The sequence below is a fragment of the Triturus cristatus genome, chromosome 4_2 (assembly GCF_964204655.1).
Source record: "Triturus cristatus chromosome 4_2, aTriCri1.1, whole genome shotgun sequence".
Taxonomy (NCBI): Eukaryota; Metazoa; Chordata; class Amphibia; order Caudata; family Salamandridae; genus Triturus; species Triturus cristatus.
In genome coordinates, this window is record NC_140586.1 from 974417973 (window position 1) to 974562151 (window position 144179).

General features: G+C 40.8%; 1 pseudogene; it reads right to left on the reverse strand.

The window, feature by feature from the left end:
* Positions 1-52533: 52533 nt before the first annotated feature.
* LOC146839188 (transcription factor LBX2 pseudogene) lies at positions 52534-52887 on the reverse strand (annotated as a pseudogene).
* Between the last annotated feature and the right edge of the window lie 91292 nt (positions 52888-144179).

Below are 144179 nucleotides of genomic sequence, written 5' to 3' on the forward strand. Positions count from 1 at the left end.
GGCTTTTCCTAAGGAGGTAGTATCTGACAGGGATACAATCTTCATGTCTAGTTACTTGACTGCTATGTAGAAGGAGTGTGGAGTGAACTACAAGTTCACCACACCCTATCACCCACAATGCAATGGTTTAGTTAAAAGGTTCAACAAAACCTTAAAGGGCATGATTAAAGGACTCCCAGACAAGCTTAGGCGAAGATGGGACATACTCTTGCCTGCCTTTTATTTGCAAACAGGGAGTTGCCTCAAAAGGGGGTAGGTTACATCCCTTTTGAACTTTTGTTTGATCACCCTGTCAGGGGTCCATTGTGTCTGGTTAAGGAAGTATGGGAGTTACCTCTCAAGCCCCCCAAACAGGACATAGTGGACTATGTACTTGGTCTCCGCTCCATGATGGCTGAGTACATAAAAAAGGCAACCAAAAACCTTGAGGCTAGTCAGGAACTGCAAAAAGCCTGGCATGACCAAGAGGATGTACTGACTGTCTACCAGCCAGGACAGAAAGTGTGGGTGTTGGAGCCGGTGGCCCCAGCAGCCCTCCAGGACAAAGGAGTGGCCCCCATACAATTATTGAGCAGAAAGGGGAGGTCACCTACTTAGTAGACCTTGGAACCCCTAGTAGTCCCCACGGGGTACTTCATGTCAACAGACTAAAACCATATGTTGACAGGGCAGACATGGGCTTGCTCATGGCTACTGATGAAGGACAGGAGGAAGAGAGTGACCCACTCCCTGACCTGCTTTCTCAGAACCCTGACGATGGGTCAGTTGATGGTGTAGCCTTGGCGGGCAGCCTCACTGCCTAGTAGCAAACTGACTGCAGAAAACGTCTCAGCCAGTTCAGACATATGTTTTCTCTGACTCCAAATCAGACCACCTGGTTCACTCATGCAGTGGACACTGGGGACAGTCTGCCTGTGAAGAATAAGATTAACAGGCAACCATAAGTCCAAAAGATGTTGGATTTGGGAGTGATTGAACACCCAGTTAATCCTTGGGCTAGTATAGTAGTCCTGGTACCTAAACCTCACACCACAGATGGCAAGAGAGAAATGAGGTTTTGTGTAGACTTCAGGGGCCTCAATGCAGTCACTAGGACTGATGCCCATCACATTCCCAGGGCAGATGAGCTAGTAGATACTTTGGCCTCAGCCAAGTTTCTAAGCACATTTGACCTGACAGCTGGCTACTGGCAGATCAGACTAGCTCATGATGCAAAGCCAAAGACAACATTTTCTACCCTTAGTGGGCACTATCAATTTGCGGTTATGCCCTTTGGTTTGAAGAATGCACCTGCCACTTTCCAAAGGTTGGTAAATCAAGTCCTTACAGACCTGGAAGACTATAGTGCAGCATATCTAGATGATATTGCTGTCTTTAGCTCCACCTGGGAGGATCACCTGGTCCACCTGAGGAATGTTTTGGAGGCCCTGCAAAAAGCAGGGCTAACTATCAAGGCTACCAAGTTCCAGATAGGGCAGAGTCAGGTTGTGTACCTGGGTCACCTTGTAGGTGGAGGCCAGGTTCAACCATTGTAGAGCAAAATCTAGACCATAATGGACTGGGTTGCTCCAACTACCCAGACTCAGGTGAGAGCCTTCTTAGGCCTGACTGGGTACTATAGAAGATTTGTCAAGGGGTATGGATCAATAGTGACACCCCTGAATGACTTAACCTCTAAGAAAATGCTCAAAAAGCTTCAGTGGACAGCTAGCTGTCAATGGGCATTTGATGACCTGAAGCAGGCCATGCGGACTGCTTCCATTCTGCAAAGTTCTGACTACTCAAAAAAGTTCATTGTCCAAACAAATGCATCTGAGTTGGGGGTAGGGGCTGTACTGTCACAGTTGAATGATGAAGGTCAGGATCAGCCAGTAGCTTTCATAAGCAGAAGGTTGATCCCCAGAGAGAAACGTTGGTCAGCCATTGGGCTGGAGGCCTTTGCTGTTGGTTGGGCTCTGAAGAAATTGAGGCCATACTTATGTGGTACTCACTTCAGTGTTCAGACAGACCATAAGCCCTTCTTATGGCTAAAACAGATGAAGTGTGAAAATCCCAAATTTCTCAGGTGGTCCCTTTCCCTACAGGGAATGGACTATACAGTGGAACACAGGCCTGGGAGTAACCATGCCAATGCAGATGGACTCTCCAGATATTTCCACTTAGAACATGAATACTCAACTGGTCAAGGTTAGTTTAATGTCCCTGCATTTGGGTGTGTGTGTAGGAGAGTAGGATCAGCTTCACAATTTTACCCCCACTTTTTGCTGGTGTTTCACTGTTTTTCGACTTTAGTCTGGCTGGGACCCTTCTATCCAGGGATCCAGCCTAGGTGTTTCGTCTCTGAAATGATTCCATGTACTTTAGGTACAGTTCATATTGGTTCTGTGGTGCCCTTATAAGTCCCTAGTATATGGTATACTATGTACCCAGGGCATAGGTAAACCAGAGGCCTACCAGAGGCTGAAGCATGTATTATGCCACCCCTGGAAAGCCACCCAAAATGTCACCACAGGTCTGGTACTGCAGCCTGGGTAAGGTGGGTGAATCCACCCCTTACTGCGATATAGGTTACCTATATCACTATATACATGCACACATGTAAACCTATCAGCCACTCCTATGGCAGGCCTTATCAATCCTGAAGGCAGAGTGCTTGGTTCTTATGTGAGAGGGTGCTCCTGCATGAGCAGAGCCCCTCTGCAGCATTCGGAGACCCTTCTCTGATGCTGTTTATAGTGCGGCATGACCATATATTCTTAAGTGCATTATAACCAAACAGTAAATGCTAACTTTGGACTGGCTGCACGGAAAAATGTCATGTTTGGTGCCAAACATCTTGGAATTATACCCCCACACCAGTAACTGGTGTGGGAGTATGGTCCCACCCTTCTAGAGAGAGAGACAAGACAGCACTGGTATACATGGTAGAAACCTAATAGAGCCCTGGCATCACAAAATGGATGCTGCACCCACAGACACGGGTCTAGCCTCCTGCTGCTGTCCGAAACTCTGGCAGAGGAGTCCTGGAAAATAGGTTTCCTGTCACAGGGCAGTGTAACCACCTCCCAGACAGGATTATGTGTATTGGGGCTGGGTGGGAGCACTCTCTGAGTGCTTTGAGGACCTGCACTGGGGGCACATTTGGTGTCCCTGTGCATAGTCCAGCTCAAACCAGTTCAGGGGCTTCCAGCCCCTACTCTGGCACGAAACTGGGCAAAGGAAATGGGTGTAGCCACCCCTCTTTACAAACCCTCCCATAGATGGGTCCCCAGAGTATACCCAACCCCCTACCTTAGTGTATGTATGAGACCCAGTCGTTAGTACTTTAGATTACCTTGGATGAAACTCTGAAGCTGAATCCTGGACCATCGTAGCTCTGCTCAAGATCAGAGGACTGAAGAAATCTTGCTTGGGGTCAAAGAGTGACTCCACTGCTTGGCAGGCACCAAAGAAGCAATTTGACCATCTGCATCGTCAAAACTCCCGCCGGACTCTGAAGTATTTGCAGCCCAGTAAGAGGATTTCCAGACATCTCAGAGGCTGACCGAGTCCCCAGCAAAGCTGAGACCCACAGCTCTCGTGAGTAGCGCGGAGCTAGAACTCCTGGTCACTGTACATTTCTGCAAGTGCATTAACTTCTCGACATCTCTTGAAGTCGTGCTTGGGTGGACTTGTAGCCACCCCGTTGAGCACTGAATCCACTGAAGATTGTTGGCCTGGTCATTCCGAGTGACCCGTGGGCCGCCATTTTGTGCTTTGTCTTGAGGTCCCTTTGCGATCCCTGGTGCGTCGACTGTTGGGTCCCTGAGGGGGTAACTTTGCATTTACTTGGGCTTTCCTGGTTTCTCCAGAAGTGCCCTGACTCCCAACCAAGTGGTGACGCCCACAGACCTTGCTGGTCTGCACCGAATCATCTTTCTCGTTTTTGAGTGGGTTGCGGTTGCCAAGGCTTGTTGTGTCCAATCCGGACACCGATACTACAGCACTCAACATCCTTTGAGGGACAGCTCGAATCCAGATCCTGGTTGTCCTCGACACCTCCTGGTCCTCGTGGCTGAAGAGTCAAGCTTCACCTCTTTCACCTGAATTCACCCGACATCGGTGGGCATCTGCTCATCACCTTCCTGGTCACTGGCAAGTGACCCAAACTCTGTTCCCTCTGCTTTAATGTTCTTCTCATCTTCTATCCAGGCTTGGATCTCTTCAGACACTTTGAATCTTCACGACAGCAGCACTTCTTTGCCAGCTCCCATTGAAATCGATGACACGACCCAACACCAAAAGACACCTATGCACCCGCTTTCCCTGGATGAGGTAACATGAGTATTCTGGTGCTTCTGTGGGAGTTAGCCCTAGAGCTTCCTAAGTCCAAAAGGGTTTGGTCCTGAGTCATTCCTAAGTGTCCCTAATCTTTAAAAATCTAACTGCGACTTTCCCCATAGAAGCTAACAGGAGCTCGCAGCTGTGTTCACACACTGCACATGGCCCCCGTGGGTCCCCTGTGTTAATAATCCCAAAAAATACTTCAATTGACCACGCAGTGGTCAGTGGTGCTAGTAAACTAGCTGTGCCCGAAGTTGGCGAACAAAGAAAATGAGTGGGAAAAAGGGGGGGACTCTCTAGTGAAAGGTTGTACCTAACCCAACCATGAATCTGGGGAAAAAAACTATTATTGTGTCGAGCAGAGGATTGGAATCTCAATAGGTTTGAATGCTGGGTGACTGCTCAAATTGAAGACCACCCTCATTGTCATTCTGGTCCTGTGAGAAACGGTCAACTTCCCCGAATTGGATGGTGTCTGGCAGATGACACACACTATCTTTTTACATACCACGAGGAGCAGCTACTCTGCCCCCACTTTACTGACAGGATAGGGACTACCCATCCTTTAAATTCACTCACATAGGGGGTTAGTCTTGCCCTGATGAAAGTCCAGGACCTTTACGGCCTCTACGGACTGAAACATGTCGGCAATAGGTTCTTAGGACCATGACACTCCAACAAAGACCCAATTTTAGATAATTTTAATTTTAATTACCCAGACAGACCCAAGAATAAAGGGAAACCGGGGATCTGCCTGAGTTATTTTATCTGTGAACCCCCTCGTCTCTTGTCTATCAAAAGAGCTCCCAACACTGTGGTTGAGCCCACCCTGACTTTTAGGGGTCGGGGTGACCCGATGATGAAGCATGAAACCACTAGGGTGTGTGAGGGTAATTAAAACAAATATAGTTTTTTTCCCCACATTCATGGATAGGTTAGGTACAATCTTTCACTAGAGAGTCCCCTCCTTTTTCCCCCCTCATTTTCTTTGTTCCCCTGCTTCGGGGACAGCTAGTTTACTAGCACCACTGACCACTGCGTGGTCAATTGGAGTATTTTTTGTGATTAGTATACTACGTAGGGAGGACATACTCCAGTTATTATTACCTCTCAAACCCGATAGGTGTTGGGATCCTTCCCAGCACCTTACTGTGTTGATATATCCCCTGTGTCACTACCTTGGGTCGTTCCTTGGGGGTCCCAGTGATTCTACAGGTTCTCGGCCTTGTGTCTAGTTAAGACTTGGTTCTTATACCACCCTTTTAGTATATGGTTTGGCTCCCCCCTAGGGCCTGACGTGTATTTGTGCTATTTTACTGTGATTATTGAAGTGTAACGTATGTGTTTTGACCTCTAGTCTCATAAAGAGACTAGGAGGGTGTGTTTAGTAATAAATACATATATTTTATATATATACCTGGTGTGGATATCTTTCATTTAGTGACTCAAGAGATTATAGACTGGTAATACAAGCTGCATTACATTCTTTCAAGACTTAGCCTGAAGGTTGCTCTCCATTGCTACCACTAGGATAGCTTTCAATACAGGTTGTCTTTAACCTATAACCAATAAGGGGTTGTTGGACTGATACAGGGAGCCCACTACAACTAGTGGACAGCATATATTAGGCCAGCTTCTCACACTTTCTGCACTTCACTTGCCTCTGTCTGTACCTCTCTTGCTTCTTTCTGCACTTCTCTTGCCTTTTTCTGCACCTCTCCTACTTCTTTCTGCACATCTCTTGTTTTTTTCTGTACCTCTTTTGCTTCTTTTTATACCTCTCTTGTCTCTTTCTGCACCTTCTTCCTCTTTCTCACCTTTCTTCCTCTTCCTGCATGTCTATTGTCCCCTTCTGCACCTCTCTTGCCTCTATCAGTACCTCACTTGCCAGTTTATGTGCTTCTCTTGGTTTTTTTGGCACTTCTTTTGCTTAATTCTGTGCCTTTCTTCCTCTTTCAGCAGCTTTCTTGCTTCTTTCAGCACCTATATTTCCTCTCTTTGTAACTTTCTTCCCTTTCTGTTCCTCTCTTGCCTACTTCTGCTTCTCCCTTGCCTTTTTATGCACCTATGTGCCTTTTTATGAACCTCAGTCTTTACTTTCTGTACTTCTCTTGCCTCTTTCTACACCTTTCTACCTCTTTCTGCAGTTCTCTTGCTTCTTTCTGCACTTCAACTGCCTCTTTCTGCACCTCTCATTCTTCTTTCTGTACTTCTCTTGCCTCTTTCTGCACCCTCTCGTGTCTCTTTCTGCACCTCTCCTGCTTCTTTCTGTACCTCACTTGCCTTTTTTGCACCTTTTTTCTTTTATATGCCTTTCTTCCTCTTTCTGCACATCACTTGCTTGTTTCTGCACCTCTATTGCCTCTTCTGCACCCCTCTTGCCTCTTTCTGCTTCTCACTTTCTTCTTTCTGCACCTTTCTTGCGCCTTTCTGCACCTCTCTTGCTTCTTTTTATACCTCTCTTGCTTCTTTCTGTACTTTTCTTTCTCTTTCTGCACCTTTCTTCCTATTTCAGCACCTCACTTTCTTGTTTCTGCTCCTCTCTTGCCTCTTTCTGCACTTCTCTTGCCTCTTTCTACACCTCATGCTCTTCTTTATGTACCTCTCTTGCTTCTTTCTGCACCTCTCTTTCTTCTTTTTGTACCTCTTTTGCCTCTATCTGCACCTCACTTGCCTCTGTCTGCACTTCATTTGCTTCTTTCTGCACTTCTCTTGCTTCTTTATGTACCTTTCTTCCTCTTTCTATACCTCTCTTGCTACTTTCTGCACCTCTCTGACCTCTTTCTGTCCCTCTCTTGCCTCTTTTTGCACCTTTCTTCTGGTTTCTGCACCTTTCTTCCTCTTTCTGTGCCATTCTTGTCTCTTTCTGCATCTCTCTTGCCTCTTTCTATACCTCTCGTTCCTCTTTTTATACCTCACTGGCGACTGTCTGCACCTCACGCTGTTCTATCTGTATCTCTCTTGATTGTTTCTGCACCTCTTGCTTCTTTTTGCACGTATCTTGCTTTTTTATGCATCTTTCTTCCTCTTTCTGCACCTTTCGTCCTCTTTCTGCACTTCTCTTACTTCTTTCTGCAACTCTCTTGTTTCTTAATGCCCCTCACTTGTTTCTTTTTGTACCTCTCTTGCATCTTTCTGCACTTCTCTTGTCTCTTTCTGCACCTCTCTTGCTTCTTTCTGTACCCCTCTTGCTTCTTTCTGCACTTCTCCTGCTTCTTTCTGCACCTTTCTTCCTCTGTCTGCACCTTTCCTTCTCTTTCTGCACCTTTCATCCTCTTTCTGCACCTCTCTTGCTTTTTCTGTATTTCTCTTGCCTCTTTCTGCACTTCTCTTCCCTCTTTCTGTAACTCTCTTGCCTCTTTCTGTGCCTTTCTTTCACTTTCTGCACATGTCGTATCAATGTAGTTGTAGTTAGAAATTTGCATTTAAAAAACCTTAGAAATTCACTGACAAAAACCCAGGTTTCAGTGACATTACAGCTAGATATTAGCATTTTGAAATACCTTAGAAATTCACTGAAAAAACACAGGTTTCAGGGTTGTTATAGTTAGGCTGAGTTTTTACTCGTACAAAACACAAGAAATTCAGCCTTTATAGTTAGCTGAGCTAACTATAACTCGTGCCCCTGCAATGAACTGCCGATGATATCACATGTTACATTGCTCATAACATGGTCAGTGACATCCGTGATGACATCACTGATGACATCTCAAATGACATCACTGATGACATCATCTAGTGACTGCGTATTTCTGTAAATTTAAAATATGTTTTATATATAGAAATGCCAAGGTGTATTGAACAATGAGTGGGTGTATGAGTGTCTGAATGGATGATTTAGTAGGTGCATGACTAACAGTATAAGTTAAACGTGTCTTACTGAATGCATGGGTTAGTGACTAAACTGTGTGAATGTCTGTATCAGTCTGTTAGTTGGTGTGTAAGCGGCTGCATGTGTTGGTCAGTAGCTACCTGTATGTCTATGAGGGTTTTTGATTGTTTGTTTTAATATCTGTATGGGTACCTGAGTGTCTGTGTGGGTGAGTGGGGTGTGTGTGACTCTGTGCATAGATGTGTGAGTGAGTGATGCACTGGGTGTATGGGTTTAAGACTTCATGTGTGGAGGGCTGTATGGGTGGGTGCCTCCTAATTAACTGTGGATACGCCGTTTGTTTACCTGCCCACCTGCCCTTCCTTTCCGGAGTATACGGATATTGCCAACCGGCTGTTGTGGTGTCCCGTTCCTGGTCCCTCCCGCCGCCGCAGTTCTGTTATTCGCGGCCGCAGTGTGGGGGGACTACGAGTCCTGGAAGCCTTCGCAGCTGGAAGCCGCCGCGAGACATCCGCGCCAGGAGGCGTAAAAGTGAGGACAGAGGCCCAACGGAGCGGGTGCCTCCTAATTAACTGTGGATACGCCGTTTGTTTACCTGCCCACCTGCCCTTCCTTCCTGGAGTATACAGATATTGCCAACCGGCTGTTGTGGTGTCCCGTTCCTGGTCCCTCCCGCCGCCGCAGTTCTGTTAAGTCTCAGAAGCCTTCACTGCCGGAAGCTGCCGCGAGTCATTCGCGCCAGGAGGCGTAAAAGAGAGGACAGAGGCCCCGCGTCGCGGGACGCGCGCGGGCAGCGCCGGGCAAAGGGAGGGCCGTCTGTGGCCGTCCGGGGCTGGTAGAAGCTGGGCTGGGCCTCCCCCCTTGGCTGAATGTGGTACATGTGCCCGGTGTGGAGATAAGACCCAACGGTAACCAGCCTACCCTTGTAAAGAACACTGAAGTGACTATGGGTTTGGGTGTTTAAACATACTCGTTACGGGATTAGTTAATGATCGGTGTGGTTGTGTTGTTAGTATTATTCTATATATATTAGTTACTGTTACTGATATATTTTTGGTGTAGTTATTAGAAATGGGGAAAAATGCCCCTGAACAATCCCGTCCTAACACCAGGCAGAACAAATCTACAAATAACCCTCTTCCAAGTTTAACTGCCATAGACAGGATGCTACAAAAGACTATTGGGGTAGTTGCCACAGCGATAGAGAATACAGAAAGACGCCTCTCACTTCCTATTGGCTCTGCCCCACCTTTACTGCCTGTTAATTCATCTACAGTAATGGCCAATTTCTTTGATTCTATGCTAATGACATCATATGCCGGACTTCCAGGGGCAGATAAAAATCCTGAGATACTCACTAATCACCACATCTTGCACTCGGATTTGTCCCCCTTGGCAAGCAGACTTTCTACTACACCTGTATTGCAGGCGCAGGATTTAAGTATAGAACTCCCTCTTATTAATGATCCAACGGATTTTGAAGGTAATAATACTCAATTGTTGACTAACATTATATGTTCGGATAGGATAAATGCTGAAAGCTCGTCTGTAAGAACTAGAGGGCAAAGAGCCAAAAGTAAACAAAAGTACATCAAAAAGGACCAGCCTGTACATAAACATAGGGGTAAAGGCAGCCGAACACATCATAAAACGGCACTGAATTCGTTGGACCGAAAGGGGGAACAATGCGAAGGCCAGTCAAGTGTTATAGATGTTCAGCTTGATGAAAAGAAGATCGAGGTTAGCGATGAGGGTTTTTGGGAAAGAATGGAGATGCTGTTATCAACACTTTTAGGGCCAATTTGTGAGAAAATTAATGTTATTGAAGTTAGGGTAGGTCTTATTGAACAACATATAATACAAACTCCCTGCCTAACTAAGACTACTCAAGCCTTAACAGTCACCCCCCCCATCTGTATCCACTCTAAATAAGGTTGTGCCTGAATCTGTCCCATTTATACGACTGAGGGTGTTAAAGATAAGTCAGGGGGAACAGTTACACAACAAATATCTCCAAATAACTTACCCAATATCATCAGTAATAATATTAGTCGTCGTATTGATGGTGGAAGATATGAAGAAAGGGATAAAGCATTGATGGAAAATGGCGTTACTTTAACGGAAGGCAATGGGAAACGAGGGGACCAAACAACACACCAGATCAAGGGCTTACGTCACTTAGAAGATTTTAAAGGTAACACCGTACCACCAGTAATAAATCTACCACCAGAATGTGGAGCATATGTCATAGTCCTTTGTAATGTTCCCAGATTACGGGAAGGGCAATTTGAAACTAATGAAACCCTCAAAAATAAAACCCTTCATTGGTTAACTCAAAATTGATCAGATCATACATACACAAAGATTGGGTTGGATAGGTCCTACAACGAAAACATTTGATGGGGACTGCATCATAGTTAATTTTAGGTCACCAGTCTGGGCCAATAAAACTTTGCTTAGGGCCCCTCCACCTTCTTGCTAGGGATTCAATACAACTTTATTGCCACTTGCCTATTTTTATAGACATTCGTTGGCAAATAACTCTGTCATTGACCACATGGCCTACCATCCCAGTAACAACTGGTTGCCCATAATATCGGTAACCCGTCCAGTGCGATCTCCTTTACCACTATATAATAGATTCCAGTGTTTGACCCAAATGGAGGACAATGATTGACACAAAAATATAGCGGGGACCACTGACTTGGGGAGGATGGTGAGTTCTAATTTACCAACAAGGCGAAGTGAAATAAGTAATACCTATTCTTTATATATGGATCCTATTATGATGCGTAAGACAATTGTTATTAATGAGACTGGTAACTTACCACTAGTACATCTGCAGAGTCTTCAACGAGTGTGGACGTGCCCACAAACCCTAATAATCCTAAAGGAGCAAAAATACAAGAAGGGTATACACTGACAACATGGAATATCGCAGGTTTCGGGAAAAAATTAGGTACGCCTTTTTGGCAGGATTTTATCAATTTCGGTAGTGATATAATGTGCTTACAAGAAACATGGAGCACAGACTATGTCACGGTCGAAGGCTATACATCATATTGTTTAAATGCTACACCCTCTCCAATAGGTAGAGCAAAGGGTGGATTACTGATGCCTATTTCCACCAAATTGATTGGATGCAAAATTGTAACCTATTCATTTATTGGTAATCATAGTCAAGTTTTGCGACTATCGTTCCCAAAGGGCAAGGATTTGGTGTTAATTAATCATTATAATAATAAGTTTCCTAAAGATAGGGGAGCTCCTTTGGAACCATTGGAAAAAGAGATAGATAGGGCTCTGAATATTTCCAATAAACTTGCGGTTATTTTGTGGGCAGGTGATTTTAATGTGGCTTTATGAAGACCTATACTATTGCAGTGGGGTCTAAGGATGATATGCTACATTTTCCACATTGTGAATATGGTTTGACCCTTAATACACTAATGGCAACATTTGATCTTGAGCTGTTAGATTGTACTATGAGAAAGGGCCATATCAAATGTCCAACATTTACTGGCAGGAATGCAAATAGTAATATAGACCATATCTTAATTTCGAAGAATAGTCTATTTATGAACCTTTGGATATCAGAACAGGTGGTTAGTGACCATAATAGTATCTCCATAGTACTGTTGGCCTGGGGCAACAGATTGACTAATACTGCTAATACAATCTTAGATATCCTCCCTATTAGGCCGAATGGCATGAGAATTAAGTGGGATGGCGTGGACCCACATAAGACACAATTGGATGTGGTCAGTACATGTAGAGACAGTATTAATTACTGTCTTAGCGAAGAGGCTACCCCCGAAATGTTATATATGGAATTGTCTAATATAAATAATGTAATTAGGAGCATTTTAACTAGAAATACTAAAGGTTTGAAACAAGATGGAAAGAAGTGGTTTGATTCTGAATGTACTGAGGTATTATTTAAATTAAAATCAGCACTAAGGACTAAGCCCCGTAACCAAATACTTGTCCATAAGTTGCGAACCGATTATAAACAAGGTGTTTTGGCGCACAAAAAGGTGATGAGATCAGATGCCTGGGACAAATTAAGTATGGCAAGTGAAACCAATAACACAAAACTTTTTGGGGAAATTGTAAATAGCCCTTTTTTAAAGGATGATCATATTCCTTAACTGACGTCTTATGTTAATTGTACGGAATGGATTGAACACTTTTCTAACATTTTTAACCCGGATAAGGTGTTTTTAAATTCTTTTTCATCTAATGATTTTACGTGGCCTACATTAGCATTATCAATTAGTGTTGAGGAGGTGCGGGTAGGGATAGAAAACAGCAAAGGGGGCAAAGCACCAGGACCGGATGGTGTCCCCATTGATTTATACAAGGATGTAATGGACCTTTGGGCACCAATCCTTACAAGAATTTTTAATATTGCTGCTACGGGGAGTTTCCCAACATCATGGGCCCGATCATTAATTGTTCCACTTCATAAAAAGGGTTCACGCTCTGAAGCATGTAACTATCGCCCAATATCACTACTGGACTCTTCAATAAAAGTTATGAGTAGGGTGCTTTTAAAAAGACTGGAAACATGGGCCACAGATTCAAAAATATTGACTCCAGTTCAGTATGGTTTTAGGAAGGGCCTAGGGACCATCGAACAATGTTTAAATCTGGACCTACTTATTAATAAATACACAGTGGTGAAAGGGGGAAATTTATTTTTATGCTTCGCAGATCTGAGCAGTGTGTTTGATTTAGTGGACCACTCGCTCCTTTGGACAGTTTTGCTCGAATCGGGGGCACCAAAAGAGATTGTGTTCTTTTTAACAAGGGTATATGAGAAACTTTCCTGCAGCGTACGATATGGGTCTACTGGTGAGCGAACCCCGTTATTTGAAGTGCGAAGAGGTATTAGACAAGGGTGTGTACTGGCACGTTTTTTATTCTCCCTTTTTATTCATCAAATAGCCATGGTTTTAAATAACATCCTGGCTGATGCCCCCAAAATTGATAATACTGTCGTGTCTGTATTGTTATATGCGGACGATGCTGTTTTAATTTCATGTACCTCTTTAGGTCTCCAACGCCTTATTGATGCATTTACTGATTTTATTAACGGTAGGAAATTGTTAATTAATAAACTAAAGACATATACCATGATATGTGGTAAGAAATTAAAGTCACTGCAGTCTTTCTTTTTAGAAGGCTCAAAGATTCAAGCTGTTAAGACCTTTTGCTATTTAGGCATTAGCTTTGATGGTAATGGTAAATGGACTAATGAGCAAGAAAATATTAGACATAAAGTGACTAGAAATACCAATGGCATTTTTCGTTTTGCCGCGAAAATAGGGGACCATAGAATAAAAGCTATGGTAACTATATGTAACGCAAGATGTGTTTCGTCAGCATTGTATGGAGCCGGATTATGGGGTTATTCCTCTACGGCCCAACTCCAAACAAATGAAAATAATTTCCTTAAACGGATGCTGCGTGTCCCGGCCTCAGCATCAATTGACCTAATACATCAAGAAACTGGTCTTAAATATATATCAGATCTGGCTGCCTTACGTCTTTTATTATTATGGCGTTCAATTTGGCATAAAAAGGAAACTGAGTTTACACAGTCCATAATTAAAGACTGCCTTAAGTTAGACCACTGCTCCCGCATTCCGTGGTTGAACTATATTATCCATTGGTATAACATACTCTTTGATTTTATTATTTCTAAGGAGTCAGATTATGTAATACCGTTCTCCAAAAAAGAAATAAAAGATTTGTTTTTGTTTTACAAGGGGGAAGAAAGAAATAAATTGCTTAGGATCCAAAAGACCTCTTTATTTTATAGGCAATTAAATCTTAAGAGTGGGCTCCAGACATATTTGATGGACGTGTCCAGACAATCGCATCGATTTGTACTAGTACGTTTAAGGTTGGGCATTGCAGACCATCTTGTATCCTTCCCCGTAATCGGGGCAGGTTCTAACTTAAAGTGCCCTTGTGACAATGTTTCCAAACAGAGTTGTTGTCATTTTTTGCTATTTTGTAAATTTTATCTATTTTTAAGGAAATTTTATTTGAAACCTATCCTTTTAAAATATAATATTAGTTTAACAGCAGATGCCATGAAAATATTATGTTCTCTTCAGAGTTCAGATGTTTGCTTCCATGTTGCACTTTTTATTTTGGAATGTAGTGCTGCTAGGAAATCTATAATAATATGAACAAATGTGAAGTTGTGTTTTGTTATGGCTAAATTTGCACTTATGCATAAGTCACTTTATTATAGCGAGGTAGAGTTTTCTACTTTGTTATGGCCTAATTTGCATTTATGCACAAGTCACTTTATTATGGCGAGGTAGAGCTCTCTACTATGATGAAAATCAACGTCTATTGAGCACTTTAATATATGTAGTACTGACATATGTTTGATTTTATTTTATTTCCAAATTGATGTAATACTACCATGTTATGGCTAAATTTGCACTTATGCACAAGTCACTTTATTGTAGTCAGGTGGAGCCCTCTACTCTGTTGAAAATCAATGTTTATTGAGCACTTTAATATATGTAGTATTGACATTTGTTTGTTTTTATCCTCAATTGATGTAATAATTGTTTATTTATTGATGTATTTATGACTAGTGTACTACCATTCCCAACGAGATATTAGGGCCGGTTCAGGAATAACCTTTTTTAAACTGTTTAAGATTATGTGGAATAATATATCATTGTATTTTATTGCTTAGCTTATATGGTTGTATTCATACAAACCGAATAAAAGCTTTTGAACCGAACCGGGTGGGTGAGTATGTGTATGGGTGTGTTGGCGAGTGAATGGATGTCCCAGTGGTAGATGTGTGAATAACTACATATGTGAACGGCAGTAAATGTGAATGTTGGAGTATATAAATGGATATATGTTAGAGTGAGTGATTTTGAGAGTGGCTGTATGGATGAATGTGTGCTTGTATCATTGATTGATTGATTGTATCTGTATGAATAAGTGAGGTGGTGTGTGTATAACTGTATAGGTGAGTAAATGGGAGTGTGATTGATTCTTTGCATGACTGACTAGGTGTGTTAGTAACTCTATGTATGAGTGGTGGTGTGTGAGTGTCTGTATAGGGGCATGAGTGCATTTGATAGTGCTGTAGTGATGAGTAACTGCATGTATGAGTGACTGTATGGGTAAATTAGTGGATGTGTGTGTAGACCAAGGAATCAGTGAGTGGGTATATAGTAACTGCCATCGGTGCATCTATGGTTTCAAAAATGTTAGTCTGTATTTTAGAGTGGGTGTATCAAAGTTTATATTAGGATATGAGGAGGTGCATCAGATTGTCACATGGATAATGTCATGAGTGATGTCATTTGAGTTGTCATGCATGATGTCATGAGTGATGTCACTGACCAAGTCATGAATAATGTAATATGTGATCTTGTTGCAGGGATTCTACTCATGCACAGAACTATGCGCAGGAAACCAGGACCTCAGTGAATTGCAGTGTACCAAAAACTCACCTCAGAACCCAGAACCCCAATCCAACTAGCATCAGTGTCCCATTCGTCCTCCGTATTCTCTCGGATTTCCCAATGTATAGACAACCCAGAACAAGCGACTAAGAGTACTCTCAGGAATGGTGGGAATCAGAAATACCTGTTTGTTAATATTCTCATTTCAGTCCACAACAAGAGTAATCAGAGACACGGTAAAGTTTAAAAGGTTTATTTTATAAACTACGTGTCCTAAGATGCAGTACTTTGGCTAACATATGCAGACAAATGATCATAATTAAAACCATCAGCATTGTTATAGTACCATAGAAAATGAAGGGAGAAATCATATTACAAATGACAGTGGAATACAACCACTCTTCCTTCACTAGTGAGCTAGTATTAATTTACTAATAGAAGGTCTCTAGGTTTGAATGGGGAACCCCATACTGTAAAGATCAGCTTAGATGAATCACATCACAGTATCAGCCTTGCTCTGCGCCTGGAAAAGTTCTTCTCCAGAATGTGTGTCTAATGCATGCAAACTGCAATATTAAAGGCTCTCGACTTTCAGGTATTTGCAGCTGTGTGCGTGTTATGGCTAGAGAGTGGGTCGATCAACCTGAACTCAAAAACATACATTGTTTGGCGGCTCAGACTGTTTCTGCACACAATGTTCAGACCAAGGTCGCAGTGCACGTCTAGGGATGTGAACAACAGGACAGTTCTCATGTGAAGAAAAGGCAAGCAAGCAGTTTTCAAATAATAACATGTATCTGCAGTGTTGTGTGCAAAAGCAGCAAAAGTGGCAAGATGGCGTTTCTAACATCTAATGCGCTTATGCCAACATAGCAATGTATGTATCTAAAACGCTGCCTCCACTACAATGTCACCAGCAGTTCACTGCGAGGGTGCGGGTTATAGTAAGCTCAACTAACTATAACGGGCACATTTCTCTGGTTTTGTATGAGTGAAATGTGCAACTAACTTTAACATCCCTGAAACCTGTGTTTTTTTTTGTGAATGTCTAAGGTTTTTTAAAGGCTAATTTCTAAATATAACGTCCGTGAAAACTATGTTTTTTTCAGTGAATTTCAAAGGCTTTTTAAATGATAATTTCTAACTATGCCTACAGAGGTAGGACATGTGCAGAAAGGGGAAGAAAAGCACAGAAAGAAGCAAAAGAAATTCAGAAATAGGCAACAGAGGTCCTGAAAGACGAAGAAAGGTGCAGAAAGAAGCAAGAGGTATGCAGAAAGAACCAGCAGAGGTGCAGAAAGAGGCCTTGTTTCAAAGTCATCCTGTGTCCCAAAATGGTTGCAGACTGGAACTGGTGGTAACTGACTCTGACTAACCAGGCCCAGAACCAGTGCTATGCTGAAAGACACTCAGAACATAGTGAAAACACCTACATACAATAGGGTACACTATGGGGTGGGGTACACCTGTGATTGGCATGACCTACTCTGAATGTCCCTAGGGAATGGGATTAAAACTACCTCTAAGTTCCTAGCATAAAATAGGGCATGGCAGTTTAGAGGCCAGCAGCCCTTTTCTGCACTTGCTTGTGTGCACTGCTGAGCCTAAGGTCAGCCTAAAAGTAGCCCTGTGTGTGCAGTGAAGGTACGAGAAGTGCAGACAGTAGCAACAGAGGTGCTGAAAGTGGCAAGAGAGGTGCAGAAAGAAGCAAGTGAAGTGCAGAAAGAGGCAACAGAAGGGTAGAAAAAGCAAGAGAATTGCTGAAAGAATCAACAGAGGTGTAGAAATAAGCAAGAGAAGTGCAGAAAGAGGCAAGTGAGGGGCAGAAAGAAGCAAGCACAGTGCAGAAAGAACCAACAGGTGCAAAAAGAGGCAAGAGGGGTGCAGAAAGAGGTATGAGATGTGCACAAAGAGGCAGGAGAGGAACAGAAAGAGGCAGGAGGGATGCAAAAAGAAGGAAGAGAAGTGCAGAAAGAAGCAAGAGAATTGCTGAAAGAAGCAACAGAGGTGTAGAAAGAATCACAAGAAGTACAGACAGAGGCAAGAGGAGTAAGAGCAGTGTAGAACAAACCAACAGAGGTGCAAAAAGAAGCAAGAGGGGTGCAGAAAGAGGTAGGAAATGTGCACACAGAGGCAACAGAGGTACAGAAAGAGGCAGGAGGGGTGCAGAAATAAGGAAGAGAAGTGCAGAAAGAGGCAAGAGAATTGCTGAATGAAGCAACAGAGGTGTAGATAGAAGCAAGAAAAGTGCAGAAAGAGGCAAGTGAGGTGCAGAAAGAAGCAAGAGCAGTGAAGAAAGAAGCAACAGAGGTGCCGAAAGAGGCATTAAGGGTGCAGAAAAAGAAAACACAGGTGAAGAAAGAAGGAACAGAGGTACAGAAAGAGGCAAGAGTGGTGCAGAAAGAGGGAAGAGAGGTGTAGAAAGAGGCAAGATAGTTGATCAAAGAGGGAAGAGGGGAGCAGAAACAGTCAAAAGGGGTGCAGAACGAAGCAAGTGAGGTGCATAAAGAGGCACGAGAGATACAGAAAGAGGCAAGAGAGTTACAGAAAGAGGCAAGTGAAGTACAGAAGGAGGCAAGAGAACTCCAGAAAGAGGCAAGAGTGGTGCAGAAGGAGGCAAGTGAGGTGCAGAAAGAAGCCAAATAAGTGCAAAAAGAATCAATAGAAGTGCAGAGAGAGGGAAGAGGAGTGGAGAGAAAGGCAAGAGGGGTACAGAAAGAAGCAAGACAGGTACAGAAAGAAACAAAATAAGTTCAGAAAGAAGGAACAGAGGTGCAGAAAGTTGCAAAAAGGGTGCAGAAATACGTTAGAGGGGTACAGAAAAAGGCAAGAGAGGTACAGAAAGAAGGAAGAAGAGGCAAGAGGGGTACAGAATGAAGCAAATGAATTGCAGAAAGAGGCAACAAATGTGCAGAAAGAGACAAGAAAGATGAAGAAAGTAGAAGGGATTTGCTGAAGGAAGAAAGAGAAATGCCAAAAAGTAAAAGATATTTTGAGAACGAAGCAACATAAATGCAGAAAAAGGCAAGAGAGGCGCAGAAAAAAGGGTCTTCTACCATGCTGCAACACTTGTTGCTGCATTGTTGGTAACATTTGAGCCGTTTGAGCAAGAAACAAGCCTTTTTTTGTTCAAATCTGCAGATTAGAGAGCAGATGATGAATTATGTGGCTAATGCGGAAAATGTATATTTGTGTGAAAGTCGGTGCGGCCAAACAGTCACATAATTCCAGTGGCCCTGATCATACCTCTGACCAGGTCCACAAGAGCTCCTCAGTGATTGCTTCTTTTATTTGTCTCATTGAGTTCATATTTGAGCTTCTATGGAAACGAGGAAGACGAAACCTGAGGTTACCATTCCACAACACAGACTACCATACCACATAATTACTCTCTATAACACATAATACATAATCCCACTCTAAATAATTCCTATAAAATAAATTCCACATAATTTTTATCAACATAATTTCACTGCACAATTTACCACATAATTCCACTACACACAACATACATCCACTCCACTCCAAAAAACATTAGTTAAAAACTTTTACATTTACAATGCCAATAGCTCTAACTCTTGCAAATACGAAACCTATTACATTGCAAACACTTCTTTAACTAGTAGTCGTGTTTGCAGAGTGGTGGAGAAAGGGTTCTGGGCCTCTGACCTGCGCTCATGAATTCCGCTGTGTAGGACTTACAGGAGGTACTAGGAGGGCTTCTTGGCCCCTCAAGTCCCTCAAGTCTGCCAGGACGCATGTTTGCAGAGTTGTGAAGAAAGGGGGGTATGGCCTCTGAAGATGTCTTAATAATCCCACTGTGTGAGACTTATTGGAGGTAACAAGAAGGATAGTTGACCCCAAGGACATCATTGGGGGCCAAATATCCCTCCTATTACCTCCAGTAAGTCCCACACAGCTGGATTGCTAAATTCTCATAGCAGGCCACACCCTTTTTGCCCACCACTCTGACAACGCACTAGCTGGTGCACTCTTGGATGGAGATTGAACTCCCCTTCACTGCTGGGGGCACTTAGGGGCCAACTAGCCTACCTATTACCTCCAATAAGCCCCATACAGTGGGATTTCTGAGAGGTCGACACAAGACACACACCCTTTCTCCATCAGTATGCAAACAAGCCTCCTGGCATGCTGTTGCTTGGGGGATTCCGTCTCCTTTAACCCTGGGCAGTGAACTCCACTCCAATCACGGAGTTTGCAGAGTTTCCTGCACTCCACGTTATGCAGAGATCAAAAAGTTCTGAAAAACTTCGCTTTGCGTTGTGTAGTGGAGTTTTTATCCTCGCTCGCATTCACCAACGTAAAGTTGGTGACTGCGAGAGAGGAAAATGAACCTCCCAGTGAGATTTTCCTCATTCGCGATCGTCAACATCAAGTTGGGAAGCGCGAGCGTAGAAAATCAACACCCCGGTGAGATTTCTCAATGTGGGGGGGGGGGGGCGGGGTCAGGTTTCTCATTGCGAGTGGTTGCATATGCCCTCGACAGCTCGCGGCAGAGATTTTTTGCACTTCGCGGAGTGCCGCGTAGTGTAACTCCGCAAACTCCACCCAGGGTTATTCCCTTTTCCTCCTGAGGGTCCCTGGGGGCCAACTAACCTTCCTGTTACCTCTAGTAAGCCCCATACAGCTAGAATGCTGAGAGTGCTCAAAGGGCATGCCCCCTTTTTACACCACTCTGCCAACGCGACTCCTGGTGCACTGCTGCTCGGGGAATGAAGTCCACTTTAGTCCTGAGGTCCTCAGGACACAAGAGGACCTCATTTCCCTACCAGCAATTCGCCAACAGTCGCTTTTGCAGAGTGGTGTAAAGAGGGACGTGGCCTCTGACCACCTCTCAGCAATCCCACATTGTGGGGCTTACTGGAGGAACCTGGTGGGCTAGTTGGCTTCTAAGTACCCAGAAGATTCTAGGGGACTTCCTCCCCAACCCAAAATGCACCAGGAGGCACATTAGCAGAGTGGTGCAGGGAGGGGGCGTAGCCTCCAGTGAAATGCCAGCTTCTGTTTTTGTTCTTTTGTTAGAAGGAAGGCTGCGTGGCCCCCTTCTCTTAACATTTTTTGGGCCACGGGGACCCCATCCCCCGGGACCTGGCCATGTTTTTTATTTATTTTTGCCAGGATGGGGGCCGCATGACCCCCCTCCCCAGGGGCACTTCTGGATCTGTGGGCCCCATCTCCCGGGGTCTGGACTAATTTTTTTAAAAAAATTGCCAGGAGGGGGGCACATGGTCCCCTTCCCCTGGGCCACTTCTGGTCTCCTGCACCCCATCCCCCGGGGTCTAGCCAGCCTGAAATTTTTTGTGAAGGTGGCTGCGTGGCCCACCATGCTCCTGCCCTGCCATAGCAAACAGCAATGTCTCGGGGGTGGGCACCCTGGGACATTGCAGGAGCCAGTCATGGGGGTGTCATGCCCCAGGGCCATCAAGGGATTCAGGAGGGGGGCCACACAGCCCCCCTCCCTTTGTGTTTAAAGCCCCGGGGAGATTGTGGTCCCCAGGGCTGAGGGTCCACTACAGACCCCCAAATTTACACATTCAATGCCCCGGGTAAGTGGTAAAATATATATGTATCGAAATAGTTAAAGAAAAAAACATAGGTTTCAGGGATGTTATAGTTAGTTGGACATTTCACTCATAGAAAACCATAGAAATTTCCCTGTTATAGCTAGTTGAGCTAACTATAACTAGCGCCCCCGCAATGCACTGCTGATGACGTTACATCATTCATGACATGGTCAGTGACATCACTGATAACATCACTGATGACATCTCAAATGGCATCACTGATGACATCACTGATGACATCATCCAGTGAATGTGTGTTTCTATGAAATAGAAATATGTTTTATATATATATATATATATATATATATATATATATATATATATATATACATATATATTACCTACTGGCGGTCGCCAGTAGGTAGTTATAGTTAGGACCACGTTTCCATAGGAAATCCGCAACATTCTATTTTGAATAACTTTGGCGCCGGTCGACGAATCCTCGCAAATTTTTCAAAATAGGTGGGGCGCTACGCTCCGCTCCTTCCCTGAAAGTCTCGGGGGGATTTGTCAAGCGGGGGCTGAGATAAAAGGGGGTCCCAAAACGCATTTTTCCCATGCATTTTTCCATAGGACCTTTAGACAGGGCTACAGCCCGAACGGCTGAACAGAATTACTAGAAATTTGGCAGAGAGGTAGTCCTCAGGTCAAGGAAGTGCCTTTTGTAGGTTTGGTGTAAATCTGTTCAGTAGATTCTGAGAAAATAGCCTTTAAATCAATATATATATCTGAGCCAGCTTACGGTGCGCTTACGGTACGCTTACCGTACACGTACGGTGGCGTGCGCGAGCGCGATTCTGATTGGCTCTTAGATCTTAGTAAACATTCGAATCGGCCGAAACCAGGAAGCGGCGGCCGCCATTTCGTGAGTTTCACTCAGAAAAAAAAGAGTGATAACAAGAAAAGGGGGCAAGGAGGAGAGTTACAGACCCCCTAACATTTGTAAGGGGGTCAAAGAAGGACAGAAAAGTACAAAGAAAACATTTATTGATTTTAAAAAAAATCGCGGGGTACGCGTACGGTAAGCGTACGGTAAAAAAATAAAATAAAAAAAGAAATGAAATGCAGATTTAAGTGTTTAGATATTAGGGGGCTCTAAAAAGAGCCGTTGTGTTTATGAAGTGATTTGATTTTTTAGTGGTACCTACAAGTAAGTACCGATGCAGAGTCTAAGGTTCAAGAGGAAGACTCTGTTCCCTTCATCATTGAAGTGCACACCATCTCCTCTATAAATGTCTTGCATGTCGTAACGCAAGTTGTTGTGGTAAATGGAACCCATACCATAGTCACGGAGGAAAGCAGAAACAGATTTGTTGACGTGCTTTCTTGCTTTGTCAATTTGTGGACAGAAATGATTGGACCAGTTCCATTTTTGCCTTTGGCATATGTTAGAAAACACAAAGGCAGTTTTAGGGAAAAGTGAAAACAGTTGTGCAAAGGTGTCCTTCATAAGCATTTCCAGACCTACCCCAGTCAAAGTGCCTAGGTCATTGCCACCGCAGTGCACTATTATGAGGTCAGGGTGTTGGTTTTGCATGAAGGATTTCACCAATGGCATCAATTGGTGCCACTTTAACCCTCTCTGACCAATCCATTTAATGTCTACATTTGGCAAAGCAAGGTCTCTCACCATACCTGTTTTCTCTGCAAACTTTTCACTCCAGAAGACATAGCTGTGTCCTACAATCCACACTGTGAACATCTTCAAAGGAGATCTGGATGCACTCAGGAGGTGTATTTCAGTAGAATGGTAAAAAGAAATGAAAGACAGTTTGGAAATGGAGGCATACATATTTTTTTTTTTTTTTAAAAGAACTGATTGGCTGTTTCATACCATTCTACACTAAAAACTAGGCTGTATGTGTAAATTTATAGAAGCATGTTTTGTATTGGTACAGAAAAATGTGTTACCAAAGAACAGTACTATGGATTTGCTGTTAGGTTAGAAAAGTCAAGCACTCTTGCTCTGTGGAATTGAAACATTGTTTGGCGAACTTCTGACCTAACTCCACACAGCAGTGTTCCATGAGCTGTTGCTATGGTAGCAGGCAGAAGTCAAGTTGGGGGAAGGGTACTAGGCAGAAGTCAAGTTGGGGGAAGGGTACTTTTGGAAAAGGGTTGGTTTTCAACCAATAGAAATGTGTGATTACATTTGAAAGAAAGGGGGAAGCACTGAGATTTGAAATTAACATGTATATGTGTGGAAAAATAGAGGGAAACTTTGCCATTATCTGGTTCTGCTGAGAGGAGAGAGGTGTAGAGAACAGAGATCCTGGCTCTGATAATCTGCTGTTTGAGTGCCACATTTCTTTCACAACTAACTAATTTTAAAGGTGAGTTTAGAGTTTGAGAGGGGATGTATATGGTAAATTAAGAAATGAATAATAGAAATGCAATTCTTTTTGTTGAAGTTGTGTTTATTATTTTCTGTTTTGGGAGAAATTTAAATGTGAGGAACATGTAAAATAATATGGACTATGTTTTCACGATAAATTAAGGTGTACTGGTATAAAAAAAGAATAGTTTAAGGGTTTGAGGTTGGACTCAGTAATGCAAATACATTCAGTATCACTAAGGCTGGTTGCCCTTGCTGGAATGTAGGCAGTCACCCAGGTTACACATGGTGGTGGTCTGAAAAAGCAGTTTGGACATGTGCTTTTTTAAAAATCTGAAAAGTGGAATCATAATGTGTCAGTCTGTAAAAGTGATTATCACTTGCCAAAAAAAAGAGCAGTAAGTGTGCTTTCAAATTGGCAAAGACATTTCGTTTTGTGACTAATGTGAAAACATGACTCTGTGTGCAAAGAGGAATTATAGACAGAGATTTATTGCGTATTGCTCTGGTGATTTCACAGTTGCATTAGATGGAAAGGGGGAGCCATTTTTTGGTGCAGAAGCAGACTCTTAGCACACACCCAGCTGCTTACCATGTGGAATCATGCACAGTATTTACAAGCGAGTGGGGTTTGAGGTTTCAGTCAGTAATGCAAATACATTCAGCATCACTAAGGCTGGTTGCCCTTGCTGGAATGTAGGCAGTTACCCAGGTTACACATGGTGGTGGTCTGAAAAAGCAGTTTGGACATGTGCTTTTTAAAAAATCTGAAAAGTGGATTCATAATGTGTCAGTCTGTAAAAGTGATTATCACTTGCCAAAAAAAAGAGCAGTAAGTGTGCTTTCAAATTGGCAAAGAAATTTCGTTTTGTGACTAATGTGAAAACATGACTCTGTGTGCAAAGAGGAATTATAGACAGAGATTTATTGCGTATTGCTCTGGTGATTTCACAGTTGCATTAGATGGAAAGGGGGAGCCATTTTTTGGTGCAGAAGCAGACTCTTAGCACACACCCAGCTGCTTACCATGTGGAATCATGCACAGTATTTACAAGCGAGTGGGGTTTGAGGTTTCAGTCAGTAATGCAAATACATTCAGCATCACTAAGGCTGGTTGCCCTTGCTGGAGTGTAGTCAGTCACCCAGGTTACACATGGTGGTGGTCTGAAAAAGCAGTTTGGACATGTGCTTTTTAAAAAATCTGAAAAGTGGATTCATAATGTGTCAGTCTGTAAAAGTGATTATCACTTGCCAAAAAAAGAGCAGTAAGTGTGCTTTCAAATTGGGAAAGAAATTTTGTTTTGTGACTAATGTGAAAACATGACTCTGTGTGCAAAGAGGAATTACAGGCAGAGATTTATTGCGTATTGCTCTGGTGATTTCACAGTTGCATTAGATGGAAAGGGGGAGCCATTTTTTGGTGCAAAAGCAGACTCTTAGCACACACCCAGCTGCTTACCATGTGGAATCATGCACAGTATTCACAAGCGAGTGGGGTTTGAGGTTTCAGTCAGTAATGCAAATACATACAGCATCACTAAGGCTGGTTGCCCTTGCTGGAGTGTAGGCAGTCACCCAGGTTACACATGGTGGTGGTCTGAAAAAGCAGTTTGGACATGTGCTTTTTTAAGAATCTGAAAAGTGGATTCATAATGTGTCAGTCTGTAAAAGTGATTATCACTTGCCAAAAAAAAGAGCAGTAAGTGTGCTTTCAAATTGGCAAAGAAATTTCGTTTTGTGACTAATGTGAAAACATGACTCTGTGTGCAAAGAGAAATTATAGACAGAGATTTATTGTGTATTGCTCTGGTGATTTCACAGTTGCATTAGATGGAAAGGGGGAGCCATTTTTTGGTGCAAAAGCAGACTCTTAGCACACACCCAGCTGCTTACCATGTGGAATCATGCACAGTATTTACAAGCGAGTGGGGTTTGAGGTTTCAGTCAGTAATGCAAATACATTCAGCATCACTAAGGCTGGTTGCCCTTGCTGGAATGTAGGCAGTCACCCAGGATACACATGGTGGTGGTCTGAAAAAGCAGTTTGGACATGTGCTTTTTAAAAAATCTGAAAAGTGGATTCATAATGTGTCAGTCTGTAAAAGTGATTATTACTTGCCAAAAAAAAGAGTAGTAAGTGTGCTTTCAAATTGGCAAAGAAATTTCGTTTTGTGACTAATGTGAAAACAAATGTAGTAATATATTTAAATAAAATAAAGGATTTTTTTTTTAGTTTTTTTCAGGTATTGCTGAAGAGCATTGAACAAAATTTAAGATGCCTACAAAATCCAGAGTAAAAAAAGACCACAAAAAAAACCTATATTTGAAGACAACTGGAGGACCTAAGTTAGTAGAAGATGCTCATGTTGGGAAAAAGAAAAAATCTTCTGGTAAGCAGACAAAAAATGTTCTAAAGAACATATTCAAAAAAAGGAAAAATGTACAAAATGTCTGTACTGGAAAGAATGTTTTCAAAAGAAAAGGACAGGAAAAAATTGAGAATTTAGTTAATGCAAATATACCTTCTGCAACTAAAAAGATTTACTTAAACAGAAAAACAGCGTTTAAAGAGATACGTAGAAAAATGTTTCAGAGAAGAGTTATGTCCAATTTGATAAAGGATGTGAAGAAATATAAGCAAAAGGCTAAGTTTTATAAGAGAAAAAAAGAAATTGAAGCCATTGCAGCAAAGGCATTAGAATTAAAAAGGAAACTATTCATTTTAATTTTGAATAGGATGCGTACATTAGACAAAATGGTTAATGTACTGAAATCACATAGCAAAAGGAAAAGAGTAGTGAACAGAACAAACTTTTCTAAAGTGTTTTTAGGAAAATGGATGCATAGTTCAAGTAGTGAACCTTTTTTTAAGGAAGAGAGTTATTTTCAAAGTAATAGTTTGCTGCATGCAGTTGACACCAGAGGTCATGCTTATGAAGTGAAAAATGGTTGCATAATGGAGAAGGAGATAATGGTTCCAAGAGATGAGGTACAAGTGATGGCGGATGAGGCTATGGGGAGACGTCCTAAAGCCCCAGTGTACACTTGGAATTGTAGTAGTATTTGCACTGTGCGTCAGGAATCTATTGATAAATTTCGTGAGTTTCTAAGAGAATATAGTAAAAAAAGTGTAAAACAGAAGATTAAGGTGCTTCAAAGTCTGGATCCATGCAGAGTGAGAGAGAATACTGGTTTGCAGGGTCATTCTCTGGCTTGTCTATCTAGAAAAGTGTGTAATAGTGTTTTCCATCATTTTAGGATGCTGGCTGTTCATCATACTGAAATGAGAAAGTTTGTGAGACGGTTGTATTTTGCTAAAAGTCCAGCAATAAAGTTAGATGAATTGAATAGGGCTCTGTTCCGTGGAACGGTATCAGATGTAGAGAAGGTTGTTGATGAAATTCAGTTTTGTTACTTTGGTCCTGAACAAAACAGTGCAGAGAAGGACACAGTAAATGAGGAAGAAGTGGAAGAGAATGTAGAACCCTCTGTAAGTAAGACATTTAATGATCACATAACAAAATTTGCAATAATCTCTAATGAAAGACCAAATATTACTTGTATTTGTTGCCGCAGAACTCATTATAGAAAACAAACTAGGAATGTTGATCTCTACAGAAAGAGTGAAAATGAAGATAATTATAAGTGGAAGGATTTTGCCACATATATATTTCTTGAAAATTGTTTTGAATTGGATGAAGATGAGCGTATTTGTAAATACTGTTACAACAAGTTAGAGGAAAATAGAATGCCGACCAGAGCTGTACATAATAATTTAGAATTGGATGCTATTCCTGCTGAACTTTCTGAATTAAATACATATGAGTCTCTACTCATTCAATGTGTTCATCCGTTCCAGACCATAGTACGTATGGAGCCCAAAACTGGTAAATTACCTCCTTCAGATTTACTGAGAGGTTTAACCCCTTCCATGCTCATGACGGAACGGTTCCGTCATGAGCCACGGTTGAGCTGTGCTCATGACGGAACCGTTCCGTCATGAGCCCGCCCGCGCTCGAACCCTTCAGCACCGCGGCGGAATTCGCCCAGCGCTGAAGGGGTTAAAAGGTAGAGTGGTGTATTTGCCCTTGGATTTGAAAAAAAATATGGAAACTATTGATGCGGATACTTTGGAAACTGAACCATTAATTATTCTGGTTAATGGTGTACCTACAAAGAATAAGAAGATTTGGCAGGAGCTGGTAGATGTGCGGAAAGTACAAAGAGCACATTTGTATTTGAAAAGGAATAACAAATGGTATGAATCAATTTATATAGAAGAAGAAGAAGAAGAAGATTTACAAGAAGACACAGAAACACCAACTGGACAAATTGAAAAAGTCAAAGGAAGAAGAAATTTATGAACATTTTAGCATATATCCTCTTCATTCAAAAGAAGTTATGGGAGACAATATTGATCTATTTCAGATGAAGAAAGCAAAAGGAACTCCCGTGAGTGTATGGGAGGAGAGCTTGGAAGCTCGATGTTTTCCCCAGCTGTTTCCTAAAGGAAAAGGAGGACGATACGATGAACGTCCAGAACAGATTCCAGCTTCTGAGTATCGGACTACAAGACTATATGCAGAAGATCCAAGATTTCGACAAAGTATTCCTTATTTGTTCCATCTTGTATTTGAAAGCGACTTGTCTGCATTGTCTTATGCAGTAAATCACATTTTAAAAAGTGGAGTACATTTACAAAATGTGTCTGCTAAGGATTTTATGGAGAAGGTGCAGCACCGAGATGATCATTTGGAAACACAACTGATCAATCTGATGGCTTGTCAGCGTGGGACAAATGAATATTGGTACCGACGCCATGGTGAATTAAAATGCATGTTACGGAATTTAGGAACACCAACATGGTTCGTTACCCTAAGCTGTGCCGAGTACGCTTGGGATGATTTACTGGATTTTCTACGAGAGGCAAATTCAAACATTAAAAACATCGAATACAAGACAGCAGGAGAACTGTGCTCATTGGATCCGGTTAATGTTTGCAGATATTTCAATCATAGATTTGAGGCTATGATGTCTTTCATCTGCAATAAAAAAAATCCACGTCTAGGAGAAGTAGTGGATTTCTTTTGGAGAAAAGAGTACCAGGCAAGAGGTGCTCCTCATATTCATATGCTGTTGTGGATCAAGGATGCCCCAAAGTTTGGAACAGATACTGATGAAGCAGTGTTATCTTACATTGAAGAATATGCAACATGTGCTATACCAAAAAGCACAGAAGAGAAAAAGTTAAAGGAGCAAGTTTTACGTTTCCAAAGTCATCGGTGTGGAAAATACTGTCGACGGAAATACAAGAGCAAAGATAAATACTACACTAAATGTCGATTTGGATTTCCTAGACCTGTTCTTTCAAATGGAAGAGTAAACAGTTTTATGTCATCTGTGAGACATACTATCACAAGAAAATCACCTAAGAATACCTACAACCTTAAAAGAAAAGAAGAATCAAAAAATATAAATGACTACAACCCAGTCATTTTATCCATGTGGAACGCTAACATGGATATACAGTATGTAGCTGACAATTCCATTGCTGTTGCTCGATATGTAACGTCTTACATTACGAAATCAGAAAAAACAGAATTGAAGGAAATGTGGGAAGAGATTTCTCACGAGAAGACTGTCAGTAAGAAGCTGTACAGTTTCAGTTTGAAGATGTTATCGCATCGAGAAATTGGATCCTACGAATGTTCAGATAGGTTATCTTCTGCAAGTCTCTACTCGAAATCAAGAAGAATAATTTGGGCAAGTTTAGGCCTTGCAGCAATGAGAAATCGGGTACTGAAATCTGTTGGAGAAATTGAATATTTGGCCGAGAATGACCCAGAAAGTACAGATATTTTGAAATCAAACATGTTGGACACATATTATCCCAAGAGAAGTCATCATCTGGAGAATATGTGTCTCTATGAAGTGCTGCAGAACTACATTTATTTACGGAAAGCCACAGAAGACATCAACAATGGAAAATATAAAGTCATTGGTGAGGAAGGATGTTTGGTGAAGCAAACAAAAGGAAGTTTGATAAATCACAGGAAGCTGAGTTGCGACACTACTGACAAAAAGGAATTTTACTACTTGGCTCTTTTACAGCTGTTTAAACCATGGCGTACAGAGGATGAACTACTGGGAGAATTTCAAAGCTATGAAGATTCTTTTAATGCTTGCAAAGACAGCATACAATGCAGTACATTCTCAAGTTATCTGCAAATGTTAAATGAAGAAATTGAACAGGAAAGTACAATTGCAGCAGAAATAGCTAGAGACAGTTCTCAGGACAGCCAAAGTTCAGGAACACTCAGTCAAGATCCCCTAGGACAACCAATCGTTGAAAATGAAGCATCAATAGCCATGAATGAAGTAGAAACAGCTATGAATCAAGCTCAAGAAGAATTTATAGACTTACAAAATTTGGAAAGACAACTGAACGAAGAGCAGCAACAAATTTATGAAGAGATCAGAAACAAAATTGATCACGGATTTCTACATGAAAAAAAAGAGTGCTCATGCACATCATTTCATCCAATCAGGATGTATGTAAGCGGACAAGCTGGAACTGGAAAAAGTTTCCTTATAAAAGTCATCAGAAGCTACCTACAACAAAAAACGGATTCTACTTTGTCTTGTGTGGTTACTGCTCCAACTGGGTTAGCAGCATATAACATAAAAGGAATCACTTTACATCGTTTGCTAATGTTACCAGTGGAGCATAAGAACAAAATGCAATACAACAAGCTAACTGGAGAAGCATGCTTGGAAGTTTCAAGAGTATTGAAGAAGATGCAAGTTCTCATTATTGATGAGGTGAGCATGGTATCAAACTTAATGCTTGCCTTTGTGCATTTAAGAATGCAGCAAATTCTGAAGACAGACTATGACGTGTTATTTGGAGGAAAACACGTCATAGTTTTTGGAGATCTTTTGCAACTTACTCCAGTTAAAGGACAACCAGTGTTTAATACTGTGACACATGAAGACACGAAGAAGTCATTAGGAAGCATCGGTAATACAAATATTTGGTCCTTCTTTGAGTACAAGGAACTTACTACTAATATGAGGCAAGCAAACGATGAAGAATATGGAAGTATTCTGAAAGATATCAGAATTGGACTACTCACTGAAGCTGGCAAAAAAGCATTACAGAGTCGGCTGCTACATAATTTATTTCCAAAGGAAGAAATAGTTGCAGAGAAGATATACAAGAACATTGCAGAAAACAAAAGTGTCATCTGCTTAATGCCAACTCTACGTGAATGCTCAATATTCAATGAGGAGCTTTTGAAATTGGAAAAGGAAGATATCAGGAAATTGGAAGCAGTGGACAAAATTGAGGATGGAAGAATTACTGTCACATTAACAGGCACACTGAAAAATAAATTGGATTCACTAGAGAAGAACATTTCCAAAACAGCTGGATTAGAAAAAAATCTATATGTTTGCATGAACTGTAGAGTATTTTTAAGGAGAAATTTGGATGTTGAAAAAGGTTTAGTTAATGGAGCTATGGGAAGAGTTGTGGGTTTTATTAATTATCATTAAAAAGATGGAATTGAATGTTTAAAAATAAAATTTGATCAGATAGAAGAAGTTAAAGACATTTGTCGTTGTTCAGTTCGTTTCATGCTTGTGAAAGACTTATATGTACGTAGGAAGCAGTTTCCGTTTTCGCTAGCATATGCTGTAACTATTCACAAGTCTCAAGGATTGACTGTAGATTGTGCATTTGTGAACATTGGTTCAACTGTGTTCAAAGAAGGTATGGCATATGTTGCTTTGTCACGAGTGAAAACATTATCAGGTTTATTCATGATAGACTTTGATGATTCAAAAGTTAGTGCTGATACAAATTGTGTAAAGGAGTATAATAGATTAAGAAGAAGCTATGCTCCTCATTTAGGTCAGTATCCTGTGTTGGAGAAACGTGTAGTTTCTCGTAAAAGGAGAAATGAGAATATCTGTAATGAAGATGTAGAGAGGAGGAAAAAAAAGAGGAGTGATGTAATTGCAAGCAAAAAGAATAAGGAAAATGAAGAACAGGTTGTAGGATGTCATTTTGAAAATAGCTCTGGTGTCAACTGCTACGCTAATGTAGTGCTGAATGTTGCATTTTATCTGGAAAGTTTGCAAGAGCAGATAATAGTAAATCAGGGAAAAAGATTCTGTTCTGTGCTGAGTCTCCTTTTTGAAAAGCTGAGTATTGATAAAACTAAAATAGAAAGTGCTACTGAAATTAGAAAACTTTTAGATGTATGTTCAGGACGAACACAGTTTTCTCAAAATGAACAGCAAGACGCACATGAATTCTTGATGTATTTTCTTCAGGTACTGGAAGAAGAATTGGTTGCCATTGAAAATTTATTTGGTCTCTCTTATAAATGGGAACATAGTTGTGAAAACTGTTATAATATATGTGGCTCTAATGTTGATAATGAAAGGTTTATTTATTTAACATTGCCAGAGAGTAAAACAGTCACTTTTGCTAAATTAGTTAAAGATGCTAATCATAGCATGCAATGCGGTGAGTGTAAATCTGACATGTTTTCAACGTTAAGTTTAAAGGAATACGGACAGTATGTAATTTTAATGATGCAACGATGTAGAGCTGATGGTTCAAAATTGGATACTTTAATAAAGAAGTTTACAGGACAGCAATTATCAATTTCAGGAAAAACTTTTGTAACAGTTTCAATAATTTTCCATGATGGACCTACTGTAACTTCTGGTCATTACACAGTTTATCTTAAATGTGAAAAAGGCTGGACACTGTGTAATATTTCCCAATTGATTTTTAAGCAACGTTTGCCTTTTGATTTAGCAAATTCCTATCTAATCTTCCTGAAACCTAAATTTTAGAGAGATTTGGCAACATCTGGACAAAACAATTTTACCATTTTATTGGATTACCATTTGGAATTTAAAAAAAAAAAGATTTAACAAATTATCATTTGGCCTAATGGAAAGGTAACCAATTGTAACGTGGAATTTTTCCATTTTTAAAGGAAACTTTGGAAAACCAAAAATTTAGAAAAAATCGGTAACATCTGCACAATTTAAATTTTGGAATGTTATTGGATTGCCATTGGAAATTTTTTCAAAAACTATTTTTAAAATTACTATTTGGCCATGCGGAAAGGTAAACAATTCTATTGTGGACTTATTTAATTATTAATAAATCTTTCGGGAACCAAAATATTACAGAGAATCGGTGAGATCTGTACAATTTAAACTTTAGAATTTTATTGGATTACCATTGGAAATTTAACCAAAAAAGAATTTTAAAATTACTATTTGGCCTAAAGGAAATGGAACCAGATGTATTGTGGAGTTATTTGAGATATATTATTGTGATTATACTTCTGAAACAAAAATATCAGACGGTATTTTAAAGAAATAAGTATTGATATTAGATGATATTTTTTAAGAAAATTATGCATTTCTATAAAGTTATGTTTATGAAAAAAGAGATTGTGGGCTTTTTTAAAACAATCTTTGAGATTGTTAATTTTTTTTTGCCTGCTGTTAAATGATGAATGCAATTGCTTTCACAATTTTTAGTGAAATGCAATATATTCTGAAAACAGCAAAAAAAAGGCAAAAATATTTTTTGATAAATATGTAAATATGTGTACTGTATTATAAAATGTTTTATTAAATATTAATACTTTTTTCTTTTTTTCAGATTGAGATAGAACATTTTCGAAAACTGGAACCATTTTTAAAGCAATTAAAAAAAAATTTAAATGAATAAATATTTTTTTGAGTGGGTATGGTAAGTCAATAATATCATGGTCCCTTTTTTCCACTTTTCTACAATCACATTTTCAGTTTTTAATTGTAGTCTCTCAAGGACCTTGTAATGTGATAATTGATTTTTAGTGTTTTTAAAAAAAAAAAAAAAAAAATTACGCGTACCGTACGCGTACGGTAAAAAAAAAAAAAAAAAGTTTTTAAAAACATATATAAAAAAAAGATGAAAGATAAGGTTGGCTCTTAAAAGAGCCGTTGTGTTCATGCAGGGACAGAGGAAAGAAAGATTGGGAATATTAGACGGTACGACAAGTGTGCTGATCTATTTTAATGTTCACTAGGGAAATACTGGTCTCCCTATAAGTAATTAGATCATGACAACAGGCGCACCGTACTTCAACCCTCGCAAACCGAGGGTTAATTTCCAGAGGACCAGAAAAAGGAGATGCTCCCCCCACAGATGAAGGGCTCACCTGACCTGCAGAAGAAGGACTCGGCCCTGCAGATGATGGTCCAGGCTGAGCTGCTGTGGATGTGCTTGGTTGATTTACTGAAGGGTTACCTCCAGTAAGTCGAGAATGTGTCCTTCTGTGTACATCCTTAAGGTGTCTCATCATGGTGTGATTCCCAAAGGAATACTTCCTGTCAGGATTCCCTCTTGAAAGTACACGCTTACACAGCTTACAAGTCACTAAGGGTGCATTTACCTTTTGCTGGCCTTCTGGAAAAGAAAAATACTCCCATACGTAAGAGGTCTTTTGTTTCCTCGCTCTCTGCCTCAAGGTAGTGCTGCTAGCCTCACTCTCAGAAGAGCTCTGCTGTTCTGCCATCGTATCACAAAGACAACCCAGCTCCTTCTCCTAAGGGATCACAAGCAGAAATGAGGGGAATGCGTGTGGTGTAGGAGAGTTCTAGAACTGAAAGTAGTTTCAACCAATCAAAAGTTGTATTTCATGATCACATGACCTACCGTACGCTTACGGTACGCTTACGGTGCGCTTACGGCAAAAGTACGCATGCGCGTAAAAAAGACACGCGCACGCGCGCATGCGCAAAACTGGCACGCCCCTTCACTTCCGCGTAACGTGCGCGTGCAGCGTACGTGTTACACGCTATGCGCGCGTGACGTGCGTCTACGCAAATTGCGTAAATGAACGCAAACAGCGTAGAAAACTAACATAATTACGGCACGACGTGCGCTTACCGTACGCGCACGGTAAAAAAAAACAAAAAAAAATGTATTGCTAATACATTTTACCTGTTTATTTTAAAAAAATTGTAAAATAAAAACATATTGTAGAATTTTTAAAATTTAACCATAGTCTTTAAAAAAGGATAGACAATTAAAATAAAAATATGTAAAAAAAAAAAAAATTAGCATTTAAAAAACCTTGCAAATTCACTGAAAAAAACATGGGTTTCACTCACGTTATAGTTAGGAATTAGCATTTAAAAAACCTTGCAAATTCACTGAAAATACCATGGGTTTCACACACGTTATAGTTAGGAATTAGCATTTAAAAAACCTTAGAAATTCAATGAAAAAAACATGGGTTTCACTCACGTTATAGTTAGGAATTAGCATTTAAAAAACCTTGCAAATTCACTGAAAAAAACATGGGTTTCACACACGTTATAGTTAGGAATTAGCATTTAAAAAACCTTAGAAATTCAATGAAAAAACCAAAGGTTTCACATATTTTATAGTTAGCTGGACATTTCACTCGTAAAAAACCATTGAAATTCCCCCGTTATAGTTAGTTCAGCTAACTATAACTCGCGCGCCCGCAATGCACTACTGATGACGTCACATATTACATCACTCATGTCATGGTCAGTGACATCACTCATGACATCACTGATGACATCTCAAATGGCTTATTAGACATAAGAAAAACTAAAATATAAAAAATAGAAATATTTAAAAAAAAAATTATCCACACTCTCTCCACCCCGTGTGCAAATGGTGCCCGAAGGGCACCCTTTGTGCATGGCTTATAACTTATAAGAAAAATTAAAATATTACCTTTCAAAACAAAGTGCATCATATGTCCTCCATGTGCGCCCGGTGCGCGAAGCGCATCGTGCGTACATGGCCCACCGTGCGTGCACGGCGCTAACTGCGTAAAGTGGGCGCACGGTGCGCGAAGCGCACCGTGCGCGCACGGAACGAACTGCGTTAAGTGGGCGCGCACGCCACGAATGGCGTAAAGTAACTTAGCATTTAAAAAAACGTACAAATTCACTGAAAAAACCATAGGTTTCACACACGTTATAGTTAGGAATTAGCATTTAAAAAACCTTGCAAATTCACTGAAAAAACCATAGGTTTCACACATGTTATAGTTAGCGGAAATCTTACTGATAAAAAACCAATGAAATTCCCCGTTATAGTTAGTGCAGGCAACTATAACTCACGCGACCGCAATCTTCTGCTGATGACATATGTGTCTTTATGAAAAAAAAATATTTGTAATATATGTATAGCTAAAAATGTATGGAAGAAGACATGGGCAAATAAGTGTCTAAATACAGTATTAGCATCAGCAGAGGATTGCGGTCGCGTGAGTTATAGTTGCCTGCACTAACTATAACGGGGAATTTCATTGGTTTTTTGTCAGTAAAATTTCCGCTAACTATAACATGTGTGAAACCTATGGTTTTTTCAGTGAATATTACCTATAGTTAGGACCACGTTTCCATAGGAAATCCGCAACATTCTATTTTGAATAACTTTTGCGCCGGTCGACGAATCCTCGCGAAATTTTCAAAATAGGTGGGGCGCTACGCTCCGCTCCTACCCTGAAAGTCTCGGGGGGATTCGTTAAGCGGGGGCTGAGATAAAAGGGGGGTCCCAAACGCGTTTTTCCCATGCATTTTTCCATAGGACCTTTAGACACAGCTACAGCCCGAACGGCTGAACAGAATTACTTGAAATTTGGCAGAGAGGTAGTCCTCAGGTCAAGGAAGTGCCTTTTGTAGGTTTGGTGTAAATCTGTTCAGTAGATTCTGAGAAAATAGCATTTAAATCAATATATATATCTGTGACAGCTTACGGTGCGCTTACGGTAAGCTTACGGTAAGCTTACCGTACGCGTACGGTGACGTGCGCGAGCGCGAGCGCGATTCTGATTGGCTGTTAGATCTTAGTAAACATTCGAATCGGTCGAAACCAGGAAGCGGCGGCCGCCATTTTGTGTGTTTCACACAGAAACAAAAAGGGTGATAACTTGAAAAGGGGGCAAGGAGGAGAGTTACAGACCTCCTAACATTTGAAAGTGGGTCAAAGAAGGACAGAAAAGTACAAAAAAAAACATTTATTAATTTTAAAAAAAAATCGCGGGGTACGCGTACGGCAAGCTTACGGTAAGCTTACCGTACGCGTAAGGTAGAAAAATAAAATAAAAAGAGAAATAAAATTCAGATTTAAGTGTTTAGATATTAGGGGGCTCTAAAAAGAGCCGTTGTGTTTATGAAGTGATTTTTTAGTGGTACCTACAAGTAAGTACCGATGCAGAGTCTAAGGTTCAAGAGGAAGACTCTGTTCCCTTCATCATTGAAGTGCACACCATCTCCTCTATAAATGTCTTGCATGTCGTAACGCAAGTTGTTGTGGTAAATGGAACCCATACCATAGTCTCAGAGGAAAGCAGAAACAGATTTGTTGACGTGCTTTCTTGCTTTGTCAATCTGTGGACAGAAATGATTGGACCAGTTCCATTTTTGCCTTTGGCATATGTTAGAAAACACAAAGGCAGTTTTAGGGAAAAGTGAAAACAGTTGTGCAAAGGTCTCCTTCATAAGCATTTCCAGACCTACCCCAGTCAAAGTGCCTAGGTCATTGCCACCACAGTGCACTATTATGAGGTCAGGGTGTTGGATTTGCATGAAGGATTTCACCAATGGCATCAATTGGTGCCACTTTAACCCTCTCTGACCAATCCATTTAATGTCTACATTTGGTAAAGCAAGGTCTCTCACCATATCTGTTTTCTCTGCATACTTTTCACTCCAGAAGACATAGCTGTGCCCTACAATCCACACTGTGAACATCTTCAAAGGAGAACTGGATGCACTCAGGAGGTGTAATTCAGTAGAATGGTAAAAAGAAATGAAAGACAGTTTGGAAATGGAGGCATACATATTTTTTATTTTTTTTGAAACTGATTGGCTGTTTCATACCATTCTAGAATAAAAACTAGGCTGTATGTGTAAATTTATAGAAGCATGTTTTGTATTGGTACAGAAAAATGTGTTACCAAAGAACAGTACTATGGATTTGCTGTTAGGTTTGTAAAGTCAAGCACTCCTGCTCTTTGGAAATTAAACATTGTTTGGTGAACTTTTGACCTGACTCTACACAGCAGTGTTTCAAGAGCTGTTGCTATGGTAGCAGGCAGAAGTCAAGTTGGGGGAAGGGTACTAGGCAGAAGTCAAGTTGGGGGAAGGGTACTTTTGGAAAAGGGTTGGTTTTCAACCAATAGAAATGTGTGATTACATTTGAAAAAAAGGGGGAAGCACTGAGATTTGAAACTTACATGTATATGTGTGGAAAAAGAGAGGGAAACTTTGCCATTATCTGGTTCTGCTGAGAGGAGAGAGGTGTAGAGAACAGAGATCCTGGCTATGATAATCTGCTGTTTGAGTGCCACATTTCTTTTACAATTAACTAATTTTAAAGGTGAGTTTAGAGTTTGAGAGGGGATGTATATGGTAAATTAAGAAATGAATAATAGAATTGGAATTCCTTTTGTTGAAGTTGTGTTTATTATTTTCTGTTTTGGGAGAAATTTAAATGTGAGGAACATGTAAAATAATATGGACTATGTTTTCACGAAAATTTAAGGTGTACTGGTAAAAATAAGGAATACTTTAAGGGTTTGAGGTTGCACTCAGTAATGCAAATACATTCAGCATCAGTGAGGCTGGTTGCCCTTGCTGGAGTCACCCAGGTTACACATGTTGCTGGTCTCATAAAGCTGTTTGGTATTGCTCTGGTAATTTTACATTTGCATTAGTTGGAAAGGGGGAGGTTTTTTTTATGCAGAAGCAGACTCTTAGCACACAGCCAGCTGGTTATCCTGTTAAACATCATGGATAGTATTCACAAACTAGTGGGGTTTGAGGTTTCAGTTAGTAATGCAAATACATTCAGCATTATTAAGGCTGGTTGCCTTTGCTGGAGTGCAGTCAGTCACCCAGGTTACACATGGTGCTGGTCTGAAAAAGCAGTTTGGACATGTGCTTTTTTCAGAATCTGAAAAGTGGATTCATAATGTGTCAGTCTGTAAAAGTGATTATCACTTGCCAAAAAAAAGAGTAGTAAGTGTGCTTTCAAATTGGCAAAGAAATTTCGTTTTGTGACTAATATGAAAACATGACTCTGTGTGTAAATAGGAATTACAGGCAGAGATTTATTGCGTATTGCTCTGGTGATTTTACATTTGTATTAGATGGAAAGGGGGAGCCATTTTTTTTGTATGCAGAAGCAGACTCTTAGCACACAGCCAGCTGGTTATCCTGTGGAATCATGCACAGTATTCACAACCGAGTGGGGTTTGAGGTTTCAGTCAGTAATGCAAATACATTCAGCATCACTAAGGCTGGTTGCCCTTGCTGGAGTGTAGTCAGTCACCCAGGTTACACATGGTGCTGGTCTGAAAAAGCAGTTTGGACATGTGCTTTTATCAGAATCTGAAAAGTGGATTCATAATGTGTCAGTCTGTAAAAGTGTTTATCACTTGCCAAAAAAAAAGAGTAGTAAGTGTGCTTTCAAATTGGCAAAGAAATTTCGTTTTGTGACTAATATGAAAACATGACTCTGTGTGCAAATAGGAATTACAGGCAGAGATTTATTGCGTATTGCTCTGGTGATTTTACATTTGCATTAGATGTAAAGGGGGAGCCATTTTTTTGTATGCAGAAGCAGACTCTTAGCACACAGCCAGCTGCTTATCCTGTGGAATCATGCATAGTATTTACAACCGAGTGGGGTTTGAGGTTTCAGTGAGTAATGCAAATACATTCAGCATCACTAAGGCTGGTTGCCCTTGCTGGAGTGTAGTCAGTCACCCAGGTTACACATGGTGCTGGTCTGAAAAAGCAGTTTGGACATGTGCTTTTATCAGAATCTGAAAAGTGGATTCATAATGTGTCAGTATGTAAAAGTGTGTATCACTTGCCAAAAAAAAGAGTAGTAAGTGTGCTTTCAAATTGGCAAAGAAATTTCGTTTTGTGACTAATGTGAAAACATGACTCTGTGTGTAAATAGGAATTACAGGCAGAGATTTATTGCGTATTGCTCTGGTGATTTTACATTTGTATTAGATGGAAAGGGGGAGCCATTTTTTTGTATGCAGAAGCAGACTCTTAGCACACAGCCAGCTGGTTATCCTGTGGAATCATGCATAGTATTTACAACCGAGTGGGGTTTGAGGTTTCAGTCAGTAATGCAAATACATTCAGCATCACTAAGGCTGGTTGCCCTTGCTGGAGTGTAGTCAGTCACCCAGGTTACACGTGGTGCTGGTCTGAAAAAGCAGTTTGGACATGTGCTTTTTTAAGAATCTGAAAAGTGGATTCAAAATATGTCAGTCTGTAAAAGTGTTTATCATTTGCCAAAAAAAAGAGTAGTAAGTGTGCTTTCAAATTGGCAAAGAAATTTCGTTCTGTGACTAATGTGAAAACATGACTCTGTGTGTAAATAGGAATTACAGGCAGAGATTTATTGCGTATTGCTCTGGTGATTTTACATTTGTATTAGATGGAAAGGGGGAGCCATTTTTTTGTATGCAGAAGCAGACTCTTAGCACACAGCCAGCTGGTTATCCTGTGGAATCATGGATAGTATTCACAACCGAGTGGGGTTTGAGGTTTCAGTCAGTAATGCAAATACATTCAGCATTACTAAGGCTGGTTGCTCTTGCTGGAGTGTAGTCAGTCACCCAGGTTACACGTGGTGCTGGTCTGAAAAAGCAGTTTGGACATGTGCTTTTATCAGAATCTGAAAAGTGGATTCATAATGTGTCAGTCTGTAAAAGTGTTTATCACTTGCCAAAAAAAAGAGTAGTAAGTGTGCTTTCAAATTGGCAAAGAAATTTCGTTTTGTGACTAATGTGAAAACATGACTCTGTGTGTAAATATGAATTACAGGCAGAGATTTATTGCGTATTGCTCTGGTGATTTTACATTTGTATTAGATGGAAAGGGGGAGCCATTTTTTTGTATGCAGAAGCAGACTCTTAGCACACAGCCAGCTGGTTATCCTGTGGAATCATGGACAGTATTCACAACCGAGTGGGGTTTGAGGTTTCAGTCAGTAATGCAAATACATTCAGCATCAGTAAGGCTGGTTGCCCTTGCTGGAGTGTAGTCAGTCACCCAGGTTACACATGTTGTTGGTCTCAGAAAGGTGTTTGGTATTGCTCTGGTGATTTTACATTTGCAATAGATGGAAAGGGGGTGTTATTTTTTTATGCAGAAGCAGACTCTTAGCACACAACCAGCTGCTTATCCTGTGGAATCAAGCACAGTATTCACAACCGAGTGGGGTTTGAGGTTTTAATCAGTAATGCAAATACATTCAGCATCACTAAGGCTGGTTGCCCTTGCTGGAGTGTAGTCAGTCACCCAGGTTACACATGTTGCTGGTCTGAAAAAGCTGTTTGGACATGAGCTGTTTTCATAATCTGAAAAGTGGATTTAAAATGTGTCAGACTGTAAAAGTACTTATCACTTGCCAAAAAAGTAGTAGAAAGTATGCTTTGCAATTGGCAAAGAAATTTCGTTTTCTGCCTAATTTCAAACCATGACTCTGTGTGCACACAGGAATTGTTTTTAGATATTTAATTTGTGATGGTGTTATTGTGATTTTCACTTGTAGGAAAGGGGTACATAGTATTTTAAGATTTGAAAAGATCATAAAAAATGTAGTAATATATTTAAATAAAATAAAGGAATTTTTTTTTAGTTTTTTTCAGGTATTGCTAAAGAGCAGTGAACACAATTTAAGATGCCTACAAAATCCAGACTAAAGAAAGACCACAAAAAATACCTATATTTGAAGACAACTGGAGGACCTAAGTTAGTTGGAGATGCTCATGTTGGTTAAAAGAACAAATCTTCTGGTAAGCAGACAAAAGATTTTTTAAAGAACATCTTCAAAAAAAGGAAAAATGTACAAAATGTCTGTACTGGAAAGAATGTTTTCAATAGAAAAAAACAGGAAAAAATTGAGAATTTAGTTAATGCAAATATACCTTCTGCAACAACAAAGATTAACTTAAACAGAAAAACAGCGTTTAAAGAGATACGTAGAAAAATGTTTCAGAGAAGAGTTATGTCCAATTTGATAAAGGATGTGAAGAAATATAAGCAAAAGGCAAAATATTACAAGAGAAAAAAAGAAATTGAAGCCATTGCAGCAAAGGCATTAGAATTAAAAAGGAAACTATTCATTTTAATTTTGAATAGGATGCGTACATTAGATAAAATGGTTAATGTACTGAAATCACAAAGCAAAAGGAAAAGAGTAGTGAACAGAACAAACTTTTGTAAAGTGTTTTTTAGGAAAATGGATGCATAGTTAAAGTAGTGAACCTTTTTTTAACGAAGAGAGCTATTTCCAAAGTAATAGTTTCCTGCATGCAGTTGACACCAGAGGTCGTGCTTATGAAGTGAAAAATGGTTGCATAATGGAGAAGGAGATAATGGTTCCAAGAGATGAGGTACAAGTGATGGCGGATGAGGCTATGGGGAGACGTCCTAAAGCCCCAGTGTACACTTGGAATTGTAGTAGTATTTGCACTGTGCGTCAGGAATCTATTGATAAATTTCGTGAGTTTCTAAGAGAATATAGTAAAAAAAGTGTAAAACAGAAGATTAAGGTGCTTCAAAGTCTAGATCCATGCAGAGTGAGAGAGAATACTGGTTTGCAGGGTCATTCTCTGGCTTGTCTATCTAGAAAAGTGTGTAATAGTGTTTTCCATCATTTTAGGATGCTGGCTGTTCATCATACTGAAATGAGAAAGTTTGTGAGACGGTTGTATTTTGCTAAAAGTCCAGCAATAAAGTTAGATGAATTGAATAGGGCTCTGTTCCGTGGATCGGTATCAGATGTAGAGAAGGTTGTTGATGAAATTCAGTTTTGTTACTTTGGTCCTGAACAAAACAGTGCAGAAAAGGACACAGTAAATGAGGAAGAAGTGGAAGAGAATGTAGAACCCTCTGTAAGTAAGACATTTAATGATCACATAACAAAATTTGCAATAATCTCTAATGAAAGACCAAATATTACTTGTATTTGTTGCCACAGAACTCATTATAGAAAACAAACTAGGAATGTTGATCTCTACAGAAAGAGTGAAAATGAAGATAATTATAAGTGGAAGGATTTTGCCACATATATATTTCTAGAAAATTGTTTTGAATTGGGTGAAGATCAGCGTATTTGTAAATACTGTTACAACAAGTTAGAGGAAAATAGAATGCCGACCAGAGCTGTACATAATAATTTAGAATTGGATGCTATTCCTGATGAACTTTCTGAATTAAATACATATGAGTCTATACTTATTCAATGTGTTCATCCGTTCCAGACCATAGTACGTATGGAGCCCAAAACTGGTAAATTACCTCCTTCAGATTTACTGAGAAGTTTAAAAGGTAGAGTGGTGTATTTGCCCTTGGATTTGAAAAAAAATATGGAAACTATTGATGCGGATACTTTGGAAACTGAACCATTAGTTATTCTGGTTAATGGTGTACCTACAAAGAATAAGAAGATTTGGCAGGAGCTGGTAGATGTACGGAAAGTACAAAGAGCAAATTTGTATTTGAAAAGGAATAACAAATGGTATGAAACAATTAATATAGAAGAAGAAGAAGAAGATTTAGAAGAAGACACAGAAACACCAACTGGACAAATTGAAAAAGTGGACAAGTCAAAGGAAGAAGAAATTTATGAACATTTCAGCATACATCCTCTTCATTCAAAAGAAGTTATGGGAGACAATATTGATCTGTTTCAGATGAAGAAAGCAAAAGGAACTCCCGTGAGTGTATGGGAGGAGAGCTTGGAAGCTCTTTTATTTTTTTTTATTTTTTTTATTTTTATTGAAACTGAAGGTGTCATACAACATTCAAGTTAATACAGAAAGTATAGAATTACAAAAACCAAAACATCTCAGATACAATGAACCAAGATCTTTGTAAAATAACAAAAGCAATTTTGAAAATGACCTTAATGAGAAGAGAGTCAAAAAAAGTTTTCCCAAATTTTATCGAATTTTCTCCCCCCTCCAATCCTCGCTGCATAGTTACGCTCACTGATCTTAACTCTTCGCATTTTACGCAACCATTCATAAAAAGATGGTGTCTGAGTTGATCGCCAATTCTGAAGTAGCAATGATCTTGCCACTGCCATGCAAATAAACAGAAGTTTAGCATGTGAGACAGAGATATTAAGATTCTGATCAAAGCCATGAAGCATCAAATTGGAATTTAAAGATATCTGGATATGAAAAATAGAAGATAAAAAAGCAAAAATATCTATCCAGAACTCTTTGATCATGCAACATTCAACTGTGACGTGTGTCCAGTTAGCGGGGGCAAAACTTTGACAACGAAAGCAGATCGGTATATAATTACTAAACATTTTGGCAATTACCGCCGGGGTATAGTAGAGGAGCCATTTCCCAAAAAATATCATTCTACGCCAATTGGCTCCCCGTAAAGTGGAAACATTATATTTATTAATAGTCCGCCACGTCGTTAACGATAAAACCTGCTTTTCGTGTTCCCACCATTTTTTAACTGCTTTCGATCCTAAATCGTCTTGATTGATCTGGGCAAGATGACGTTTCCACTCACCAGGTTTCCTTATTAAAGTAATATTGAACAAAAGATCGTTGTTAAAAGGGGAAATCTGAGTAAAGGAGGTGGCTGTAAAAGTTTATAGATTATATGATAAGACCCGGCTAACAAAAAGTTGCCTGAAAGTAGTAGGCGCATCTCGGGCGGAGTTAACCACCTAGAGTAATGTAAAAAGTCACCCACTTTGCTAAAGCCGGCTTTAGTCCAATAGCCCATTAAATGCGAGCTTACCCCCTGCCCTCTTGAGGAGAGTAAATTAATCAGTGAGGAGGAGGTATTGAAAAGCTATGAAGATTCCTTTAATGCTTGCAAAGACAGCATAGAATGCAATACATTCACAACTTATCTGCAAATGTTAAATGAAGAAATTGAACAGGAAACTACAATTGCAGCAGAAGTAGCTAGAGACAGTTCTCAGGACAGCCAAAGTTCAGGAACACTCAGTCAAGATCCCCTAGGACAACCAATCGTTGAAAATGAAGCATCAATAGCCATGAATGAAGTGGAAACGGCTATGAATCAAGCTCAAGAAGAATTTATAGACTTACAAAATTTGGAAAGACAACTGAACGAAGAGCAGCAACAAATTTATGAAGAGATCAGAAACAAAATTTATCACGGATTTCTACATGAAAAAAAAGAGTGCTCATGCACATCATTTCATCCAATCAGGAGGTATGTAAGCGGACAAGCTGGAACTGGAAAAAGTTTCCTTATAAAAGTCATCAGAAGCTACCTACAGCAAAAAACGGATTCTACTTTGTCTTGTGTGGTTACTGCTCCAACTGGGTTAGCAGCATATAACATAAAAGGAATCACTTTACATCGTTTGCTAATGTTACCAGTGGAGCACGAGAACAAAATACAATACAACAAGCTAACTGGAGAAGCATGCTTGGAAGTTTCAAGAGTATTGAAGAAGATGCAAGTTCTCATTATTGATGAGGTGAGCATGGTATCAAACTTAATGCTTGCCTTTGTGCATTTAAGAATGCAGCAAATTCTAAGGACAGACTATGACGTGTTATTTGGAGGAAAACACGTCATAGTTTTTGGAGATCTTTTGCAACTTACTCCAGTTAAAGGACAACCAGTGTTTAATACTGTGACACATGAAGACACGAAGAAGTCATTGGGAAGCATCGGTAATACAAATATTTGGTCCTTTTTTGAGTACAAGGAACTTACTACTAATATGAGGCAAGCAAACGATGAAGAATATGGAAGTATTCTGAAAGATATCAGGATTGGACTACTCACAGAAGTAGGCAAAAAAGCATTACAGAGTCGGCTGCTACATAATTTATTTCCAAAGGAAGAAATTGTTGCAGAGAAGATATACAAGAACATTGCAGAAAAGAAAAGTGTCATCTGCTTAATGCCAACTCTACGTGAATGCTCAATATTCAATGAGGAGCTTTTGAAATTGGAAAAGGAAGATATCAGGAAATTGGAAGCAGTGGACAAAATTGAGGATGGAAGAATTACTATCACATTAACAGGCACACTGAAAAATAAATTGGATTCACTAGAGAAGAACATTTCCAAAACAGCTGGATTAGAAAAAAATCTATATGTTTGCATGAACTGTAGAGTATTTTTAAGGAGAAATTTGGATGTTGAAAAAGGTTTAGTTAATGGAGCTATGGGAAGAGTTGTGGGTTTTATTAATTATCAGAAAAAAGATGGAATTGAATGTTTAAAAATAAAATTTGATCAGATAGAAGAAGTTAAAGACATTTGTCGTTGTTCAGTTCGTTTCATGCTTGTGAAAGACTTATATGTACGTAGGAAGCAGTTTCTGTTTTCGCTAGCATATGCTGTAACTATTCACAAGTCTCAAGGATTGACTGTAGATTGTGCTTTTGTGAACATTGGTTCAACTCTGTTCAAAGAAGGTATGGCTTATGTAGCTTTGTCACGAGTGAAAACATTATCTGGTTTATTCATGATAGACTTTGATGACTCAAAAGTTAGTGCTGATACAAATTGTGTAAAGGAGTATAATAGATCAAGAAGAACCTATGCTCCTCATTTAGGTCAGTATCCTGTGTTGGAGAAACGTGTAGTTTCTCGTAAAAGGAGAAATGAGAATATCTGTAATGAAGATGTAGAGAGGAGGAAAAAAAAGAGGAGTGATGTAATTGCAAGCAAAAAGAAAAAGGAAAATGAAGAAGAGGTTGTAGGATGTCATTTTGAAAATAGCTCTGGTGTCAACTGCTACGCTAATGTAGTGCTGAATGTTGCATTTTATCTGGAAAGTGTGCAAGAGCAGATAATAGTAAATCAGAGAAAAAGATTCTGTTCTGAGTTGAGTCTCCTTTTTCAAAAGCTGAGTAATGATAAAACTCAAATAGAAAGTGCTACTGAAATTAGAAAACTTTTAGATGTATGTTCAGGACGAACACAGTTTTCTCAAAATGTACAGCAAGACGCACAGGAATTCTTGATGTTTTTTCTTCAGGTACTGGAAGAGGAAGGGGTTCCCATTGAAAATTTGTTTGGTCTCTCTTATAAATGGGAACATAGTTGTGAAAACTGTTATAATACATGTGGCTCTAATGTTGATTCTGAAAGGTTTATTTATTTAACATTGCCAGAAAGTAAAACAGTCACTTTTGCTAAATTAGTTAAAGATGCTAATCATAACATGGAATGCAGTGAGTGTCAATCTGAAATGTTTTCAACGTTACTTTTAAAGGAATACGGACAATATGTAATTTTAATGATGCAACAATGTAAAGCTGATGGTTCAAAATTGGATACTTTAATAAAGAAGTTTACAGGACAGCAATTATCAATTTCAGGAAAAACTTTTGTAACAGTTGCAATAATTTTCCATGAAGGACCTACTGTTACTTCTGGACATTACACAGTTTATCTTAAATGTGAAAAAGGCTGGACACTGTGTAATGATTCCCAATTGATTTTCAAGCAACGTTTGCCTTTTGATTTAGCAAATTCCTATCTAATCTTCCTGAAACCTAAATTTTAGAGAGACTTGGCAAGATGTGTACAAAACAATTTTACCATTTTATTGGATTACCATTGGAATTTTCAAAAAAAATGATTTTTCAAATTATCATCTGGCCTAATGGAAAGGTAACCAATTGTAATGTGGACTTTTTAAATTTTTAATGAAACTTTGGAAAATCAAAAATTTAGACAAAATCGGTAACATCTGCACAATTTAAATTTTGGAATGTTATTGGATTGCCATTGGAAATGTATTCAAAAAAGATTTTTAAAATTACTATTTGGCCATGAGGAAAGGTAAACAATTGTATTGTGGACTTATTTAATTATTAATTAATCTTTCGGAAACCAAAATGTTACAGAGAATCGGTGAGACCTGTACAATTTAAACTTTAGAATTTTATTGGATTACCATTGGAAATGTAATCAAAAAAGGATTTTAAAATTACTATTTGGCCTAAAGGAAATGGAACCAGATGTATTGTGGAGTTATTTGAGATATATTTTTGTGATTATACTTCTGAAACAAAAATGTCAGACGGTATTTTAAAGAAATAAGTATTGATATTAGTTGATATTTTTTTAGAATATTATGCATTTCTATAATGTTATGTTTAAGTTAAAAGAGATTCGGGGCTTTTTTTATACAATCTTTGAGATTGTTATTTTTTTTTTGCCCGCTGTTAAATGATGAATGCAATTGCTTTCACAATTTATAGTGAAATGCAATATATTCTGAAAACAGCAAAAAAAAGGCAAAATATTTTTTGGGAAAAACATGTAAATACGTGTACTGTGTAATATATTGATTTATTAAATATTAATACTTTTTTCTTTTTTTTCAGACTGTGAAAGAAAATTTTCAAAAAAAAACAACCATTTTTTCAAGTAATTTCAATTACATTTTAATTAAAAATTAAATTGTTGGGTGGGTCAGGTAAGTGAGAAATTAGATGGTCCCTTTCTTCCACTTTATCTCAAAAAGATTTTTAGTATTTAGTTATTAATTCCTCAAGGATCTTGAGATGTGGTAATTGATTTTTAGTGTTTTTAAAAAAAAAAAAAAAAAAAAAAATACGCTTACCGTACGCGTACGGTAAAAAAAAAAAAAAAAAAGTTTTAAAGAAAAAATAAAAAAAAGTTTAGAGGTAAGGTTGGCTCTTAAAAGAGCCGTTGTGTTCATGCAGGGACAGAGGAAAGGAAGTATGGGAACATTAGCTGGTTGGACATTTGTGCTGATCTATTCTGTTGTTAATGAGGGAAACACTGGTCTCCCTATGAACAATTAGATCATGGCAAAATGAACATCGCATAGTAACCCTACCAAACCGAGGGTTCGTTTCCAGAGGTTCAGAAAAAGGTGAATGTGCCCCCACAGATGAAGGGCTCTGCTGAGCTTCCGAAGAAGGACTCGGCTGAGCTGCTGTGGATGTGCTTGCTCGACTTACTGTAGGGTTGCCCCTAGTATGTCGTGCATGTGTCCTAGGATGCACATCCTCAAGGTGTCTCAACATAGTGTGATTCCCAAAGGAATACTTCTTGTTGGGATTACCTTGCGAAAGTACACGCTGGCACAGCTTGCAAGTCACCAAGGCAGCATTGACTTTTTTCTCACCCTCTGGAAAACTGAAATACTCCCATATGAAAGAGCCCTTCTGTTTCCTCCTTCTCTGCCTGATGGTGGTGCTGCTAGCCTCACTCTCAGCTGAAGAGTGCTGTTCTGCCATCGTATCACAAAGACAAGTCAGCTCCTTCTCCTAAGGAATCACAAGCAGAAATGAGGGGAATGGGTGTGGTGTAGGAGAGTTATAGAACTGAAAGTAGTTTCAACCAATCAAAAGTTGTGTTTCATGATCACATGACCCACCGTGCGCATACGTTACGCTTACGTTACGCTTACGGTGCGCTTACGGTGCGCTTACGGTAAAAGTGCGCATGCGCGTAAAAAAGACACGCGCACACGTGCATGCGCAAAACAGTCACTCTACAACACTTCCGCGTAACGTGCGCGTGTAGCGTACACGCCTACGCGCCCCACGCACAGTACGCGCGGCTACACAAATTGCGTAACTATACGCAAACAGAGTAGATAAATTACAAACATTGCGTAAACCGTACGCTTACCATACGCTTACCGTACGCGCACTAAAAAAAAAAAGAAAATATTTTCTATGTTATACCAATATATCTTACCTGTTTGGTAAAAAAAAAAAAGAGAAAACTTGATATATTGCATATTTTTTTTACAAAAAACATAGTGTTTTAAGAGAATAAAAAGTTAAAAAAAAACTAGTTTTTTTAAAAAAAAAAACACATTTAAGATAAGAATTTATAATAAAAAAATCATACAAAATCAATATAAAAAATATGGGAATCACATATGTTATAGGTAAGAATTAGCATTTAAAAAACCATACAAATTCACTGAAAAAAACATGGGTTTCACACACGTTATAGTTAGAAATTGGCATTTAAAAAACCTTGCAAATTCACTGAAAAAACCATAGGTTTCACACATGTTATAGTTAGGGATTAGCATTTAAAAAACCTTGCAAATTCACTGAAAAAACCATAGGTTTCACACATGTTATAGTTAGGAATTAGCATTTAAAAAACCTTGCAAATTCAGTGAAAAAACCATAGGTTTCACACACGTTATAGTTAGCTGGACATTTCACTCGTAAAAAACCAATGAAATTTTCCCGTTATAGTTATTTAAGCTAACTATAACTCGCGCGCCCGCAATGCACTGCTGATGACGTCACATATTACATCACTCATGACATGGTCAGTGACATCACTCATGACATCACTGATGACATCTCAAATGACATCACTGATGACATCACTGATTACATCGTCCAGTGAATGTGTGTTTTTCTGAAAATTAAATATGTTTTATATATGTATATCTCAAGGTCGATGGAAGAATAAATGGGTATATAAGTGTCTAAATGGATGATTTGTTTTTGAAAAATTGATTGTGTAACTGACTGATTAAATGTATCTTAGTGAATACATGGCTTAGGGCCTCATGTAGGTAGCATACCAGTTACCACTTCTTAAATACCGAGCCGTACCGAATCGGTATTTAAGAAGTGGTAACTCGTATGTAGGTAATGAGTCGGTAATTTTTACCGATTCGTTACAATTCGGTAATTACCGAATCGGTATTTACCGATTCGGTAATGAGGCATACTTTCCCATTGGGGGGAAGGTATGCCTCATTACCGAATCGGTAAATACCGATTCGGTAATTGTGGAGAACATGCAAGGGTGGCAGGGTGTCACATTGACACCCTGTTGCACCCCTGATTCGGCCATGTGTGCACATGTGGCACACATACATGCCCTAAGGGCATGTATGTATGCCACATTGCACACTGCTACGCGCGTAAAAATGCATTTACACATACATTCATTATTTACCACCAACTATAAGTTGGTGGTAAATACCGACTCATAAACACACACACACACTCCCCCTACATCTCGATTTTGCTTTCGGAATTTACCGAATCGGTAAAATTACCGATTCGGAAAAGTTACCGATTCGGTAACATTACCGATTCGGTATTATTACCGAATCGGTAATTTTACCGATTCGGTAAATTCCGAAAGCAAAATATGTCCCCCTACATACCAATGGCCAAAATACCGGTCGGTAACGGTATAATTACCGAAAATCGGCCGTTACCGACCGGTATTTGGCTACCTACATGAGGCCCTTAGTGAGTAATGTTTAAATATGTAAATATCTGTATCAGTCTCTCACTTTGTGTATAAGTGGCTGCATGGGTTGGTGAGTAGCTACATGAGTGTCTATATAGGTTATTAGTTGGTTTTTTGAGTATCAGTGTCTATATGGTTCGGTGGGGGGTATTACGTAGTGCATAGGTGCATGAATGAGTGACTCACTGTTTGTATGTGTAGAAGACAGTATGTGTGCAGGACTGTATGGGTGGATGAGTGTGTGTATGGGTGTGTTAGTTAGTGAATGGCTGTCTCAATAGTGTCTTTATGAGTAACTACATATGTTTTAAACTAGTATATGTGACTATTGGTGTATATAAGTGAGTATATGTGAGAGTGAGAGATTGAAAGAGTTCCTATATGAATAAGTATGTGTTTCTATAAGTGATTGTTTAAAAGACTAAGTATGTGTAAGTTTCTGTAGAAGTAAGTGTGGTGGTGTGTGTATAACTGTATATGCAAGTAAATGTATGTTTCTTTCTTTTTTTCATGAGTGACTATGTGTGTCAGTAACTCTGTGGATGAGTGGCATTGTGTAACAGGATGTATTGGTGTATGAGTACATATGATGTATGAGTACACGAATGAGTGACTGTACAGGACTGTTGATGAATGAGTGGATGTTTATGTGGTTCTTAGAATTATTGAAGAGGTTGTTGTAATTGGTATTGGTATGTCCATTTTTTTGAAAATTTCAGTCTCTATTTTTGAATGTGTGTATCAAAGGTTATATTAGGGTGAGAGGAGATCTGCCACTCCATCACATGGATGATGTCATCAGTGATGTCATCAGTGATGTCATTTGAGATGTCATCAGTGATGTCATGAGTGATGTCACTGACCATGTCATGAGTGATGTAATATGTGACGTCATCAGCAGTGCATTGCGGGCGCGCGAGTTATAGTTAGCTTAACTAACTATAACGGGAAAATTTCATTGGTTTTTTACGAGTGAAATGTCCAGCTAACTATAACGTGTGTGAAACCTATGGTTTTTTCACTGAATATATATATATATATACATATTATCTACTGGCGGTCGCCAGTAGATAGTTATAGTTAGGATCGTGTTTCCATAGGAAATCTGCAACATTCTATTTGGAATAACTTTGGCGCCGATTGACGAATCCTCGCGAAATTTTCAAAATAGGTGGGGCGCTCCGCTCCGCTCCTACCCTGAAAGTCTCGGGGGGATTCGTCAAGCGGGGGCTGAGAAAAAGGGGGGTCCCAAAACGCATTTTTCCCATGCATTTTTCCATAGGGACCTTTAGTCCAAGCTACAGCCCAAACGGCTGAACAGAATTACTTGAAATTTGGCAGAGAGGTAGTCCTCAGGTCAGGGATGTGCCTTTTGAAGGTCTCGTGTAAATCTGTTTAGTATTTCATGAGAAAAGTGCAGTTAAAAGCATATATATATCTATAGGCGCGCACCGTGCTAGCACCCTGCCGTGTCTTCGTAAACATTTGAATCGGTGGAAACCAGGAAGTGTCGGCCGCCATTTTGTTTTTTTCAGTGCGAGAGTGGAAAAGGAAGGTGGCGAATAGTGAACAGGGGGCAGGGTGGACAGTTCCTAGGTGTCAGCGTAAGTCCCTACCAGGTTCTAGGTGTCAGCGTAAGTCCCTGCCAGGTTCTAGGTGTCAGAGTCCAGCCCCAGCCCCGGACTGACCTTCGGCTGCCTGCAGCACACTCACTTCCAGGCCTTTGAAGGTCTTGCTCGCCAGCTCTTCCAGGGAGCAGAGGGGGGAGGAAGGGGCGGTCACTCCGTTCCTGGGCCCTACGGGGCTGGGGCCCTTCTCCTGGCCCCTGGGGGCCCCGTGACTGCCTGGCAGCTTTTTCACTGAGGGTTTGCTGAGGATGTCTTCGATGCTGAAGGGGGTGAGCGGCTTGTTGGAGTTGGCGGGGGGCGGAAGCTGGTCTAGGGAGCTCCGTCTCCTCTCCTCACTCCTGGGGTGCAGGAGGGTCCCGGGCTTCATTTCTTTGGTGGAGGTCATAGCCAAGGGCCCCCCACCCTTCTGAAGCCCGACAGCCCCTCTCCAAAGCCAGGGCAGGGCAGGGCAGGGCAGGGGAGGCTTGTGTGTCAAGGAGCAGCGCGCTGTGTGCAGCCCTCTCTGTCCAGCCGCGAGAGGCCCCTCAGCAAGCCCCCCGAAACCTCATTCTGCCCCGGGCGTCCTGCGATGCCCCCCAGAAGCAAAAATGCAGATTCCGGAAGCCAAGGGGGCCTTGAGTCTCATGTCAGGGCCCGAGGCGTGGCTCCTCTCCCCGGGACCTCTCCATGAAGCTGCGGTGCTGCGGCCAGGGGTGGTCTTCTAGGAGCTAGGACCGGCGCGGGTAGCCACAGTCTGTCCAGGGCGCACCTCAGAGTGGACAGGAAGGACCCTTCGAAAGGGCAGGCAGCATCCAAGAGAGAGCAGACTGTCCACTTAGAGAGGAGGAAGGCAAAGTGTCCGGAGAAACGGCAGGCAGTCCACCCACAGAGGGACAGGCAGTAGCCAAGTGAGGGCAGGCTGTCCACCCACAGAGAGGAGGAAAGCAGGGTATCCGTACGAAAGGCAGGCTGTCCACTAACAAAGGAGGCAGGCAAAATGTCCGGAGCGAGGGCAGGCACCACTCTCAGTGAACAGGCAGGCAGAGTGTCCGGAGAGAAGACAGGCTGTCCACCCACAGAGGAGGCAGGCAAAGTGTCCGGGGACAGGCAGTTCGATCACAAAGTGGACAGGCAGACTATCCGATGAGAGAGCAGGCAGAGTGTCCGGAGAGAGGAAAGGAAGTCCAATCGCAAAGTGGACAGGCAGAGTGTCCGGAGAGAGGACAGGCAGTCCAATCGCAAAGTGGACAGGCAGAGTGGCCGGGGAGAGGACAGTCATTCCACTCACAGAGAGATGAGTCCAGCTCGCCCCCGGCTCACCACCCCAGTCAGGAGGGAGTGCAGATGCGGCCCGCAGTGCCCTGCACTGAGCATGAATGCAGAATAAACAGGCAGGAAGGGGCAGCCCCTCTGCTGCTGCTGGGGAGGGGTCTGGGGGGCCTCAGTCACACCCCCTCCCAAGTGCAGCCTGCTAACGAGTGCCTGTGTTGATTGGGCACTGATGAATTAATGGCAGGCGGCCACTTACCACACTGCTGTGCTGACTTAAAGGGGCCGTGCCAGCAGAGGGCACAGGGGGAGGGGTCCGCACAATTGTGACAAAGTTTGGAGTGAGTGTCAGAGGGGCGCCTGCCCCCACATCTCTCTCCCAGCCCGTCGGACACGTGGGCTGTGCTCGTCCTTGGGACGGCTCTGTAGGATGGAGCCTCCTGGCAGTGGTTACCGGGCGGTGTGTCCTCAGATACCGCGGGGTGTGTCCTCCGATACAAAGTTGTGTGTCCTCAGATACCGCGCATGTCAGCAGAGTTACCGCCCTCCACCCATCGCTGCACTGCTCACTTGTATTAAAAGACTGCTCACTTGACAGACTGCTCACTTGTATTAACAGACTGCTCACTTTTATAAACAGTTTTCCTTCTTTTGTCCGTGGGACCAGATAAGGCATTGGTCAGGATGGCTCAGTGAGATGGTGCCCCCTCCCCGCTCCCGAGCTCGCATCTAGCCGTACATCCTTCTGAGGTCGGTAAACTGTACACCATTACAGTGAGTAAGAGGGACGGCTGGTATTTACAGCACTTAAAAACGGGAGAGGTGCTACGTGGAGGGATGTGTCTCTCCGTAGTAAAGGGGAGTCTAGAGCAGACAAACGTAGGACAGATCCAGAGTGCCGTGCACAAGTGTACAAGATACAAAGGTCAGCGACAAGTATTCAAAGCCAGCCTCATCTTTAGGATTTATGGGGCCGGGCAGCACATATTTTAGGGGCCCCTGTTCGGAATTAAACTTTGATTTTTTTAACCATTTTGTGTTACTTCAAGCGGGCACCATAGAAAAAACTTCCAGAAGAGCGGTGAGACAAAAACAGTTGATTCTGTCATTTTAGAGCTCGGGGAATCCTGAACATTGGGAGGAGGTGGTGGTGGGGGGTCATTTGAGATGTCATCAGTGATGTCATGAGTGATGTCACTGACCATGTCATGAGTGATGTAACATGTGACGTCATCAGCAGTGGATTGCGGTCGCGCGAGTTATAGTTAGCTGAACTAACTATAACAGGGATATTTCAATGGTTTTTTACGAGAGAAATGTCCAGCTAACTATAACGTGTGTGAAACCTATGTTTTTTTCAGTGAATTTGCAAGGTTTTTTAAATGCTAATTCCTAACTATAACGTGTGTGAAACCTATGGTTTTTTCAGTGAATATATATATATATATGTATATGCCAAGGTGCATTGAAGAATGAATGGGGGTATAAGAGTCAGTATGGATGATTAAGTAGGTGTGTGACTGACTGTTTAAGTGAGTGATTAATTGTGTCCTGCTTAATTCATGTGTTAGCGACTGATACAGACATTCACACAGTTTAGGTTGTCAGTTGGTGTGTAAGCAGTTCCATAGTTTGGTTAGTAACTAAATGAGGATCTATATGAGCTATTGATTGCTTGTCTGAGTACCTGTATGGGTGCCTGAGTGTCTGTGTAGGTGGGTGGGGGTGTGACCCTGTGCATACATGTGTGAGTGGATAATTCACTGGGTGTATGTATTCAAGTCTGTGTCTGTGAAGGGCTGTATGGCTTGGTGAGTGTGTGTAAGAGTGTCTTGGTGAGTAAATGAATGCCTCAGTGGTACATGTGTGAGTAACTCCATATGTGAAAGGCAGCATATATGAGTGTTGGACTATATAAATGACTATATGTGCGAGTGATTGTGAGAGTGCCTGTATGGATCAATGTGTGCTTGTATTAGTTATTTTATTAGAGTGTAAGTATGTGTTGGTATATGTTTACATAAGTGACGTGGTATGTGTATAACTGTACAGGTGAGTAAATGGATGTGTGATTAATTATTTCCATTACTGACTAGGTGTGTGAATAACTCTATGAATGAGAGGCGGTGTGTGAGTGTCTATATAGATATGTGACTAGATATGATAATGCTGTATTGATGGCTGATTGATTGTATGAGTGACTGTATGGATGAATTAATGGATGTGTGTAGACCTACAAATTAGAGAGTGGATACGCACTAACTGCTATTGGTGTGTTCATGGTTTCAATAATTATAGTCTGTATTTTAGAGTGGGTGTATCAAGTGTTATATTAGAGTCTGATAAGGTGCATCAGATTTTGACTTGGATGATGTCATCAGTGATGTCATCAGTGATATCATTTGAGATGTCATCAGTGATGTCATCAGTGATGTCACAGACCATGTCATGAATGATGTAATATGTGACGTCATCAGCAGTGCATTACGGGGGCGCAAGTTATAGTTAGCTCAACTAACTATAACAGGGGAATTTCTACGATTTTCTATGAATGAAATATCCAACTAACTATAACATCCCTGAAACCTATGGTTTTTTCAGTGAATTTCAAAGGTTTTTTTAAATGCTAATTCCTAACTATAACGTCCCTGAAACCTATGTTTTTTTTCTGTGAATTTCTAAGGTTTTTTAAATGCTAATTTCTAACTATAACGTCCCTGAAACCTATGGTTTATTCTGTGAATTTCAAAGGTTTTTAAATGCTAATTTCTGACTATAATGTGCCTGAAACCTGTGTTTTTTTCTGTGAATTTCAAAGGTTTTTTAAATGCTAATTTCTAATTATAATGTTCATTAAACCTATCTTTTTTCTGTGTTTTTTAATTATCAACTCATTCTCAACTTGGTGAAAACTGCAAATCTCACCACTCTTCCATCGATACCTTACGCCAACAAAATCGCCACAAATGAGAACCACAAGTAACTCTAATGAAATGCAAAGTAGGCGTTCCTGTGCAAAAAAAAACACGAAAACACCACTTCCCCATATTTTCAACGACCAGCCAAATCTGCAATGCGATCCAAAAAGCAGGCGATAAGCCGAGTTACCAGTAACAAATTAACCTCAACCTTTAACTCTTGTAAGGAGGTCGACTATCTACTCCGTGAATATGACCCAACTCACAGCCACATCTAAAAACAAACACGTGATAGAGCTACTGATCATGCAGATCTGACACGCAACAAGACCACATCACCCAGCGCCACCACCACCAGAACCTTCCTCCCGCACCACCCCCCTACCACCAAGGCAGTGCAAAACAGGACAACGGACCTTCCCAAAACACCATGCCCCTCAGCCACACAATAGCTGAATGTTGGAAGATATCGCAACCAACTATATATGAAGGAGGCAAGTCACCCTTCAAAAATAAAGCACACAATGCCAAGTGTAACACTGATGTGCTGAACAGACCTCACTATACAAAGCACAAACCTCTCCATGTGGAGCTATGCTGTTGATACTTGTAGTGTAGTGCACAGTGGATGCAACCATGTTGCCTCAGGCAGTGGGGAAGATCTCGGTCATGTAGCTGTGTTGTCCCCCCTTGGAAGCGGAAGCGGAGTGGGATGTTCCAACATACGCCACTCCAGCGCAGCAGTATGAATAAATAGGCAAGGCCCTAGGCGTGGTTCACTTGAGGGAAGACCAACAAGTCTGTCACAGCGGCAGCCCTCACCCTGGCATGTGGCTTCCGCCAAAACCGCGGGCCTCCTTGACACAGGCTCCCTGTGAACCCAGCGGCATAGCACCGCAGACTTGTCTGTACCGACTACTGCCTTCGATCTACACTACGGACAGCAGCGCTCACAATTCAGATGCAGTGGCGATTGCAGATGTCGCAGTCCAGTTTGCAAGACACTTTGCTTCCAGTGCGGCCCGCCCAGACCACGCATCATCACACGGTACACACACGCTGTGTGCTTCAGGTGCTACTAACTCACTGCACCATAAAACATCACCACATAGCTGTGCGCCCATCCTGACTGCTGCCTCTGCCCTACACTGGGGTCACACGGTTCACAATTCAAGATTAGTAGCGATGCAAATTGTGTAAGACAGTATAATGGGATAAGAAGACCACATGCTCCCAATCTGTGCAGCTCAATTCAACGTCACCTGCCTGTGGGCCTTTGCTTACTGCTGCCTCTGGCCTACACTGTGGAAGAACGGCGACACATGGTGCCAAGTAACCCTGTTCAACACAAGCCAATCCCACATGTGTAACTGTGTCCTGAGTCCTCAATGGCAGCGACCACAGCACCACACTCCCTTTGATCACCGAAAGGTATTTCCACATGGAAGACCGGTGACACATGGTGCCATTGAACCTGTACCACACAAGGTTTGTTTGGGTCACCAACGTATGCACGTGGCTGTGGACCCTAGCTCACTGCTTCCTCTGCACTACACTGTGGGCAACTGGTGTCAAATGGTACCACTAACCGTCTTCAACACATGTGTAAGTGTGTCCTGAGTCCTGAATTGTAGCGACCACAACACCAGACTCCCTTCGATCAGTGAGGGGTATTTCCATATGAAAGGCCGGCGACATGTGGTGCCACTGAACCTGCACTACACAGGCCGGTGGGGCCACCAACTTATGCACGTGGCTGTGGGCCCTTGCTCACCGCTACCTCTGGCCTACACTGTGGAAGACCGGCGACAAATGGTGCTACTAACCGTCTTCAACACAAACCGATCCCACATGTGGAACTGTGTCCTAAGTCCTGAATGGTAGTGACCCTAACTCCATGAGACAGCCAATGCACCAGACTCCCTTTGATCAGTGATGCATATTTCCATATGCAACGGCAGCGACACGTGGTGCCAATAACTCTGTTCAACACAAGCCGAACAATCCCACATGTGGAACTGTGTCCTGAGTCCCGAATTGCATTGACCCCAAGTCCATGGCAGCGACCACAGCAGCATACTCCCTCTGATTAGTTAGGTATATTTCCATATGCAACGGCGGCGACACGTGGTGCCAATAACTCTGTTCAACACAAGCCGAACAATCCCACATGTGGAACTGTGTCCTGAGTCCTGAATGGCAGTGACCCCAAGTCCATGCAGCGACCACAGCAGCATTCTCCCTCTGAATAGATAGGCATATTTCCATATGCAACGGCAGCGACACGTGGTGCCAATAACTCTGTTCAACACAAGCCGATCCCACATGTGTAACTGTGTCCTGACTCCTGAATGGCAATCACCCCAAGTTCGTGGCAGCGACCACAGCACCTCGCTCCCTTCGATCAGTGAGGCATATTTCGATATGCAAGGCCGGCAACACGTAGTCCCACTAACCCTCTTTAACACAATACGATGCCACATGTGTAACTGTGTCCTGAGTCCTGAATAGCAGTCACCCCAAGTCTGTGGCAGCGACCACAGCACCACACTCCCTTTGATCAATGAGGGGTATTTCCATATGCAACTACAGACTCCAGTAGACAACTAACTATCACAGTCCTACACCCTATATATTATCCTTTTAGAATCCTCGCTTAAAGAATCTTTTTTTATATCAGTTATAGCTTTACTACAATGACCAAATAAATCATTAAATGAAAACTAACATGGAATAGCAGTCTACACTACAGGCAGTACAGCTCACAATTTCAATTTTAAATGCTAATTTCTAACAAGATTGTACTCAGAAAGTACAACACTTTGTCAATGGATTCTATACTTATTTCATCTTTTCATCATACACCTACACTGCACTCAGTAGGAATCACAATGAAAATTATTTCTTCATTCATTAACTACAGAGTCCACTAGGCAAGTAACTATTACAGGCCTCAGATCTACATAATATCCTTTTAGTGTCCTTTCTTCTTGAGCATTTTTTATATCAGTTAAAGCTTTAGTACAATGACCAAATTCATTTTCATGTACAAATGAACACTCAGCAGTCTACACTGCGGGCAGCAGACCTCACAATTTGAATTTTGGACACGTGGTGCCAACTAACTCTGTTCAACACAAGCCGATCCCACATGTGTATCTGTGTCCTGACTCCTGAATGGCAGTCAGCCCAAGTTCGTGGCAGCGACCACAGCAGCATACTCTTTGATCAGTTAGACATGTTTCCATTTGCAAGGTTGGCAACACGTCGTCTCACTAACCCTCTTTAACACAAGCCGATCCCACATGTGTAACGGTGTCCTGAGTCCTGAATGGCAGTGACCCAACGTCCGTGGCAGCGACCACAGCAGCATACTCTTTGATCAGTTAGACATGTTTCCATTTGCAAGGTTGGCAACACGTCGTCTCACTAACCCTCTTTAACACAAGCCGATCCCACATGTGTAACTGTGTCCTGAGTCCTGAATGGCAGTGACCCCAAGTCCATGGCAGCGACCACAGCAGCATTCTCCCTCTGAATAGATAGGCATATTTCCATATGCAACGGCAGCGACACGTGGTGCCAATAACTCTGTTCAACACAAGCCGATCCCACATGTGTAACTGTGTCCTGACTCCTGAATGGCAGTCACCCCAAGTTCGTGGCAGCGACCACAGCACCACGCTCCCTTCGATCAGTGAGGCATATTTCGATATGCAAGGCCGGCAACACGTAGTCCCACTAACCCTCTTTAACACAATACGATGCCACATGTGTAACTGTGTCCTGAGTCCTGAATAGCAGTCACCCCAAGTCTGTGGCAGCGACCACAGCACCACACTCCCTTTGATCAATGAGGGGTATTTCCATATGCAACTACAGACTCCAGTAGACAACTAACTATCACAGTCCTACACCCTATATATTATCCTTTTAGAATCCTCGCTTAAAGAATCTTTTTTTATATCAGTTATAGCTTTACTACAATGACCAAATAAATCATTAAATGAAAACTAACATGGAATAGCAGTCTACACTACAGGCAGTACAGCTCACAATTTCAATTTTAAATGCTAATTTCTAACAAGATTGTACTCAGAAAGTACAACACTTTGTCAATGGATTCTATACTTATTTCATCTTTTCATCATACACCTACACTGCACTCAGTAGGAATCACAATGAAAATTATTTCTTCATTCATTAACTACAGAGTCCACTAGGCAAGTAACTATTACAGGCCTCAGATCTACATAATATCCTTTTAGTGTCCTTTCTTCTTGAGCATTTTTTATATCAGTTAAAGCTTTAGTACAATGACCAAATTCATTTTCATGTACAAATGAACACTCAGCAGTCTACACTGCGGGCAGCAGACCTCACAATTTGAATTTTGGACACGTGGTGCCAACTAACTCTGTTCAACACAAGCCGATCCCACATGTGTAACTGTGTCCTGACTCCTGAATGGCAGTCACCCCAAGTTCGTGGCAGCGACCACAGCAGCATACTCTTTGATCAGTTAGACATGTTTCCATTTGCAAGGTTGGCAACACGTCGTCTCACTAACCCTCTTTAACACAAGCCGATCCCAAATGTGTAACGGTGTCCTGAGTCCTGAATGGCAGTGACCCAACGTCCGTGGCAGCGACCACAGCAGCATACTCTTTGATCAGTTAGACATGTTTCCATTTGCAAGGTTGGCAACACGTCGTCTCACTAACCCTCTTTAACACAAGCCGATCCCACATGTGTAACTGTGTCCTGAGTCCTGAATGGCAGTGACCCCAAGTCCGCGGCAGTGACCACAGCACCAGACTCCCTCTCATCAGTGAGGAATACATCCATATGCAAGAACAACAGCCCATGGTACCACTAACCCTGTTCAACACAAACCGATCCCACATGTGTAACTGTGTACTGCGTCCTGAACGTCAGTGACCCGAACTTCGTAACAACGACCACAGCACCACACTCCCTTCGATTAGTGAGGGGTATTTGCATACGGAAGGCCGGCGACATGTGGTGCCACTTAACCTCCACTATGCAGGCCAGTGGGGCCCTTGCTCACCGCTACCTCTGGCCTTCACTACGGTCAGCACACCTCACAATTCAGATAGAGTCCTGATTCCATATGATGCAGTCCAGTAGCCGAGACACATTGCTCCCAGTGCGGCCCGTCCACACCAAGCATCACCACAAACTCATACAATCTCAATACTTCTGCTGCCACTAACCCTCTTTAAAACAAGCCGATTACACATGTGTAACTGTGTCCTGAGTCCTGAATGGCAGTGACCCCAAGTCCGTGGCACCGACCACAGCACCACACTCCCTTTGATCAGTGATGCATATTTCGATATGCAAGGTGGCGACACGTCGTCCCACTAACCCTCTTTAACACAAGCCGATCCCACATGTGTAACTGAGTCCTGAATGGCAGTGACCCCAACTTCGTGGCAGCGACCACAGCACCAGACTCCCTTCAGTCTTATTTGTTGTTCTTTTCTTTAAATATTTTTTTTTATATGTAAATCTATACATGACTAAGATTCTTCTTTGTCCAACCGCACAGGGACATTTCCAGGCCCAAGAAGGTTGTTATGGGTATGATAGTAATGTGGGAAGAGGGTGCGTTACCTGCTGATGTGGGGAGAGGCAGCGTCAAAGGGGTATCTATCCCAGAAAGAACTCCGATATGTTTTCACAAATGCCTCGGACAAATGCCAGATGGACTGAATCACAAAATGTTTTTTCAATGATTATGTAGTGTGAGTTATAAACAGCTCGCACCTAGGCTCACAGAGGGCCAGCTGTGGCCCGTCCTTTATTGCCGGTGCTGACTAGATGGCAGACGCTCCACTTGTCTCAATCATAAAGAGTCTTTGAAAAGTTGCGCTGAAGGTTAGTCGCACCCTGATCTGTATAGCCATCAGGGGCCTACCACGCCCTTGGCACAGACTTCAGATGCACAGGGTTAGTGCCACCCGAAGCTCATATGGCCATCAGGGGCCTACCACCACGTGGCACAAACTTAACTTCCACAGGCTTAGCGGCCCCACAAGCTGATGTGGTCTCCGCCATTGATGACTCAGTACTCAGAGACATGTGTGAGATCTGCCTGGCTGTGGAGAAGATGATGTGGTCTCTGCCATTCATGACTCAGGACTCAGCGACATCTGTGCGATCCGCTAAGCACCTGATGTGGTCTCCACCATTCATTACTCAGGACTCAGAGACATATCTGGGATGACTGTTGACGGGCACGTGGAGTGCCCACTGCTGCACACTCCGGTGGCACCAGGTAATTATTTGCTCATGGATGCACAGAGGCGGCAGTGTCTGTCTCTCTCTCTCTCCCTTCTTTTCTTTCTATCTCTCTAACTCTCTCTCTCTTCCTTCTCCCTTTCTCACTCCCTTACTTTCTCTCTCTGGATTTTTTTTCCTTCTCTGTTTCTCTGTGCCTCTCTCCTTTGAGATGCCCATTACACACGTCCTTATTTTGTGCTTTATTTTCCAGGCTCTGCCTTCATGTTTTCTACTATTTTTGTTACATTTTGTTTATTAGATTATCATTTATATATGTTAATATAAAAATACATTTTGCAAATAGTTTTTCGTTTATCGTTTACATATATATTTATAAAAAAATTAAGTTAAAAAAAAAAATATTAACGTTTGTGGCTGTTCTCTTCACTGCTGTGTGACTCTTTCTTGTTCTTATTACCATGGTGTTACATTTTGGGGTACGTATTGGTGATGTCTGCAGTTTACACCAACTTCTGAATATTGTGTTAGATTTATCTCAACTTTACTTTCATTAAATTGCTGATAATGAAATGCAGACTAGCCGTTCCTGTACAAAAAGACACGAGGTGTAGCTTTGCGCTTTATTCTAAATACTAAAATCCTGTATTGAATTGCACTGAGGTAGTGGCTGCACTTACAGTGTACACACAAAATCAATTAAGAACTCTCATTGTATTTATATTGATTGGGAATAGTGCGTCAAGTACTGGATCTTAATGAGATACACTGCTCAGTTCGTATATTGTTCTGAACACAAAAAAAATCACATCACAACTTTCACACCAACTGCAATGCGAAACAAATGCCAGCGATAAGCCACGTTAGCACCAGGTATTTTACACCTGCTTTCTGCTGGTGTTAAGCAGGACGACTACCTGCACCATGAAACGGAACACAGCCAAGAGCCACACCAGAACACCCACAGGTGCCATAGAGTCAATGAGCATGATACAGGGATACCCATGAGGGCCAGAAGACTCATTGCAACAACTCCAGGACCGCCAACACCCCCCAAACCCACATCTGAGCAAGTGTGTCCCTGTGGTCATTGTCTAAGCATGATAGGCAGGAGCCCTGCAACCTCACAGTGTGTTGTCACCTCAGCGTTGGCAGTGAGCCTGGACATGTAGCTACGCACGCATCCTCCTGCATGCACAACCAAAGTGTGCTGGTCTGGGGTACACAGGTCAGCGCAGGGGTTTGCCTATCCGGCAAGGGGAACAGGGAGTCTCGGAAATGTCCATGTACAGGAAGTGCGGTAAGTCTGTCTCTGTGTTCTGGTGTGGCCTGCCACAAAGGCCGCAGCACTCGATGTTGTAAAGTGCCATGCACCACCTCCAAACGGCACTGTGATGGTGTAGTTTGAATGTAGCAGGACATGTGCGAATAGGCATTACAATGGTGTGCCGTACAAGTGCACGAGATACAACAGCGCACCGTAGAAAAGTGTGTGGGCTCGTGGGAGGGAGAGGCAGCTGTTTGGCAATGTAACACACAGTGAACTCGCCCTTGTGCCACATGCTGGGCATCTCATCCATAATAACCACAGTCACAGACATCCCACAACACCAACGACTGGCCTTTGTACACATCCTGTATGAATGCAGCGTGGTTTTCAATTCTATGTTCATTCAGTGGTTTGATGTTGGCGGGTTGTGTGACTTGTGCTCCTTGTTGGCTTGTTTCATTTTGGCCATTGTTTGTTTATACTTGTGCTGTACTTAATTGTTCATGTGTGCCATTCTGCACATCTCCTCCCCGTCCCCCCACTCACTGCTTCTTCCTCTTCCTGGTGCTGTTGTGTCTATAATTGTGTTGCTTCAAACATAAACACATGTAAAGAATACATTAGAATAGTTCCTTGACTCTTTTAGGTTTCAAAACTTCTCTCTATTGGTTTCTTTTTAATTTTCCATATAAACCGTTTTTTTAATATTCAACAACACTTAGAAGTCAGAAGTGCAACATATTCTATCAACACACTTTCTAGAACATTCTACAACATGTGCAGGTTAAAAGTTCATCAATTTTTTAAAACTTAACGATATTTTTTTGCAACATTTTCTCGAACATTTAACGATACGTGCAGGTTAAAAGTTCACAATTGTTTTATGTTCGAACAGTGCCTTCCAAATGCAAGTAGCAGCTGTGGTTCAGTTGAGCAAATTTTATCCTATGATATGTACTCCACGTTGAAACTTTTTTTTCTTAATCAATCACAAAGATGCTTTTCCATAAAACGAATGTGCACCCTACTTTAAAAAAGGAATGCTTTTCAACTCCCAATCACATATCGTTTTGTATGGCAAAATAAAGTACTTCCCCATCTTAAACATATCTCTTATTCTGCCAAGGAACTACATGAGCTACAGACATCTTTCCATACCTTCCAACCGTACCTTCAAAATGCCACTGTGGATCGTAGGACATAGCTATACTTTCAGGTGCAAGAGGTATGCAGAACACAGAGGTATTGACTTAGACCTAGGTTTTACAAAATGTGGACATTAAAAGGTTTACACAGAGAAGATTGAAGTTGCACCAATTGCTACCTTTGGTTAAAACCTCTTTGCATCTTCCACACCCTGACCTCATGATTGTTCATTGTGGTGGAAATGACCTAGGCACCTTGACTGGGTTAGGTTTGGAAATTCTTCTGAAGGGCACCTTTGGACACCTTAGCTCAGCGCCATGTGACTCTGGGCAATAGCTCACATAATAGCTCACATAATTTCCACGCCGGCCTCGAGGGCCTTCAGACCCATAGGACTGAGTAGTTTGTGCTTTACAAATACCGTATTGATTTGATACACGCAAATGTATCTTCGCACTCCCTTTATAACACCCCCTAAGCACCATACACAAGTTACAATGTTCAAAACAAAAGTTCCTCCAAGTAGGTATAACTACATGCTGACACTACTTGACAGATGTGGCAAAGCGGCCAGAACACATGACATTACAGCATATGACACAGTTTGGACTCACGCTTTCATCCCAGACTCCGGCAGCACCTCAGCTTAGCACCATGAGACTCTAGACAATACCTCACATATTTTATGTACCCAGGACTTTCACACCACTATGGGTCAGTAGTTCATCATAGTAGGTATAGACACATGCTGACACTACTTTCACAACTGTACTGTAGCAGCCAGGGCACATGACTTCACACCATAAGACACACAGTTTAGGCTCACTCATTCATCCCCGACTCCCGCAGCAGCTCACCTTAGCACCATCAGACTATTCAATACCTCACTTAATTTCTGTACCCAGCACTTTCAGACCGGTTGGCACGAGTAGTTCGCTTCGCACCCCCTCTATAGCCCACCCTAAACACCCCACAGATGTTACAGTGCTCCTACCCTACTTTTTCCCACATTTTTTGCCCTTTTCCCCATTACTCACTTCAATGGAATCACAAAATGGTGGCCAAAACTTCCTAGTTGCAAACACTCGCAGCCAATCAGCAGCAAGCTTGTGCTCGTATCGCCTCAGCCAATCAGATGGCAGAATTCCCAAATATCGATATCTGTAAATTTTGATATTTCTCAAAAACTACTGAACGGATTTACACCAAATAAACAAAAGCGTGCTTTCTAGACCAAGACCCTTCTCCCTGCCAAATTTGGGGTAATTCCGTTCACCTGTTTGACCTGTAGCCTTGTCTAAAGTTTATTATGGAAATTAACATTGAAAAAACATGTTTTGGGACCCCCTTTTTTCTCGGCCCCCTCATGACGAATCACCCCCAAATTTTCCACATAGGAGCTGATCTCAACAAAGAATTATTTTTGAAAATTTCACGATGATTCATCAATGGGCGCCAAAGTTATTGCGAATAGAATATTGCCATTTTCCTATAGTAACTAGGTCCTAACTATAACTACCTAATTGCGACCGCCAGTAGGTAATATATATATTTATATATATAACCACTGAAAAAACCAAAGGTTTCAGGCCTGATATAGTTAGGAATTAGCATTTAAAAAACCTTAGAAATTCACTGAAAAAACAATAGGTTTTAGGGGTGTTATAGTTAGCTGGACATTTCACTCAAACAAAACCATTGAAATTCCTCCGATATAGTTAGTTGTACTAATTACATCTCGCGCGCCTGCAATCCACTGCTGATGATGTCACATATTACATCATTCATGACATGGTCAGTGACATCACTGATGACATCTCAAATGACATCCCTGATGACATCACTGATGACATCATCCAGTGAATGCGGTTTGGTTCGTTATTTAACCCCTTCGCTGCTAGGCCTTTCCCCCCTGTGCTAAACCTTTTTTGGGCTATTTGGGGTAGTGCGCGCTTAGGCCCCTGTAACTTCTTGACCGCATAAGGTATCCACGCTAGATTTGCATCCTTTTCTTCCAACATCATGGGGATTTTAACCCCTTCAGCGCGGCGCAGATTACTGCGCTGTGCAGAAGGGTTCGTGCGCGGGCAGGGCTGTGACGGAGCGGTTCCGTCATCCGCACAGCGCGACCGACGCGCATGACGGAACCGCTCCGTCACAAGCATCGAAAGGGCTAAAGGTATCCAGGGTTTGTGGATTCCCCTGGACGGGTCCCAGAAATTAGCCAAAATACAGCAACATTTTGTTTTTTTTGTGAAAAATGGGAAAACGGGCTGCAAATGAAAGCGTCTGGGTTTTTCTCTGCAAATGGTATCAAAAAAGAGTTTGTGGGGCTGAAATCACTATTTTCCCAGCTTTTAGGGAATGACAGACTTTTGTCAGAAATCCAACATTTGTTACACAGTTTTGGTATTTTTCTGGGACATAGCCTATTTTTGCTATTTTTTGTGCTTTAAACCTTCTTCCAGTTAATGGTAGAAATGGGTGTGAAGGCAATAATGAATCCTGGAAAGCTATACTTTTTGAAAAGTAGGCAAAATTCTGAATTCAGAAAGGAGTCATTTTTGTAGATCCATCAAGGTTTCTTTATAGAAACTAACATTTAAATATAGGAAAAATTGAAAAATATTTGAAAAAAACAGCCTTTTGTGTCAACCTTTTCACCTGTAACTTCTTCTAATCATGACAAGCTCTTTGAAAGCAATATAACCTTACATCCAATGGACCTTCCTGGTTGTGGGGATATATATGACTTTTAGGTTCACCAAGAACCCGACTAACCCAGAGTCAAAAACTGAGCAGCAATTTGCAATGGTTTTTTATTATGTTCTGGGTATATAGCAATTATTGTGGGAAAATGTGCACATGAAAAAATCGGTATGAAAGACGCCTATGTATTTCTGAAATGGGAACAAATTATAGAGTTTAGAAAGAGTACATATTTGCACATTTTCGAAATTGGGAATACACATACTAGCATTTGAATTATCGGTCATTTTTCAAAATGACTTTTTTTTTACACAAAGTCTTTTATTTGGAAGGCAGAAATGCAAATCAATAGGTAATAACAGTTGCTTTACAAAATCTGAATTACCCTAAGTCTCCCCACAAAAATGGTACCTCACTTGCGTGGGTAGGCATAGTGCCCACAACAGGAAAGGGCTCAAAAGCCAACGTGAACATACCTCAATATCGCAGTGAAAAATGACCCTTTTTTGTCAAAGTGCCTAGCTGTCGTTTTTGAAATCTAGCTCTGCCGGCACCTAGGGAAACCTACCAAACCTATACATTTTTGAACACTAGATACCCAGGGGAATCCAGGATGTGTTGACTTGACTGCCTCCCACCAGGTTCTGTTACCCAGAATCCCTTGCAAACCTAAAGATTGTCAAAAAAAACAAATGTTCCCCATATTTCTGTGGTGGAAAGTTCTGGAATCTGCGTGGATCCGCAAATTTCCACCCACCCCGCGTTCCCCATAGTCTTACGAGAAAAATGGTACCTCACTTGTCTGGGTTGGCCTAGTGCCCGCGACAGGAAACAGCGCGAAACGCAATGTGGTCACACCTCAATTTCGCAGTGAAAAATTACCCGTTTTTGGCAAAGTGCCTAGCTGTAGTTTGTGAACCCTAGCTCTGCCGGCACGTAGGGAAACCTACCAAACCGCGACAGGCAAGGGCCCAAAACGTAGTGAGGCGACATCAAAATAGCCTGCCTCAAAACCACCTGGTTTTGCAAGGGGGTCACCTAGGTTTTTGTCCCGTGCTCGGCGGCCATCTAGGGAAACCTACCAAACCCACACATTTCTGAAAACTAGACACCCGGGGGCTTCCAGGGAGATATGGCTTGCGTGGATCCTCCAACGTTTCCTTACCCAGAATCCCCTGCAAACCTCAATTTTAGCTGAAAAAATTACTTTTTTCACACATTATTGTGAGGGAAAGTTGTGGCATCACTGCCCTCACACAAATTTCACACCACCCAGCGTTCACCCAGTTGTCCCGATAAAAATGGTGCTTCACTTGTGTGGGAGGCCCAAGTACCCGCGACAGGCAAGGGCCCAAAACGTAGTGAGGCGACATAAAAATTGCCTATCTCAAAACCACCTGCTTTTGCAAGGGGGGTCACCTGGGTTTTTGACCACGTGCTCGGTGTCCATCTAGGGAAACCTACCAAACCCACACATTTCTGAAAACTAGAGACCCGGGGGCTTCCAGGGAGTTATGGCTTGCGTGGATCCCCCAACGTTTCCTTGCCCAGAATCACCTGCAAACCTCAATTTTAGCTGAAAAAAGCACTTTTTTCACACATTTTTGTGTGGGAAAGTTGTGACATCACCGGGCTCACACAAATTTTACACCACCCAGCATTCCCCCAGGTCTCCCGCTAAAAATGGTGCCTCACTTGTGTGGGAGGCCCTAGTACCCGCGACCCTCCCTGGTGTCTAGTGGGTGGACCCCTGCTTGGGGATCGCCCTCCCGGGGTGATCCCCAAGCAGGGATCCACTGGGGAGGGGTACCTTTGGAAAGGGGAGATTCTCCTGTTTCCAATGATACCTCTCCCATCTTTCTACATGCCCAGGGGGCTGAGATAGCCCCCTGAGCACATAGAAAGTGAAAATGAAATGAGCCTAAAGGCTCATTTCAGTTTTGGCTTCTGTGCAATAAAGACAGCGCAATGTGCGTGCTGATCTTCATTCCACAGAAACCAGGGAGGGGGCCTCGGGAGCTGGGGAAGCTCTTCCCCAGCTCCCAAGGTCAAAGGGATTAAATAGAAATCCCTCTGCTGTCTGCAGCAGAGGGATTTCGTGCCCCTGGCCTCATGATGAAATGGTCCCGTCATGAGCACAGGGACACCGATGCTCATGACGGAACCATTCCGTCATGAGCATCGAAGGGGTTAAATATGCATTATATATATATCAATTTGCATTGAAAAATGAGTGGATATATAAATATAAATATCTGGATGGAGGATTTAGTAGCAGTGTGATTGACTGTTTACTTGACTAATTTATAGTGTCTCACTAAATATATTGGATAGTGAATAAACTGTGTGAATATCTGTATCACTTTGTCAGTTGTTGTGTAAACTGCTGCACTAGTTGGTTACTAGCTATGTGAAAGTCGATATTATTTATTGATTAGTTAACGGAGTATTTGTATGGGAGAGTAAATGTGTGTGTGGTTCGGTGGGGGGGTGTGTGACTGCCCAAAGATGTGTTAATAGTTGATTCAGTAGGTATATGAAATTAAAACTACATGTTATAACAGTTGTTTGGGTGAGTGAAAATCTTAATGGGTGTGGCGATGAGCAAATATATGTCTCAATGGTACATGTCCAACAAACTAGAAAAATAAAAGCCAGTGTATGTGTATGTTGTTGTATATAAATAAGTATACATAAGATTCAGTGATTGTATTAGTGACTGTATGGATAACTGTATAGTTGTAATAGTGATTTTATAACACACTAAGTATGAGCTATTATCTATATGAATAGACGAAGTGGAGTTTTTATAAGTGTATAGCTAAGTAAAAGTAAGTATGATCCATTGTTTGCATAAGTGAGAAGGATGACTTCATAAGTGATTAGGATGTGTGCTGGTGTGTAATGTCGATATAGGTGTATAAGTATATTTGATAGTGTTCTATTGATCATTGACAGCATGTATGAGTGAATCTATAGGTAAGGGATTAGATGTGTGTATAGATCTAGGAATCACTGAGTGGGTGTTTAGAAACTTGCATTGGTGTGTCAATGGTTTTAAATCTGGCACTCTGTATTTTACAGTGAGTGATGAAAGGTTATACTAGAGTATGATGAGGTGTATCTGATTGTCACATGGATGATGTCATCAGTGATGTCATTTGAGATGTCATCAGTGAAGTCACTGACCATGTCATGAATGATGTAATAAGTGACATCATCAGCTGTGGATTGCGGGCGCGCGAGATGTAGTTAGTACAACTAACTATATCAGAGGAATTGCGATGGTTTTGTTCGAGTGAAATGTCCAGCTGACTATAACCCCCTAAAACCTATTGTTTTTTCAGTGAATTTCTAAGGTTTTTTAAATGTGAATTCCTATCTATATCAGGCCTGAAACCTATGTTTTTTTCAGTGAATTTCAAAGGTTTTTTAAATGCTAATTCCTAACTATATCAGGCCTGAAACCTATGGTTTTTTCAATGAATTTCAAAGGTTTTTTAAATGCTAATTCCTAACTATATCAGGCCTGAAACCTATGGTTTTTTCAGTGAATTTCAAAGGTTTTGTAAATGACAATTTTTAATGTATTAATTGTTATACTGATTTACTACATTGTTTAAACTGTTTCTTTTTAGATATTTTATTTTTTTAATTACATTATACATTACAAAACAAAATATTCTTTCTCAGAATGAATTACTTTAGTTTAAATACTTTGCAAATAGGCAATAGATGTTTAAGTACAGTAGTTACAGTTGTTGCAATGGGCAACACAATTTCAAACACAAAGCAACATTGAGCTCAATTTGAATTTATAGTCAAATGCAATTAGTTACTTTATGGATTACTTTTCTAACCACAGGACTGGATCCTAGATTCAGTCATTGGATATCTCCTGTAAACAATTGAGTAAAAGCATTTTGGTTACAGTAGTGATTTTTAAGGATTATTATTGTATTTTAAAAGTCGACACTTCGAAAAATGTTCACATACAATCACCAATGTTATCCTATGGCAGAAAATTCACTTAGCAGGTAAGTAGTATTATTGTTACTTTTTCTTACTCAGTGATGGATCCTGGATTCAGCACTGTCCAATCTCCTGTAAACAGTTGAAAGAATGTGTTTAAGTCATACAGACGATTTTTTCGGAATATTTTTAGTTTGTGAAAATAGCCACTTAGAAACTTTTCTGCTGAAAACCACACAATGGATTCCTAAGAAGGAAATACAAGTTACTGGTAAGTACGCTTAGAATTACTTTTCAGGGTCAGTGCTGGTCTAAAAGATGCAGCACTGGGTTCTCTCCTGATAACAGTTGAGTAAATTGGAATTCATAGAATGGCTGATTTTAGAGGAATATTTGTAAGTTTCAAAAATGGACACTTAGAAACTTTTCTGGTGAAAACCACACACTGCATTCCTATGGAAGGAAATACAAGTTACTGGTAAGTACGCTTAGAATTACTTTTCAGGTTCAGTGCTGGGCTAAAAGATGCAGCCCTGGGTTCTCTCCTGATAACAGGTGAGTAAATCGGAATTCGCAGTACGTCTGATTTTAGAGGAATACTTGTAAGTTAAAAAAATTGACACTGAAACTTTCTGGTAAAAACCACACACTTGATTTCTACAGAAGGAAATACAAGTTACTGGTATGTATGCTTAGAATTTCTTTTCAGAGTCAGTGCTGGTCTAAAAGACGAAGCCCTGGGTACTCTCCTGATAACAGGTGAGTAAATCAGAATTTGTAGTTCGGCTGATTTTAGAGGAATATTTGTACGATTCAAAATTGGACACTTAGAAACTTTTCAAGTGAAAACCACACAATGGATTCCAATGGAAGGAAATACAAGTTACTGGTATGTACGCTTGGAATTACTTTTCAGGGTCAGTGCTGGGCTAAAAGATGCAGCACTGGGTTCTCTCCTGATAACAGGTGAGTAAATCGGAATTCGTAGTTCGGCTGATTTTAGAGGAATATTTGTATGTTTAAAAAATTGACACTGAAACTTTCTGTTAAAAACCACACACTTGATTTCTACGGAAGGAAATACAAGTTGCAGGTAAGTACGCTTAGAATTACTTTTCAGGTTCAGTGCTGGGCTAAAAGATGCAGCCCTGGGTTCTCTCCTGATAACAGGTGTGTAAATCGGAATTCGTAGTTCGGCTGATTTTAGAGGAATATTTGCATGTTTCAAAATTGGACACTTGGAAACTTTTCTGGTGAAATCCACACAATGGATTCCTTTGGAAGGAAATACAAGTTACTGGTAAGTATGCTTAGAATTACTTTTTAGAGTCAGTGCTGGTCTAAAAGATGCAGCACTGGGTTCTCTCCTGATAACAGGTGAGGAAATCTAATTCGTAGTTCGGCAGATTTTAGAAGAATATTTGTACGTTTCAAAATTGGACACTTAGAAATTTTTCTAGTGAAAACCACAGAATGGATTCCTAAGAAAGGAAATACAAGTTACTGGTAAGTACGCTTAGAATTACTTTTCAGGGTCAGTGCTGGGATAAAAGATGCAGCCCTGGGTTCTCTCCTGATAACAGGTGAGTAAATCAGGATTTGTAGTTCGGCTGATCTTAGAGGAATATTTGTACGTTTCAAAAATGGACACAGAAACTTTTCTGGTGAAAACCACTCAATGGATTCCTAGTGAAGGAAATAAAAGTTACTGGTAAGTACGCTTAGAATTACTTTTCAGAGTCAGTGCAGGTCTAAAAGATGCAACACTGGGTTCTCTCCTGATAACAGGTGAGTAAATCGGAATTCGTTGTTCGGCTGATTTTAGAGGAATATTTGTAAGTTTAAAAAATTGACACTGAAACTTTTCTGGTGAAAACCACACACTGGATTCCTATGGAAGGAAATACAAGTTACTGGTAAGTACGCTTAGAATTTCTTTTCAGGTTCAGTGCTGGGCTAAAAGATACAGCCCTGGGTTGTCTCCTGATAACAGATGAGTAAATCGGAATTCGTAGTTCAGCTAATTTTAGAGGAATATTTGTACGTTTCAAAAATGGACACAAACTTTTCTGGTGAAAACCACACAGTGGATTCCTATGGAAGGAAATACAAGTTACTGGTAAGTACTCTAAGAATTACTTTTCAGAGTCAGTGCTGGTCTAAAAGACGCAGCCCTGGGTTCTCTCCAGATAAGAGGTGAGTAAATTGGAATTCGTAGTTCGGCTGATTTCAGAGGAATATTTGTACATTTCAAAAATGGACACTTAGAAACTTTTCTGGTGAAAACCATACACTGGATTACTATGGAAGGAAATACAAGTTATTGGTAAGTACTCTTAGAATTACTTTTCAGAGTCAGTGCTGGTCTAAAAGATGCAGCACTGAGTTCCCTCCTGATAACAGGTGAGTAAATTGGAATTCGTAGTTCGGATAATCTCAGAGCAATATTTGTACGTTTCAAAAATGGACACAGAAACTTTTCTGGTGAAACCCAAACAATGGATTCCTATGGAAGGAAATACAAGTTACTGGTAAGTACGTATAAAATTACTTTTCAGGGTCAGTGCTGGTCTAAAAGATGCAGCACTGGGTTCTTTCCTGATAACAAGTGAGTAAATTGGAATTCGTAATTCGGCTGATCTTAGAGGAATATTTGTACGTTTGAAAAATGGACACAGAAACTTTTCTGGTGAAAACCACTCAATGGATTCCTATGGAAGGAAATAAAAGTTATTGGTAAGTACGCTTAGAATTACTTTTCAGAGTCAGTGCTGGTCTAAAAGATGCAGCACTGGGTTCTCTCCTGATAACAGGTGAGTAAATTGGAATTCGTAGTTCGGCTGATCTTAGAGGAATATTTGTACGTTTCAAAAATGGACACAGAAACTTTTCTGGTGAAAACCAAACAATGGATTCATATGGATGGAAATACAAGTTACTGGTAAGTACGTATAAAATTACTTGTCAGGGTCAGTGTTGGTCTAAAAGATGCAGCAGTGGGTTCTCTCCTGATAACAGGTTAGTAAATCAGAATTTGTAGTTCAGCTGATTTTAGAGGAATATTTGCACGCTTCAAAAATGGACACTTAGAAACTTTTCTAGTGAAAACCACACACTGAATTCCTAAGGAAGGAAATACAATTTACTGGCAAGTACGCTTAGAATTACTTTTCAGGGTCAGTGCTGGGCTAAAAGATACAGCCCTGGGTTCTCTCCTGATAACAGATTAGTAAATCGGAATTCGTAGTTCGGCTGATTTTAGAGGAATATTTGTAAGTTTAAAAAATTTACACTGAAACTTTTCTGGTGAAAACCACACACTGGATTCCTATGGAAGGAAATAAAAGTTATTGGTAAGTACGCTTAGAATTAATTTTCAGGTTCAGTGCTGGGCTAAAAGATGCAGCACTGGGTTCTCTCATGTTAACAGGTGAGTAAATCGGAATTCACAGTTCGTCTAATTTTAGAGGAATATTTGTACGTTTCAAAATTGGACACTTAGAAACTTTTTGGGTGAAAACCACACAATGGATTCCTAAGGAAGGAAATACAAGTTACTGGTAAGTGCGCTTACAATTACTTTTCAGAGTCAGTGCTGGGCTAAAAGATGCAGCACTGGGTCCTCTCCTGATAACAGGTGAGTAAATCGGAATTCGTAGTTCGGCTGATTTTAGAGGAATATTTGTATGTTTCAAAAATGGACACAGAAACTTTTCTGGTGAAAACCACACAACAGATTCCTATGGCAAGAAATACAAGTTACTGGCAAGTACGCTTAGAATTACTATTCAGAGTGAGTGCCAGTCTAAAAGATGCAGCACTGGGTTCTCTACTGATAACAGGAGAGTAAATCGGAATTCGTAGTTCGGCTGATTTTAATGGAATATTTATACGTTTCAAAAATGGACAAAAACTTTTCTGGTGAAAACCACACAATGGATTCCTATGGAAGGAAATGCAAATTATTGGTAAGTACGCTTAGAATTACTTTTCAGAGTCAGTGCTGGTCTAAAAGATGCAGCACTGGGTTCTCTCCTGATAACAGGTGAGTAAATTGGAATTCGTAGTTCGGCTGATTTTAGAAGAATATTTGTACGATTCAAAATTAGACACTTAGAAACTTTTCTGGTGAAAACCACTCAATGGATTCCTAGTGAAGTAAATAAAAGTTACTGGTAAGTACGCTTAGAATTACTTTTCAGAGTCAGTGATGGGCTAAAAGATGCAGCACTGGGTTCTCTCCTGATAACAGGTGAGTAAATCGGAATTCGTAGTTCGGCTGATTTTAGAGGAATATTTGTATGTTTCAAAAATGGACACAGAAACTTTTCTGGTGAAAACCACACAACAGATTCCTATGGCAAGAAATACAAGTTACTGGCAAGTACGCTTAGAATTACTATTCAGAGTGAGTGCCAGTCTAAAAGATGCAGCACTGGGTTCTCTACTGATAACAGGAGAGTAAATCGGAATTCGTAGTTCGGCTGATTTTAATGGAATATTTATACGTTTCAAAAATGGACACAGAAACTTTTCTGGTTAAAACCACACAATGGATTCCTATGGAAGGAAATGCAAGTTACTGGTAAGTACGCTTAGAATTACTTTTCAGGGTCAGTGCTGGGCTAAAAGATGCAGCCCTGGGGTCTCTCCTGATAACAGATGAGTAAATCGGAATTCGTAGTTCAGCTGATTTTAGAGGAATATTTGTACGTTTCAAAAATGGACAAAAACTTCTCTGGTGAAAACCACACAATGGATTCCTATGGAAGGAAATACAAATTATTGGTAAGTACGCTTAGAATTACTTTTCAGAGTCAGTACTGGTCTAAAAGATGCAGCACTGGGTTCTCTCCTGATAACAGGTGAGTAAATTGGAATTCGTAGTTCGGCTGATTTTAGAGGAATATTTGTACGTTTCAAAAATGGACACAGAAACTTTTCTGGTGAAAACCACACACTGGATTCCTATGGAAGGAAATACAAGTTACTGGTAAGTACGCTTAGAATTACTTTTCAGAGTCAGTGCTGGTCTAAAAGATGCAACACTCTGTTCTCTCCTGATAACTGGTGAGTAAATCGGATTTCGTTGTTCGGCTGATTTTAGAGGAATATTTGAAAGTTTAAAAAATTGACACAGAAACTTTTCTGGTGAAAACCACACACTGGATTCCTATGGAAGGAAATACAAGTTACTGGTAAGTACGCTTAGAATTACTTTTCAGGTTCAGTGCTGGGCTAAAAGATGCAGCCCTGGGTCCTCTCCTGATAACAGGTGAGAAAATCGGGATTCGCAGTTCGTCTGATTTTAGAGGAATATTTGTACGTTTCAAAATTGGACACTTAGAAACTTTTTGGGTGAAAATCACACAATGGATTCCTAAGGAAGGAAATACAAGTTACTGGTAAGTACGCTTACAATTACTTTTCAGAGTCAGTGCTGGTCTAAAAGATGAAGCCCTGGGTTCTCTCCTGATAACTGGTGAGTAAATTGGAATTCATAGTTTGGCTGATTTTAGAGGAATATTTGTACGATTCAAAATTAGACACTTAGAAACTTTTCTGGTGAAAACCACACAATGGATTCATATGGAAAGAAATACAAGTTACTGGTATGTACGCTTGGAATTACTTTTCAGGGTCAGTGCTGGGCTAAAAGATGCAGCACTGGGTTCTCTCCTGATAACAGGTGAGTAAATTGGAATTCGTAGTTTCGCTGATTTTAGAGGAGTATTTGTATGTTTCAAAAATGGACACAGAAACTTTTCTGGTGAAAACCACACAATAGATTCCTATGGCTAGAAATACAAGTTACTGGCAAGTATGCTTAGAATTACTATTCAGAGTGAGTGCCAGTCTAAAAGATGCAGCACTGGGTTCTCTCCTGATAACAGGAGAGTAAATCGGAATTCGTAGTTCGGCTGATTTATTGGAATATTTATATATTTCAAAAATGGACACAGAAACTTTTCTGGTGAAAACCACACAATGGATTCCTATGGAAGGAAATACAAGTCACTGGTAAGTACGTATAAAATTATTTTTCCGGGTCAGTGCTGGGCTAAAAGATGCAGCAGTGGGTTCTCTCCTGATAACAGGTTAGTAAATCAGAATTCGCAGTTCGGCTGATTTTAGAGGAATATTTGTACGCTTCAAAAATGGACACTTAGAAACTTTTCTAGTGAAAACCAAACACTGGAATTCTATGGAAGGAAATACAAGTTACTGGTAAGTACGCTTAGAATTACTTTTCAGGGTCAGTGCTGAGCTAAAAGATGCAGCCCTGGGTTCTCTCCTGATAACAGATGAGTAAATCGGAATTCGTAGTTCAGCTGATTTTAGAGGAATATTTGTATGTTTCAAAAATGGACACAAACTTTTCTGGTGAAAACCACACAATGGATTCCTATGGAAGGAAATACAAATTATTGGTAAGTACGCTTAGAATCACTTTTCAGAGTCAGTGCTGGTCTAAAGTGTTGTAGGGATTCTGCGTATGCACAGAACTATGCGCAGGAAACCAGAACCTTAGAGAATTGTGGTGTACCAGAAACTCCCCTCAGAACTAAGAACCCCTTATCCGACTAGCTTAGTGTCACATTCGTTATCCGAGATTTAGCTCGGCGGTCCCAATGTATAGACAACCCAGAACATGCGACTTAGTTATTCTCAGGAATGGTGGGAACCCGAAATACCCGTTTGCACATATATATCAGTCCACAACAGATTAACTAAGACACAGTAAAGTTTAAAGAATTTATTCATAAACCTCGAGTCCTGTTATACAGTACTTTGGCTAACATAAGCAGACAAATGGTTAAGATCATTACCATTAGCATTGTTACAATACCATAGAAAATGAAAGGAGCGATCATATTAATAATGACAGTGGAAAATAACCACCCTCCTTTCTCTAGCAACTAATAAAATATTATTAGACTATTAGAAGGTCTCATAGGCTTGCATAGGGGACCCCATACCGTATAGATCAGCTTAGGTGTATCACATCACAGGATCAGCTCAGTGTTCTCTGCTTCAGCTCTTCTATCGAATGCAAAAGGGGCAATGGAACATCAGCAGGATAAGAATACTCAGCATCATCAGGCAAATCACCATCCGCAGGTGATACAGCAGAATCAGAAAGTACTTGTATTTCAATGGCAACCTCAGGCACGATGTCAGATGGTGGCACCACAACAGAACTGCGCATCATTGAAGGGCAAGAAACTGAAGGTGTCAGACTATGGAGAATCGGCCACCCTGTGTAGCTTGACATTGTCAACTGAAATGTACCTGTTGTCTCTGTGACCAGGAAGTGGAGGTAAAACAATTGTACGGGTACCCTCAACTCCAAGCACCGGCACTGGTGCACGATAAGAGGGGCCAAACTCCTTCTTCTTCTCCACCTTTTCACGGACCAGATCTCCAACTCTGGGTAGCCAGCCGACTACCGGAATCTGAAGTCCAGCTTCGGACGCAGAGGATATGTGCTCTTTTGCTAGAGTGTCTCTTGCTTCTTGAAGATTCTGAAAGACATTACAGTGGTCATCTAAGTCAAAAGGCGCGGCCTCCGCCGCCATGTCGAGACCCTCAAGGTCTGGGACAAACATTCGAACCCCGAAGAGCATCATGTACGGGGTCCTCCCACCCAGAGACCTTCTAGGGAGATTATTAAGTGCACGTTGGACGTCATACAAATGGGCTAGCCAGTTTTTGCCAGTACCTAACACCCTGGCTGTCAATGATTGCTTTAGGTCACGGTTCATTCGTTCCACAACACTATTGCCCTCAGGCCTGTATGGAGACGAAAATTTGACTTGGACCCCCAAACTTCTCATAGCTTCTTTGTAAGCCTTAGAGGCGAACGCAGGGCCCTGATCAGAGTGAAGGGTGCCACATGCAAAACTCCCTATAAAGACACGCAATGCTTTGATAACAGTCCTGGCGTCAGCACTCCTGTGTGGCCACACCCAAAGAAAACGTGTGCACGAATCTACTGCAACCAAGATATACTTGTACGCAGTGTCAGAGGAAAAAGGACCGCAGTGATCTAAATAAACACACGCTAGTGGTTGATTAGATATATGCAGCTGCGTTTGTGGTGGACGCGCCACCGTAGATGGCTTTATTTGTTGGCAAATACCACAATTGAGGACATAAGTCCGCATATGTTTGTACAAACCGTACCACCAATAACGCTGTTGCATATATCTAATCAACCACTAGCGTGCGTTTATTTAGATCACTGCGGTCCTTTTTACTCTGACACTGCGTACAAGTATATCTTGGTTGCAGTAGATTCGTGCACACGTTTTCTTTGGGTGTGGCCACACAGGAGTGCTGACGCCAGGACTGTTATCAAAGCATTGCGTGTCTTTATAGGGAATTTTGCATGTGGCACCCTTCACTCTGCAATGCAAAGAAATGTAGACTCGCTCTTGTCTCAAGTGAATGTTATTTATACATCCTTAACAGTTGCTAGTGCCCTTGGTCTGTACATCGAGTAAAGAACTGTTCTAGGACACTAGACGGTGCTGGCTGATTGTGTTCAGGGTGATCGTACCACTGTTTAGCCATAACATGCACGCAGCTGCAAATACCAGAAAGTCGTAGGCTTTAATATTGCAGCGCAGCATTTTGTCAGACGCATTCGATAGAAGAGCTGAAGCAGAGAACACTGAGCTGATCCTGTGATGTGATACACCTAAGCTGATCTATACGGTATGGGGTCCCCTATGCAAGCCTATGAGACCTTCCAATAGTCTAATAATATTTTATTAGTTGCTAGAGAAAGGAGGGTGGTTATTTTCCACTGTCATTATTAATATGATCGCTCCTTTCATTTTCTATGGTATTGTAACAATGCTAATGGTAATGATCTTAACCATTTGTCTGCTTATGTTAGCCAAAGTACTGTATAACAGGACTCGAGGTTTATGAATAAATTCTTTAAACTTTACTGTGTCTTAGTTATTCTGTTGTGGGCTGATATATATGTGCAAACGGGTATTTTGGGTTCCCACCATTCCCGAGAATAACTAAGTCGCATGTTCTGGGTTGTCTATACATTGGGACCGCCGAGCTAAATCTCGGATAACGAATGTGACACTAAGCTAGTCAGATAAGGGGTTCTTAGTTCTGAGGGGAGTTTCTGGTACACCACAATTCTCTAAGGTTCTGGTTTCCTGCGCATAGTTCTGTGCATACGCAGAATCCCTACAACAAAAGGATGCAACACTCGGTTCTCTCCTGATAACAGGTGAGTAAATCAGAATTCGTTGTTCAGCTGATTTTAGAGGAATATTTGTAAGTTTAAAAAATTGATACTTTAACTTTTCTGGTGAAAACCACACACTGGATTCCTATGGAAGGAAATACAAGTTACTGGTAAGTACGTATAAAATTACTTTTCAGGGTCAGTGCTGGGCTAAAAGATGCAGCACTGGGTTCTCTCCTGATAACAGGTTAGTAAATCAGAATTCGTAGTTCGGCTGATTTTAGAGGAAAACTTGTACGCTTCAAAAATGAACACTTAGAAACTTTTCTAGTGAAAACCACACACTGGATTCCTATGGAAGGAAATACAAGTTACTGGTAAAAGTACGATTAGAATTACTTTTCAGGGTCAGTGCTGGGTAAAAGATACAGCCCTGGGTTCTCTCCTGATAACAGATGCGTAAATCGGAATTCGTAGTTCAGCTGATTTTAGAGGAATATTTGTACGTTTAAAAAATGGACACAAACTTTTCTGGTGAAAACCACACAATGGATTCCTATGGAAGGAAATACAAATTATTCGTAAGTACACTTAGAATTACTTTACAGAGTCAGTGCTGGTCTAAAAGATGCAGCACTGGGTGCTCTCCTGATAACAGGTGAGTAAATCGGAATTCGTTGTTCGGCTGAATTTAGAGGAAAATTTGTAAGTTTAAAAAATTGACACTGAAACTTTTCTGGTGAAAACCACACACTGGATTCCTATGGAAGGAAATACAAGTTACTGGTAAGTACGTTTAGAATTACTTTTCAGGTTCAGTGCTGGGCTAAAAGATGCAGCCCTGGGTTCTCTCCTGATAACAGGTTAGTAAATCGGAATTCGCAGTTCATCTGATTTTAGAGGAATATTTGTACGTTTCTAAATTGGACACTTAGAAACTTTTTTGGTGAAAAAAACACAATGGATTCCTAAGGAAGGAAATACAAGTTACTGGTAAGTACGCTTACAATTACTTTTCAGAGTCAGTGCTGGTCTAAAAGAGGAAGCCGTTGGTTCTCTCCTGATAACAGGTGAGTAAATTGGAATTCGTATTTCGGCTGATTTTAGAGGAATATTTGTATGTTTCAAAAATGGACACAGAAACTTTTCCGGTGAAAACCACACAATAGATTCCTATGGCTAGAAATACAAGATACTGTCAAGTACGCTTAGAATTACTATCCAGAGTGAGTGCCAGTCTAAAAGATGCAGCACTACGTTCTCTCCTGATAACAGGAGAGTAAATCAGAATTCGTAGTTCGGCTCATTTAATGAAATATTTATACGTTTCAAAAATGGACACAGAAACTTTTCTGGTGAAAACCACACAATAGATTCCTATGGCTAGAAATACAAGTTACTGGGAAGTACGCTTAGAATTACTATTCAGAGTGAGTGCCAGTCTAAAAGATGCAGCCCTGGGTTCTCTCCTGATAACAGGTTAGTAAATCGGAATTCGCAGTTCGTCTGATTTTAGAGGAATATGTGTACGTTTCTAAATTGGACACTTAGAAACTTTTTTGGTGAAAAACACACAATGGATTCCTAAGGAAGGAAATACAAGTTACTGGTAAGTACGCTTACAATTACTTTTCAGAGTCAGTGCTGGTCTAAAAGACGAAGCCCTGGGTTCTCTCCTGATAACAGGTGAGTAAATTGGAATTCTTAGTTCGGCTCATTTTAGAGGAATATTTGTACTATTCAAAATTGGACACTTAGAAACTTTTCTGGTGAAAACCACACAATGGATTCCTATGGAAGGAAATACAAGTTACTGCTAAGTACGTATAAAATTACTTTTCCGGGTCAGTGCTGGGCTAAAGGATGCAGCAGTGGGTTCTCTCCTGATAACAGGTTAGTAAATCAGAATTCGTAGTTCGTCTGATTTTAGAGGAATATTTGTACGCTTCAAAATTGGACACTTAGAAACTTTTCTAGTGAAAACCACACACTGGATTCCTATGGAAGGAAATACAAGTTACTGGTAAGTACGCTTAGAATTAGTTTTCAGGGTCAGTGCTGGGCTAAAAGATGCAGCCCTGGGTTCTCTCCTGATAACAGATGAGTAAATCGGAATTCGTAGTTCAGCTGATTTTAGAGGAATATTTGTACGTTTCAAAAATGGACACAAACTTTTCTGGTGAAAACCACACAATGGATTCCTATGGAAGGAAATACAAATTATTGGTAAGTACGCTTAGAATTACTTTTCAGAGTCAGTGCTGGTCTAAAAGATGCAGCACTGGGTTCCCTCCTGATAACAGGTGAGTAAATTGGAATTCGTAGTTTGGCTGATCTTAGAGGAATATTTGTACGTTTCAAAAATGGACACAGAAACTTTTCTGTTGAAAACCACTCAATGGATTCCTAGTGAAAGAAATAAAAGTTACTGGTAAGTACGCTTAGAATTACTTTTCAGAGTCAGTGCTGGTCTAAAAGATGCAGCCCTGGGTTCTCTCCTGATAACAGGTTAGTAAATTGGAATTCGTAGTTTGGCAGATTTTAGAGGAATATTTGTACGATTCAAAATTGGACACTTAGAAACTTTTCTGGTGAAAACCACACAATGGATTCCTATGGAAGGAAATACAAGTTACTGGTATGTACGCTTGGAATTACTTTTCAGGGTCTGTGCTGGGCTAAAAGATGCAGCACTGGGTTCTCTCCTGATAACAGGTGAGTAAATCGGAATTCGTAGTTCGGCTGATTTTAGAGGAATATTTGTATGTTTCAAAAATGGACACAGAAACTTTTCTGGTGAAAACCACACAATAGATTCCTATGGCTAGAAATACAAGTTACTTGCAAGTATGCTTAGAATTACTATTCAGAGTGAGTGCCAGTCTAAAAGATGCAGCACTGGGTTCTCTCCTGATAACAGGAGAGTAAATCGGAATTCGTAGTTCGGCTGATTTATTGGAATATTTATACATTTCAAAAATGGACACAGAAACTTTTTTGGTGAAAACCACACAATGGATTCCTATAGAAGGAAATACAAGTTACTGGTAAGTACGTATAAAATTATTTTTCCGGGTCAGTGCTGGGCTAAAAGATGCAGCAGTGGGTTCTCTCCTGATAACAGGTTAGTAAATCAGAATTCGTAGTTCGGCTGATTTTAGAGGAATATTTGTATGCTTCAAAAATGGACACTAACTTTTCTGGTGAAAACCACACAATGGATTCCTATGGAAGGAAATACAAATTATTGGTAAGTACGCTTAGAATTACTTTTCAGAGTCAGTGCTGGTCTAAAAGATGCAGCACTGGGTTCTCTCCTGATAACAGGTGAGTAAATTGGAATTCGTAGTTCGGCTGATCTTAGAGGAATATTTGTACGTTTCAAAAATGGACACAGAAACTTTTCTGGTGAAAACCACTCAATGGATTCCTAGTGAAGGAAATAAAAGTTACTGGTAAGTACGCTTAGAATTACTTTTCAGAGTCAGTGCTGGTCTAAAAGATGCAACACTCGGTTCTCTCCTGATAACAGGTGAGTAAATCGGAATTCGTTGTTCAGCTGATTTTAGAGGAATATTTGTAAGTTTAAAAAATTGACACCGAAACTTTTCTGGTGAAAACCACACACTGGATTCCTAGGGAAGGAAATACAAGTTACTAGTAAGTACGCTTAGAATTACTTTTCAGGTTCAGTGCTGGGCTAAAAGATGCAGCCCTGGGTTCTCTCCTGATACCAGGTAAGTAAATCGGAATTCGCAGGTAGTCTGATTTTAGAGGAATATTTCTACGTTTCAAAATTGGACACTTAGAAACTTTTCTGGTGAAAACCACACACTGGATTACTATGGAAGGAAATACAAGTTACTGGTAAGTACGCTTAGAATTACTTTTCAGGGTCAGTGCTGGGCTAAAAGATGCAGCCCTGGGTTCTCTCCAGATAACAGGTGAGTAAATCGGAATTCGTAGATCGGCTGATTTTATAGGAATATTTGTACGTTTTCAAAAATGGACACAGAAACTTTTCTGGTGAAAACCACACAATAGATTCCTATGGCTAGAAATACAAGTTACTGGGAAGTAAGCTTAGAATTACTATTCAGAGTGAGTGCCAGTCTAAAAGATGCAGCACTGGGTTCTCTCCTGATAACAGGAGAGTAAATCGGAATTCGTAGTTCGGCTGATTTAATGGAATATTTATACATTTCAAAAATGGACACAGAAACTTTTTGGGTGAAAACCACACAATGGATTCCTATAGAAGGAAATACAAGTTACTGGTAAGTACGTATAAAATTATTTTTCCGGGTCAGTGCTGGGCTAAAAGATGCAGCAGTGGGTTCTCTCCTGATAACAGGTTAGTAAATCAGAATTCGTAGTTCGGCTGATTTTAGAGGAATATTTGTATGCTTCAAAAATGGACACTAACTTTTCTGGTGAAAACCACACAATGGATTCCTACGGAAGGAAATACAAGTTACTGGTAAGTACGTATAAAATTACTTTTCCGGGTCAGTGCACGGCTAAAAGATGCAGCAGTGGGTTCTCTCCTGATAACAGGTTAGTAAATCAGAATTCGTAGTTCGGCTGATTTTAGAGGAATATTTGTACGCTTCAAAAATGGACACTTAGAAACTTTTCTAGTGAAAACCACACACTGGATTCCTATGGAAGGAAATGCAAGTTACTGGTAAGTATGCTTAGAATAACTTTTCAGGGTCAGTGCTGGGCTAGAAGATGCAGCCCTGGGTTCTCTCCTGATAACAGATGAGTAAATCGGAATTCGTAGTTCAGCTGATTTTAGAGGAATATTTGTACGTTTCAAAAACTGGACACAAACTTTTCTGGTGAAAACCACACAATGGATTCCTATGGAAGGAAATACAAATTATTGGTAAGTAAGCTTAGAATTACTTTTTAGAGTCAGTGCTGGTCTAAAAGATGCAGCACTGGGTTCTCTCCTGATAACAGGTGAGTAAATTGGAATTCGTAGTTTGGCTGATCTTAGAGGAATATTTGTAAGTTTCAAAAATGGACACAGAAACTTTTCTGGTGAAAACCACTCTATGGATTCCTAGTGAAGTAAATAAAAGTTACTGGTAAGTACGCTTAGAATTACTTTTCAGAGTCAGTGCTGGTCTAAAAGATGAAACACTCGGTGCTCTCCTGATAAAAGGTGAGTAAATCGGAATTCGTTGTTCGGCTGATTTTAGAGGAATATTTGTAAGTTTAAAGAATTGACACTGAAACCTTTCTGGTGAAAACCACACACTGGATTCCTATGGAAGGAAATACAAGTTACTGGTAAGTACGCTTGGAATTACTTTTCAGGTTCAGTGCTGGGCTAAAAGATGCAGCCCTGGGTTCTCTCCTGATAACAGGTGAGTAAATCGGAATTCGCAGTTCGTCTGATTTTAGAGGAATATTTGTACGTTTCAAAATTGTACACTTAGAAACGTTTTGGGTGAAAATCATGAAATACTGGGAATTTTAAACCCAGCGGTGCAGGGGAACACACCCTATGACTTCGGGTTCTTCCTGTTTCAGACCTACAAAAACACAGAGTCTTCTGGGTGAAGTCAAAGATCAGTTTATTGGCTGCAGACCAATTACAGGTATCCGAGAAGTACAACAGCATGTATGTTCTCAGGAGACTGCTTAAAGTTACAGAAACGAGCTTCTCCTTAAATACAAAATATCATGCTTCAGGCACACATTCCTTGTTTTATGGCATGGTCATTCATATGTATACATTACAAACGAAAAGGCCGAGTCATGATGACCACCCCACATTCCAGTTAAGCCAGCCCACAATTATTTACCCAGCGAGGCTCAGATCCCACATCAGATATCAATAGGCCCCAATAAACACGGGCATCTCCTGTTTGGAAACCAAGCCATAAAGCAGGAAGAGTCAGGTGTGAAAGAGATTAGCCGGAGGCTTGTGTGGGATGAAAAGGCTTTATGGTGTGTCAAACCCTGATGCTAATCACAGGTGGCCGCAGGATGGGCAGCTCGTGAGACCGGACTGACCTGGGGCAGCGGAGCCAAGCTGCCCAGGTCACAGAGAAGTCAAAGGAAGGCACATGTGCTCTAAAGGCCCGTATTTGCTTCATAATATGTAGCCTATGTGAGGGCAACCATAAGATGGCCACCGCTCTAAGATGGAACCCACGTAGTCGGTGTATAATATCATATACAGAGTGCATTTATAGCTAAAACGTTATACAAAGCACTTGTACATACAGCATTGACCATTCGCGGTTCGCAAATACCGGAATAGACAGGGATAGGGCCCTGCCTCCTACGCGGTCCCAAATTTCAAAGTACGACAATCACACAATGCATTCCCAAGGAAGGAAATACAAGTTACTGGTAAGTACGCTTACAATTACTTTTCAGAGTCAGTGCTAGTCTAAAAGACGAAGCCCTGGGTTCTCTCCTGATAACAGGTGAGTAAATCGGAATTCGCAGTTCGTCTGATTTTAGAGGAATATTTGTACGTTTCAAAATTGCACACTTAGAAACTTTTTGGGTGAAAATCATGAAGTACTGGGAATTTTAAACCCAGCGGTGCAGGGGAACACACCCTATGACTTCGGGTTCTTCCTGTTTCAGACCTACAGAAACACAGAGTCTTCTGGGTGAAGTCAAAGATCAGTTTATTGGCTGCAGACCAATTACAGGTATCCGAGAAGTACAACAGCATGTATGTTCTCAGGAGACTGCTTAAAGTTACAGAAACGAGCTTCTCCTTAAATACAAAATATCATGCTTCAGGCACACATTCCTTGTTTTATGGCATGGTCATTCATATGTATACATTACAAACGAAAAGGCAGAGTCATGATGACCACCCCACATTCCAGTTAAGCCAGCCCACAATTATTTACCCAGCGAGGCTCAGATCCCACATCAGATATCAATAGGCCCCAATAAACACGGGCATCTCCTGTTTGGAAAACAAGCCATAAAGCAGGAAGAGTCAGGTGTGAAAGAGATTACCCGGAGGCTTGTGTGGGATGAAAAGGCTTTATGGTGTGTCAAACCCTGATGCTAATCACAGGTGGCCGCAGGACGGGCAGCTCGTGAGACCGGACTGACCTGGGGCAGCGGAGCCCAGCTGCCCAGGTCACAGAGAAGTCAAAGGAAGGCACATGTGCTGTAAAGGCCCGTATTTGCTTCATAATATGTAGCCTATGTGAGGGCAACCATAAGATGGCCGCCGCTCTAAGATGAAACCCACGTAGTCAGTGTACAATATCATATACAAAGTGCATTTATAGCTAAAACGTTATACAAAGCACTTGTACATACCGCATTGACCATTTGCGGTTCGCTAATACCGGAATAGACAGGGGTAGGGTCCTGCCTCCTACGCGGTCCCAAATTTCAAAGTACGACAATCACACAATGCATTCCTAAGGAAGAAAATACAAGTTACTGGTAAGTACGCTTACAACTACTTTTCAGAGTCAGTGCTGGTCTAAAAGACGAAGCCCTGGGTTCTCTCCTGATAACAGGTGAGTAAATTGGAATTCGTAGTTTGGCAGATTTTAGAGGAATATTTGTACGATTCAAAATTGGACACTTAGAAACTTTTCTGGTGAAAACCACACAATGGATTCCTATGGAAGGAAATACAAGTTACTGGTATGTACGCTTGGAATTACTTTTCAGGGTCTGTGCTGGGCTAAAAGATGCAGCACTGGGTTCTCTCCTGATAACAGGTGAGTAAATCGGAATTCGTAGTTCGGCTGATTTTAGAGGAATATTTGTATGTTTCAAAAATGGACACAGAAACTTTTCTGGTGAAAACCACACAATAGATTCCTATGGCTAGAAATACAAGTTACTTGCAAGTATGCTTAGAATTACTATTCAGAGTGAGTGCCAGTCTAAAAGATGCAGCATTGGGTTCTCTCCTGATAACAGGAGAGTAAATCGGAATTCGTAGTTCGGCTGATTTAATGGAATATTTATACATTTCAAAAATGGACACAGAAACTTTTTTGGTGAAAACCACACAATGGATTCCTATAGAAGGAAATACAAGTTACTGGTAAGTACGTATAAAATTATTTTTCCGGGTCAGTGCTGGGCTAAAAGATGCAGCAGTGGGTTCTCTCCTGATAACAGGTTAGTAAATCAGAATTCGTAGTTCGGCTGATTTTAGAAGAATATTTGTATGCTTCAAAAATGGACACTAACTTTTCTGGTGAAAACCACACAATGGATTCCTATGGAAGGAAATACAAATTATTGGTAAGTACGCTTAGAATTACTTTTCAGAGTCAGTGCTGGTCTAAAAGATGCAGCACTGGGTTCTCTCCTGATAACAGGTGAGTAAATTGGAATTCGTAGTTCGGCTGATCTTAGAGGAATATTTGTACGTTTCAAAAATGGACACAGAAACTTTTCTGGTGAAAACCACTCAATGGATTCCTAGTGAAGGAAATAAAAGTTACTGGTAAGTACGCTTAGAATTACTTTTCAGAGTCAGTGCTGGTCTAAAAGATGCAAAACTCGGTTCTCTCCTGATAACAGGTGAGTAAATCGGAATTCGTTGTTCAGCTGATTTTAGAGGAATATTTGTAAGTTTAAAAAATTGACACCGAAACTTTTCTGGTGAAAACCACACACTGGATTCCTAGGGAAGGAAATACAAGTTACTAGTAAGTACGCTTAGAATTACTTTTCAGGTTCAGTGCTGGGCTAAATGATGCAGCCCTGGGTTCTCTCCTGATAACAGGTGAGTAAATCGGAATTGGCAGGTAGTCTGATTTTAGAGGAATATTTCTACGTTTCAAAATTGGAAACTTAGAAACTTTTCTGGTGAAAACCACACACTGGATTACTATGGAAGGAAATACAAGTTACTGGTAAGTACGCTTAGAATTACTTTTCAGGGTCAGTGCTGGGCTAAAAGATGCAGCCCTGGGTTCTCTCCAGATAACAGGTGAGTAAATCGGAATTCGTAGATCGGCTGATTTTAGAGGAATATTTGTACGTTTTCAAAAATGGACACAGAAACTTTTCTGGTGAAAACCACACAATAGATTCCTATGGCTAGAAATACAAGTTACTGGGAAGTAAGCTTAGAATTACTATTCAGAGTGAGTGCCAGTCTAAAGGGTGCAGCACTGGGTTCTCTCCTGATAACAGGAGAGTAAATCGGAATTCGTAGTTCGGCTCATTTAATGTAATATTTATCTGTTTCAAAAATGGACACAGAAACTTTTCTGGTGAAAACCACACAATGGATTCCTATGGAAGGAAATACAAGTTACTGGTAAGTACGTATAAAATTACTTTTCCGGGTCAGTGCTGGGCTAAAAGATGCAGCAGTGGGTTCTCTTCTGATAACAGGTTAGTAAATCAGAATTCGTAGTTCGGCTGATTTTAGAGGAATATTTGTACGTTTCAAAAATGGACACATAGAAACTTTTCTAGTGAAAACCACACACTGGATTCCTATGGAATGAAATACAAGTTACTGGTAAGTATGCTTAGAATAACTTTTCAGGGTCAGTGCTGGGCTAGAAGATGCAGCCCTGGGTTCTCTCCTGATAACAGATGAGTAAATCGGAATTCGTAGTTCAGCTGATTTTAGAGGAATATTTGTACGTTTCAAAAACTGGACACAAACTTTTCTGGTGAAAACCACACAATGGATTCCTATGGAAGGAAATACAAATTATTGGTAAGTAAGCTTAGAATTACTTTTCAGAGTCAGTGCTGGTCTAAAAGATGCAGCACTGGGTTCTCTCCTGATAACAGGTGAGTAAATTGGAATTCGTAGTTTGGCTGATCTTAGAGGAATATTTGTAAGTTTCAAAAATGGACACAGAAACTTTTCTGGTGAAAACCACTCAATGGATTCCTAGTGAAGTAAATAAAAGTTACTGGTAAGTACGCTTAGAATTACTTTTCAGAGTCTGTGCTGGTCTAAAAGATGAAACACTCGGTGCTCTCCTGATAAAAGGTGAGTAAATCGGAATTCGTAGTTCGGCTGATTTTAGAGGAATATTTGTAAGTTTAAAGAATTGACACTGAAACTTTTCTGGTGAAAACCACACACTGGATTCCTAGGGAAGGAAATACAAGTTACTGGTAAGTATGCTTAGAATTACTTTTTAGGTTCAGTGCTGGGCTAAAAGATGCAGCCCTGGGTTCTCTCCTGATAACAGGTGAGCAAATCGGAATTTGTAGTTCGGCTGATTTTAGAGGAATATTTGTATGATTCAAAATTGGACACTTAGAAACTTTTCTGGTGAAAACCACACACTGGATAACTATGGAAGGAAATACAAGTTACTGGTAAGTACGCTTAGAATTACTTTTCAGGGTCAGTGCTGGGCTAAAAGATGCAGCCCTGGGTTCTCTCCAGACTACAGGTGAGTAAATCGGAATTCGTAGATCGGCTGATTTTAGAGGAATATTTGTACGTTTCAAAAATGGACACAGAAACTTTTCTGGTGAAAACCACACAATAGATTCCTATGGCTAGAAATACAAGTTACTGGCAAGTGCGCTTAGAATTACTATTCAGAGTGAGTGCCGGTCTAAAAGATGCAGCACTGGGTTCTATCCTGATAACAGGAGAGTAAATCGGAATTCGTATTTCGGCTGATATTAATGGAATATTTATACGTTTCAAAAATGGACACAGAAACTTTTCTGGTGAAAACCAAACAATGGATTCCTATGGAAAGAAATACAAGTTACTGGTAAGTACGTATAAAAGTACTTTTCAGGGTCAGTGTTGGGCTAAAAGATGCAGCAGTGGGTTCTCTCTTGATAACAGGTTAGTAAATCAGAATTTGTAGTTCGGCTGATTTTAGAGGAATATTTGTACACTTCAAAAATGGACACTTAGAAACTTTTCTAGTGAAAACCACACACTGAATTCCTAAGGAAGGAAATACAAGTTACTGGTAAGTACGCTTAGAATTACTTTTCAGGGTCAGTGCTAGGCTAAAAGATGCAGCCCTGGGTTCTCTCCTGATAACAGATGAGTAAATCGGAATTCGTAGTTCAGCTGGTTTTAGAGGAATATTTGTACGTTTCAAAAATGGACACAAACTTTTCTGATGAAAACCACACAGTGGATTCCTATGGAAGGAAATACAAGTTACTGGTAAGTACTCTTAGAATTACTTTTCAGGGTCAGTGCTGGGCTAAAATATTTAGCACTGGCTTCTCCTGATAACAGGTGAGTAAATCGGAATTCGTAGTTCGGCTGATTTTAGAGGAATATTTATACGTTTCAAAAATGGACACTTAGAAACTTTTCTAGTGAAAACAACACAGGATTACTATGGAAGGAAATACAAGTTACTGGTAAGTACTCTTAGAATTACTTTTCAGAGTCATTGCTGGGCTAAACGATGCAGCACTGGGTTCTCTCCTGATAACAGGTGAGTAAATTGAGATTCGTAGTTCGGCTGATCTTAGAGGAATATTTGTACGATTCAAAAATGGACACAGAAACTTTTCTGGTGAAAACCACACAATGGATTCCTATGGAAGGAAATGCAAGTTACTGGTAAGTACTCTTAGAATTACTTTTCAGGGTCAGTGCTGCGCTAAAATATGCAGCACTGGGTTCCTCCTGATAACAGGTGAGTAAATCGGAATTCGTAGTTCGGCTGATTTTAGAGGAATATATGTACGTTTCAAAACTGGACACTTAGAAAGTTTTCTGGTGAAAACTACACACTGGATTACTATGGAAGGAAATACAAGTTACTGGTAAGTACGCTTAAAATTACTTTTCAGGGTCAGTGCTGGGCTAAAAGATGCAGCCCTGGGTTCTCTCCTGATAACAGGAGAGTAAATCAGAATTCGTAAATCGGCTGATTTTAGAGGAATATTTGTATGTTTCAAAATTGGACACAGAAACTTTTCTGGTGAAAACCACTCAATGGATTGCTATGAAAGGAAATAAAAGTTACTGGTAAGTATGCTTAGAATTACTTTTCAGGTCCAGTGCTTGGCTAAAAGATGCTACACTGGGTTCTCTCCTGATAACAGGTGAGTAAATCGGAATTCGTAGTTCGGCTGATTTTAGAGAAATATTTGAACGTTTCAAAAATGGACACAGAAACTTTTCAGGTGAAAACCACTCAATGGATTCCAATGGAAGGAAATACAAGTTACTGGTAAGTACGTATAAAATTACTTTTCAGGGTCAGTGCTGGTCTAAAAGATGCAACACTGGGTTCTCTCCTGATAAGAGGTGAGTAAATCGGAATTCGTAGTTCGGCTGATTTTAGAGAAATATTTGAACGTTTCAAAAATTGACACTGAAACTTTTCTGGTGAAAACCACACACTGGATTCCTAGGGAAGGAAATACAAGTTACTGGTAAGTATGCTTAGAATTACTTTTCAGGTTCAGTGCTGGGCTAAAAGATGCAGCCCTGGGTTCTCTCCTGATAACAGGTGAGCAAATCGGAATTCGTAGTTCGGCTGATTTTAGAGGAATATTTGTATGATTCAAAACTGGACACTTAGAAACTTTTCTGGTGAAAACCACACACTGGATTACTATGGAAGGAAATACAAGTTACTGGTAAGTACGCTTAGAATTACTTTTCAGGGTCAGTGCTGGGCTAAAAGATGCAGCTCTGGGTTCTCTCCAGATTACAGGTGAGTAAATCGGAATTCGTAGATCGGCTGATTTTAGAGGAATATTTGTACGTTTCAAAAATGGACACAGAAACTTTTCTGGTGAAAACTACACAATAGATTCCTATGGCTAGAAATACAAGTTACTGGCAAGTACGCTTAGAATTACTATTCAGAGTGAGTGCTGGTCTAAAAGATGCAGCACTGGGTTTTCTCCTGATAACAGGAGAGTAAATCGGAATTCGTAGTTCGGCTGATATTAATGGAATATTTATACGTTTCAAAAATGGACACAGAAACTTTTCTGGTGAAAACTACACACTGGATTACTATGGAAGGAAATACAAGTTACTGGTAAGTACGCTTAGAAATACTTTTCAGGGTCAGTGCTGGGCTAAAAGATGCAGCCCTGGGTTCTCTCCTGATAACAGGAGAGTAAATCAGAATTCGTAGTTCGGCTGATTTTAGAGGAATATTTGTATGTTTCAAAATTGGACACAGAAACTTTTCTGGTGAAAACCACTCAATTGATTGCTATGGAAGGAAATAAAAGTTACTGGTAAGTATGCTTAGAATTACTTTTCAGGTTCAGTGCTGGGCTAAAAGATGCTACACTGGGTTCTCTCCTGATAACAGGTGAGTAAATCGGAATTCGTAGTTCGGCTGATTTTAGAGAAATATTTGAACGTTTTAAAAATGGACACAGAAACTTTTCAGGTGAAAACCACTCAATGGATTCCTATGGAAGGAAATACAAGATACTGGTAAGTACGTATAAAATTACTTTTCAGGGTCAGTGCTGGGCTAAAAGATGCAGCAGTGGGTTCTCTCCTGAAAACAGGTTAGTAAATCAGAATTTGTAGTTCGGCTGATTTTAGAGGAATATTTGTATGCTTCAAAAATGGACACTTAGAAACTTTTCTGGTGAAAACCACACACTGAATTCCTATGGAAGGAAATACAAGTTACTGGTAAGTATACTTAGAATTACTTTTTGAGGGTCAGTGCTGGGCTAAAAGATGCAGCCCTGGGTTCTCTCCTGATAACAAATGAGTAAATCGGAATTCGTAGTTCAGCTGATTTTAGAGGAATATTTGTACGTTTCAAAAATGGACACAAACTTTTCTGGTGAAAACCACACAGTGGATTCCTATGGAAGGAAATACAAGTTACTGGTAAGTACTCTTAGAATTACTTTTCAGGGTCAGTGCTGGACTAAAAAATTCAGCACTGGGTTCTCCTGATAACAGGTGAGTAAATCGGAATTTGTAGTTCGGCTGATTTTAGAGGAATATTTGTACGATTCAAAAATGGACACAAACTTTTCTGATGAAAACCACACAGTGGATTCCTATGGAAGGAAATACAAGTTACTGGTAAGTACTCTTAGAATTACTTTTCAGGGTCAGTGCTGGGCTAAAATATTCAGCACTGGGTTCTCCTGATAACAGGTGAGTAAATCGGAATTCGTAGTTCGGCTGATCTTAGAGGAATATTTGTATGATTCAAAAATGGACACAGAAACTTTTCTGGTGAAAACCACACAATGGATTCCTATGGAAGGAAATGCAAGTTACTGGTAAGTACTCTTAGAATTACTTTTCAGGGTCAGTGCTGCGCTAAAATATGCAGCACTGGGTTCTCTCCTGATAACAGGTGAGTAAATCGGAATTCGTAGTTCGGCTGATTTTAGAGGAATATTTGTACGTTTCAAAAATGGACACTTAGAAACTTTTCTGGTGAAAACTACACACTGGATTACTATGGAAGGAAATACAAGTTACTGGTAAGTACGCTTAGAATTACTTTTCAGGGTCAGTGCTGGGCTAAAAGATGCAGCCCTGGGTTCTCTCCTGATAGGAGAGTAAATCAGAATTCGTAGTTCGGCTGATTTTAGAGGAATATTTGTATGTTTCAAAATTGGACACAGAAACTTTTCTGGTGAAAACCACTCAATGGATTGATATGGAAGGAAATAAAAGTTACTGGTAAGTATGCTTAGAATTACTTTTCAGGTTCAGTGCTGGGCTAAAAGATGGTACACTGGGTTCTCTCCTGATAACAGGTGAGTAAATCGGAATTCGTAGTTCGGCTGATTTTAGAGAAATATTTGAACGTTTCAAAAATGGACACAGAAACTTTTCAGGTGAAAACCACTCAATGGATTCCTATGGAAGGAAATACAAGTTACTGGTAAGTACGTATAAAATTACTTTTCAGGGTCAGTGCTGGGCTAAAAGATGCAGAAGTGGGTTCTCTCCTGAAAACAGGTTAGTAAATCAGAATTTGTAGTTCGGCTGATTTTAGAGGAATATTTGTACGCTTCAAAAATGGACCCTTAGAAACTTTTCTAGTGAAAACCACACACTGAATTCCTATGGAAGGAAATACAAGTTACTGGTAAGTATGCTTAGAATTACTTTTTAAGCGTCAGTGCTGGGTTAAAAGATGCAGCCCTGGGTTCTCTTCTGAAAACAAATGAGTAAATCGGAATTCGTAGTTCAGCTGATTTTGGAGGAATATTTGTACGTTTCAAAAATGGACACAAACTTTTCTGGTGAAAACCACACAGTGGATTCCTATGGAAGGAAATACAAGTTACTGGTAGGTACGCTTGGAATTACTTTTCAGGTTCAGTGCTGGGCTAAAAGATGCAGCCCTGGGTTCTCTCCTGATAACAGGTGAGTAAATCGGAATTCGTAGTTCGGCTGATTTTAGAGGAATATTTATACGTTTCAAAAATGGACACTTAGAAACTTTTCTAGTAAAAACCACACACTGGATTACTATGGAAGGAAATACAAGTTACTGGTAAGTACGCTTAGAATTACTTTTCAGGTTCAGTGCTGGGCTAAAAGATGCAGCCCTGGGTTCTCTCCTGATACCAGGTAAGTAAATCGGAATTCGCAGGTAGTCTGATTTTAGAGGAATATTTCTACGTTTCAAAATTGGACACTTAGAAACTTTTCTGGTGAAAACCACACACTGGATTACTATGGAAGGAAATACAAGTTACTGGTAAGTACGCTTAGAATTACTTTTCAGGGTCAGTGCTGGGCTAAAAGATGCAGCCCTGGGTTCTCTCCAGATAACAGGTGAGTAAATCGGAATTCGTAGATCGGCTGATTTTAGAGGAATATTTGTACGTTTTCAAAAATGGACACAGAAACTTTTCTGGTGAAAACCACACAATAGATTCCTATGGCTAGAAATACAAGTTACTGGGAAGTAAGCTTAGAATTACTATTCAGAGTGAGTGCCAGTCTAAAAGATGCAGCACTGGGTTCTCTCCTGATAACAGGTGAGTAAATCGGAATTCGTAGTTTGGCTGATCTTAGAGGAATATTTGTACGATTCAAAAATGGACACAGAAACTTTTCTGGTGAAAACCACACCATGGATTCCTATGGAAAGAAATAAAAGTTACTGGTAAGTATGCTTAGAATTACTTTTCAGGGTCAGTGCTGGTCTAAAAGATGCAACACTGGGTTCTCTCCTGATAAGAGGTGAGTAAATCGGAATTCGTAGTTCGGCTGATTTTAGAGAAATATTTGAACGTTTCAAAAATGGACACAGAAACTTTTCAGGTGAAAACCACTCAATGGATTCCAATGGAAGGAAATACAAGTTACTGGTAAGTACGTATAAAATTACTTTTCAGGGTCAGTGCTGGTCTAAAAGATGCAACACTGGGTTCTCTCCTGATAAGAGGTGAGTAAATCGGAATTTGTAGTTCGGCTGATTTTAGAGAAATATTTGAACGTTTCAAAAATGGACACAGAAACTTTTCTGGTGAAAACCACTCAATGGATTCCTATGGAAGGAAATACAAATTACTGGTAAGTACGCTTAGAATTACTTTTCAGGGTCAGTGCTGGTCTAAAAGATGCAACACTGGGTTCTTTCCTGATAACAGGTGAGTAAATCGGAATTCGTAGTTCGGCTGATTTTAGAGAAATATTTGAACGTTTCAAAAATGGACACAGAAACTTTTCTGGTGAAAACCACACACTGGATTCCTATGGAAGGAAACACAAGTTACTGGTAAGTACGCTTAGAATTACTTTTCAGGTTCAGTGCTGGTCTAAAAGACGAAGCCCTGGGTTCTCTCCTGATAACAGGTGAGTAAATCGTAATTCGTCGTTCGGCTGATTTTATAGGAATATTTGTACGATTCAAAATTGAACACTTAGAAACTTTTCTGGTGAAAACCACTCAATGGATTCCTATGGAAGGAAATACAAGTTACTGGTATGTACGCTTGGAATTACTTTTCAGGGTCAGTGCTGGGCTAAAAGATGCAGCACTGGGTTCTCTCCTGATAACAGGTGAGTAAATCCGAATTCGTAGTTCGGCTGATTTTAGAGGAATATTTGTACGTTTCAAAAATGGACACAGAAACTTTTCTGGTGAAAACCACACAATAGATTCCTATGGCTAGAAATACAAGTTACTGGCAAGTACGTTTAGAATTACTATTCAGAGTGAGTGCAGGTCTAAAAGATGCAGCACTGGGTTCTCTCCTGATAACAGGACAGTAAATCGGAATTCGTAGTTCGGCTGATTTTAATGCAATATTTATACGTTTCAAAAATGGACACAGAAACTTTTCTGGTGGGCGGTATTTGTGAAATTAACTTTCGCAAATTATCGTGAAAATGCTAAAAATCTCCGCAAACACGTCGGAAATATCGCGAAGACGCGGAAGTTTTTGTCCCGCCTGTTCACGGTATTTTTTGCGTGATCGCGGGTCGCCAACTTACCCATGCGGTTGCTCAAGGGCGCGGCCATCTTGTTTTCACTTGTCCCGCCCTCTCGCGATGCTTACTTCCTGTTCCGGGTCGCGTAATGCATGTTCGCGCCCGTTCCCGGTCGAAATTTCCTGTTCGCGACTGCTTTTATTTGATCGCGTTGCTTTTTGCTTGCTCGGGGAGAAAATGTCGTGCGAACTTGCGCACGTGGTCGCATTGGGCGCGGCCATCTTGTTTTTCACTCTATTGCATGGTTCTGGGGCCTGATTTTCAATCCTCCCAAAATCCTTTCAATCCTTTGTTTATAGCCACTTTTTTTGGATCTTTATTACTTATTATTTTCATGCTTCTATTTTTGGTTTTTGTCTATTTTTTTTTGTTTTTTATCTACTTTTTCCTCTTTCTATTGCCTGGTATTTATTTCCTTTACTCCTTTATTTATTTTACCTTTTCTTTCCCGCCCCGTCCCCAGAACCATGTCCAAGGGTAGGGCTGTTCGCCGGCGCAGCCAGAGCCGCGACCGCCTTCCTTGCTGAAGGCGGCGCCCACAAAGGGTGCAGGCACGGGCCTTATTTGGGGAGGAGGAGTTGGCTGCACTAATTTTCTTTGTGCAGCGCCACCTCCCCTCAACCCTGGCAGCAGGTTGCAGGCCTGGGTCCGGGTCCGGCTTCCGGGAGCGTCGGCAGCGGTGGGGGAAGGTGCGCCTGGCAGTTTCGCGCTTCTCTGGGGTCCGGCGCACCCAGGCACAGCTGACGCACCGGTGGTCCGACATCCTGGACCGTGAGCAGGACCTGCTGGACCTGCTAGGAGTGGAGGTCCCGGGGCTTGGTGAGTAAATATTTAATTACTACAACTTTGTGTCTGTTCTTCTGCTCTGAGTTATATATTGCGAATATTTTTTTTCCTTACAACCAGCTAGAATGTTGCTGCTTACAATACATTCCAGGTTAATAACGTTTAAAAGTCTTCTGTGATTATGGTGCTCTTCTGCGCTACTACTAATCTTACTTGTTTGCAGCTTTGCGTTTGCGCTTGCTTAGCGTGATTCTTTACGAGTTTATTTTAGAGAAATTAAGTTACGTAATGCTACAGTGACTCTAGTCCACTCCTTACTTTGTCCCGTCACTAATAGATAGGGGCGGATTGATGTTTAGGTACACTACTTTGTATGAGCTTCTAATTTGTTAGTGGTATGCGTGATGCCCCCTCACTCAGTTACGTGACGTGCTGCTAGTATGGCAGTCTTTAAAACCTTTTCTAGTTTGTTCAATGGGTGGTGTAGGCTTAGCAGTTACTTAGCAGTAGCAGATCAGCATCAATCAAAGCAAAATTTGGTGTATACAAAAAATGTAGTCATGTTCATGTGTCCTCCATGATTTGACCATACGCATTGTTGAGGAATACAGTGGAAATGCATACTTAATGTACAATTGGCATGCCTGGAATAGGTGGGCTAGGTTGGGTGGTACGTTGTACTTAGGTTTAGTTGTAACTTAGTTTTCTGGAATCAGAATGGATGACTGGATTACTGTTGATAAATAGTAACTTAAGTAATCGAACTGCGAATCCCCCGATATTACATGTTGACCAGATGAGATCGGTCAATGTAGTTATTGCAAATGTTGTTTACATAAGTGTTTTTTTACTGTTGTTGAAAAATATTGTATTTGTTTGACACCATCCATCAATGTCTGTCTCTTTCTTATATCTTTCCTGTTCATCAGCACCCAGGGGCAGACCGACAAGGACTGGGCAGTCGGCGGGACAGGAACAACACCACCAGGAGGACACCGCTGAGGGCTCCTCTGCTGGCCCCAGTAAGTCTTCTTGTTTTTAATAATATTTCTTATTCCATATTTTTCCTGAACTATTGTTTGTTTCCAAATGCTATTTTTTTTACCACCAATCATCCTTCGATCTGTACGGTTTCAAAAATCTTATCCCTGCCTCCGCTATGATGACTCTGAGTACTACTACTTCTACATACTATCAGTCTGTCTGTACTGTAGTAGCTAGTCTTGCCCAGTTGGCCAGTGCCACTCTTTGTGAAAGGTTGTAATATAAAACTCATATTCACCAGTAGCTCGAGCCATTGAGTCCAATCCGTTGGGTCGTCGTCTTGTACTACTTTTACTCTTATTTATCTTGAGGCTTTGAAAATTCACAGCAACAACAGCCATACCAGATTAATTACTATTTTGATATGATACCCTATAGGACATACTACTGTTGTAGGGATCTTGCACATACATTTGCACCAGAAAATAGGATGTTGGTGATGGTAGGTTGGACCTTCCTTGCACACCTCAATCAGAAATTCCGCACCCACCACAATTCCACTGCTTGACTATAGTACTGTCTTGTCATAACTATTAGGTCTCGGAACCCTCCCCCCAAGATACCCAACAAGTAGACAACCTAGAACATAACACACCCAACCTCTCAGTCATGGAAGCAATTCACATGCACACCCTTACTTTAATTTGCTCACTCGTGTAAGTTAGTCCACACCAAATACCACCAAGTCTATGTAAGTTCAAAATGTTTATTTCAATTTGAGAAGGTCTGTACACTGTTTTCTTAGCAGCACCAACCGGAAAATCAATAACATTAAAACAATATACATTGTTACACTTATACAGTTGGGAATTAAATCATGATAACTGAACAGTGGTGGAAGGCAGCACCACCATCCCATAGCAATTTAGTTTATATACATTTATAAAAGAAGATGTGAGTGAAGGGACCCCTCACCTTACAAGAACCTAGTACTGGTAGTTGTTGCATCATTCAGAATCTCTGGTTCGTAGAAGGGAATCTTGCGTCTGTAATGCAAAAAAAGAAATGGTGTGCGTTAGTATATTGCAACTTGCAAGCATTTCTCAGCCGTGCCAAAAAGTGTAGCATCTATGGATAAGCAATATGGACTAACAGTAACAGTAGTACACCAGTACTTCCTAAAATGTTTGTGGACCGCTTGTACGCAGCGCGTAGACTAGACAGTAGCAGTGTGAGGCAGGTCATGTGGGCTCAAAGGTGTCTTAAGAAGCTGCAAGGTAAAGGTAACGTCACATGTGCAAAAATAAAAGCCACAAAGGTAAAATGGTAGCATGGCTAGGGCTAATTAAGCAAAGGCTACAATGATCATATATAACTATTAGTGTCTACTCTACTACTACCTGATTTGTACTAGTGATGTATGTTAGTATTAACTCATTTTTCAACCTTGCAACTGATCAATAGGGGGGAGGTGTATATGATGCCTAATAAATGTGTAATGTTTTCTAGGCGCACTACCGACCACCAGTGCCGGGGCCAGCGAACAAGGCGACGCAGAGGGAGAGGATGCGGCAGTTGCTGCCGATACCTACGATGGAGCGGTAGGGGGAGTGGCAGCACCAGTGGCAGGCAGTGGTAAGTTAGATTCATAATCCTTAACTATTGTTGAACTTGACAGCACACTCACTGCAAGGGTGTACTGTATGTATATGTATACTGTCCAGTTGTGACTTAGGGCCCCATTAGGATGGTGGGCATATTGCCCCCACCGGGCCGGCTGGAATTCACTGCCGACACCACAGGGGCAAACCTCCGCCATCCCTGTAGAAATTATTCAGACCCCCCTCATGTCGACCAGGCGGAAAAGGATTCAATATGCCGGTGGTGTATCTCTGAACACACCGCCAGCCATATAATCTGCATTTTGGAATGCCTTTGCGTGGCGGCATTGCTGTCCGCCACGGAAAGGCATGTAGACATTGCAGAGTATGCTTGGGTGCCCCCATGGAGGGTACCTATCTATGCTATGGTACCCTCCCGCCTTTCCAAGCAAAACATGACAGGCTCCGTGCGGGGCCCGTCATGTTGTGCTTGGAAAAGCAGCACAACATGTATTTTTAGCATTGCTTTCGGCACCGCCAACCAGAATGTAAAAAAAACAGGATGCGCCAGCCACTGTGCCGGGCGCATCATCCTAATTAGTTGTCCCCACGGGACCCCCACCCTTTTTAGTGTGAGGATGGTGGGCGGACAAAGTCCGCCCGCCATACGATGTCGTAAGTAGTAAGTATGAGTTGTTGTGAACGTTTGAAGTGTGAACTATAAGACTACAATCCCTTTAATATGCATAGGAGCGGGAGTATTGAGTAACCAATGGCCTCATCTATCTAATTTCAACTCTGCTTTGAAAGTTTTATGGAGAAGAGTACCTGGTGCACTGTTCAACTAAAAAGTGAAAGACGGGTGGAAGGAAGAAGGACGGGCGCGATTTAAAATGTTATGTACTACTGTGCTTTATAGTGCTACTCTACCATGCCACTATGTGTATAAATAATTAACTTGTCTTACTGTTTTTCTAAGAGTATATTTTACAATTGTCTTGTTTTTTTCTTCTTGATACACAGCTACTCCTAAACTAAATCGAAGGGAGTTGGCCGCCAAGGCACGGCGCCGGAAGCTGGAGGCAATCCAGCGAGAATACCGGCGGCTGGTGGTCTTAGCCGAGGAGGAGGAGGAGACTGCGGCTGCAATTGGGGAAGCCTCCTCCCGTGGCCCGGGCCCCAGCCACCACCCTCCAGCGGTACGGTGCCACCGTCTGGCGGCTGCCCGCCACCACCGTGCCATCTCCCGTGCCCCCCCCACTGTGGCTGCAACTGCCACACCCTTAGACGCCGCGTCGCCCGTTTAGAGGGCGAGATGCGCCAGATGCGTGTCGTCCTCGAGTCCCGACAGTTAGTCCCTGTCATCCTGTTCTGCCCCTTTTTTAATTCTTGTTCTTAACTCGTTTGGGCGTTACAGACTTTTTTCTACTATGGACAGTGGTTGGGGTTAGGGAGGGGGGTGGGTCAGCTTTTCTGGGTTTAGTTTATTTTTGTTAGGGTAAATTAAATATATTTTTCTATGTTACATGCAATGTTGTTAATGTTTTGTAGGTGGGGTAACTGTTTAACATCACACTGTTTCCTTGCTGGTGCATGGCTGCCCATAGCCTGTGTTTGATTTCAATAATTGGCTGACTGTATAAGACACAAACAGATAGATGTGACACACCTCACTCATTGACTGGTCCTTCTAGTACTTTCAGTCTGTCCTCTAGTCTATGCATGCTTTGTACTGGTGTGTGAAAACGAAATCATTGACATGTCCATTATTAATTCTGCCTCCCCCAAACTTGTCTCTTACCGGTGCTTGATGTTTATGTCCAACTGTGACACAGCACTGGCTGGATGGTGAAGATGGTTTCCTTTTTCATACATGCCATGATTGGGGTGGTGGTGGTGGTGGTGGTGATGGTGGTAGTATAGTAGTAGTAGTAGACACTGGCAGGGCGGCAGCATTTCCAAAAAAAGAAAAGGAGACAGTCAATCGCCTTTGAGAGACTGTTAGAGGAGTAATTGAATGAAGTACAGTACAGAACTTACCGAGCAACAATAATATGCTCAAATATTTGACAAAAAAACTGAATGGTGGTTAGGAGGATAGCCTACTAGACAGAGTTACAAACTATAGTTGTGTCGAGTCACTTGACTATGCCTACAGTCTAACAGTTAGTGCTGTATATGAGGAATGACAACAAACAAATCCAATCAATGCCGGCAATTCATGCTGAGGTATATGTTCCTTTGTTAAATAAAATAACCTCTGAAATATCCTACTCATGGGTGGGCAAGCAGAAGAAGATCATCGCTCTGCCTTGAAATTGAAGAAATGTTGCTTTCACCACATCCGCCCCAGCAAGTGTGTGATTAAGTATTGGTGTACATTTAATTTAGTTACACCTCGACAATAAGTCACACAGCCCGGGGGAAGAGGGTTAGGGTTTGTTGAATGGATGGGAAGGGGGTTTTTGGGAAAGGTTTGACATAGAAAAACAGTATGCATACATAGACAAACAAACGACAATCATTGAAGACTACCATATCCATATGTTAAGGGAGAAAAAGGCAATGCATGCATGATGATGAGAGACCCGGATTACATACACTTCTAGTTCTTGTTCTGTTGTTCCGGCCTTAATACTTTAACACATAGCAAATAGAAATTTTAAATATTGGTAGGGAAGAAATGTAAACACAGAGCAAACCTAATGATGATAACAACTCCAAAAACACACTGTTGTAAAGATTGTATACAAGATATTAATCAAATTATTTAAAAGAAGATAAAAGTGGATACTGTTACTGTGTTATCCTGGTAAAAAATGTGGACTGGATTTGCATCTCACCATTCCTCTTGCTCCTCTCGTCCATCAATCTTAGGTGTGTCGCTTTGCCACTCGCCACTGCCCGGCTGGAAAAAAGAAGGTGATTTATTGGTAAGGTAATTAATATGCATTGTAATATTTTACAAAGTTTAGGGCAAGGCCCGGCCTGTAATTGTAGATGGAAAACCAAAGGGGATATTAAGAAAGAAAGTGAAAACAAATGCACAAGTGATGGTGTAGTGCAACAAGAACACCTTCCGAGGTGGCATGTATGCATCATCTCTACTCTAGTCTGTTTCCAGCATGGACCTTCAACAGTAACAGGAGAGAGCAGGCCCACAGTGCTTAGCATTAGCACATCCTACGTTAACACTTTAGAGTCCTTTTTTTTCTCTCAAAGAGTTGGACAAACGCAAAGCACATTATCCATTCCAAACATAGCATTTTAAGGTTTAAGTTAGTAAAATCAATGCACTGCAGTCATCCCACCGCTACACTCTATTCAACTTCTACACAGACATTTGGGTCTGCTGTGGTTGTTGTTGACGTGTTTACCTTTAGGCTTTTCCGTGTTATGCCACTCCTGAAACATCCTCCTGACTTCATCATCATCTCTGATACTTTTACTGACTGACTGTGAAGATCGGCCTGCAGTATAAGTACAATTTTTATGACACAACAAGAGTAGAAATATAAATATTACTGAGTCATTCTTTATTGTGTACAGAAAGATAGATTACTACTAGTACACTTTGACATCACTTTCTGCACAACAAACAAACAACGCAAACACAAAGACCAATAGCTCAGAGTCAGGTGTCCAATGCATGCCATTAATTGTCATCATTCATTACCTGTTCCTTCTTATCTTAAGTTAACGGGCCGTCTCTTTCGCCATCATCATGATGGACGGTGCTGTTGTGTCACAGTGATTTGCATTGTGCAGATTGAGTGAGTCCCGTTCCTGTATTGAATTAAAAGCAATGTATCACCAAGATGCAGGAGAAGTACACATTTCTTATTTGCAAGAAGGGGAAAATTGAATTCACCTTGAGTTAAGTTTAGTGTGTTCTGTAAAGTTGATTAGTGGCAGTGCACAATTACATAAATTCATGGGCAACAAACACAACAAAATCTACATCATTCAGTCTGCGACTCTGTGGCCAATGCATGGCATCAATCATTACCTGTTCCTTCTCATCTTAAGTTAACGGGCCGTCTATTTCGCCATCATCATCATGGACGGTGCTGTTGTGTCACAGTCATACGCATTGCGCAGATTGAGTGAGTCCCCTTCCTGTATTGAAGTAAAAGCAATGTATCACCAAGATGCAGGAGAAGTACAAATTTCTTATTTGCAAGAAGGGTAAAAGTAGTGTGTTCTGTAGAAAGTTGATTAGTGGCAGTGCACAATTACATAAATTCATGCGCAACAAACACAACAAAATCTACATCATTCAGTATGCGACTCTGCGGCCAATGCATGGCATCAATCATTACCTGTTCCATCTCATCTTGTTAACGGGCCGTCTATTTCGCCATCATCATCATGGACGGTGCTGTTGTGTCACAGTCATACGCATTGCGCAGATTGAGTGAGTCCCCTTCCGGTATTGAATTACAAGCAATGTATCACCAAGCTGCAGGAGAAGTACACATTTCTTATTTGCAAGGAGGGGAAAAATAGTGTGTTCTGTAGGAAGTTGATTAGTGGCAGTGCACAATTACATAAATTCATGCACAACAAACACAACAAAATCTACATCATTCAGTCTGCGACTCTGCGTCCAATGCATGGCATCAATCATTACCTGTTCCATCTTATTTTCAGTTAATGGCCAGTCTCTCTCGGCTCTGAAAGGAGGATAGCTATAGTAGTCATCTGATTCATGGTCCACTTGTTTTGGAAGGACGAGTAAAGTTTGAATTTGTTGTTACCATCATCCAATCATCATTCATGAGGGAAATGGAATTGAGCAGGATATTCAGTATGATCGAGCGGAGGAGCTGGATTCGGAGGACTGTACTGTCAAATGGCAGACACCTGAAACCTGTATATTAAATTAGAAGAGTAGAAGACGGTGATAATGGATTTGTTGCGATTCACAAGTTTATAACCGGAACGACAGACACATAAACAAAGGGGGAAAAAAGGGAGGAAGTCAGTAAGTGCGAGCCTAATTGTCAGGGAAGTATAGCTCGTCCTCAAACTCTGGGGGTTCTTCCAGTAGTAGGTAATCATCTGACACAATACTTCCGTCACCTGAGCCGCTGTCCTCATCTTCCTCTGTTGATTCATGTATTGTGTAATTCGGTGGTATGAAGTGCTGATTCATTTTGATCATTGTTAACCTCTCCACGTTTTTGGGAGATAGACTGGTCCTTCTCAATGTTACAATGGAACCAGCAGCACTGAAAACACGTTTGGAAGAGACACTTGCGACAGGGCAAGCCAGATAGCTTATCGCCAGCCTGCTGAGCTGTGGCCATTCACACCTTTTCCTATACCAATACTGCAATGGGTTTTGATCAACGTACACCTCTGTTGGGTCGTCCAAATAGGCCTGGACCATCCGCTCACTGTTCAGGGTTGCAGCTGGTAAGCTTTTGTGCTGTTTTTTCTGTGCATCAGCACTGTGCTTACAATAGCCCATCTTTACATACCAATCCTGTAATGATAATGATTGTATTCGGCCTAATTATCCAGTTATTGTTTCTGTAGTCGATAGTGATGGTGAGTGTTGTGATTGTGAGCCAACCACACTGCCCTCAGCCGACGAAGTTGCACTTGATTCTGCATGGCCTGCTTCAGTATCAGTACTTGTTGTGGGTTGATGTGGCGGGCTTTTAATTAGCAGCCCTTCGTTTTCAAACTTAATGGCTGCTTCAGCTATTCAACTTTTGTAGCGGGCAACATCATTGTCGGAAAAAGCAAGGAATGTCTTCACTAGTCTTAATTTTGCATGTGGATCCAGAATTGTGGCACAAATGTAATGTTCTTGTGACAAAATTGTATTTTGTATCCTTACATTTTCAGTTAAGCACCTGGATAAGCTCTCCACCAAGTCATGGGCTTGCCTTCTGTCCTCTACACCTTTGTAGGATTCAGACACATTATTCAGCTCATGCTCTAGCATTTGCAACAATGGGATAGCTTGGCCCATTGTACAGTCCTCCTTGCTGACTTCACGTGTGAAGACCTCAAAAGGAGACAGCATCTCAGTCAGGCATTTAATTAGGGTCCATTGCTCCCTCTGAAGGGTCATACCTTTAACACTAGCATCACTGCTTCTGTACCAGACATATTCATGGAGTGACCTGTGCTGTTTGTACAGACGATCAAGCATGTAATACGTTGAGTTCCAACGTGTTGCCACCTCCTGGATGAGTGCCTTGACTGGCATCCTAAATTCACGTTGGATGATCCTCAGCTGCTTCCGAGCTTTAAAAGAATGGCTGAAATGAGTGCATATTCTTTGGCAGATGGCCAGTAAATTGCTGACTATGGGTTCTTTTTTTCAGAAAGTCTTGCACTATAATGTTTATGCAGTGTGCCAAACACGAAACCCTGAAATAGGAACCAAGTTCCATGGCCTTAAGTACATTACTGCCATTGCCTGTGGCAACAAAACCAATACCAAGCCCTCTGGGCCGCAGCCATTCCAAAACCTTGGTGCGAAACTCTTCTAAAATGTTTTCAGCCGTATGAGATTTCTCCATGGCGAACATGGCTACAGTTGCATGTATCTTCAAAAATCGCAGCTGTGTCACCAACACCTCGTGCAGATAGTTTATCTCTAACCCCCACAAAAGAGATCCAGTGTGCAGTGATGCACATGTAATCTGTGGCTTGGCAACTGCTCCACATGTCTGTTGTCAGGTGGATATTGTGCACAGCACTCTGCTGCAAACATTGACCAACCAATTCCAGCACATCATGATGTAGTGCCGGAACAGCAATTCTTGTGAAATAGGACCGGCTGGGAACTTTCCATTTCGGGCAGATGGCAGACACAAATTCAAGGAAACCCACCCCTTCCACAAATGAAAAAGGAAGAAGGTCCAGTGCTAACATTTTAGCCAGCTTCGCATTGTACAATCGTGCCGTTGGGTGGTTGCGTTGGAACTGCCCCTCCAACCTAAACAGGCTCTCAATGGTAGGCTGGCTTACTTTCCTTAGTGGTGCTGTTTTCATTAACCCACTAAGGCTCAATGACACAGATTGTCTCATTGAGGTACTCGCCGGTCGCCTTGGTGTCTCACCCACACTCTGAGTATGGCTCTTACTGCGGTGCCACTCTGATGTTACTGAGGAGGATGTGGGCGTTGCCACTGCAGTGACTGCACTACTGGAGACAGGGCTAGAAATGCCTCCCTGTTCTTCACCTGCCACCGCAATAATATCGCTCCCTGATTCTGAATCCTGGCCAACTTCAATGGGTTTAGTTTTTCTACTTTCTTTTAACTTAAGTAGGTGATCCTCCCACACGATAGTGTGGTGTATTTTTAGATGACTTGCTCGTCCTCCGGTACCATAGTTTGTACCAAGCTTACCACGCGGAACACCTTGCCGAAAAATTGAGCATATAGCAACGTTCTCCTCCTTGGCGCTAACAGAAAAAAAGTCCCAAACTGGGGAGGAGAACTTTCTGGCACTGCTGGATGTGCCACTTTCAACACCAGATGAACTTGAGGGGGTGCTTGAAAATATGTGACCCTGTCCACCTACACTGTGACTTTTACTACCACTTCCTACTGAGATGGTTGAGCTGGATGTAGGTCCCTGCCGGGCCTTGGAAAATATGGCAGCTGGAGGTAGTGGTGGTGTAACCTGTGTTGGTGAGGTCCGTGCTACATCCCGCTCAGTAGCAGCCTTTCTGGATAGGGTGAGAATGTCGGTCTCCAATCCCTTTTGGGCGGGAGTAATGTGCGTGATGACTGGCTCGTCTTCATCAATATCATCACCCCCCTCTTCTACATCTACCTCCATAACTCTAAGTTTTTCTGGGACCTTCCTTTTCAGAAGCATTGTCTTGTGGCGTATATCACTCTCAGACCGAGCTGGTGGGACCCAAGTGTCATCACGATCATCAGAAGCGGGGCTTGAAGAAGAAGATGATGGACTAAGCCTCCTTTTCCTTGCTGGTGGTCTGGAAGACTATAGATCTTCTGAAACAGTGGTTTGACTTTGCTCCACTTTGTCTGAAGGAAGCTCGATTTCCTGAAATGCCCCTATGTCAGGAGCAACAACTACTATGGTGGGCTGTTGCGGCGGCTGCTGCTGTTCTTGTTGCAGCGGCTGCTGCTGTTCTTGTTGCGGCGGCTTCTGCTGTTCTTGTTGCGGCGGCTGCTGCTGTTCTTGTTGCGGCGGCTGCTGCTGTTCTTGTTGCGGCGGCTGCTGCTGTTCTTGTTGCGGCGGCTTGACACTGATCTGCTGAGTTTGCGCCTGCGTTGAACTTGATTGTGTACTACTTTGCGGTAATGACATTTCTTCAACATCGCTGCTCGTTAGTAGACTGGCTACCTCTGCGACACTAAAGCCCTAGGGCATAGGTTATACTACTGTGTACAGCCACACACTACACTCTCAGGAATGATAGGAAAGTTAATAATAACCACCAAAATAAAAATGTAATGAAAGTGGGGTGGACCATTAAATTATTTGAGCATCTCAGCATCCATGGAGATGCTGCTGGCAAAGGGGGTGGATGGATGGAAGCAGTAAGCCAAATAGCCAATAGGAAAACCATGCAGGCCTATGGCAAAAGCAGGACACTAATAACTCACAGTCCAAACACCAAAAAAGGCCACCACCCACATGGACACTCACAAATCACAAACAAGCCGGGGGCCTGGGAAACACCAGGAGCTGACAAAAGGCCTATAAAAGCCAGGTAAAGGATACATGCTAAAGCACACTGCTCTGCCTTTTTAATGCAACAGAATGGAAAAACGAACATTCACAGGCCCCAAAAAGGTCTGCAGGGTGCATGCATTGCACACCAACACAACAGACACATACAACAAAAGCATGTCTTTAAGACAACCAACATCAGAAAGGCCTAAATTCAACAGATCACTCAGAAAACACTTGATTAATAAAGCTGTGGCTACCTGCTCTGATCCGAGTGGATGAAAAAGCAGGCCTGTTGGCAGACAAGGCCAGGCAAGCTTGCAGGCCTAGGCTTCAAAATGGCAACCAGCCACATGGCCAGGCCCAACAACATCACAAAGGCCACCCCCAAAAAAACACACTTCCCCAACTCAATCCAATGCCATCCATGCCCGAAATGATGTCTAAATTCAACAGATCACACAGAAAACACTTGATTAATAAAGCTGTGGCTACCTGCTCTGATCCTAGTGGATGAAAAAGCAGGCCTGTTGGCAGACAAGGCCAGGCAAGCTTGCAGGCCTAGGCTTCAAAATGGCCACCAGCCACATGGCCAGGCCCAACAACATCACAAAGGCCACCCCCAAAAAACACACTTCCCCAACTCAATCCAATGCCATCCATGCCCTAAATGATGTCTAAATTCAACAGATCACACAGAAAACACTTGATTATTAAAGCTGTGGCTACCTGCTCTGATCCTGGTGGATGAAAAAGCAGGCCTGTTGGCAAACAAGGCCAGGCAAGCTTGCAGGCCTAGGCTTCAAAATGGCCACCAGCCACATGGCCAGGCCCAACAACATCACAAAGGCCACCCCCAAAAAACACACTTCCCCAACTCAATCCAATGCCATCCATGCCCTAAATGATGTCTAAATTCAACAGATCACACAGAAAACACTTGATTAATAAAGCTGTGGCTATCTGCTCTGATCCTAGTGGATGAATAAGCAGGCATGTTGGCAGATAAGGCCAGGCAAGCTTGCAGGCCTAGGCTTCAAAATGGCCACCAGCCACATGGCCAGGCCCAACAACATCACAAAGGCCACCCCCAAAAAACACACTTCCCCAACTCAATCAAATGCCATCCATGCCCCAAATGTGCTTGAAAATGAAATACATTCAAAAAACAACAAAAGGAACAGTTGCTTCATCATGCACACACCCATGAGGCCATGCCCATGGCTAGCTCGGGCCTACTACTACTACCCACAAAATTTAAAAAAAAAGGAATGATGATAATTAATTATCAAAAATAAATTGTAGTTACAACAACTGCAATGCCCACAATCAAACAGACACAACAACCACTTACTTGTAAAATATCCTATTCCAAAAATTCTCAAATCCAATTGCAATGATGCAGCAGACAAAAAGAGTGATCTTTCCAGCTCCAAATCCAAAGGCAGAATGAGCAGGAGATGGACAAAGCACTGGGAGGAGCCTGCTGGACAGGAACAGGAAGTTAGAGATTCTGTGTCACTTCCTCTCTCTCTCCACCTTTTAAAAAAAGGACTCCTTGCACAAAAAAGGACGGCCAAATGTCAATGTAAGGAGTTGTTTTCATCCAAAATCAGCATTGGCAGAAGGTTTCATGCTGCTAGAGCTGATATTCCTCTCCAAATTGAAAATTGTACATATTCGAGTTCTCGAGCTTCACATTACTTCCGCCGGCGTGTCGAAAATGACATGATCGCGTTCTCTTTGTCCCTGTCGCGTTGGATATGACGTGTTCGGGTTCTCTTTCTCCTTCAATTCGACGTGACCGCGTCCTCACCCTCTCGCTCGCGATGTAGAATGACATGTTCGAGATCTCAATCTTCTCATACTCGCGCGGTGCATTATCGCGAGAAGAAAGATGTGATCGCGCGACAAATGACCTGATCGCGCAACAAATGACGTTAATGCGGCCGCGAACTGTCGCGAGACAGCGCAAAATGGCTACCAACAAACCAACATCTCGTGGAGAACGCGACCGGGTCGGGAAAACTTGTCGGCGAACGCGGGGATTCAGGTAAGGCGATCGCGCGCACGCTAGAATGTATTATTTCACAGCGCGAGCAAGAAACAAATTATCGCTAAGCTGCGGAATGCGGATATTTTGACATTTTCGCGCTTTCCGTGGAACGCAAAAATGCCAAAATATCGCATTTTCCGCGAACGGAACAGAATTTTGGCCCAGGCCTAGTGAAAACCACACAATGGATTCCTATGGAAGAAAATACAAGTTACTGGTAAGTACGTATCAAATTACTTTTCAGGGTCAGTGCTGGGCTAAAAGATGCAGCAGTGGGTTCTCTCCTGATAACAGGTTAGTAAATCAGAATTTGTAGTTCGGCTGATTTTAGAGGAATATTTATACGCTTCAAAAATGGACACTTAGAAACTTTTCTAGTGAATACCACACCCTGAATTCCTATGGAAGGAAATACAAGTTACTGGTAAGTACGCTTAGAATTACTTTTCAGGGTCACTGCTGGTCGAAAAGATGAAGCACTGGGTTCTCTCCTGATAACAGGTGAGTAAATCGGAATTCGTAGTTCAGCTGATTTTAGAGGAATATTTGTACGTTTCAAAAATGGAAACAAACTTTTCTGGTGAAAAGCACACATCGGATTCCTATGGAAGGAAATACAAGTTACTGGTAAGTGCACTTAGAATTACTTTTCAGAGTCAGTGCTGGTCGAAAAGATGAAGCACTGGGTTCTCTCCTGATAACAGGTGAGTAAATCGGAATTCGTAGTTCAGCTGATTTTAGAGGAATATTTGTACGTTTCAAAAATGGAAACAAACTTTTCTGGTGAAAACCACACAATGGATTCCCATGGAAGGAAATGCAAGTTACTTGTAAGTACTCTTAGAATTACTTTTCAGGGTCAGTGCTGCGCTAAAATATGCAGCACTTGGTTCTCTCCTGATAACAGGTGAGTAAATCGGAATTCGTAGTTCGGCTGATTTTAGAAACTTTTCTGGTGAAAACTACACTCTGGATTACTATGGAAGGAAATACAAGTTACTGGTAAGTACGCTTAGAATTACTTTTCAGAGTCAGTGCTGGTCTAAAAGATGCAGCACTGGGTTCTCTCCTGATATTAGGTGAGGATATCTAATTCGTAGTTCGGCAGATTTTAGAAGAATATTTGTACGTTTCAAAATTGGACACTTAGAAACTTTTCTTGTGAAAACCAAACAATGGATTCCAATGGAAGGAAATACAAGTTATTGGTAAGTACACTTAGAATTACTTTTCAGAGTCAGTGCTGGTCTAAAAGATGCAGCACTGGGTTCTCTCCTGATAACAGGTGAGTAAATCAGGATTCGTAGTTCGGCTGATTTTAGAGGAATATTTGTACGTTTCAAAAATGAACACTTGGAAACTTTTCTAGTGAAAACCACACACTGGATTCCTATGGAAGGAAATACAAGTTACTGGTAAGTACGCTTAGAATTACTTTTCAGGGTCAGTGCTGGGCAAAAAGATGCAGCCCTGGGTTCTCTCCTGATAGCATATGAGTAAATCAGAATTCGTAGTTCAGCTGATTTTAGAGGAATATTTGTACGTTTCAAAAATGGACACAAACTTTTCTGGTGAAAACCACACAGTGGATTCCTATGGAAGGAAATATAAGTTACTGGTAAGTACTCTTAGAATTGCTTTTCAGGGTCAGTGCTGGGGTAAAATATTCAGCACTGGGTTCTCTCCTGATAACAGGTGAGTAAATCGGAATTCGTAGTTTGGCTGATTTTAGAGGAATATTAGTACGTTTCAAAATTGGACACTTAGAAACTTTTCTAGTGAAACCCACACAATGGATTCCTATGCAAGGAAATACAAGTTACTGGTAAGTACGCTTAGAATTACTTTTCAGAGTCATTACTGGGCTAAAAGATGCAGCACTGGGTTCTCTCCTGATAACAGGTGAGTAAATCGGAATTAGCTGTTCGGCTGACCTTAGAGGAATATTTGTACGATTCAAAAATGGACACAGAAACTTTTCTGGTGAAAACCACACAATGGATTCCTATGGAAGGAAACAAATGTTACTCTTAAGTACACTTAGAATTACTTTTCAGAGTCAGTGCTGGTCTAAAAGATGCAACACTGGGTTCTCTCCTGATAACAGGTGAGTAAATCGGAATTCGTAGTTCGGCTGATTTTATAGAATTATTTGTACGTTTCAAAAATGGACACAGAAACTTTTCTGTTGAAAATCACACACTGGATTACTATGGAAGGAAATACAAGTAACTGGTAAGTACGCTTAGAATTACTTTTCACGGTCAGTGTTGGGCTAAAAGATGCAGCCCTGGGTTCTCTCCTAATAACAGGTAAGTAAATCGGAATTCGTAGTTTGGCTGATTTTAGAGGAATATTTGGACGTTTCAAAATTGAACACTTAGAAACTTTTCTGGTGAAAAGCACACAATGGATTCCTATGGAAAGAATTACAAGTTACTGCTAAGTACGCTTAGAATTACTTTTCAGAGTCAGTGCTGGTCTAAAAGATGCAGCACTGGGTTCTCTCCTGATAACAGGTGAGTAAATCGAAATTCGTAGTTCAGCTGATTTCAGAGGAATATTTAGATGTTTCAAAATTGGACACTTAGAAACTTTTCTGTTGAAATCCACACAATAGATTCCTATGGAAGGAAATACAAGTTATTGGTAGGTACACTTAGAATTACTTTTCAGGGTCAGTGCTGGGCAAAAAGATGCAGCCCTGGGTTCTCTCCTGATAACAGATGAGTAAATCGGAATTCGTAGTTCAGCTGATTTTATAGAATTATTTGTACGTTTCAAAAATGGACACAGAAACTTTTCTGTTGAAAACCACACACTGGATTACTATGGAAGGAAATACAAGTAACTGGTAAGTACGCTTAGAATTACTTTTCACGGTCAGTGTTGGGCTAAAAGATGCAGCCCTGGGTTCTCTCCTGATAACAGGTGTGTAAAACGGAATTCGTAGTTTGGCTGATTTTAGAGGAATATTTTTACGTTTCAAAATTGAACACTTAGAAACTTTTCTGGTGAAAAGCACACAATGGATTCCTATGGAAAGAAATACAAGTAACTGGTAAGTACGCTTAGAATTACTTTTCACGGTCAGTGTTGGGCTAAAAGATGCAGCCCTGGGTTCTCTCCTGATAACAGGTGAGTAAATCGGAATTCGTAGTTTGGCTGATTTTAGAGGAATATTTGTACGTTTCAAAATTGAACACTTAGAAACTTTTCTGGTGAAAAGCACACAATAGATTCCTATGGAAAGAAATACAAGTTACTCTTAAGTACACTTAGAATTACTTTTCAGAGTCAGTGCTGGTCTAAAAGATGCAACACTGGGTTCTCTCCTGATAACAGGTGAGTAAATCGGAATTCGTAGTTCGGCTGATTTTATAGAATTATTTGTACGTTTCAAAAATGGACACAGAAACTTTTCTGTTGAAAACCACACACTGGATTACTATGGAAGGAAATACAAGTAAATGGTAAGTACGCTTAGAATTACTTTTCACGGTCAGTGTTGGGCTAAAAGATGCAGCCCTGGGTTCTCTCCTGATAACAGGTGAGTAAATCGGAATTCGTAGTTTGGCTGATTTTATAGAATTATTTGTACGTTTCAAAAATGGACACAGAAACTTTTCTGTTGAAAACCACACACTGGATTACTATGGAAGGAAATACAAGTAACTGGTAAGTACGCTTAGAATTACTTTTCACGGTCAGTGTTGGGCTAAAAGATGCAGCCCTGGGTTCTCTCCTGATAACAGGTGTGTAAAACGGAATTCGTAGTTTGGCTGATTTTAGAGGAATATTTGTACGTTTCAAAATTGAACACTTAGAAACTTTTCTGGTGAAAAGCACACAATGGATTCCTATGGAAAGAAATACAAGTAACTGGTAAGTACGCTTAGAATTACTTTTCACGGTCAGTGTTGGGCTAAAAGATGCAGCCCTGGGTTCTCTCCTGATAACAGGTGAGTAAATCGGAATTCGTAGTTTGGCTGATTTTAGAGGAATATTTGTACGTTTCAAAATTGAACACTTAGAAACTTTTCTGGTGAAAAGCACACAATAGATTCCTATGGAAAGAAATACAAGTTACTCTTAAGTACACTTAGAATTACTTTTCAGAGTCAGTGCTGGTCTAAAAGATGCAACACTGGGTTCTCTCCTGATAACAGGTGAGTAAATCGGAATTCGTAGTTCGGATGATTTTATAGAATTATTTGTACGTTTCAAAAATGGACACAGAAACTTTTCTGTTGAAAACCACACACTGGATTACTATGGAAGGAAATACAAGTAAATGGTAAGTACGCTTAGAATTACTTTTCACGGTCAGTGTTGGGCTAAAAGATGCAGCCCTGGGTTCTCTCCTGATAACAGGTGAGTAAATCGGAATTCGTAGTTTGGCTGATTTTAGAGGAATATTTGTACGTTTCAAAATTGAACACTTAGAAACTTTTCTGGTGAAAAGCACACAATGGATTCCTATGGAAAGAAATACAAGTTACTGCTAAGTACGCTTAGAATTACTTTTCAGAGTCAGTGCTGGTCTAAAAGATGCAGCACTGGGTTCTCTCCTGATAACAGGTGAGTAAATCGGAATTCGTAGTTCGGCTGATTTTAGAGGATATTTGTACGTTTCAAAAAAGGACACTTAGAAACTTTTCTGGTGAAAACTACACACTGGATTACTATGGAAGGAAATACAAGTTACAGGTAAGTACGCTTAGAATTACTTTTCAGGGTCAGTGCTGGGCTCAAAGATGCAGCCCTGGCTTCTCTCCTGATAACAGGTGAGTAAATCGAAATTCGTAGTTCGGCTGATTTCAGAGGAATATTTCCATGTTTCAAAATTGGACACTTAGAAACTTTTCTGGTGAAATCCACACAATAGATTCCTATGGAAGGAAATACAAGTTACTGGTAAGTACGCTTAGAATTACTTTTCAGAGTCAGTGCTGGTCTAAAAGATGCAGCACTGGGTTCTCTCCTGATAACAGGTGAGGAAATCTAATTCGTAGTTCGGCAGATTTTAGAAGAATATTTGTACGTTTCAAAAATGGACACAAACTTTTCTGGTGAAAACCACACAGTGGGTTCCTATGGAAGGAAATACAAGTTATTGGTAAGTACTCTTAGAATTACTTTTCAGGGTTAGTGCTGGGGTAAAATATTCAGCACTGGGTTCTCTCCTGATAACAGGTGAGTAAATCGGAATTCGTAGTTTGGCTGATTTTAGAGGAATATTAGTATGTTTCAAAATTGGACACTTAGAAACTTTTCTGGTGAAACCCACACAATGGATTCCTATGGAAGGAAATGCAAGTTACTGGTAAGTACGCTTGCAATTACTTTTCAGGGTCAGTGCTGGGCAAAAAGATGGAGCCCTGGGTTCTCTCCTGATAACAGATAAGTAAATCGGAATTCGTAGTTCAGCTGATTTTAGAGGAATATTTGTACGTTTCAAAAATGGAAACAAACGTTTCTGGTGAAAAGCACACAATGGATTCCTAAGGAAGGAAATACAAGTTACTGGTAAGTGCACTTAGAATTACTTTTCAGAGTCAGTGCTGGTCGAAAAGATGAAGCACTGGGTTCTCTCCTGATAACAGGTGAGTAAATCGGAATTCGTAGTTCAGCTGATTTTAGAGGAATATTTGTACGTTTCAAAAATGGAAACAAACTTTTCTGGTGAAAACCACATACTGGATTACTATGGAAGGAAATACAAGTTACTGTAAGTGTGCTTAGAATTACTTTTCAGAGTCTGTGCTGGTCGAAAAGATGAAGCACTGGGTTCTCTCCTGATAACAGGTGAGTAAATCGGAATTCGTAGTTCAGCTGATTTTAGAGGAATATTTGTACGTTTCAAAAATGAAAACAAACTTTTCTGGTGAAAAGCACACAATGGATTCCTATGGAAGGAAATACAAGTTACTGGTAAGTGCACTTAGAATTACTTTTCAGAGTCAGTGCTGGTCGAAAAGATGAAGCACTGGGTTCTCTCCTGATAACAGGTGAGTAAATCGGAATTCGTAGTTCAGCTGATTTTAGAGGAATATTTGTACATTTCAAAAATGGAAACAAACTTTTCTGGTGAAAACCACACAATGGATTCCTATGGAAGGAAATGCAAGTTACTGGTAAGTACTCTGAGAATTACTTTTCAGGGTCAGTGCTGCGCTAAAATATGCAGCACTTGGTTCTCTCCTGATAACAGGTGAGTAAATCAGAATTCGTATTTCGGCTGATTTTAGAGGAATATTTGTACGTTTCAAAAATGGACACTTAGAAACTTTTCTGGTGAAAACTACACTCTGGATTACTATGGAAGTAAATACAAGTTACTGGTAAGTACGCTTAGAATTACTTTTCAGAGTCAGTGCTGGTCTAAAAGATGCAGCACTGGGTTCTCTCCTGATAACAGGTGAGGATATCTCATTCGTAGTTCGGCAGATTTTAGAAGAATATTTGTACGTTTCAAAATTGGACACTTAGAAACTTTTCTGGTGAAAACCAAACAATGGATTCCAATGGAAGGAAATACAAGTTATTGGTAAGTACACTTAGAATTACTTTTCAGAGTCAGTGCTGGTCTAAAAGACGCAGCACTGGGTTCTCTCCTGATAACAGGTGAGTAAATCAGAATTCGTAGTTCGGCTGATTTTAGAGGAATATTTGTACGTTTCAAAAATGGACACTTGGAAACTTTTCTAATGAAAACCACACACTGGATTCCTATGGAAGGAAATACAAGTTACTGGTAAGTACGCTTAGAATTACTTTTCAGGGTCAGTGCTGGGCAAAAAGATGCAGCCCTGGGTTCTCTCCTGATAACATATGATTAAATCAGAATTCGTAGTTCAGCTGATTTTAGAGGAATATTTGTACGTTTCAAAAATGGACACAAACTTTTCTGGTGAAAACCACACAGTGGATTCCTATGTAAGGAAATACAAGTTACTGGTAAGTACTCTTAGAATTACTTTTCAGGGTCAGTGCTGGTGTAAAATATTCAGCACTTGGTTCTCTCCTGATAACAGGTGAGTAAATCGGAATTCGTAGTTTGGCTGATTTTAGAGGAATATTAGTACGTTTCAAAATTGGACACTTATAAACTTTTCTGGTGAAACCCACACAATGGATTCCTATGCAAGGAAATACAAGTTACTGGTAAGTACGCTTAGAATTACTTTTCAGAGTCATTGCTGGGCTAAAAGATGCAGCACTGGGTTCTCTCCTGATAACAGGTGAGTAAATCGGAATTCGTAGTTCGGCTGATTTTAGAGGATATTTGTACGTTTCAAAAATGGACACGTAGAAACTTTTCTGGTGAAAACTACACACTGGATTACTATGGAAGGAAATTCAAGTTACTGGTAACTACGCCTAGAATTACTTTTCAGGGTCAGTGCTGGGCTCAAAGATACAGCCCTGGGTTCTCTCCTGATAACAGGTGAGTAAATCGAAATTCGTAGTTCGGCTGATTTCAGAGGAATATTTGCATGTTTCAAAATTGGACACTTAGAAACTTTGCTGGTGAAATCCACACAATGGATTCCAATGGAAGGAAATACAAGTTATTGGTAAGTACACTTAGAATTACTTTTCAGGGTCAGTGCTGGGCAAAAAGATGCAGCTCTGGGTTTTCTCCTGATAACAGATGAGTAAATCGGAATCCGTAGTTCAGCTGATTTTAGAGGAATATTTGTATGTTTCATAAATGGACACAAACTTTTCTGGTGAAAACCACACAGTGGATTCCTATGGAAGGAAATACAAGTTACTGGTAAGTATTCTTAGAATCACTTTTCAGGGTCAGTGCTGGGCTAAAATATTCAGCACTGGGTTCTCTCCTGATAACAGGTGAGTAAATCGGAATTAGTAGTTCAGCTGATTTTAGAGGAATATTTATACATTTCAAAAATGGAAACAAACTTTTCTGGTGAAAACCACATACTGGATTACTATGGAAGGAAATGCAAGTTACTGGTAAGTACGCTTACAATTACTTTTCAGGGTCAGTGCTGGGCAAAAAGATGCAGCCCTGGGTTCTCTCCTGATAACAGATGAGTAAATCGGAATTCGTAGTTCAGCTGATTTTAGAGGAATATTTGTACGTTTCAAAAATGGAAACAAACTTTTCTGGTGAAAACCACATACTGGATTACTATGGAAGGAAATACAAGTTACTGGTAAGTGCGCTTAGAATTACTTTTCAGAGTCAGTGCTGGTCGAAAAGATGAAGCACTGGGTTCTCTCCTGATAACAGGTGAGTAAATCGGAATTTGTAGTTCAGCTGATTTTAGAGGAATATTTATACATTTCAAAAATGGAAACCAACTTTTCTGGTGAAAACCACATACTGGATTCCTATGGAAGGAAATACAAGTTACTGGTAAGTGCACTTAGAATTACTTTTCAGAGTCAGTGCTGGTCAAAAAGATGAAGCACTGGGTTCTCTCCTGATAACAGGTGAGTAAATCGGAATTCGTAGTTCAGCTGATTTTAGAGGAATATTTGTACGTTTCAAAAATGGAAACAAACTTTTCTGGTGAAAACCACACAATGGATTCCTATGGAAGGAAATGCAAGTTACTGGTAAGTACTCTTAGAATTACTTTTCAGGGTCAGTGCTGCTCTAAAATATGCAGCACTTGGTTCTCTCCTGATAACAGGTGAGTAAATCGGAATTTGTAGTTCGGCTTATTTTAGAGGAATATTTGTACGTTTTAAAAATGGACACTTAGAAACTTTTCTGGTGAAAACTACACTCTGGATTACTATGGAAGGAAATACAAGTTACTGGTAAGTACGCTTAGAATTACTTTTCAGAGTCAGTGCTGGTCTAAAAGATGCAGCACTGGGTTCTCTCCTGATAACAGGTGAGGATATCTCATTCGTAGTTAGACAGATTTTAGAAGAATATTTGTACGTTTCAAAATTGGACACTTAGAAACTTTTCTGGTGAAAACCAAACAATGGATTCCAATGGAAGGAAATACAAGTTATTGGTAAGTACACTTAGAATTACTTTTCAGAGTCAGTGCTGGTCTAAAAGATGCAGCACTGGGTTCTCTCCTGATAACAGGTGAGTAAATCAGAATTCGTAGTTCGGCTGATTTTAGAGGAATATTTGTACGTTTCAAAAATGGACACTTGGAAACTTTTCTAGTGAAAACCACACACTGGATTCCTATGGAAGGAAATACAAGTTACTGGTAAGTACGCTTAGAATTACTTTTCAGGGTCAGTGATGGGCAAAAAGATGCAGCCCTGGGTTCTCTCCTGATAACATATGAGTAAATCAGAATTCGTAGTTCAGCTGATTTTAGAGGAATATTTGTACGTTTCAAAAATGGACACAAACTTTTCTGGTGAAAACCACACAGTGGATTCCTATGTAAGGAAATACAAGTTACTGGTAAGTACTCTTAGAATTACTTTTCAGGGTCAGTGCTGGGGTAAAATATTCAGCACTGGGTTCTCTCCTGATAACAGGTGAGTAAATCGGAATTCGTAGTTTGGCTGATTTTAGAGGAATATTAGTACGTTTCAAAATTGGACACTTAGAAACTTTTCTGTTGAAAACCACACACTGGATTACTATGGAAGGAAATACAAGTAACTGGTAAGTACGCTTAGAATTACTTTTCACGGTCAGTGTTGGGCTAAAAGATGCAGCCCTGGGTTCTCTCCTGATAACAGGTGAGTAAATCGGAATTCGTAGTTTGGCTGATTTTAGAGGAATATTTGTACGTTTCAAAATTGAACACTTAGAAACTTTTCTGGTGAAAAGCACACAATGGATTCCTATGGAAAGAAATACAATTTACTGCTAAGTACGCTTAGAATTACTTTTCAGAGTCAGTGCTGGTCTAAAAGATGCAGCACTGGGTTCTCTCCTGATAACAGGTGAGTAAATCGGAATTCGTAGTTCGGCTGATTTTAGAGGATATTTGTACGATTCAAAAATGGACACAGAAACTTTTCTGGTGAAAACCACACAATGGATTCCTATGGAAGGAAACAAAAGTTACTCTTAAGTACACTTAGAATTACTTTTCAGAGTCAGTGCTGGTCTAAAAGATGCAACACTGGGTTCTCTCCTGATAACAGGTGAGTAAATCGGAATTCGTAGTTCGTCTGATTTTATAGAATTATTTGTACATTTCAAAAATGGACACAGAAACTTTTCTGTTGAAAACCACACACTGGATTACTATGGAAGGAAATACAAGTAACTGGTAAGTACGCTTAGAATTACTTCTCATGGTCAGTGTTGGGCTAAAAGATGCAGCCCAGGGTTCTCTCCTGATAACAGGTAAGTAAATCGGAATTCATAGTTTGGCTGATTTTAGAGGAATATTTGTACGTTTCAAAAATGAACACTTAGAAACTTTTCTGGTGAAAAGCACACAATGGATTCCTATGGAAAGAAATACAAGTTACTGCTAAGTACGCTTAGAATTACTTTTCAGAGTCAGTGCTGGTCTAAAAGATGCAGCACTGGGTTCTCTCCTGATAACAGGTGAGTAAATCGGAATTCGTAGTTCGGCTGATTTTAGAGGATATTTGTACGTTTCAAAAATGGACACTTTGAAACTTTTCTGGTGAAAACTACACACTCGATTACTATGGAAGGAAATACAAGTTACTGGTAAGTACGCTTAGAATTACTTTTCAGGGTCAGTGCTGGGCTCAAAGATGCAGCCCTGGGTTCTCTCCTGATAACAGGTGAGTAAATCGAAATTCGTAGTTCGGCTGATTTCAGAGGAATATTTGCATGTTTCAAAATTGGACACTTGGAAACTTTTCTGGTGAAATCCACACAATAGATTCCTATGGAAGGAAATACAAGTTACTGGTAAGTACGCTTAGAATTACTTTTCAGAGTCAGTGCTGGTATAAAAGATGCAGCACTGGGTTCTCTCCTGATAACAGGTGAGGAAATCTAATTCGTAGTTCGGCTGATTTTAGAGAAATATTTGTACGTTTTAAAAATGGACACTTGGAAACTTTTCTAGTGAAAACCACACACTGGATTCCTATGGAAGGAAATACAAGTTACTGAGAAGTACGCTTAGAATTACTTTTCAGGGTCAGTGCTGGGCAAAAAGATGCAGCCCTGGGTTCTCTCCTGATAACATATGAGTAAATCAGAATTCGTAGTTCAGCTGATTTTGGAGGAATATTTGTACGTTTCAAAAATGGACACAAACTTTTCTGGTGAAAACCACACAGTGGATTCCTATGTAAGGAAATACAAGTTACTGGTAAGTACTCTTAGAATTACTTTTCAGGGTCAGTGCTGGGGTAAAATATTCAGCACTGGGTTCTCTCCTGATAACAGGTGAGTAAATCGGAATTCGTAGTTTGGCTGATTTTAGAGGAATATTAGTAAGTTTCAAAATTGGACACTTAGAAACTTTTCTGGTGAAACCCACACAATGGATTCCTATGCAAGGAAATACAAGTTACTGGTAAGTACGCTTAGAATTACTTTTCAGAGTCATTGCTAGGCTAAAAGATGCAGCACTGGGTTCTCTCCTGATAACAGGTGAGTAAATCGGAACTCGTAGTTCGGCTGATTTTAGAGGATATTTGTACGTTTCAAAAATGGACACGTAGAAACTTTTCTGGTGAAAACAACACACTGGATTCCTATGCAAGGAAATACAAGTTACTGGTAAGTACGCCTAGAATTACTTTTCAAGGTCAGTGCTGGGCTCAAAGATGCAGCCCTGGGTTCTCTCCTGATAACAGGTGAGTAAATCGAAATTCGTAGTTCGGCTGATTTCAGAGGTATATTTGCATGTTTCAAAATTGGACACTTAGAAACTTTTCTGGTGAAATCCACACAATAGATTCCTATGGAAGGAAATACAAGTTACTGGTAAGTACGCTTAGAATTACTTTTCAGAGTCAGTGCTGGTCTAAAAGATGCAGCACTGGGTTCTCTCCTGATAACAGGTGAGGAAATTTAATTTGTAGTTCGGCAGATTTTAGAAGAATATTTGTACGTTTTAAAATTGGACACATAGAAACTTTTCTGGTGAAAACCACACAATGGATTCCAATGGAAGGAAATACAAGTTATTGGTAAGTACACTTAGAATTACTTTTCAGGGTCAGTGCTGGGCAAAAAGATGCAGCTCTGGGTTCTCTCCTTATAACAGATGAGTAAATCGGAATCCGTAGTTCAGCTGATTTTAGAGGAATATTTGTACGTTTCATAAATGGACACAAACTTTTCTGGTGAAAACCACACAGTGGATTCCTATGGAAGGAAATACAAGTTACTGGTAAGTACTCTTAGAATTACTTTTCAGAGTCAGTGCTGGTCGAAAAGATGAAGCACTGGGTTCTCTCCTGATAACAGGTGAGTAAATCGGAATTTGTAGTTCAACTGATTTTAGAGGAATATTTGTACGTTTCAAAAATGGAAACAAACTTTTCTGGTGAAAAGCACACAATGGATTCCTATTGAAGGAAATACAAATTACTGGTAAGTGCACTTAGAATTACTTTTCAGAGTCAGTGCTGGTTGAAAAGATGAAGCACTGGGTTCTCGACTGATAACAGGTGAGTAAATCGGAATTCGTAGTTCAGCTGATTTTAGAGGAATATTTGTACGTTTCAAAAATGGAAACAAACTTTTCTGGTGAAAACCACACAATGGATTCCTATGGAAGGAAATGCAAGTTACTGGTAAGTACTCTTAGAATTACTTTTAAGGGTCAGTGCTGCGCTAAAATATGCAGCACTTGGTTCTCTCCTGATAACAGGTGAGTAAATCGGAATTCGTAGTTCGGCTGACTTTAGAGGAATATTTGTACGTTTCAAAAATGGACACTTAGAAACTTTTCTGGTGAAAACTACACTCTGGATTACTATGGAAGGAAATACAAGTTACTGGTAAGTACGCTTAGAATTACTTTTCAGAGTCAGTGCTGGTCTAAAAGATGCAGCACTGGGTTCTCTCCTGATAACAGGTGAGGATATCTCATTCGTAGTTCGGCAGATTTTAGAAGAATATTTGTACGTTTCAAAATTGGACACTTAGAAACTTTTCTGGTGAAAACCAAACAATGGATTCCAATGGAAGGAAATACAAGTTATTGGTAAGTACACTTAGAATTACTTTTCAGAGTCAGTGCTGGTCGAAAAGATGCAGCACTGGGTTCTCTCCTGATAACAGGTGAGTAAATCAGAATTCGTAGTTCGGCTGATTTTAGAGGAATATTTGTACGTTTCAAAAATGGACACTTGGAAACTTTTCTAGTGAAAACCACACACTGGATTTCTATGGAAGGAAATACAAGTTACTGGTAAGTACGCTTAGAATTACTTTTCAGTGTCAGTGATGGGCAAAAAGATGCAGCCCTGGGTTCTCTCCTGATAACATATGAGTAAATCAGAATTCGTAGTTCAGCTGATTTTAGAGGAATATTTGTACGTTTCAAAAATGGACACAAACTTTTCTGGTGAAAACCACACAGTGGATCCCTATGTAAGGAAATACAAGTTACTGGTAAGTACTCTTAGAATTACTTTTCAGGGTCAGTGCTGGGCAAAAAGATGCAGCCCTGGGTTCTCTCCTGATAACAGATGAGTAAATCGGAATTCGTAGTGCAGCTGATTTTAGAGGAATATTTGTACGTTTCAAAAATGGAAACAAACTTTTCTGGTGAAAAGCACACAATGGATTCCTATGGAAGGAAATACAAATTACTGGTAAGTGCACTTAGAATTACTTTTCAGAGTCAGTGCTGGTCGAAAAGATGAAGCACTGGGTTCTCTCCTGATAACAGGTGAGTAAATCGGAATTCGTAGTTCAGCTGATTTTAGAGGAATATTTGTACGTTTCAAAAATGGAAACAAACTTTTCTGGTGAAAACCACATACTGGATTACTATGGAAGGAAATACAAGTTACTGGTAAGTGCGCTTAGAATTACTTTTCAGAGTCAGTGCTGGTCGAAAAGGTGAAGCACTGGGTTCTCTCCTGATAACAGGTGAGTAAATCGGAATTTGTAGTTCAGCTGATTTTAGAGGAATATTTGTACGTTTCAAAAATGGAAACAAACTTTTCTGGTGAAAAGCACACAATGGATTCCTATTGAAGGAAATACAAATTACTGGTAAGTGCACTTAGAATTACTTTTCAGAGTCAGTGCTGGTTGAAAAGATGAAGCACTGGGTTCTCGACTGATAACAGGTGAGTAAATCGGAATTCGTAGTTCAGCTGATTTTAGAGGAATATTTGTACGTTTCAAAAATGGAAACAAACTTTTCTGGTGAAAACCACACAATGGATTCCTATGGAAGGAAATGCAAGTTACTGGTAAGTACTCTTAGAATTACTTTTAAGGGTCAGTGCTGCGCTAAAATATGCAGCACTTGGTTCTCTCCTGATAACAGGTGAGTAAATCTGAATTCGTAGTTCGGCTGACTTTAGAGGAATATTTGTACGTTTCAAAAATGGACACTTAGAAACTTTTCTGGTGAAAACTACACTCTGGATTACTATGGAAGGAAATACAAGTTACTGGTAAGTACGCTTAGAATTACTTTTCAGAGTCAGTGCTGGTCTAAAAGATGCAGCACTGGGTTCTCTACTGATAACAGGTGAGGATATCTCATTCGTAGTTCGGCAGATTTTAGAAGAATATTTGTACGTTTCAAAATTGGACACTTAGAAACTTTTCTGGTGAAAACCAAACAATGGATTCCAATGGAAGGAAATACAAGTTACTGGTAAGTACGCTTAGAATTACTTTTCAGGGTCAGTGATGGGCATAAAGATGCAGTCCTGGGTTCTCTCCTGATAACATATGAGTAAATCAGAATTCGTAGTTCAGCTGATTTTAGAGGAATATTTGTACGTTTCAAAAATGGACACAAACTTTTCTGGTGAAAACCACACAGTGGATCCCTATGTAAGGAAATACAAGTTACTGGTAAGTACTCTTAGAATTACTTTTCAGGGTCAGTGCTGGGGTAAAATATTCAGCACTGGGTTCTCTCCTGATAACAGGTGACTAAATCGGAATTCGTAGTTTGGCTGATTTTAGAGGAATATTAGTACGTTTCAAAATTGGACTCTTAGAAACTTTTCTGGTGAAACCCACACAATGGATTCCTATGCAAGGAAATACAAGTTACTGGTAAGTACGCTTAGAATTACTTTTCAGAGTCATTGCTGGGCTAAAAGATGCAGCACTGGGTTCTCTCCTGATAACAGGTGAGTAAATCGGAATTCGCTGTTCGGCTGACCTTAGAGGAATATTTGTACGATTCAAAAATGGACACAGAAACTTTTCTGGTGAAAACCACACAATGGATTCCAATGGAAGGAAATACAAGTTACTGGTAAGTACGCTTAGAATTACTTTTCAGGGTCAGTGATGGGCATAAAGATGCAGTCCTGGGTTCTCTCCTGATAACATATGAGTAAATCAGAATTCGTAGTTCAGCTGATTTTAGAGGAATATTTGTACGTTTCAAAAATGGACACAAACTTTTCTGGTGAAAACCACACAGTGGATCCCTATGTAAGGAAATACAAGTTACTGGTAAGTACTCTTAGAATTACTTTTCAGGGTCAGTGCTGGGGTAAAATATTCAGCACTGGGTTCTCTCCTGATAACAGGTGAGTAAATCGGAATTCGTAGTTTGGCTGAATTTAGAGGAATATTAGTACGTTTCAAAATTGGACTCTTAGAAACTTTTCTGGTGAAACCCACACAATGGATTCCTATGCAAGGAAATACAAGTTACTGGTAAGTACGCTTAGAATTACTTTTCAGAGTCATTGCTGGGCTAAAAGATGCAGCACTGGGTTCTCTCCTGATAACAGGTGAGTAAATCGGAATTCGCTGTTCGGCTGACCTTAGAGGAATATTTGTACGATTCAAAAATGGACACAGAAACTTTTCTGGTGAAAACCACACAATGGATTCCTATGGAAGGAAACAAAAGTTACTCTTAAGTACACTTAGAATTACTTTTCAGAGTCAGTGCTGGTCTAAAAGATGCAACACTGGGTTCTCTCCTGATAACAGGTGAGTAAATCGGAATTCGTAGTTCGGCTGATTTTATAGAATTATTTGTACATTTCAAAAATGGACACAGAAACTTTTCTGTTGAAAACCACACACTGGATTACTATGGAAGGAAATACAAGTAAATGGTAAGTACGCTTAGAATTACTTTTCACGGTCAGTGTTGGGCTAAAAGATGCAGCCCAGGGTTCTCTCCTCATAACAGGTGAGTAAATCGGAATTCGTAGTTTGGCTGATTTTAGAGGAATATTTGTACGTTTCAAAAAATGAACACTTAAAAAACTTTTCTGGTGAAAAGCACACAATGGATTCCTATGTAAAGAAATACAAGTTACTGCTAAGTACGCTTAGAATTACTTTTCAGGGTCAGTGCTGGGCTCAAAGATGCAGCCCTGGGTTCTCTCCTGATAACAGGTGAGTAAATCGAAATTCGTAGTTCGGCTGATTTTAGAGGATATTTGTACGTTTCAAAAATGGACACTTAGAAACTTTTCTGGTGAAAACTACACACTCGATTACTATGGAAGGAAATACAAGTTACTGGTAAGTACGCTTAGAATTACTTTTCAGGGTCAGTGCTGGGCTCAAAGATGCAGCCCTGGGTTCTCTCCTGATAACAGGTGAGTAAATCGAAATTCGTAGTTCGGCTGATTTCAGAGGAATATTTGCATGTTTCAAAATTGGACACTTAGAAACTTTTCTGGTGAAATCCTCACAATAGATTCCTATGGAAGGAAATACAAGTTACTGGTAAGTATGCTTAGAATTACTTTTCAGAGTCAGTGCTGGTATAAAAGATGCAGCACTGGGTTCTCTCCTGATAACAGGTGAGGAAATCTAATTCGTAGTTCGGCAGATTTTAGAAGAATATTTGTACGTTTTAAAATTGGACACTTACAAACTTTTCTGGTGAAAACCACACAATGGATTCCAATAGGAGGAAATACAAGTTATTGGTAAGTACACTTAGAATTACTTTTCAGGGTCAGTGCTGGGCAAAAAGATGCAGCTCTGGGTTCTCTCCTGATAACAGATGAGTAAATCGGAATCCGTAGTTCAGCTGATTTTAGAGGAATATTTGTACGTTTCATAAATGGACACACACTTTTCTGGTGAAAACCACACAGTGGATTCCTATGGAAGGAAATACAAATTACTGGTAAGTACTCTTAGAATCACTTTTCAGGGTCAGTGCTGGGCTAAAATATTCAGCACTGGGTTCTCTCCTGATAACAGGTGAGTAAATCGGAATTAGTAGTTCAGCTGATTTTAGAGGAATATTTATACATTTCAAAAATGGACACTTAGTAACTTTTCTGGTGAAAACCACACAATGGATTCCTATGGAAGGAAATACAAGTTACTGGTAAGTACGCTTAGAATTACTTTTCAGAGTCATTGCTGGGCTAAAAGATGCAGTACTGGGTTCTCTCCTGATAACAGGTGAGTAAATCGGAATTCTCTGTTCGGCTGACCTTAGAGGAATATTTGTACGATTCAAAAATGGACACAGAAACTTTTCTGGTGAAAACCACACAATGGATTCCTATGGAAGGAAACAAAAGTTACTCTTAAGTACACTTAGAATTACTTTTCAGAGTCAGTGCTGGTCTAAAAGATGCAACACTGGGTTCTCTCCTGATAACAGGTGAGTAAATCGGAATTCGTAGTTCTGCTGATTTTATAGAATTATTTGTACATTTCAAAAATGGACAGAAACTTTTCTGTTGAAAACCACACACTGGATTACTATGGAAGGAAATACAAGTAACTGGTAAGTACGCTTAGAATTACTTTTCACGGTCAGTGCTGGTCTAAAAGATGCAGCACTGGGTTCTCTCCTGATAACAGGTGAGTAAATCAGAATTCGTAGTTCGGCTGATTTTAGAGGAATATTTGTACGTTTCAAAAATGGACACTTGGAAACTTTTCTAGTGAAAACCACACACTGGATTCCTATGCAAGGAAATACAAGTTACTGGTAAGTACGCTTAGAATTACTTTTCAGGGTCAGTGCTGGGCAAAAAGATGCAGCCCTGGGTTCTCTCCTGATAACATATGAGTAAATCAGAATTCATAGTTCAGCTGATTTTAGAGGAATATTTGTACGTTTCAAAAATGGACACAAACTTTTCTGGTGAAAACCACACAGTGGATTCCTATGTAAGGAAATACAAGTTACTGGTAAGTACTCTTAGAATTACTTTTCAGAGTCAGTGCTGGTCTAAAAGATGCAACACTGGGTTCTCTCCTGATAACAGGTGAGTAAATTGGAATTCGTAGTTCGGCTGATTTTATAGAATTATTTGTACATTTCAAAAATGGACACAGAAACTTTTCTGTTGAAAACCACACACTGGATTACTATGGAAGGAAATACAAGTAACTGGTAAGTATGCTTAGAATTACTTTTCACGGTCAGTGTTGGGCTAAAAGATGCAGCCCTGGGTTCTCTCCTGATAACAGGTGAGTAAATCGGAATTCGTAGTTTGGCTGATTTTAGAGGAATATTTGTACGTTTCAAAATTGAACACTTAGAAACTTTTCTGGTGAAAAGCACACAATGGATTCCTATGGAAAGAAATACAAGTTATGTTATTGTAGTTTGTAACGCGCACAGCTACTCCTGGGAGTGTCCCGGCGCGAGCTCAGAGGAAAGAGACACAGAGGTAGTTAAAACAGGAAAGTTTTCAGGTGTTTCCTGAACAGCAGTGAATCCTGAGTAGCACGCAAGGATAAAGGCAGCGCATTCCACAGCAAAGCAGCCTTGGAAGAAAGAGATCTGCCCCCCATGCGATGAAGACAAACGCGTGGAGTCTTCGCAAGGAGCTGGGATGATGATCTCAAAAGCCTAGTAGGTCTGTAGAAAGAGAAACGCTTCCTAAGATAGAGAGGCCCGCCATCATATAGAGCACAATGAGCGAGAATCAAAGCCTTGAATACAACGCGTTTCTTGACTGGCAGCCAATGCAGCAGGTGGAGCGTAGGCGTGATGCAGTTTCTGATAGGCAGATTTACCACCAGCCGGGCTGCTGCATTTTGGATAATCTGTAATCTTTTAAGTAGATAATCAGGAAGGCCAACGTAAAGACCATTAGCATAATCAAGGCGGGATAGAATCAGGGCCCTGACCACTGTTTCCTTAGCAGATTTTGGAAGTAAAGGCAAGAACTTTCGCAGGGATCTGAGAATACCGAAACAGCAGCCAGTAAGTTTTTTAATCTGAGTCTGAAAGGACAGCTGCTCGTCAAACCAGACCCCCAGGTTCTTTGCAGGGAGCCCCGTGCAGGAAGGAGAAGGATAAGCAGAGGGCCAGAGAGAGTCTCTGAAATCTGGAGGAAATTTGCCGTAAAGTAAAATTTCCGTCTTATCCTCATTGCACTTCAGTTGGGCGCCGGATAGCCAGTGAAAAACTGCTGACAAACAGCCTTGTACTCTGGCAGTGGAGATATCAGATTTACCCCATGTGAATAGGAGCTGAGTGTCGTCGGCGTAGGCCACAACTTTGGCCCCACATTCCTCAGCCAGTTGAACTAGAGGTGTGACATAGATATTAAAAAGCAGGGGACTTAATGAAGATCCCTGAGGGACACCAGTAGTAACCGGCTGAGGGGGAGACGCAAAAGGCGGGAGCCAGACCTGTTGGGACCGTAGAGAGAGAAAGGATTTCAGCCACTTCCAGGCGTGACCAGTAATGCCGATATCGGCCAACCGAGACAGTAGCATCACATGCGGCACGGTGTCGAATGCAGCCGACAGATCTAAAAGGATAAGGGCTGCACTTCCACCTCCATCCAGACACTCGCGAATCGCCTCAGAGACCTCAACCAAAGCAGACTCCGTGCTGTGTGCGGCTCTAAAACCCGATTGAGCCGGATGAAGAAGCCCTGATTTCTCAACAAAAGCGGTGAGCTGCCTGTTGACTACTTTTTCGCAAATTTTTGCCAAGCAGGGAAGAAGCGAAATCGGGCGATAGTTGGCAGGATTATCAGAGTCAAGGGAGGGCTTTTTTAACAACGGGATGATTTTAGCTTGCTTCCATTCCCGTGGAACTTCCGCCTCTGTGAGGGACAAATTGATAAGCGAGTTTACCTCGAGATTGACTGTCTCAGCAATGGAGGCCAGCAGCCTGGCCGAGCATGGATCAGACGGGGACCCTGACTTTAAGGATTGCAATAGTTTCAGGGACTCGGAGGGGTCCACAGGGGAAAATGTGGAAAATATCACCGTTGGAGGGCGACCTCCAGCTAGAGGCAGACTATTGCCGGAAAACGTCGCCTGAATGGACCGGATTTTGGCAGCAAAAAAGTCCGAAAGTTTTCCGCACCAGGATGCAGAGACCGGGAGTTTGGAAGCCATAGCTTCCGGGGCCATAAAGCTCTGAACAATTGAAAAGATTTCTTTTGAGTTATTGCTAGCTGCCACAATCCGCTGAGTATAGTAAAGGCTCTTCGCCTGGCGGATGGCCTGGTAGTAAGTCTTCTGTGCGTCTCTCAGTGCCTTCTTAGCCGTTGGACAGAAGGCGATACGCCAAAGGCGTTCCAACTTTTTACAGTGCCCTTTAAGCTGTTTCAAATTGGGAGAAAACCAAGGGTGTGATGGAGACTCTCTGTGACGATGGCGACAAGATATGGGAGAGAGACTGTCCACGGCTCGACCGATCCAACCCAGGAAGCAAGCAAGGGCTCCGTTTAGGTCAGTCGGAAGAGTAACCCTGGTATTGTTAAGACAGAGCCGAAAAGCCAGAGGATCAATTTTGGCCGACGGGGGACATGAGTTGGCCTGTTGGTCAGCTACCCCTTCCCTCATAGACCATGTAAAGCAGGAGAGGAAATGATCAGACCAAGAGACTTGAAGCGGAGTTGCCACAGAAATAGGAAAATTAGAGCAGATAGGGTCCAAAATATGACCGCCACAATGGGTAGGGGAGCTAACCCATTGGGTAAGCTGGGCTAATTCAACTGCTTCTAGAAAGGTTTGGCTATCATTTAAATCCTGTTGATCAAGGTGAATGTTAAAATCACCCAAAAAAAGATATTGCGAAAATCACAGAGCGCGGGAAACAAGCACCTCGCCAAGACCACTGAGAAAAGGCCCGGCATAGCCAGGCGGCCTATAGACTAAGGTACCGGCCAGCGTAGAGTGAGCCGAAAAAACAATTGTAAAATCAAGGAGTTCACTCTGGTCCAACGAAAGGTTGTTACCCAGAGACATCTCCCAGATATTCCTGTAAACAATGGCTACGCCACCCCCCCTACCACACAGGCGATCAGCTCTACAGATCGAATAGCCTGCTGGGATTGCCATCTGAACAATGGGGTTAGAGGCATCATTCATCCAGGTCTCCGTGATAAACAGCAGATCAAGGTGTTGGTCAAGGATAACATCAAAAATATCCTGGAAGTGTTTTACCAATGACCGACTATTAATCATGGCAGCTTTCATAATTGGGTGAGCTCTAGGGCTGACCACCCCCCTGAAGCGAGTTTGTAGTCCTCTAGGAGCATGGCTCAGATGGAATTGGCAGACCGTGCAAGATAGAGGATGACTACAGCTCACATCCCAATTCAGGATTGGGGAACAGGGTGGGGGTCTAAGTGCCAGTAGGTCATCGTGACTGTAAGTTAACAGGCCTCCCTGTAGATGGGTGGCAGGGGCAGCGCCCCTGGTGCTGGAAGCGGTCGGGACGCGGACGGGCGCAGACGGGCTTGCCTTAGGCACGCCTTCGGCGCGCCCGCGGCGCGCCCGCTGCGCGCGTCCGCTGCGCGTCCGACCTACGCGCATCAAATAGTCGTCCCGTGTGCGTGCGACTAGAGCGCCCCAGACCCAAGATGGCGGCTCTCAGTGGCACAGCAAGGGACCAGGAAATGGTGGAACACCCACATACAGAGGTAGAAACAGCATAAAACCAAGAATAAGGACGTCGTGATAAAAAGTACTTCAATTTTTAAGGTGCAAGTCTGAGGACCGTACTATACAATGTGCAAATAGGCAATTTTAAAAACAAAACATTTCGAGCAAATCAGCAGAGGAACGTCTGACTAACACAGGCGTGGTGTCAGCTAAGCCTCAGAGCGCTGCGCGTCCGACCTACGCGCATCAAATAGTCGTCCCGTGTGCGTGCGACTAGAGCGCCCCAGACCCAAGATGGCGGCTCTCAGTGGCACAGCAAGGGACCAGGAAATGGTGGAACACCCACATACAGAGGTAGAAACAGCATAAAACCAAGAATAAGGACGTCGTGATAAAAAGTACTTCAATTTTTAAGGTGCAAGTCTGAGGACCGTACTATACAATGTGCAAATAGGCAATTTTAAAAACAAAACATTTCGAGCAAATCAGCAGAGGAACGTCTGACTAACACAGGCGTGGTGTCAGCTAAGCCTCAGAGCGCTGCGCGTCCGACCTACGCGCATCAAATAGTCGTCCCGTGTGCGTGCGACTAGAGCGCCCCAGACCCAAGATGGCGGCTCTCAGTGGCACAGCAAGGGACCAGGAAATGGTGGAACACCCACATACAGAGGTAGAAACAGCATAAAACCAAGAATAAGGACGTCGTGATAAAAAGTACTTCAATTTTTAAGGTGCAAGTCTGAGGACCGTACTATACAATGTGCAAATAGGCAATTTTAAAAACAAAACATTTCGAGCAAATCAGCAGAGGAACGTCTGACTAACACAGGCGTGGTGTCAGCTAAGCCTCACTAGTACGCTTAGAATTACTTTTCAGAGTCAGTGCTGGTCTAAAAGATGCAGCACTGGGTTCTCTCCTGATAACAGGTGAGTAAATCGGAATTCGTAGTTCGGCTGATTTTAGAGGATATTTGCATGTTTCAAAATTGGACACTTAGAAACTTTTCTGGTGAAATCCACACAATAGATTCCTATGGAAGGAAATACAAGTTACTGGTAAGTACGCTTAGAATTACTTTTCAGAGTCAGTGCTGGTATAAAAGATGCAGCACTGGGTTCTCTCCTGATAACAGGTGAGGAAATCTAATTCGTAGTTCGGCAGATTTTAGAAGAATATTTGTACGTTTTAAAATTGGACACTTACACACTTTTCTGGTGAAAACCACACAATGGATTCCAATAGGAGGAAATACAAGTTATTGGTAAGTACACTTAGAATTACTTTTCAGGGTCAGTGCTGGGCAAAAAGATGCAGCTCTGGGTTCTCTCCTGATAACAGATGAGTAAATCGGAATTCGTAGTTCAGCTGATTTTAGAGGAATATTTGTACGTTTAAAAAATGGACACAAACTTTTCTGGTGAAAACCACACAGTGGATTCCTATGGAAGGAAATACAAGTTATTGGTAAGTACTCTTAGAATTACTTTTCAGGGTCAGTGCTGGGGTAAAATATTCAGCACTGGGTTCTCTCCTGATAACAGGTGAGTAAATCGGAATTCGTAGTTTGGCTGATTTTAGAAGAATATTTGTACATTTTAAAATTGGACACTTACAAACTTTTCTGGTGAAAACCACACAATGGATTCCAATGGAAGGAAATACAAGTTATTGGTAAGTACACTTAGAATTACTTTTCAGGGTCAGTGCTGGGCAAGAAGATGCAGCTCTGGGTTCTCTCCTGATAACAGATGAGTAAATCGGAATCCGTAGTTCAGCTGATTTTAGAGGAATATTTGTACGTTTCATAAATGGACACAAACTTTTCTGGTGAAAACCACACAGTGGATTCCTATAGAAGGAAATACAAATTACTGGTAAGTACTCTTAGAATCACTTTTCAGGGTCAGTGCTGGGCTAAAATATTCAGCACTGGGTTCTCTCCTGATAACAGGTGAGTAAATCGGAATTAGTAGTTCAGCAGATTTTAGACGAATATTTATACATTTCAAAAATGGACACTTAGAAACTTTTCTGGTGAAAACCACACAATGGATTCCTATGGAAGGAAATACGAGTTACTGGTAAGTACGCTTAGAATTACTTTTCAGAGTCATTGCTGGGCTAAAAGATGCAGCACTGGGTTCTCTCCTGATAACAGGTGAGTAAATCGGAATTCGCTGTTCGGCTGACCTTAGAGGAATATTTGTACGATTCAAAAATGGACACAGAAACTTTTCTGGTGAAAACCACACAATGGATTCCTATGGAAGGAAACAAAAGTTACTCTTAAGTACACTTAGAATTACTTTTCAGAGTCAGTGCTGGTCTAAAAGATGCAACACTGGGTTCTCTCCTGATAACAGGTGAGTAAATCGGAATTCGTAGTTCGGCTGATTTTATAGAATTATTTGTACATTTCAAAAATGGACACAGAAACTTTTCTGTTGAAAACCACACACTGGATTACTATGGAAGGAAATACAAGTAACTGGTAAGTACGCTTAGAATTACTTTTCACGGTCAGTGCTGGTCTAAAAGATGCAGCACTGGGTTCTCTCCTGATAACAGGTGAGTAAATCAGAATTCGTAGTTCGGCTGATTTTAGAGGAATATTTGTACGTTTCAAAAATGGACACTTGGAAACTTTTATAGTGAAAACCACACACTGGATTCCTATGGAAGGAAATACAAGTTACTGGTAAGTACGCTTAGAATTACTTTTCAGGGTCAGTGCTGGGCAAAAAGATGCAGCCCTGGGTTCTCTCCTGATAACATATGAGTAAATCAGAATTCGTAGTTCAGCTGATTTTAGAGGAATATTTGTACGTTTCAAAAATGGACACAAACTTTTCTGGTGAAAACCACACAGTGGATTCCTATGTAAGGAAATACAAGTTACTGGTAAGTACTCTTAGAATTACTTTTCAGGGTCAGTGCTGGGGTAAAATATTCAGCACTGGGTTCTCTCCTGATAACAGGTGAGTAAATCAGAATTCGTAGTTCAGCTGATTTTAGAGGAATATTTGTACGTTTCAAAAATGGAAACAAACTTTTCTGGTGAAAAGCACACAATGTATTCCTATGGAAGGAAATACAAGTTACTGGTAAGTGCACTTAGAATTACTTTTCAGAGTCAGCGCTGGTCGAAAAGATGAAGCACTGGGTTCTCTCCTGATAACAGGTGAGTAAATCGGAATTCGTAGTTCAGCTGATTTTAGAGGAATATTTGTACGTTTCAAAAATGGAAACACACTTTTCTGGTGAAAACCACATAGTGGATTACTATGGAAGGAAATACAAGTTACTGGTAAGTGCGCTTAGAATTACTTTTCAGAGTCAGTGCTGGTCGAAAAGATGAAGCACTGGGTTCTCTCCTGATAACAGGTGAGTAAATCGGAATTTGTAGTTCAGCTGATTTTAGAGGAATATTTGTACGTTTCAAAAATGGAAACAAACTTTTCTGGTGAAAAGCACACAATGGATTCCTATTGAAGGAAATACAAATTACTGGTAAGTGCACTTAGAATTACTTTTTAGAGTCAGTGCTGGTTGAAAAGATGAAGCACTGGGTTCTCTCCTGATAACAGATGAGTAAATCGGAATTCGTAGTTCAGCTGATTTTAGAGGAATATGTGTACGTTTCAAAAATGGAAACAAACTTTTCTGGTGAAAACCACACAATGGATTCCTATGGAAGGAAATGCAAGTTACTGGTAAGTACTCTTAGAATTACTTTTAAGGGTCAGTGCTGCGCTCAAATATGCAGCACTTGGTTCTCTCCTGATAACAGGTGAGTAAATCGGAATTCGTAGTTCGGCTGACTTTAGAGGAATATTTGTACGTTTCAAAAATGGACACTTAGAAACTTTTCTGGTGAAAACTACACTCTGGATTACTATGGAAGGAAATACAAGTTACTGGTAAGTACGCTTAGAATTACTTTTCAGAGTCAGTGCTGGTCTAAAAGATGCAGCACTGGGTTCTCTCCTGATAACAGGTGAGGATATCTCATTCGTAGTTCGGCAGATTTTAGAAGAATATTTGTATGTTTCAAAATTGGACACTTAGAAACTTTTCTGGTGAAAACCAAACAATGGATTCCAATGGAAGGAAATACAAGTTATTGGTAAGTACACTTAGAATTACTTTTCAGAGTCAGTGCTGGTCTAAAAGATGCAGCACTTGGTTCTCTCCCGATAACAGGTGAGTAAATCAGAATTCGTAGTTCGGCTGATTTTAGAGGAATATTTGTACGTTTCAAAAATGGACACTTGGAAACTTTTCTAGTGAAAACCACACACTGGATTCCTATGGAAGGAAATACAAGTTACTGGTAAGTACGCTTAGAATTACTTTTCAGGGTCAGTGATGGGCAAAAAGATGCAGCCCTGGGTTCTCTCCTGATAACATATGAGTAAATCAGAATTCGTAGTTCAGCTGATTTTAGAGGAATATTTGTACGTTTCAAAAATGGACACAAACTTTTCTGGTGAAAACCACACAGTGGATCCCTATGTAAGGAAATACAAGTTACTGGTAAGTACTCTTAGAATTACTTTTCAGGGTCAGTGCTGGGGTAAAATATTCACCACTGGGTTCTCTCCTGATAACAGGTGAGTAAATCGGAATTCGTAATTTGGCTGATTTTAGAGGAATATTAGTACGTTTCAAAATTGGACACTTAGAAACTTTTCTGGTGAAACCCACACAATGGATTCCTATGCAAGAAAATACAAGTTACTGGTAAGTACGCTTAGAATTACTTTTCAGAGTCATTGCTGGGCTAAAAGATGCAGCACTGGGTTCTCTCCTGACAACAGGTGAGTAAATCAGAATTCGCTGTTCGGCTGACCTTAGAGGAATATTTGTACGATTCAAAAATGGACACAGAAACTTTTCTGGTGAAAACCACACAATGGATTCCTATGGAAGGAAACAAAAGTTACTCTTAAGTACACTTAGAATTACTTTTCAGAGTCAGTGCTGGTCTAAAAGATGCAACACTGGGTTCTCTCCTGATAACAGGTGAGTAAATCGGAATTCGTAGTTCGTCTGATTTTATAGAATTATTTGTACATTTCAAAAATGGACACAGAAACTTTTCTGTTGAAAACCACACACTGGATTACTATGGAAGGAAATACAAGTAACTGGTAAGTACGCTTAGAATTACTTTTCACGGTCAGTGTTGGGCTAAAAGATGCAGCCCAGGGTTCTCTCCTGATAACAGGTGAGTAAATCGGAATTCATAGTTTGGCTGATTTTAGAGGAATATTTGTACGTTTCAAAAATGAACACTTAGAAACTTTTCTGGTGAAAAGCACACAATGGATTCCTATGGAAAGAAATACAAGTTACTGCTAAGTACGCTTAGAATTACTTTTCAGAGTCAGTGCTGGTCTAAAAGATGCAGCACTGGGTTCTCTCCTGATAACAGGTGAGTAAATCGGAATTCGTAGTTCGGCTGATTTTAGAGGATATTTGTACGTTTCAAAAATGGACACTTAGAAACTTTTCTGGTGAAAACTACACACTCGATTACTATGGAAGGAAATACAAGTTACTGGTAAGTATGCTTAGAATTACTTTTCAGGGTCAGTGCTGGGCTCAAAGATGCAGCCCTGGGTTCTCTCCTGATAACAGGTGAGTAAATCGAAATTCGTAGTTCGGCTGATTTCAGAGGAATATTTGCATGTTTCAAAATTGGACACTTAGAAACTTTTCTGGTGAAATCCACACAATAGATTCCTATGGAAGGAAATACAAGTTACTGGTAAGTATGCTTAGAATTACTTTTCAGAGTCAGTGCTGGTATAAAAGATGCAGCACTGGGTTCTCTCCTGATAACAGGTGAGGAAATCTAATTCGTAGTTCGGCAGATTTTAGAAGAATATTTGTACGTTTTAAAATTGGACACTTACAAACTTTTCTGGTGAAAACCACACAATGGATTCCAATGGAAGGAAATACAAGTTATTGGTAAGTATGTTATGTTATGTTATGTTATGGTGTTTCATAAAGCGCGCGATTACCAAGTAGGTGTCCTGGCGCTTAGAATTACTTTTCAGAGTCAGTGCTGGGCAAAAAGATGCAGCTCTGGGTTCTCTCCTGATAACAGATGAGTAAATCGGAATCCGTATTTCAGCTGATTTTAGAGGAATATTTGTACGTTTCATAAATGGACACAAACTTTTCTGGTGAAAACCACACAGTGGATGCCTATGGAAGGAAACAAAAGTTACTCTTAAGTACACTTAGAATTACTTTTCAGAGTCAGTGCTGGTCTAAAAGATGCAACACTGGGTTCTCTCCTGATAACAGGTGAGTAAATCGGAATTCGTAGTTCGTCTGATTTTATAGAATTATTTGTACATTTCAAAAATGGACACAGAAACTTTTCTGTTGAAAACCACACACTGGATTACTATGGAAGGAAATACAAGTAAATGGTAAGTACGCTTAGAATTACTTTTCACGGTCAGTGTTGGGCTAAAAGATGCAGCCCAGGGTTCTCTCCTGATAACAGGTGAGTAAATCGGAATTCGTAGTTCGGCTGATTTTAGAGGATATTTGTACGTTTCAAAAATGGACACTTAAAAACTTTTCTGGTGAAAACTACACACTCGATTACTATGGAAGGAAATACAAGTTACTGGTAAGTACGCTTAGAATTACTTTTCAGGGTCAGTGCTGGGCTAAAAGATGCAGCCCTGGGTTCTCTCCTGATAACAGGTGAGTAAATCGAAATTCGTAGTTCGGCTGATTTCAGAGGAATATTTGCATTTTCAAAATTGGACACTTAGAAACTTTTCTGGTGAAATCCACACAATAGATTCCTATGGAAGGAAATACAAGTTACTGGTAAGTACGCTTAGAATTACTTTTCAGAGTCAGTGCTGGTATAAAAGATGCAGCACTGGGTTCTCTCCTGATAACAGGTGAGGAAATCTAATTCGTAGTTCGGCAGATTTTAGAAGAATATTTGTACGTTTTAAAATTGGACACTTACAAACTTTTCTGGTGAAAACCACACAATGGATTACAATGGAAGGAAATACAAGTTATTGGTAAGTATGTTATGTTATGTTATGTTATGGTGTTTCATAAAGCGCGCGATTACCAAGTAGGTGTCCTGGCGCTTAGAATTACTTTTCAGGGTCAGTGCTGGGCAAAAAGATGCAGCTTTGGGTTCTCTCCTGATAACAGATGAGTAAATCGGAATCCGGATTTCAGCTGATTTTAGAGGAATATTTGTACGTTTCATAAATGGACACAAACTTTTCTGGTGAAAACCACACAGTGGATTCCTATGGAAGGAAACAAAAGTTACTCTTAAGTACACTTAGAATTACTTTTCAGAGTCAGTGCTGGTCTAAAAGATGCAACACTGGGTTCTCTCCTGATAACAGGTGAGTAAATCGGAATTCGTAGTTCGTCTGATTTTATAGAATTATTTGTACATTTCAAAAATGGACACAGAAACTTTTCTGTTGAAAACCACACACTGGATTACTATGGAAGGAAATACAAGTAACTGGTAAGTACGCTTAGAATTACTTTTCACGGTCAGTGTTGGGCTAAAAGATGCAGGCCAGGGTTCTCTCCTGATAACAGGTGAGTAAATCGGAATTCGTAGTTCGGCTGATTTTAGAGAATATTTGTACGTTTCAAAAATGGACACTTAAAAACTTTTCTGGTGAAAACTATACACTCGATTACTATGGAAGGAAATACAAGTTACTGGTAAGTACGCTTAGAATTACTTTTCAGGGTCAGTGCTGGGCTAAAAGATGCAGCCCTGGGTTCTCTCCTGATAACAGGTGAGTAAATCGAAATTCGTAGTTCGGCTGATTTCAGAGGAATATTTGCATGTTTCAAAATTGGACACTTAGAAACTTTTCTGGTGAAATCCACACAATAGATTCCTATGGAAGGAAATACAAGTTACTGGTAAGTACGCTTAGAATTACTTTTCAGAGTCAGTGCTGGTATAAAAGATGCAGCACTGGGTTCTCTCCTGATAACAGGTGAGGAAATCTAATTCGTAGTTCGGCAGATTTTAGAAGAATATTTGTACGTTTTAAAATTGGACACTTACAAACTTTTCTGGTGAAAACCACACAATGGATTCCAATGGAAGGAAATACAAGTTATTGGTAAGTACACTTAGAATTACTTTTCAGGGTCAGTGCTGGGCAAAAAGATGCAGCTCTGGGTTCTCTCCTGATAACAGATGAGTAAATCGGAATCCGTAGTTCAGCTGATTTTAGAGGAATATTTGTACGTTTCATAAATGGACACAAACTTTTCTGGTGAAAACCACACAGTGGATTCCTATGGAAGGAAATACAAGTTACTGGTAAGTACTCTTAGAATCACTTTTCAGGGTCAGTGCTGGGCTAAAATATTCAGCACTGGGTTCTCTCCTGATAACAGGTGAGTAAATCGGAATTAGTAGTTCAGCTGATTTTAGAGGAATATTTATACATTACAAAAATGGACACTTAGAAACTTTTCTGGTGAAAACCACACAATGGATTCCTATGGAAGGAAATGCAATTTACTGGTAAGTACGCTTACAATTACTTTTCAGGGTCAGTGCTGGGCAAAAAGATGCAGCCCTGGGTTCTCTCCTAATAACAGATGAGTAAATCGGAATTCGTAGTTCAGCTGATTTTAGAGGAATATTTGTACGTTTTAAAAATGGACACAAACTTTTCTGGTGAAAACCACACAATGGATTCCTATGGAAGGAAATACAAATTATTGGTAAGTACGCTTAGAATTACTTTTCAGTCAGTGATGGGCTAAAAGATGCAGCACTGGGTTCTCTCCTGATAACAGGTGAGTAAATCGGAATTCGTTGTTCGGCTGATTTTAGAGGAATATTTGTACGATTCAAAAATGGACACAGAAACTTTTCTGGTGAAAACCACACAATGGATTCCTATGAAAGGAAACAAAAGTTACTCTTAAGTACACTTAGAATTACTTTTCACGGTCGGTGCTGGTCTAAAAGATGCAGCACTGGGTTCTCTCCTGATAACAGGTGAGTAAATCGGAATTCGTAGTTCGGCTGATTTTAGAGGAATATATATACGTTTCAAAATTGGACACTTAGAAACTTTTCTGGTGAAATCCACACAATGGATTCCTATAGAAGGAAATAAAAGTTACTGGTAAGGACTCTTAGAATTACTTTTCAGGGTCAGTGCTGGGCTAAAAGATGCATCCCTGGGTTCTGTCCCGATAACAGATGAGTAAATCGGAATTCGTAGTTCGACTGATTTTACAGGACTATTTGTACATTTCAAAAATGGACACAAACTTTTCTGGTGAAAACCACACAATGGATTCCTATGGAAGGAAATGCAAGTTACTGGTAAGTACTCTTAGAATTACTTGTGGCAGTGCTGCACTAAAATATGCAGCACTGAGTTCTCTCCTGATAACAGGTGAGTAAATCGGAATTTGTGGTTCGGCCGATTTTAGAGGAATATTTGTATGTTTCAAAAATGGACACT